At 41.7% G+C, this 117,531-nt stretch overlaps 8 protein-coding genes, 1 long non-coding RNA gene and 1 other non-coding gene across 10 annotated transcripts; 4 read left to right on the top strand and 6 right to left on the bottom strand.

The window, feature by feature from the left end:
* Positions 1–4,191: 4,191 nt before the first annotated feature.
* LOC141017667 (protein NLRC3-like) lies at positions 4,192–17,600 on the bottom strand. The gene is made up of 7 exons (XM_073492393.1): positions 17,201–17,600; positions 16,731–16,850; positions 15,487–15,722; positions 12,056–13,844; positions 10,860–11,033; positions 5,851–6,024; positions 4,192–4,515 (listed from the first exon to the last, which is right to left on the bottom strand). The coding sequence occupies exons 1-7, from the start codon at positions 17,329–17,331 to the stop codon at positions 4,296–4,298; spliced, it is 2,844 nt and encodes a 947-aa protein (XP_073348494.1). The 5' UTR covers positions 17,332–17,600; the 3' UTR covers positions 4,192–4,295.
* Positions 17,601–22,763: 5,163 nt separating this feature from the next.
* On the top strand, positions 22,764–40,940 carry LOC141017745 (adhesion G protein-coupled receptor F5-like). The gene is made up of 22 exons (XM_073492476.1): positions 22,764–22,865; positions 22,989–23,040; positions 23,171–23,314; positions 23,604–23,777; positions 26,356–26,511; positions 26,626–26,796; positions 27,040–27,069; positions 27,671–27,826; positions 27,941–28,036; positions 30,341–30,429; positions 30,533–30,594; positions 31,975–32,096; positions 32,264–32,479; positions 33,127–33,333; positions 33,480–33,617; positions 33,713–33,894; positions 34,620–34,784; positions 34,870–36,249; positions 37,436–37,477; positions 39,327–39,377; positions 39,477–39,543; positions 40,519–40,940. Exons 1-22 carry the CDS (start codon positions 22,764–22,766, stop codon positions 40,575–40,577), a joined length of 3,861 nt encoding a protein of 1,286 aa, XP_073348577.1. The 3' UTR covers positions 40,578–40,940.
* Positions 28,074–29,090, top strand: LOC141017543 (uncharacterized). The gene is made up of 3 exons (XR_012180657.1): positions 28,074–28,111; positions 28,355–28,384; positions 28,941–29,090. It is a non-coding gene; the product is annotated as an uncharacterized lncRNA (long non-coding RNA).
* Positions 40,941–46,453: 5,513 nt separating the features above from the next.
* On the top strand, positions 46,454–61,178 carry adgrf3b (adhesion G protein-coupled receptor F3b). The gene is made up of 17 exons (XM_073493492.1): positions 46,454–46,505; positions 49,338–49,408; positions 50,630–50,785; positions 51,575–51,727; positions 51,987–52,048; positions 52,136–52,194; positions 52,607–52,731; positions 53,764–53,994; positions 55,806–56,039; positions 56,208–56,348; positions 56,515–56,714; positions 57,321–57,506; positions 57,974–59,284; positions 60,622–60,663; positions 60,785–60,814; positions 60,897–60,976; positions 61,150–61,178. The coding sequence occupies exons 1-16, from the start codon at positions 46,486–46,488 to the stop codon at positions 60,966–60,968; spliced, it is 3,093 nt and encodes a 1,030-aa protein (XP_073349593.1). The 5' UTR covers positions 46,454–46,485; the 3' UTR covers positions 60,969–60,976; positions 61,150–61,178.
* A 1,042-nt stretch (positions 61,179–62,220) lies between these two features.
* Positions 62,221–67,671, bottom strand: mep1a.2 (meprin A, alpha (PABA peptide hydrolase), tandem duplicate 2). The gene is made up of 14 exons (XM_073492475.1): positions 67,609–67,671; positions 67,481–67,505; positions 67,339–67,392; positions 67,195–67,232; positions 67,034–67,109; positions 66,830–66,947; positions 66,454–66,629; positions 65,670–65,891; positions 65,001–65,147; positions 64,029–64,244; positions 63,447–63,893; positions 62,992–63,165; positions 62,531–62,735; positions 62,221–62,371 (listed from the first exon to the last, which is right to left on the bottom strand). Exons 1-14 carry the CDS (start codon positions 67,669–67,671, stop codon positions 62,221–62,223), a joined length of 2,112 nt encoding a protein of 703 aa, XP_073348576.1.
* A 2,047-nt stretch (positions 67,672–69,718) lies between these two features.
* On the bottom strand, positions 69,719–75,150 carry mep1a.1 (meprin A, alpha (PABA peptide hydrolase), tandem duplicate 1). Its single transcript, XM_073493118.1, has 13 exons — positions 75,091–75,150; positions 74,971–74,995; positions 74,835–74,879; positions 74,665–74,705; positions 74,336–74,411; positions 73,745–73,862; positions 73,464–73,639; positions 72,787–73,008; positions 72,501–72,647; positions 72,158–72,373; positions 70,761–71,225; positions 69,926–70,099; positions 69,719–69,790 (listed from the first exon to the last, which is right to left on the bottom strand). Exons 1-13 carry the CDS (start codon positions 75,148–75,150, stop codon positions 69,741–69,743), a joined length of 1,815 nt encoding a protein of 604 aa, XP_073349219.1. The 3' UTR covers positions 69,719–69,740.
* A 2,845-nt stretch (positions 75,151–77,995) lies between these two features.
* trnas-gcu (transfer RNA serine (anticodon GCU)) lies at positions 77,996–78,077 on the top strand. Its single transcript has one exon. It is a non-coding gene; the product is annotated as a tRNA-Ser (tRNA).
* A 150-nt stretch (positions 78,078–78,227) lies between these two features.
* Positions 78,228–79,841, bottom strand: LOC141018209 (uncharacterized). The gene is made up of 5 exons (XM_073493127.1): positions 79,646–79,841; positions 79,215–79,376; positions 79,072–79,126; positions 78,874–78,968; positions 78,228–78,702 (listed from the first exon to the last, which is right to left on the bottom strand). The coding sequence occupies exons 1-5, from the start codon at positions 79,664–79,666 to the stop codon at positions 78,505–78,507; spliced, it is 531 nt and encodes a 176-aa protein (XP_073349228.1). The 5' UTR covers positions 79,667–79,841; the 3' UTR covers positions 78,228–78,504.
* A 1,113-nt stretch (positions 79,842–80,954) lies between these two features.
* Positions 80,955–89,667, bottom strand: brox (BRO1 domain and CAAX motif containing). Its single transcript, XM_073492853.1, has 13 exons — positions 89,587–89,667; positions 88,955–89,074; positions 87,630–87,736; positions 86,680–86,776; positions 86,187–86,282; positions 85,972–86,044; positions 85,506–85,611; positions 84,936–85,025; positions 84,583–84,668; positions 84,407–84,488; positions 83,639–83,789; positions 82,876–83,035; positions 80,955–82,750 (listed from the first exon to the last, which is right to left on the bottom strand). The coding sequence occupies exons 2-13, from the start codon at positions 89,053–89,055 to the stop codon at positions 82,667–82,669; spliced, it is 1,233 nt and encodes a 410-aa protein (XP_073348954.1). The 5' UTR covers positions 89,056–89,074; positions 89,587–89,667; the 3' UTR covers positions 80,955–82,666.
* An 822-nt stretch (positions 89,668–90,489) lies between these two features.
* LOC141017947 (alpha-1,6-mannosyl-glycoprotein 2-beta-N-acetylglucosaminyltransferase) lies at positions 90,490–93,874 on the bottom strand. Its single transcript, XM_073492768.1, has 2 exons — positions 93,808–93,874; positions 90,490–93,705 (listed from the first exon to the last, which is right to left on the bottom strand). Exon 2 carries the CDS (start codon positions 93,467–93,469, stop codon positions 92,231–92,233), a length of 1,239 nt encoding a protein of 412 aa, XP_073348869.1. The 5' UTR covers positions 93,470–93,705; positions 93,808–93,874; the 3' UTR covers positions 90,490–92,230.
* Between the last annotated feature and the right edge of the window lie 23,657 nt (positions 93,875–117,531).

Genomic DNA, 117,531 nt, shown 5'->3' with positions numbered 1-117,531 from the left:
TGATTACTTCCCTATAAGGTCGTGCAGCCGCTTCCTTTGTTTTGCAAACTCATTGTGATCTGAACTTTAATCACACTTCAGCTTGTATATTACTTTTGTCTGATGTCATGACAACAATCATAACACATCTGATTATAAATACAATACACTAATAGCAGAGCTCTTATATTCTTAATCACTGTCAGGACTAGGTATAATGTCCTTCAACTTGCCGATGCTGTATGGCAGGTGTGTGGGAATCTCAACTCTGTTGACACTGCAGCACTGACATCATCTCCACGTGTTGTGATTGGTCTGTCAGTCACTGCTGGATGAAGCTCTCCTCTCCGCCCAGTCAGAGCCTCTCCACCCACCAGCTGATGGTGCTGCTTCAACCTCTCTGGATCATCAGGACACAGCTGATCCTCTCAACACCTCCACCTTTCTCATCACACCCACTCTGACGACCTCCAGCTGATGAGAGAAGCAGAGAGACAGCAGAAGTGATACATGAGTGTTTACAGAGACTCCCTCCATCAGCTGTCAGTCAGTGATATAAAGACCAGCAGGACTTCAGTCCTGTTCAGACCACAAGTGGAGCGGCTGTGTAGCGTAGCCAGCTTCCTTCCAGCTCTCATGTTAACGTGTTGGAGTGAAGCTCACAGACCTGCAGACACATCAAGTGTGTTTACTCTGCAGGTTTCACTCAAGCACACAGTGAAATAAACTGCTCAGAGTCCCTGAACGCATCATCACTGCAGAAACACTTTGATGATGATTCACTGCTGTTAAAAACCAGAGTCTCAGTCACACCTGAACATTTCATCTGCTTTAAATATTACAAATATGTAAATATGGAGTCTGTTCTAAAAATATCTGGATAAAACTAAAGACAGATGGACAGATAAATATTTGATGTTAAAGCTCCTACATGTTCACACAAAGACTGAACAGTCAGCATCAGCTGTGGTTACTGGACTTCAGCAGAGGTTCTGGTCTGTGGGGAGACCACATGGTTACTAAATGTAACCACGGTTCTCTGAAATAAGAGTCAGTGATTTGCAGGCTTCAGTCAGAGCGATCTGTACGGTGGCCCTGAGGGTCAAAACACAACCACACTTCAGATTATGGAAAAGGTGGGACGGCGTTCTTGTTTGTTATTGGACAGAACCAGAGTCTCTGGTGACAGTTTGATGTTTTGTGGGATGTTGTTGTGTTTTGACCTTCAGGGCCACCGTAGACCTGAGAGCTGTGACAAAGATGGACTGATCAGTTGTTCAGTGTTGAAATGAGAGAACAAAGATTTGATGCTACAACAGTTTGATGGATGAGGACCGCTGTCTCTACACATCCTGTGATGCTGTCAGCTGTGATCCAGCTTTACTTCCTGTACACATGAACACAACAACAACAGTCGTCTTCACTTCAACTCAAACACACGATCACAACAAGCTTCTGGCTCCTCTGATTGGCTGACTGTTCCCCCTCTATCTCTTTCTGTCCAATCCTGAAGCCTGTCACCGTTCTCCTCTCAGCTTCACTGAGGAAAGCAGGAAATGCTGGATCTTTACTTTGACACTGACTGTGTTTATTACAACACTGCTGAAACCAGCATGGACTGACTCCAACTCTCTACTGACCTCAGAGTCTCCAGTCGACAGTTTGGACTCTCCACAAGTTCAGACAGCAGCTTCACGTCTGAATCCTGCAGCTCGTTGTCACTCAGCTCCAGTTCTCTCAGATGGGAGGGGTTGGACTTCAGAGCTGAGGCCAGAGAAGCACAGCTGATCTCTGACAAACTGCAGAGACTCAATCTGAATAAAGAATAAATGATGAAACTTCACAATTTAAATGTTCAGTCAGTATAAACGTCACAAAGCTTCATTAAAATGTTGTAAAAAGACAATTCTGAATATATTTGTTATTGTCTGATAGTTAAAATAGAGATTATTGAACTTTTCATTGTAGTATGTATTTTTCTCATCACTTTAAAATACATTTTAAAAAACATGATTTGTAATCTAAGATGAAAATCAATAGTTGAGGATGTTCAGAGTGAATTATTCATGTTGTTATATGAAGGTTTTAAATGTGCAGCTCAACACTGCTCTGCCACAGTCAATGGACTAAACCACAGAAGAAGAAAACAGACTTCAGCATTAAGATACTCAGTGTGGATCAGTATAATATCAGCTGATGTCTGCAGTTTAGTGTCAACACAACTTTCACATCATATTAATCTGAGCACAGAAGTAAAAAATGGTGTCTGACCTCAGAGTCTCCAGTCGACAGTTTGGACTCTCCAGTCCAGCAGAGAGAAGCTTCACTCCTGAATCCTGCAGCTTGTTGTCACTCAGGTCCAGCTCTCTCAGATGGGAGGGGTTGGACTTCAGAGCTGAGGCCAGAGAAGCACAGCTGATCTCTGACAAACTGCACCAACTCAATCTGAATGAAGAATAAATGCTGTAACTTTAAAAGACTTTAATGTTCCTGCTTGAAATCATTCAGTGTTTAATAATCTGTTCAGAGCTGAAGAAGGTTCAGGATGTAGACGTTTAGAAAATGAAGCTCCAAACACCTGAACCCAACAGGATGCAGGTTCAACACTGTCAAACACACAAAGTGAAACAGAGCTCTCATTAATATTAATGACAACGTGCTGCTGCTTCAATAAAGACATAGTGATGTCACCTCTTAAACTCTGCAGCTCCACCAGAGGCTCCATCTGTACAAACTCATGTTGTGCAGCCAAATAAAAACCCACAGAAACTGATGGAACATTTGATTCTGCTATTTAAAGCTCCTGTTATTAAGATAGTTGAATTCTGAGTCTCGTTCCCAACTCGTCAAATACTGACGCTTTGGGATTGTAGGTCGGGTCGGCCGCCTCCCAAAGCGTCAACAGTATGTGTGAGATAATTGTGTCGCACTTATAATTCATCAGCAGTGTAATATTTTCATTGTTATTAAAGTTTGTCTTCAGAGTTTCACACATTCAACACGTGCAGTGTGTTGAATCAGAGATTACATCACACTCATGTGTCTTTTGTCCAACGTGACTTCAACATCATCCAACCTCCTTTTTTCAAAGATTCAACACTTTCTTTTCAGAGATTTAAATCTCTGCGGGGGGCCACACCTTTCTGATGTCAGATTAGGGGGTCTGTGTCCAACAACTTCTGTCACTTTACAAAAGTGACAAACAAACATTAACACCTTCCTCACTCTGTGATTGGTGAGCTGAGTGCAGGTGAGATAGAGCCCAGGTTTGAACTTCTCTCTCAGCTCTTTTTCATTTGTTACACAACTATTTCTGTCACTTTGAAATATGAGTGAAACACTACCAGTGTCTTCCAGGAGAGAGCATGTGAGAAGTTACCTCCATATTTAACCCATTGTTGAGCCTCCAGCAGCTCTTGGCTCCACCTTTGGCTGTCTGAAACAGCTATGAACACGTTTAGCTTCACTGATGCACTGATCCCATGCTAAAAGGTGGAGCTAACACACTGCAGACCACTGATTGGTCAGTGGGAACGGCCAGAGTCGTCTCGTCCTCCACGCTCTGAAGTAACATTTCACTTTCTACCTGTTCAGCAGTCTTCTGTCTCGCTGCCTGCAGCCTTTCTCAAGTAAAGCTAGTTTCATGTTGTGATAAACAACCACACGTGTGCTGTGTGTGCAGAGTGTGTGGTGGAGCAAGAGAGAGAGAGCAAAAAATGTAAATTAATAACATTTTATAGAAACACGGAAACACATGAAGTGACCTCAGAGTCTCCAGTCGACAGTTTGGACTCTCCAGTCCAGCAGAGAGAAGCTTCACTCCTGAATCCTGCAGCTCGTTGAGACTCAGGTCCAGTTCTGTCAGATGGGAGGGGTTGGACTTCAGAGCTGAGGCCAGAGAAGCACAGCTGATCTCTGACAAACTGCAGCTCCACAATCTGAATAAAGAATAAATGATGAAACTTCACAATTTAAATGTTCAGTCAGTATAAACGTCACAAAGCTTCATTAAAATGTTGTAAAAAGACAAAATAGAGATTATTGAACTTTTCATTGTAGTATGTATTTTTCTCATCACTTTAAAATACATTTTAAAAAACATGATTTGTAATCTAAGATGAAAATCAATAGTTGAGGATGTTCAGAGTGAATTATTCATGTTGTTATATGAAGGGTTTAAATGTGCAGCTCAACACTGCTCTGCCACAGTCAATGGACTAAACCACAGAAGAAGAAAACAGACTTCAGCATTAAGATACTCAGTGTGGATCAGTATAATATCAGCTGATGTCTGCAGTTTAGTGTCAACACAACTTTCACATCATATTAATCTGAGCACGGAAGTAAAAAATGGTGTCTGACCTCAGAGTCTCCAGTCGACAGTTTGGACTCTCCAGTCCAGCAGAGAGAAGCTTCACTCCTGAATCCTGCAGCTGGTTTCCACTCAGCTCCAGCTCTCTCAGATGGGAGGGGTTGGACTTCAGAGCTGAGGCCAGAGAAGCACAGCTGATCTCTGACAAACTGCAGCCCCACAATCTGAATAAAGAATAAATGATGTCAGTTTAAAAGACTTTAATGTTCCTGCTTGAAATCATTCAGTGTTTAATAATCTGTTCAGAGCTGAAGAAGGTTCAGAATGTAGATGTTTAGAAAATGAAGCTCCAAACACCTGAACCCAACAGGATGCAGGTTCAACACTGTCAAACACACAAAGTGAAACAGAGCTCTCATTAATATTAATGACAACGTGCTGCTGCTTCAATAAAGACGTAGTGATGTCACCTCTTAAACTCTGCAGCTCCACCAGAGGCTCCATCTATACAAACTCATGTTGTGCAGCCAAATAAAAACCCACAGAAACTGATGTAACATTTGATTCTGCTATTTAAAGCTCCTGTTATTAAGATAGTTGAATTCTGAGTCTCGTTCCCAACTCGTCAAATACTGACGCTTTGGGATTGTAGGTCGGGTCGGCCGCCTCCCAAAGCGTCAACAGTATGTGTGAGATAATTGTGTCACACTTATAATTCATCAGCAGTGTAATATTTTCATTGTTATTAAAGTTTGTCTTCAGAGTTTCACACATTCAACACGTGCAGTGTGTTGAATCAGAGATTACATCACACTCATGTGTCTTTTGTCCAACGTGACTTCAACATCATCCAACCTCCTTTTTTCAGAGATTCAACACTTTCTTTTCAGAGGTTTAAATCTCTGCGGGGGGCCACACCTTTCTGATGTCAGATTAGGGGGTCTGTGTCCAACTATTTCTGTCACTTTACAAAAGTGACAAACAAACATTAACACCTTCCTCACTCTGTGATTGGTGAGCTGAGTGCAGGTGAGACAGAGCCCAGGTTTCAACTTCTCTCTCAGCTCTTTTTTCATTTGTTACACAACTATTTCTGTCACTTTGAAATATGAACTGAGTGAAACACTACCAATGTCTTCCAGGAGAGAACATGTGAGAAGTTCCCTCCATATTTAAACCATTGTTGAGCCTCCAGCAGCTCTTGGCTCCACCTTTGGCTGTCTGAAACAGCTATGAACACGTTTAGCTTCACTGATGCACTGATCCCACGCTAAAAGGTGGAGCTAACACACTGCAGACCACTGATTGGTCAGTGGGAACAGCCAGAGTCGTCTCGTCCTCCACGCTCTGAAGTAACATTTCACTTTCTACCTGTTCAGCAGTCTTCTGTCTCGCTGCCTGCAGCCTTTCTCAAGTAAAGCTAGTTTCATGTTGTGATAAACAACCACACGTGTGCTGTGTGTGCAGAGTGTGTGGTCGAGCAAGAGAGAGAGAGAGAGAGAGAGCAAAACATGTAAATTAATAACATTTTACAGAAACACAGAAACACATGAACTGACCTCAGAGTCTCCAGTCGACAGTTTGGACTCTCCAGTCCAGCAGAGAGAAGCTTCACTCCTGAATCCTGCAGCTTGTTGTTACTCAGCTCCAGCTGTCTCAGATGGGAGGGGTTGGACTTCAGAGCTGAGGCCAGAGAAGCACAGCTGATCTCTGACAAACTGCAGCTCCTCAATCTGAATAAAGAATAAATGATGTCAGTTTAAAAGACTTTAATGTTCCTGCTTGAAATCATTCAGTGTTTAATAATCTGTTCAGAGCTGAAGAAGGTTCAGGATGTAGACGTTTAGAAAATGAAGCTCCAAACACCTGAACCCAACAGGATGCAGGTTCAACACTGTCAAACACACAAAGTGAAACAGAGCTCTCATTAATATTAATGACAACGTGCTGCTGCTTCAATAAAGACGTAGTGATGTCACCTCTTAAACTCTGCAGCTCCACCAGAGGCTCCATCTGTACAAACTCATGTTGTGCAGCCAAATAAAAACCCACAGAAACTGATGGAACATTTGATTCTACTATTTAAAGCTCCTGTTATTAAGATAGTTGAATTCTGAGTCTCGTTCCCAACTCGTCAAGTACTGACGCTTTGGGATTGTAGGTCGGGTCGGCCGCCTCCCAAAGCGTCAACAGTATGTGTGAGATAATTGTGTCACACTTATAATTCATCAGCAGTGTAATATTTTCATTGTTATTAAAGTTTGTCTTCAGAGTTTCACACATTCAACACGTGCAGTGTGTTGAATCAGAGATTACATCACACTCATGTGTCTTTTGTCCAACGTGACTTCAACATCATCCAACCTCCTTTTTTCAGAGATTCAACACTTTCTTTTCAGAGGTTTAAATCTCTGCGGGGGGCCACACCTTTCTGATGTCAGATTAGGGGGTCTGTGTCCAACTATTTCTGTCACTTTACAAAAGTGACAAACAAACATTAACACCTTCCTCACTCTGTGATTGGTGAGCTGAGTGCAGGTGAGATAGAGCCCAGGTTTCAACTTCTCTCTCAGCTCTTTTTTCATTTGTTACACAACTATTTCTGTCACTTTGAAATATGAACTGAGTGAAACACTACCAATGTCTTCCAGAAGAGAGCATGTGAGAAGTTACCTCCATATTTAACCCATTGTTGAGCCTCCAGCAGCTCTTGGCTCCACCTTTGGCTGTCTGAAACAGCTATGAACACGTTTAGCTTCACTGATGCACTGATCCCATGCTAAAAGGTGGAGCTAACACACTGCAGACCACTGATTGGTCAGTGGGAACAGCCAGAGTCGTCTCGTCCTCCACGCTCTGAAGTAACATTTCACTTTCTACCTTTCAGCAGTCTTCTGTCTCGCTGCCTGCAGCCTTTCTCAAGTAAAGCTAGTTTCATGTTGAGATAAACAACCACACGTGTGCTGTGTGTGCAGAGTGTGTGGTCGAGCAAGAGAGAGAGAGAGAGAGAGCAAAACATGTAAATTAATAACATTTTACAGAAACACAGAAACACATGAACTGACCTCAGAGTCTCCAGTCGACAGTTTGGACTCTCCAGTCCAGCAGAGAGAAGCTTCACTCCTGAATCCTGCAGCTCGTTGTGACTCAGGTCCAGCTCTCTCAGATGGGAGGGGTTGGACTTCAGAGCTGAGGCCAGAGAAGCACAGCTGATCTCTGACAAACTGCATCTCAACAATCTGAATAAAGAATAAATGATGTCAGTTTAAAAGACTTTAATGTTCCTGCTTGAAATCATTCAGTGTTTAATAATCTGTTCAGAGCTGAAGAAGGTTCAGGATGTAGACGTTTAGAAAATGAAGCTCCAAACACCTGAACCCAACAGGATGCAGGTTCAACACTGTCAAACACACAAAGTGAAACAGAGCTCTCATTAATATTAATGACAACGTGCTGCTGCTTCAATAAAGACGTAGTGATGTCACCTCTTAAACTCTGCAGCTCCACCAGAAGCTCCATCTGTACAAACTCATGTTGTGCAGCCAAATAAAAACCCACAGAAACTGATGTAACATTTGATTCTGCTATTTAAAGCTCCTGTTATTAAGATAGTTGAATTCTGAGTCTCGTTCCCAACTCGTCAAATACTGACGCTTTGGGATTGTAGGTCGGGTCGGCCGCCTCCGAAAGCGTCAACAGTATGTGTGAGATAATTGTGTCACACTTATAATTCATCAGCAGTGTAATATTTTCATGTTATTAAAGTTTGTCTTCAGAGTTTCACACATTCAACACGTGCAGTGTGTTGAATCAGAGATTACATCACACTCATGTGTCTTTTGTCCAACGTGACTTCAACATCATCCAACCTCCTTTTTTCAAAGATTCAACACTTTCTTTTCAGAGGTTTAAATCTCTGCGGGGGGCCACACCTTTCTGATGTCAGATTAGGGGGTCTGTGTCCAACTATTTCTGTCACTTTACAAAAGTGACAAACAAACATTAACACCTTCCTCACTCTGTGATTGGTGAGCTGAGTGCAGGTGAGATAGAGCCCAGGTTTCAACTTCTCTCTCAGCTCTTTTTTCATTTGTTACACAACTATTTCTGTCACTTTGAAATATGAACTGAGTGAAACACTACCAATGTCTTCCAGAAGAGAGCATGTGAGAAGTTACCTCCATATTTAAACCATTGTTGAGCCTCCAGCAGCTCTTGGCTCCACCTTTGGCTGTCTGAAACAGCTATGAACACGTTTAGCTTCACTGATGCACTGATCCCACGCTAAAAGGTGGAGCTAACACACTGCAGACCACTGATTGGTCAGTGGGAACGGCCAGAGTCGTCTCGTCCTCCACGCTCTGAAGTAACATTTCACTTTCTACCTGTTCAGCAGTCTTCTGTCTCGCTGCCTGCAGCCTTTCTCAAGTAAAGCTAGTTTCATGTTGTGATAAACAACCACACGTGTGCTGTGTGTGCAGAGTGTGTGGTCGAGCAAGAGAGAGAGAGAGAGAGAGAGCAAAACATGTAAATTAATAACATTTGACAGAAACACAGAAACACATGAACTGACCTCAGAGTCTCCAGTCGACAGTTTGGACTCTCCAGTCCAGCAGAGAGAAGCTTCACTCCTGAATCCTGCAGCTTGTTGTCACTCAGCTCCAGCTCTCTCAGATGGGAGGGGTTGGACTTCAGAGCTGAGGCCAGAGAAGCACAGCTGATCTCTGACAAACTGCATCTCAACAATCTGAATAAAGAATAAATGATGTCAGTTTAAAAGACTTTAATGTTCCTGCTTGAAATCATTCAGTGTTTAATAATCTGTTCAGAGCTGAAGAAGGTTCAGGATGTAGACGTTTAGAAAATGAAGCTCCAAACACCTGAACCCAACAGGATGCAGGTTCAACACTGTCAAACACACAAAGTGAAACAGAGCTCTCATTAATATTAATGACAACGTGCTGCTGCTTCAATAAAGACGTAGTGATGTCACCTCTTAAACTCTGCAGCTCCACCAGAGGCTCCATCTGTACAAACTCATGTTGTGCAGCCAAATAAAAACCCACAGAAACTGATGGAACATTTGATTCTGCTATTTAAAGCTCCTGTTATTAAGATAGTTGAATTCTGAGTCTCGTTCCCAACTCGTCAAATACTGATGCTTTGGGATTGTAGGTCGGGTCGGCACAATCCCAAAGTGTCAGTATTTGACGGGTTGGGAACGAGACTCAAAAATCAACTCTCTTACTGTCGCCCTGGGTCATTTAATTTACCCCTAAATATTTAAATTCCAAGTTTTCTTGGATATTAAGAGGTTCAGGTAAGTTTTGTTCTGAATAAATGTGTTTTGATGTTATTAACATGGTTCCTTTAATATGAACTTTATCCTGCCACTTTAAGCAGGTTGTTTGCAGTGTACCTGGCTAACGTGTGGCATAAACACAGTACAACCTATGTTGTTTAACTTTATTGTATGTGATTGGTTGTGTATGAGTCATGACACTTTTCCTGTCTGGTGATTGGCTGTGGGGCGGAAGCTAACAGAGCAGTGAACTGTGTGAAAAAAGAAACGGAGAGAAGTCGGCGGCAGCAGCAGTGAAGAGAAGCAGAACAGAGACTTCTTTGTGTTCTGGTTGCCAGCTTGTGTGTGTGTGTGTGTGTGTGTGTGTGTGTGTGTGTGTGTGTGTGTGTGTGTGTGTGTGTGTGTGTGTGGGCCCACAACATAATGAAGTACCACTGAAAGGTTCTATAAGAGTTCTTTTGGTGTGTTTAATACTAATGAAGGTCTTTGGTGCTGAAGTTCATCAGCAGTGATCAATAGCAGAGCAAGGTTAAAAGAACATTTCTGTGTTTGAACAAAAGTAAATTGACAGTGAATAGTAACAAAACCAGGTTAAAGGAACATTGCACTGAATTCATTGGTTTGACTTGTTTACATTTCATTCTGAACAAGCTCAGTAGAAAACCACATGTTGGGTTCACTGTGATTTACTGTGGATGGTTACATTTATTTTTATGGCTGTTATAATTTTTATTTTTCTGTTAATAATTTTAAGTTAATTTATTGGGACATAGTTTTCATGTGATTCATTTTAAGTGCACTTAACTACAGTAAGAACACATTAAGAAGGTACGTAATAATCCTTTAATATTGAAATAAAAAGAGACTGTTATCCAATGAAGAGCACATAAACACATGAGAGGAGGTGTCTTCTGTCCAACGCGACTCAAACATCATCCAACCTCCTTTTTTCAAAGATTCAACACTTTCTTTTCAGAGCTTTAAATCTCTGTGTATCTGTGTATCTGTGTATCTGTGTATCTGTGTATGCTGTACGTCAGGCAGTAATATACAACAATGTAGTGTCACCTGTCACTGTGTGTGTGTGTGTGTGTGCGCGTGCGTGTGTGTGTGCGTGATATAAATATATAATCTGGTGTCAAACTTTAAACTGAGTTGTTGTGATTTGAGCTCAGACAAACCCAGAAAACAAGTGAACTGAAGGAAATTTAAAACTTCTGTTCTGATTTAAATGTTATAGATCTACACAGAAACACATGAACTGACCTCAGAACCTCCAGTCGACAGTTTGGACTCTCCAGTCCAGCACAGAGAAGCTTCACTCCTGAATCCTGCAGCTTGTTGTCACTCAGGTCCAGTTCTCTCAGATGGGAGGGGTTGGACTTCAGAGCTGAGGCCACGACTTCACAGTGACTCTCTGAGAGTCCACAGCCAATAAATCTGTGATTACAGATAAAAGAACATTAAAACAATAAAATGAGACTTTATTGTGAAAACAGATTCATACATGTTGCATCACAAAGCACAGGGGGTCAGTTGGTCGGCCTGAGCTGGTCAGTCATTGATCACAAGGTTTGTAGTTTGAAACTTGAGCTCCTTCTGCCCACGAGGCCCCAGACTTTCCCTGCCTGAGGAGATCAGAGGGGCTGAATCGCTGCCCCGTTTTATATCAGCCCCCAAAACACACCTGAATAAAGCTGCTTTTAACCCTGATGTGGATGTTTTTGTCTTCATGTTTGATTTTGGTTTGTTTGATTCATTCTGTGCTCTTTATATTTATATTTGTAGTTGTCGGGTAAAACTTGCTTTTTCTTGTGACTCTTTCGTTGTGTTGCTGTTTAATGTGTGTACAGCACTTTGTCACTGCTTTTAAAAGTCGTATATCAAGAAAATAAATCAATAAATGAACCTCCTGAGTGTCCTCGAGCAACATGAACCAAACTGATGTTCAGGACAAAGTGTCCAAATGACTGTAATGTAAACGTGTCAGATTTGAGCTGATTTATATTCATGAAGCTTCATGTAAATTCACTGTAGGTTGTTTAACTGCACTCGTATGTGTTTACCTCAGTTATGTGTTTGTGTGGATTTTGTTCTTTGATGCATTTTATTCTGTCGCTCCGTCTGCTTTTCACCTCCCATTAAATTAATTCAGCGTCTTCTCCTGCATCAATAGTATAATTAGTGCTAAAGATTGAGTTATTATCATTTGATGGGTGATCATTTGTCTCAGGTGGAGTTCACCTGGCTGAAGGAAATGTTTTGGAAAGTAGACGACTACATGTCATTTCATCTCTGAGCTTGGTGATGATCATTGATTCAATCAGCAGGTTTCATACTTGTTGAGGAAAACATGTATCGTGTTGAGGTTTTATATAACGCATGTGTGTAAAGTGTTTGTCTTTAATACTGAAGGCTTCAGCTTTACCAGGATTTTTAATGTTCATCACATCTGGACTTACCGAGCCTTTCTGCAGTTCCTCACAGCTGGAATCAGTCTCTGTTGTCCTGCCTGTGATGTGTTGTATTTCTCTGAGTCCAACTCATCCAGAACCTCCTCTGACATCTGCAGCATGTAGGCCAGAGCTGAGCAGTGGATCTCAGAGAGTCTCTTCTCTGATCTGTTCTCCGACTTCAGGAACTCTTGGATCTCCTGATGGACTGAGTGGTCGTTCATCTCCGTCAGACAGTGGAAGATGTTGATGCTTCTGTCAGGAGAGATCTTATAACTGTTCATCTCCTTCAGGTTGTTGATGGCTCTCTGGATGATTTCTGGACTGTTGTCTGTCCGACCCAGCAGACCTGCTAAGAGTCTCTGGTTGGACTTCAGAGAGAGGCCATGAAGGAAGCGAACAAACAGGTCCAGGTGACCATTCTTACTTTTGAGGGACTTCTCCATGGTGCTCTTCAGGAACTCATCCAGGGAAAAGGGTCTCCATCCTCCCAGGAAGTCCTTCAGTACCTCTGTGTTCCTGTTGGTGTAACAGTGGAACATGTAGACTGCAGCCAGAAACTCCTGAACGCTCAGATGAACAAAGCAGTAGACTGTTTTCTGGAAGATCACACTCTCTTTTCTGAAGATCTCTGTACAAACTCCTGAGTACACCGAGGCCTCTGTGACATTAAGACCACACCGCTCCAGGTCTTCTTGGTAGAACATGATGTTTCCTTCCTCCAGATGTTCAAACGCCAGCCTCCCCAGCTTCAGAAGAACTTCCCTGTCAGCCTCCGTTAGCTCCTGTGGACTCGTCTCATGACCCTCATTGTACTTCTGCTTCTTCCTCTTTGTCTGAACCAGCAGGAAGTGTGAGTACATGTCAGTCAGGGTCTTGGGCAGCTCTCCTCTCTGGTCTGTAGTCAACATGTGCTCCAGAACTGTAGCAGTGATCCAGCAGAAGACTGGGATCAGACACATGATGTGGAGGCTCCTGGAGGTCTTGATGTGTGAGATGACTCTGCTGGACAGATCTTCATCACTGAACCTCCTCCTGAAGTACTCCTCCTTCTGGGCGTCAGTGAAGCCTCGTACTTCTGTTACCCTGTCGACACGTGAAGGAGGGATCTGATTGGCTGCTGCAGGTCTGGAAGTTATCCAGACGAGAGCCGAGGGAAGCAGCTTCCCCTCGATGAGGTTTGTCAGCAGCACGCTGACTGATGACTCCTGTGTGACATCAGACACGACCTCATGGTTCTTGAAATCCAGTGAAAGTCTGCTTTCATCCAGGCCGTCAAAGATGAACAGAAGTTTACAGGCAGCGAGCTTCTCTGCTGTCACCTTCTGTAATGTTGGATGGAAAACATGGAGCAGCCTGAGAAGACTGTACTGCTCATCTCTGATCAGGTTCAGCTCCCTGAACGAGAGCAGAACCACCAGACTGACATCTTGGTTTTCGGAGCCCTCAGCCCAGTCCAGAGTGAACTTCAGCACTGAGAAGGTTTTTCCAACACCAGCGACACCATTGGTCAGAACGACTCTGATGTGTCTCCGTTGGTCAGGTGAGGCTTTAAAGATGTCGCAGCACCTGATTGGAGTTTCTCTGAAGGTCTCCTTCTTGGAAACTGTCTCCAGCTGCCTCACCTCATGTTGGGTATCAACCTCTTCACTCTGTCCCTCTGTGATGTAGAGCTCAGTGTAGATCTTGTTAAGGAGGGTTCCACTTCCTGTTTCATCACTTCCTTCAGTCACACGTTCACATCTCCTCCTCAGACTGATCTTATGTTCATGGAAAACCTCCTGCAGACCAACATTCACTGAAAAAAGAGAAAAAAGTGGGAGACAAAAAATACAATGTGACAATCAGCAGTCAATGGTCTTTTCATTACAAATTAAAAACCACCAGCATAAGAACATGTTTGTTGTTTTCTTTGTCTTTCTCTCCACCTTAACGTCGTGGAGAGGTTTGTGTGTCCCTGTGATCCTCGGAGCTCTGTTGTCGGGGGCATTAGCCCCTGGCAGGGTCTCGCAAAGCTAATTAGCCCCAGAGAAGGAGCCAGACTGACAGTGATTCAAAGAGCCTTTATGAATCAGCCACAAAGGTGCTGCAGCACCTGAACCAGGAAAGAGACATCAGGGCACCTTTCTGGAGCTCAACCTGGGAGTGGAGGTCGCTGGTGAATATCTGGTGTCTGGCCTTTGACTACATGGAGACGCCACCCTGTGGGCTGACTACCAGCAGGGACGGGCATTGGGGTCGGGTGTGCGCCAGTCTCATGCAAAAGAAGGCAGGTGTGCTGATTCCTGGCATCTCAGACTGGTCCTCAGGACAGGGAGTGTCTCCTCATGGGGGAAGGAACAGGGGCTGGTGCTGGAGGTGGAGCAGTACCAACTAGATTTAGTTGGGCTCACCTCTATGCACAGCACTGTTTCTTGAACTCAACTCCTTTGCTTGAGGGACAACATCTCAGGTTGGCCCCTGTAAATGACCACCACCTGCACCTGAGCCCGTCCACTACACTCTGCTGCTGCTGACTGCTTGTTATTCCCTCACTACAAGGGAGGACCAGCTACTGCTCAACTAGATCCAGACTGTCTGATGTCCTGGATCCACAATAGTGACACAAACTCCCCAGTGACATCAGAACAGAAGAAACTCGACACAACTTCAGACTGAAACTCTCCTGTTAGACTGAAAACTCTCCTGTTCAGACTGAAACTCTCCTGTTCAGACTGAAACTCTCCTGTTCAGACTGAAAACTCTCCTGTTCAGACTGAAACTCTCCTGTTCAGACTGAAAATTCTCCTGTTCAGACTGAAAACTCTCCCGTTCAGACTGAAACTCTCCTGTTCAGACTGAAAACTCTCCTGTTCAGACTGAAACTCTCCTGTTCAGACGGCACCTTGGTCCATAAAAACAATCTCTCTCTTGATCTCTTATTGCTTCTAGTTGTAGCTCTTGAACCATTTTAACATAATTGATGAATGTGATCTACTCATGTTGTATCCACATGGTTCAGTCAGTTATTTTCAGTCTCTTTGGATAAAAACATCAGCTAAATGAACGTATTGTAATGAAGCAGGTTACATTTTAAGCTGTTTAATGTGCTGACACTGAGCAGCTAATTAGCATCTGCTGCAGCCTGAAAATAGATGTTAGCAGTGCACTTTTCCTCACTGGATGTTTGTTCGGTGGCTTGTTCAACAAGTGGATCTGCAGGACGAGGTGTGTGTTTGTAAGTTACAGGAGGAGGAGATGTTAGCAGGAAAGCTAATGTGGACTGTTGTTTAAAGTGCTGTTTTGTCTCAAGCTGCTGTCTGACACTTCTCCATCTCCATCTCTGCATACAGAGAACAAGCAGCTCTCTGATTGGTTAATGTGAGACATAACAAACGTATTAAAACAACAAGTAGTGTGTTCAGACATGAAGACACCAGCAGACAGATATATAGTCTCACTTTGTACAGTGCTGGTCAGACTGGCTGTCTGCAGTCCAGCTCCTGTTCTGGATCTTTTCCCACACTGGGGACAGGAGGAGAGTCCTGGTGAAGCAGACTGGTCCCAGTATGATGTGATGCACTGTCTGCAGAACCAGTGTCCACAGCTGGCAGAGACTGGATCCTTCAGGACGTCCTGACAGGAAACACAGCAGGACGGCTGCTCCTCCACAGAAACAAGCCTCCTCTTCTTCTCTCTGTGAAGACATTTCTTTACAACTAAAACCATTTGTTGATTGTTTCTAAAAATCTCAAGATTTGGTCGACACTGTTGAGAAGCTCAGATCAGCTGACAGAGGACAGTCAAACTGTCTTTACTTTTCTGATGAATTCAGCTTCAGTCTGGAATAAAGATGGTTATTTGTGTTATTTCAACTCTTCTGTTTAGTCAGTTTGAACCCGGAGTTAAAAGTGTTCTCAATGACTGTGGTCGACCACGATGACGTGACTTTAACTATGAGATGACTTTTAACTATGACGTGACTTTTAACAACAGCATTCGTAATGGTTTAACAAGAGGACAATCTCCCCTCGCTCTCCCCTCCTGTACTTCTACCTGCTCTGCACAGAAAAGAGAGAGAGACGTTCTCCAGAAATACCGTCAGCAGTTTGTGGCTGTTAAACCCAGATTAAGATCATCTCAGTTTGAAACAGTATCTGCAGGAATAGTTCTTTAAGAGAACATTTTGTCTTCATCCTCAAAGCATCATCTTCATCAGGTCAGTTTACAGTAAGAACAGTCTCTTACTCTGAGTCTGATGGTCCAGGTTCATTACTGAAGTCTGGAGGAGGATCGTTGGACTGGTCACTCTTCATAGACAGACAGCTGGATCCTGGAGACTCTGCTCTCTGTCTGTTGGACTGAACTCTGCAAACACCAACATGTTTGTATTGATATCACATGAATCTTTGAGAAAAAGTCTAATTACAAATTCATAGAGGGAGCAAACTCCTCCTGTCCATAAATATGAAGTTTAACAATTTCTATTTGTCCTCTTTGATTAGATTACAGCTTTTTACGTGACTGACAGCACTAAGAGGACGATGGGACAATGATCTCTCTGTCATGAGCCCCAAAAGGTTTGTTAAAGTGAGTTAGCAAATACATTGTTGTTGAAATATACAAACACAACATGAACAAAACACGTTAGTGAGAGAGGGAGCAGAAAAAAGTCACATAAATGAGTTAGTATCAGGTGTCTTACTCTGAGTCTGATGGTCCAGGTTCATTACTGAAGTTTAGAGGATAATTTTTGGACTGGTCACTCTTCATAGACAGACAGCTGGATCCTGGAGACTCTGCTCTCTGTCTGTTGGACTGAACTCTGCAAACACCAACATGTTTGTATTGATATCACATGAATCTTTGAGAAATTCTCTGATGACAAAGTCATTTAAGAAGCTCTAAACACACAAACTACTGCTACTGTTGATGAAAAGGAGCTTTCAAAGTCTCTATTTGTTCTCTTAGATCAGATTACAGCTTTTTAGGAGACTGACAGCTGCCACAGATAGTAAGAGGAACATGAGCCGTGAAAAGTCTGTTAGATTTAGGTAGAAAATACATTTTACATGAATTTTGAATATAAAAATACAAAAGCAACAAAACAAAGCAGGGCAGTGAGAGAGGGAACAGAAAAAAGTCACATAAATGAGTCAGTATCAGGTGTCTTACTTTGAGTCTGATGGTCCAGGTTCATTACTGAAGGCTGGAGGATGATGTTTGGACCGGTCACTCTTCATAGACAGACAGCTGGATACTGGAGACTCTGCTCTGTCCTCCTCCTCCTTCACACAAACACTCATCTTCTGCTCTGAAGTCAGTCTGAGAGGTGAAACAGTAGCTGTGAGCTCAGGACACAAGAATCAGGAAACAAGTTTGTTCAAGAGTCGCACAAGACCGAGAGAGCAGGAAGTAACACACACTCTCTCTCCCCTTCACACACACATTATACAGTATAATAAAAGCAGCCAGAAGTCCACCTGGTCACTTTTCTTCACACCTGTGCTTGTTTTCTTGGGTTACTGGAGGTTTAAAGAGGATTATTCAGCCAATCAGGACTTTGTGTCCACAGATGAATCAAACTGTTGAGTTCACTCCAACATTTCTTTCCTCCACAGTCCACAGGGAGAAAACTGACTCACAGTAAGTAAAGTCACAGGAAATAATCACAGTGTGTTGTTAACACTCACCCTGCCTCAGACTCCAGCGGCTCTCCTTCTGCTCTGCATCTTAAAATGGAGTCTGACTGAATACTTTCACTTCTAGGCTTCCTCCCTGTTCTCACGTACCTGTCATTTGCTCCTCCCCTCTCCTTAAAAGGAAGTCAGGTGAGTTTATCTGTGTGTGTGTGTGTGTGTGTGCTTGTGTGTGTGTGTGTGTGTGTGATGACGTCCTTGGCTCCTCCCTGTTCTCATGTTCTTCTTCTGATTTTATGACTTTAAAGGTGCATACCGCCACCTATTGTCCCGGAGTATGTAGCCTGGAGATGATGAAAACTGAGCCTTTCAGGTTTCTTAGCAGATGTTTTACAGAAGTCCACTGCTCTTCTGTTGCCTCAGAAAAATTCTGCGACAGTTTGCTGACAACAAACCTCAGCTGGGGTCTTGTACATGTAGTTGGATAGATCAGGCTGCCAGCTGCCTCTCTGGACTTTCTGACGTCACTCATCTTTTCTGCATCATCAGTGTAGTTCAGTTTCTGTTCACAAGGTGTCGCTCTATGTTCACAGTTTTGCATGTTAAACCTTTCAAGTGCTTTTTCAACACATTTCTTTTGTGACATTGTTACACATCCATCACTCAGCTCAAAGTCGATGCCAAGAAAACGTCTCAGTTCTCCTCAGCCTTTCATTTTGAATCTTGCTGTGAGCGTCTCCTTCACAACTTTTAGTGCATCTCCATCACTGGCAGCAATGATTACATCATCAACCCATATTATTATGATCACCTTCTCATTCCCTGTTTCCCTTGTGTAAACACAATGATCAGCAGGGTTTTGTACTAAATGCTTCTCACTTAGATAATCATGTAGCGTCTTGTTCCAGTCTCTGCCGGACTGTTTCAGCCCATAAAGTGACTTCTCTAGCTATTGTAGTCCAGGCCACTTTGTGACTCTACCCTTCAGCCACACTGATAGACAACAGATTTACTAATGTAACAGACAACAATGCAATAAGTGGATTACTGATAAGTGATGTCAGTGAGCAGCTACCAGTGTTTACAGTGTGTGACAGTGACGACAAGAAGGAAAAGCAGGACATTAAACTGGAGCACAGACGAGTCAAAATAATAGTTGTACTAACTCTATAATAACGATTTTTTTTTTCTCCCCCCCCTTTGCGGCGCCCCCTGTGGATGACGGCGCCCTTAGCATTCGCCTATACAGCCTGGATTAGTTAATCTCCCGTGCTGGAGCTCTTGTTCTCCTCCCTGGGGCGGTCTGACAGGTGGCGTGTCTGGTAGTTAGTGGAACAAATGTCTGACTCACTCTACTTCTGATGAAGACTGAGGCATGTCTGTCATTAACTCAGCCCAGTACAAACATTTAAGTTATGTGTCCACAGTGGACACATAACTTAAATGTTTGTACTGGGCTGAGTTCAGTTAATGATGACCTGTTCAGTTAATGAATAAGTGGACAGTCCACTTATTAACTGAACAGGTCATACGTGTGGTTGACCTCTAGAATTATGGTTGACGCTGTTGAATATTAGTTCCTCCCTTAAAATGTTTTTGGATTTACCTTAAAGAAAAGAGGAACAAGACGAACCAGAATAAGAAAGAATAGTACAGCAGGTATCGTTATTTATGACAAAGCCGCCTGTTCTCAAGAAAGTAAAGAGTTTACAGCTTGTGTGTGACTCGTGTGCTTGATATCTTACTTGATATCTTAACTGAACAAAGCTATGTGTAAAAATTCCAGTCTGATTTAAGATTACATAACATGAGGGAGACAGATCGGTGCAGGACGATCTGAGGCCACGCTGAAGTGTGCTGCTTCTGACACAGCATACAACAGGTTCTGAAAAAAGCAGCTTGAGAAATGATTTGGGTCCTGACCCTGTTTACATTCATGAAAAAAGAGAGAAACGACTGTGTATCATGCAGTGACTGGATTTAAACACATACTGATTTGTTTATGGGAATCTGAAGAGATTAAATACATGGTCTCTATTTGAATTCAGATCCTGTGAACTCACATGCTGATTTTTATGTTCAACATGAAATGAGTCAGCAAAAATATAATCCTGATCAACACTATGAATAAAAATGGGATTAAAATGCTTCAGCAGCCTACAACGACCACCTGTCAGCCACCTGTGGATACTGAAGAGCAACTTCAATCTGTGTGCGCACAAACAAATCATCAGTCTCACGGCGCTCCACTTCACAAGTATCTGCACTTGTGCCAGAGATCAAGTCACTCAACTTGCCTGACGGGTGTTTTCCAGGAAGTTGAGTGATTGCCTTTCTCACATGTTTAACAATCGGACTATGTGTCTCGGGCGTGCAGTAAAATGATACATGCTTCCTGACGAGAGGCTTTTTTGGGAGCCAGAAGACAATGAGAGGTAAACAAACACAATTACAATTTTAAAATGCAACTGTTATAATGTGGTGGTGGTTTTAACATATTACAGAGAAAGCACAGGCATAGACAGTCTTCACTTGTTTAAAAGAACATTTAAAACACTGAAAGGATGAAAGCAAGTGGCAACTTACTGAAGGAAACAAAGGAGCGCAGTGATTTTTATATTTTCTTTATAAATACTGTACATGTAAGTCCTCTGATTGGATTTCTTGGGCACAGTTTACTTAAAAAATGAACTAAACAGCAGTTGCCTCTTGTCATTATATTGTGATGCTTAACGTCCTGGGAGCAGTTAATGCTAAATGCTAATAAACACCTGTTGTGTCATATAGGTGACAGTGTTAAGTCGCTTACCTTTTAAATGGAAAACCCAGTGTCATGTGTTACCTCGGCATGTGTATGTACCCGAGGCAAGTGACACAAAGACTGTCTTCAATACATAAAGCTGTTGAATTCATATCTGAAAATGTGCTTCTCAAATTTAACATTTGAATAAATGCACATTAATAGTGATTTAGAGTGGACAGTGTTAAAGTGTAAGTGTCTCATCAGGAACTGGAAACATGAGAAGTGTGTTGGAGTCAGATGTTATGTAAAAATGCAGGAACTCATTCCTGAGCCAGTTGACAGACACGGTATAAATTAGAAGCAGTCGTCGGCTTTAGCCTTGAAAAATGTAAAAAAGTGGCTTTAATTCATCTGGATTATTTACTCATTGACCACAGAGTCCCAAAAATCAATGCAAGTCATCTTTAGTAAGAGCATATACACAGCAGCGGTGCGAGGCGGCTCATAAAACACAGCGAGGTTCTTAAAAAGCTCAACAGGAAACACAGGAACAAAAATATGCAAGAGGTAAAAAGAGCACATTCACAACAACAGGAAGTTTAATGTGGTCAACGTAGAAATTATGTTCATTTACAACAGATCTCAAATAGTCATTTACATTTTCAAGCAGTGCAATGTGAACTAAAAATGATCCTGGGGCTTCACAAACAAAACCAGGAATACTGACAGGAAACAAATGATTTTACAGTTACACCGTTTGTGTGCATTTAAAAAGAAACAACAACGTATAAACTCTGATAAACAGGACTGATGATCGATACATTCAGAGCCGTGCTGCTTTTCCTCAACCTGCCGTCGCTGTCATGTTACGCAGAACCTTTTGCATCCTGATTGGACATTTTGACTTCTGACTGGTTCGACAGGAGGCGACATAGCAATGCTGATTTGCTCGTTAGCTCAAGTGTTGAAACAGGGTTAAAATTCAGGCTTGTAAATCGTAGCTTGTAGCTTGTAGCTTCAGCCTCGCACACACAGAGGAAATGTGTTTCCATTTTTCAGACTTTGTGAAAACTCACTGTTGAAAACATTCTGGTGTAAATTTGAATTACACAGCTAGTTTTGTAAAAGTAGTATAAACCCCTTTTGTTTCTCCAGAGGAAGCTGCATGTAATCTGATTAACTGCCTCCAGCAATTACACTCAGTGGCTAAGTTGCATTGTGGGAAATGTAGGCCACAGGATTTGAAAAGGAAGAAGAATACTTAGATTCAAAAAGGGATATCTCTGGTTCTGTCCATACTGAGTTAAACAGTGTTATAGGAGTGCAATCCTGGGTCAGTGGAATTCTTTTCAAAACCCCCTGCATACATTACCCACAATGCAATTTAGCCACTGAGTGACATAACTGGAGGCAATTTATCAGATTACATGCAGCTTCCTCTGGAGTCGCAAAAGGCTTTTCACTGCTTGTGTCACACATACAGTCGTTCTCCCTGAGACCTGTAAACAAACGCCAATGTGTAAAATTGGAGGAATTACCCTTTATGTTTTCTTTCAAAGTAATTCATCGATAGCAGTGTGGGTACTGCGGGCACTTGGACTGTTCCACCTGCATGAAATTCTCTCTTTTTTATATATTAAATATAGGCTAAAATGTCACACTGAATCCATAGTGACAATAAACTTTCTGTTTACCAACGGCCAAAACGTTGGGCTGTATCACACTTGACTAACAGCCATAGGTGCAACAGGTGTCGCATGTACAGAACAACCAAATCACAATTTGACCTGGGAGAGGGCAGGCCACACAAGATAATTAGCAGTAATTAACAGAGAGATCAGAGTGAAGAGGCATCACATTTTACAGAAATACAGATATAAGGAGATAGTGAAACAGAGGAGAGCGGAGGCCAGGGTATGACGATCCAAATGCATCGATATGTGAGGCAGCAGGAGAGGTAGATGGGCCCCGGGGCCTGTGGTCCATCAGAAGGGAGCCTGAATGAAAAGAGAGGAGGAGGAGGAGGAGGAGGAGGAAGCTATAGAGAGATCGACACAGATTGCAGCTTGTGGGAACAGAAAACAAAACCAAATGCCATGTTAATCAGAATAAACAGATTGTTTCTCGTCGGCAGGAGGTAGAGTGACCCGCTCTAGATCAGGTCGCCTGAATGCTGTACGCTGTAACAGTAGAGCATTTGACGAGGTGGAAGTGAGAACATGTTGGTATTAAACACCTTGTCATTTCAAACATCTACGCTGCCGTCAGCTATCAGCTTATCCCACAAGGAATAAATGTATACTGACTGATTCAGCACTTAGGAGTCACTGTGTTGCTTGTGTTCTCTGTAGTCGGGATGACATTACCAAAGGCAGCTGGATGTGCGGCATTGCTTCTGGTCATATACTACATTCTGCAGACTCAGGACTTCAGCCAGTTTCAGAGTGTACTCCTTGAGGTAAGAGTAAAAAATTCATTAATAAGAATTTAGTATTAGTGGCAATACTCAAGGATGCACAATTTAACATAACATATTTAGTTACAGTAAGTGATCAGATGGAAATGATTTTTCTTCTGTCAGGATTTGACGGGTGTGAAAGCATCACACATTCAGGCCCGAGAAAAAAGAGCAAGTGAGTCACATTTTGATAGTATCAACAGAAAGCATCAAGTGTTCTCAACAGTGCAAAGATATAATGAATCTATAGTTCTCGTGTCACTTTAGTATAAAGTAAACGTGGATACTGTTTGATGTCTTCCCAGCTACCTCAAATTCCTCTGATTATGAACTCCAAGCGGTTGTTGAACTCTCGGACCTGGAGCGTCTCCAAACGCTCTTGAACACACTCAGTCTGCCGTTACAGATCAACAGCACTGTTGAAATCACCAGCATTGACACCACAACAGGTAATTCCAACCTTTTAATTTTGTTTCCCCATTCTTTGCCAAAGGTAAACAATGGGGAAACAAAATTAAAGGAACTTACAAGGAACTTTTAACTGGTTATGAAACAGTGCCAAATCCAGATCAAGATCTGTACGACAGAAGGTGGTAGTACCTCTTTTGTCCACAGGGGCCGCCAGTATCTACAAAAAAATGAAAGTTCCTTGTAGCAGCTTTAAAAATATTCTGACCATACCAGTAAACATGTCATTAAATGATAATGATGCTGTGTCCTTCTGTCCCCTTCACGTAGTGTGTTCATTAAATATGACTGGATACCAGTGCAGATGTGAGCAGGGCTTTGCTTGGTCGTATAACAGCTGCATTACCCACGGAGCCTGTGACGCCATCATCGGTGACACGTGCGGATGCATCAATGCACTTCCAGCTGATGGCCAGTACTGCCAGCCGAACACCAGTCAACCAGGTACCACCCAGTACAACCAACAGAGCCGAGGTCCCACTCATTACATATGAGCGCACACTGAGATGTGCGTCATCTGGGGAAAAAACCTTCCTGTTAATGTTCACTGAGGTGCATCTGAGGTATTTTATTTGAGCAACAGAAAAATACTGCACTTTTTACTCCACTACATTTAGCGTAGTGGAGTAATAATTCTTGTTAAGTTACGGATGAAGATAAAAAAACAAACATACTGAGCCTGTTGAATACAGTGCATTGTTATGCAGTAACTTAACCCCCTGTGGGTTCACAGGAAGAAATGTAGCCGTGAATTTCACAGTTACTAACTGGCAGCTGTGGACAATTAACTCACTGTAAAACTGTAATACTATACTGTAATATTATACAGTACATTGTTGGTGACTGTAATCATATACAGGACACACACCGATCAGGCGTAACATTATGACCACCTGCCTAATACTGTGAAGGTTCCCCTTGTGCAGCCAAAACAGCTCTGACCTGTCAAGACATGGACTTCAGCCCTCTGAGGGTCCTGTGGTGTCTGGCACCAGGGCGTTTTATAGTGGATCCTCTGGTCCTGTATGTTGGGGGGTGGTGCCTCCATGGATCAGACCTGCTCCAGCACGTCTTACAGATGCTCGATCAGATTGGGATCTGGGGAATTTGGAGGCCCGGTCAACACCTCGGGCCCTTTATTGTGCTCCTCGAGCTGTTCCTGAGCAGTGTGTGTGTGTGTCCGGGCACATTGTCCTGCTGGGGGGCCACTGCCATCAGGTAGTGTTGTTGTGATGAGGGGGTGCACTTGGTCCACAACATTGATCATCGCGTTGTGATGAGATGATCCATGTTATTCACGTCACCTGTCAGTGGGTTTAATGTTGGGTCTGATCAGTTTATGTATGTACTGTCATTTTTGGCTGAATACACGATATTCTACTGTGAAATCCACAGTAATTTATTGTGGATTTCTACTTTTACTCAAAGCTTCTACAAGGAACTTTTGTATTGATGCTGGTGGCCCCTCTGCACAAAAAGGTGATAATGGTGAAGCAGAGTTTACTTTGTTTTTTGTGCCGTGCCACCAGACGACAGAGCAGCTTCTGTCCGCAGGCTGTGATGCTTCTTAATTCATTGTCAGCCATAAAAATATTTACAGTCTTTATCCGGATAAGTCGTAATCTTCCATTAATACGTTTTAATTATACAGAAATAGCTTTTCACTGATAGTCTTCTTTGCTTACGTAGGTCAAGCAGAAGCGTTTAACTGAGACTACATTTACATAAGTTCAATTTAAAGGAAGGAAATTCTACGTATTACTCCACCACAGTCATTCTGCAGCTATAGTTACTTGCAGATACAGATTTTACATATCAGGTTATAAAATATTATGCCTGGTTGTAGCTGAACAAACAACATTAAAATACAGATCACACATTAATCCATTATTAACAATTTGATTTTTTTTTAAAAAACAAGGTTGTTTATAAGTGTTGTTTATACACTTGTTAGTCATAAATTGTTCCCTACGCTGTGAGAAGACTCATTTAAAATGAGGAGGACCATAACTGAAGAACATTTGGGTAAATGTTTGCAGTCTTCTATCAACTTTTGGATTTTAGGGTAATTGCCTGTTTTGGCCAGCAGATGGTGCTAAATGCTCTGTTTGTGGTTGTATTGGGCTGATGACTTATGCTTTTAAATGTATTTTGTTTTAATGAGAAGCTGCTCTGCGTGATGGGCACACTGGTTTTTACTTTCCTGATTCGAGTAACCACCTGTGACAGAAAAAGGTTACACTTCCTCATGTTCGTCTACAACAACTAAATGAACTGTAATCACATAGTTGTCTCAGTGAGGTGAAGAATTTGTCGCATTCAGACGGATAAAATCTCTACTCAGGTTTGATTGTAAAGATTACGATGGTTCTGCTCCATGTCCTAAAAGCCACATCTTGAATGAGAAAAATGTATTTTCACTTTGCATGGAAGAACAAGAGTGTTCAGTTGGAGTGTAAAATACAGGTCATAGGTGTCGTTTACACTGGCGACCATACTTTGGGTATAACTGCCCAACAGCATGTGCAGGAATACTGTTACTGTTCATGCCCAAGGTGTTCAGCTGTCTGCTGAAGTTTCAGTTCAAATGTCTTCGGCCTTTTTTAAACAACTTGCCGTCTGCAGTTCATTATGGTACTGTGCAGTGTAGCGAGCTGCTGTATTTTTCTACCCTTGTCTCATTGGATCTCCCCAATACATTTAGAAACAAACACCATTTAGAAAATGTTTTTTCATCTGAGGCCTGGACAAACATTTAACATTAGTATTGTGATACTATAAGGGCTGCTAACTTGATTTTTGTTTTGATGTTGTTTTGTCTTTTTGCAGAGCCAACACCATCACCTACACCACCAAACAGTATGACACATAAAATGTAGAGAAATGTAGGAGGCATCCTAACAAGATTAATGTATTCTAGGCAAACACAAATGACAGAAACAATGAAAAAATGGAGATTTGATACCTAAACAGTTTGTAGTGATAACATGTGTGATGGTTTTTCTCTGGTTCTGCTCCACAGACCCGGTGGACATTGACTTAGTCCTTGACCTGCGTGTTCCTGTCTCCAGTGCGCCATCAGGTTTCATTGATCTATTCAGGCAAACTGTGAACGGTTTCCCGTTGCCCTTCTCCATCACTCAGTCTTTAAGAGTAGTGGGCTTAAATTTCACCACAGGTAAGACCCATCACTTGCTTTCTTGTTACCTTATTTCATTTGTATGGCTCATTAAATGCCTCATTATCAAATATGTTCTGATTTCAAAACCTCCGGCTGAACTTTCTGTCACAGGGTGCTCCCCAAACTCCACTGGAGGAGGACTGCAGTGTGAGTGTGAGGAGCACTTTGCTTGGTCATGTGACACGTGTAACAGCTTCGGCGTGTGCAGCAACGCCACTGGACCAACCTGCGGGTGCATAAATGGACTTCCTTCTGATGGACAGTTCTGTGAACCAATCACAGGTAAGCGTTGTTATGTTGTGGCTGTTTCAGTAAAAGTTATGCAAAAGGTCACCGAATCAACACCGACTGTATCTGCATGGCTGTCCTGCAGATGTTGACATAAACATGGTTGTGTTATGTTAAGTTGTCTGTTAAACATGGAGTCACGTGTAAAGTGATGATGATGATGTTTATGCATTGTGATTAGTAACTAGCAGCAGACAAACATGGTGTAATCATTTAATCTCCAATGTTGCTCCACAGATGTGATTCCATGTCCGCCCACAACTCCAGGTATGGGACACATTTGTAGTTGGTCAGAGTCTGAAGTCATTGAACACAGTTGTGGGAGAAAATAAATGAATGAAAAAGAGCATTTATTGATACCAAGTGTTGCACAGAGATGCATTCAACAACACCACTGACAACAACAACAAAAACAACAACACCACTGACAACAACAACACCACTGACAACAACACCAACACCACTGACAACAACAACAAAAACAACAACACCACTGACAACAACAACACCACTGACAACAACAACAACAACACCACCGAGCGGTAAGACACATAAAATATAGACAAGTGTACACAGAGCATCCGTGTGTGTGTTTCTGATGATTTCTATTGACTCTGTAAAATCAATAAAATTGCATCTGCTGTATCTGTGGTAACTACACGCATATTGAAACGGTTTGCAAGTACAAATATTTGCCTGTAGGCTCGTAACAAATGGCACAAATCCTGTAAAGTTTCAGTTCAGGTTACCTCAGAGGTTTGATGAAAACTAAACATCAGCAACACTCAGAGCAAGATAATTCTTCATGATATTGTTGTTCGTGCTGCTGACAGAATGTGTGATGGTTTTCTCTGGTTCTGCTCCACAGACCCGGTGGACATTGACTTAGTCCTTGAGCTGCGTGTTCCTGTCTCCAGTGCACCATCAGGTTTCATTGATCTATTCAGGCAAACTGTGAACGGTTTCCCGTTGCCCTTCTCCATCACTCAGTCTTTAAGAGTAGTGGGCTTAAATTTCACCACAGGTAAGACCCATCACTTGCTTTCTTGTTACCTTATTTCATTTGTATGGCTCATTAAATGCCTCATTATCAAATATGTTCTGATTTCAAAACCTCCGGCTGAACTTTCTGTCACAGGGTGCTCCCCAAACTCCACTGGAGGAGGACTGCAGTGTGAGTGTGAGGAGCACTTTGCTTGGTCATGTGACACGTGTAACAGCTTCGGCGTGTGCAGCAACGCCACTAGACCAACCTGCGGGTGCATAAATGGACTTCCTTCTGATGGACAGTTCTGTGAACCAATCACAGGTAAGCGTTGTTATGTTGTGGCTGTTTCAGTAAAAGTTATGCAAAAGGTCACCGAATCAACACCGACTGTATCTGCATGGCTGTCCTGCAGATGTTGACATAAACATGGTTGTGTTATGTTAAGTTGTCTGTTAAACATGGAGTCACGTGTAAAGTGATGATGATGATGTTTATGCATTGTGATTAGTAACTAGCAGCAGACAAACATGGTGTAATCATTTAATCTCCAATGTTGCTCCACAGATGTGATTCCATGTCCGCCCACAACTCCAGGTATGGGACACGTTTGTAGTTGGTCAGAGTCTGAAGTCATTGAACACAGTTGTGGGAGAAAATAAATGAATGAAAAAGAGCATTTATTGATACCAAGTGTTGCACAGAGATGCATTCAACAACACCACTGACAACAACAACAAAAACAACAACACCACTGACAACAACAACAACACTACTGACAACAACACCAACACCACTGACAACAACAACAACAACACCACCGAGCGGTAAGACACATAAAATATAGATAAGTGTACACAGAGCATCCGTGTGTGTGTTTCTGATGATTTCTATTGACTCTGTAAAATCAATAAAATTGCATCTGCTGTATCTGTGGTAACTACACGCATATTGAAACGGTTTGCAAGTACAAATATTTGCCTGTAGGCTCGTAACAAATGGCACAAATCCTGTAAAGTTTCAGTTCAGGTTACCTCAGAGGTTTGATGAAAACTAAACATCAGCAACACTCAGAGCAAGATAATTCTTCATGATATTGTTGTTCGTGCTGCTGACAGAATGTGTGATGGTTTTCTCTGGTTCTGCTCCACAGACCCGGTGGACATTGACTTAGTCCTTGAGCTGCGTGTTCCTGTCTCCAGTGTGCCATCAGGTTTCATTGATCTATTCAGGCAAACTGTGAACGGTTTCCCGTTGCCCTTCTCCATCACTCAGTCTTTAAGAGTAGTGGGCTTAAATTTCACCACAGGTAAGACCCATCACTTGCTTTCTTGTTACCTTATTTCATTTGTGTTGCACAGAGATGCATTCAACAACACCACTGACAACAACAACAAAAACAACAACACCACTGACAACAACAACAACACCACTGACAACAACAACAACAACAGAATGTATGACTCATAAAATGTAGAAAATAATAAAGATGAAGAGCGAAGAGAGGTGAAGGACATTTACAGACACTATCTCCAATGTTGATCCACAGTTGTCACTCAAGGCCTCATCTCTTTGTTTTGTGTGGATATAGTTGATCAGAGTCTTGTCGTGGAAAACGCTCGGTGGAAAGTGAAAAATAATATTGATCTAAAAGAGCATTTATTGATTCTACTTTTCTACATCAGGGACGACAACAACACCGATGACGACAACAACAACACCGATGACAAATACAACAATGAACACGACCACAACGATGACAACAACAACAACACCGATGACAAATACAACAATGAACACGACCACACCGATGACGACAACAACAACACCGATGACAAATACAACAATGAACACGACCACACCGATGACAACAACAACAACACCGATGACAAATACAACAATGAACACGACCACACCGATGACGACAACAACAACACCGATGACAAATACAACAATGAACACGACCACACCGATGACAACAACAACAACACCGATGACAAATACAACAATGAACACGACCACACCGATGACAACAACAACAACACCGATGACAAATACAACAATGAACACGACCACACCGATGACGACAACAACAACACCGATGACAAATACAACAATGAACACGACCACACCGATGATGACAACGACCACACCGATGACGAAAACAACAACAATGAACACAACCACACCGATGATGACAACAACAACACTGATGACAAATACAACAATGAACACAACCACACCGATGATGACAACAACAACACTGATGACAAATACAACAATGAACACAACCACACCGATGATGACAACAACAACACCGATGACAACAACAACCACACCGATGACAACAACAACAACACTGATGACAACAACAATGAACACAACCACACCGATGACGACAACACCACCGATGACAACAACCACTCCAGTGACAACAATGCCAAGTACAGAACCCCTCATAACAGAAGGTATTACACATCAAATGTATGAATGATATCACGTGTCTCTCATGAAATTGTAAATGAAATTGCATAACAACTGTTTGTGTTGCAGAGAGGAACTTCTCGTTTAGCTTGGACATAGACTTTCGAGAGTCATACAATAACCCAACCGATGAGGTTTACCAAAACACTTTTAATGCTGTAAGTCTGGATGTCTCACTTTGTTTTCACACTATTGTGTCACACAGCACACACACTGTTGATGCAATGAATTTGCCATATTTGGTCCTGTTTCCTCAAACAGATTAACCAGCAAGCGAAGGAGCACATCTCAGGTCCAAGCACGGCAAATTTAATCAGGTTCAGGTACGTCAGACTTTTCTTTTGACTTTACTCACATTTGTTAACTTGATATTTAAACTTATTTGCACAATAGAGTGATAGCAAATATGTCTTTGCCTCATATTTTGAGGGTGTAGTCGCTACATTGGAAATCAGAATTATTTGCATTATTTTTGGCCATGCTGCTAGCATCGCTGTAGAGATGACGGTGTTGGTCAGTCAATATGTCAACAACTGTTGGATAGATTGACATGAAGTTTTGCACATACATTCAGGGTTCCCAGACGATGAATCCCATTAACCTCAGTGATCCTCTAGCACTGACAGTGGGTCGAAGTTTTCCTTATTTAGTTAAATAACTCCCTTATGACTTTGGTGACCCCTTAACTTTTCCTTTAAAGTCCCCATGAAACAGAGGGAGGAGTGTTATGCTGTAAAAACGGTCAGGTAGGGAGGAACTTGTCGCAAGTATGGATTGACGTTTACAGTAGCCAATAGCATTTGTGCCGAATGTAAATTATGCATCTCGCCATGCAGCTAGATGTCAAAGTAGCCAATTCTGCCCAACCCAGAGCTCCTGTGAATACAGGCAATTTTGTGATAAGAGTGCTGGCAAAGCATAAACCGAGCCGTACCAACACAGCATCCAAGAGCAAAGTCTGACAGAGTCAGTTTGACAGGGAAGTATCAAGGTGGTTTCCTTGCCAGGTTTGGCTCCTGGCACCCTGGGACTGAGTCAGTAGTAACTGTCAGCTGCAACAAGCAGCATTAAAGCATTTGTCCATCAGAAAAACTCAGTAGACCCCCTTGGTACTGGATTTGCTGGATTTGTTGTCAAACTGGCCACAGTTGGGACCTGGTACACTTAGCAGCTGTTAGCATTTACTTAAGCAACAAGTTAAGCCATCTGTTCATCTAGAAACTATAAACCACAGAGGGCTCAGCATCAGAATCCTGGGAACCACCGTGCAGCCTAAAAAAGTTAACTCCGACGACTCTCTTACGATCGGTGCAGCGCAGCTCACGTATCATTGCTAGTTTCTGACCAATACAGTTGTCATAATCCAACAAAAAGCCGGTGTAATGTTGAAGGCGCTGAATTTTTCCTGCTATTCAAATATCTTGTTGTTCAGACAGTAAAAGGATCCTACATAGGCGAGTTCAGAACGCGCGTACACTCCCTTTATGAGTTAGAAAGGCTGCTTTCTACGACAGAACGTCACCGTTGAATGTTGATGTATTTACGAGTTGTTTCAAAAAAATCCCCAAAGTGTTTATGTCCTGTAGCAAGCACAGCAAATTCAACATCAAGAAAAGTTTTCTTGCTTTCAAAGTCTATCACTGACTGAACATTTGTGACAACATTACCTGTTTGTGATATTTTATTGGGATTTTGTGTTACAGGAGTGGAAGTACCATCGCTGACTACTCTATAAGCGCAACCAGTTTTGATGAAGACGAAATTAATGCATTTCAAACAGGGATATTTAGGCAGCTGGGAGAAATATATCCCATACTATATGACAGTAAGACAGTTTTACACATATTTGAATATTTTTTTAGAGAAACAACATTTTCTGTAATTAAAAAAAAAAATGTAGATAAGCTTTTTTTTTAGATGTGAGATGTGTGATCATTTAGTTCAGAACTGTTGTATAATAACTGTCTGACTCTTGTGTCTGTTTTCTTAAAGGCAAAGATTTTTTAAGAGTTGAGCCATCCGATGTATTTATTGGAAACAGAGTGACTGTGACATGTGGTCCTCCACCGGACAATCTCAATTTAGTTGACTGGCGCGCAGAGTGGAGACGTAACAACGTGTTGATACGAGAAGATAGTGAACACAGCTTTTCAACAGCGGACGGAGAAGCAAAACTGACAGTGTCAAATTTTTTTAGCACTGACAATGGTAAGAAATAGATCCAGTACGTTGCTGTCAAGATGTTCAATTTTGTCACTCTCATATTCGGTATGTTTGATTTTTTTTCAGAATGTAAAACACCATAGTGACATACAACCAAGATAAACATCTTGAAGATGAAGGATTTATATCCCCTTTTTGCCTAAATGACAGTCTGCGCTCGAGCTGATATGGACACAAAGCTTCTTGTAATGTCACAGAATGCTCGGCTTCCTCGGTCTTCAAGAGCCCCACATAATGTTCACGGTCTTCTTTGGTCGACAAGTAATTCGTACAAGCATTTTAGGTGCGTTTGGGGTCCAAGTATTCTGTGACATTAGAAGAAGCTTTGTGAAACGCTGTCCATGTCGGCTCCAGTGTCTGCTGTCAGGACTGTTCAGGCAAAAGGAGATATGAAGGGGATATAATAATAATAATAATAATAATAATAATAATAATTATAACAATAATATTAATAATAACAATGATTAAAGTTGGACTTTAAAGGTATGGCTACTGCTCAAGTCTCCTTAATCAACTCTTCCACCCCAAAATATTTGCTGTAGAAGCAGCTGATAGTGACGTAACCCCACATCATTTTGCAGAACTGACTTCACATTGATTTGATGTTAACTCATGATCACCTTTAATTTCAGGACTTTATGAATGCACGCTGACAGACAACAACACGACCCGACCTGGACTGAGGTTTAGGCAGAGAGCAGGAAATGAAATCATTCTCAGAGAGACACCTGTGATCCGAGTGAAACCAGTCAGAATTAAAGTGGAATGTGTACCTCAACAGGTGGAACTGCAGTGCAGCGTCAACAGTCCCTACGAGGTCGAGTTTCAAGGCGTAGCAGGTAAACCAAGTACCATGAAGCTAATCTGCTATTAGGAACTTTTTACATATCAATGTAGTTCTCAAACAACTATTTTAAATAATGTATATACAAATGTAGTATTTGGACCCCCGTTTCCAAGTTGAAGGTTGTTGTTGTTTTTATAGCTGTTTCAGGTACAGACATAAGTTTCAATGCACAAATTTCAAGCTCCGACTGTACGAGCACAGAAAAGAAGTTCACTTGTCAAGTGAAGAACTTTGGGCAGTTTAGCAGAGAAATAGCACTGGAGTTATCCACGGAGGGTGCGTATTTATCCAGACATTGGAGCATTTTTATACATTTCAGGTCATGATATTTCTTCCTGTAATTAAAAAACAAACTATTTCTTTCTCTCCAGAATTTGCCTGTAAGGACGACCCTGTCTTTGGTGATGGACAAGTCAATGACCAAGCTGTAGGTCCCTGTGAGGAGAACGAGGTGGGAGAGCAAATTGCGTTTTGTAATGAAAGTGGCCTATGGAAAGTTCTACGAGACAGCTGCATTCTCCAAGTGGTTCAGGACCTGCTTAATCAGTCGGAGGTGACCCAATTTTTTCCTGTCTAACACTAAATGTAACCATCCAGAGAGGTGGATTTAGTGATTTGTGCCTTATTTTCACCCTTCCTCTAGTTGAGAACGTTGACATTGGCACCATATTGTAAGAATAGAAGTTAAATGTACCACAACTTGTTGATTCTAGTGACCCCTTTGCACAAAAGGTGACAATAGTGAAATAAAGTAAACTTTGTTTTGGTGCCGTACGACCAGACGACAGCGCAGCTTATTTGTTAAGGCTATGAGGCTCCTCGATTCATCCTCAGCACTCTGCCATAAAAAAAAAATATATACCTTAATACTTATTTAAAGTGACTATGAGGAACATTTAAGTGTTTATGAAACAGACTCTGACTCCGGTGCCGGTGTCGTACCACTTTAACCCGGTTAAGTCAGAATCCAGCCCGGTGAGCGGCAGCAAGATTAACCAATTTGTCACTGATGATCTCGTTTGCGTACTCTGTGTAGGTCATTTAGAGGTGTGCCTCATAACCAGCTTCATATACTACCAGTGAAGTATAGTTAAAGTTAGTCTAGATCTTTAATTAACCACCTGCTGATTCTGTAGCAGTACTTCTATTTACATAACACTTTTGTTAGATTTTCCTACAAACAAAAACTCTAGAGAATAATGTATTCAGTGAATACAGAATTTGACACTTTCGATAGCGTCTGACGCTAATGCTTGTTTTTTCTTCACAATCTCACAGGCTTTGAACGTTAATTCACTGCCGGTGTTCTTGGACCAACTCGGGGACGTCACTGAGAACTTCACTGCGGAAATAGTTGAATCCCCTGCAACCATTACTGCCATTGTTGAAATACTCAGCAATATAGCATTGTTAGGAAGCCCAATAAATAGAGTTTTAATGGAGGTATGTGAATTCATCCACTGAAGTTTACACGTCCAATACACACTACATTTCACATGATCTAATATCCTCTTTTCTTTTAATTTAGGATGTCCTACGAACCGCAGGAGTTCTCACCACAGATGATGCAAGGGATTCATGGGTATTTCTAAACTCCAATGACACCAGTAACATGCTTCCAACAAGAAGTAACGTCCCCACAACTGAAAGTGTCAGCTCAACATTATTGCTGTCTCTCGAAAACATCACAGGCAGCCTCACGAATGACTCTTTTGACATTGACACACCCTTTATTCTCTTGAACAAAACTGCATTCACAGAAACTTTCAACGCTGACTTTAATTCCTCAGTGGGGATCGACGTGCAAGAGTCTGACGGAGGACGACAGTCAATCACTGTGATAACATTCGCCTCAATGGACAACATCCTCCCTGCAAGAGACGAAGCCAATTCAACCTCCAATGTCATTAATGGGAGAGTCGTACTCGTTCGGTCCAATAGCACCATCAACAACGTTTCGTTCACATTTGATGTCATTAACACAACTCTGACAAACCCTCAGTGTGTTTTCTGGAACTTCAGTCTCTTCAGCGGTCTCGGGGGATGGGACGACGAGGGCTGCGAGTTGGAATTCAATGTAAACGACACTGTCACCTGCAACTGCAACCACCTGACCTCGTTCTCCATCCTAATGTCACCCTTCAGTCCAAACAACCCGGTGTTGGATATCATAACCTACATTGGAGTTGGCATATCCATGGCCTCCCTGGTCATATGCCTCATCATTGAAGCTGTCATATGGAGGAAAATCAGGAAGAACAACACATCTTATTTGCGTCACGTTTCCGTTGTTAACATCGCTGTGTCTCTCCTGATTGCAAACATTTGGTTTATTATTGGGGCGGCCATCACAGATGAAGAGGTGAAAAACCGAGCGGCATGCTCTACAGCCACTTTTTTTATCCATTTTTTCTACCTGGCCCTGTTCTTCTGGATGTTCGCCTCGGCTCTGCTGTTGCTGTACCGCACAGTCAATGTCTTCGACGGGGGTTTGTCTAAAAAATCGATGTTGGCTATTGGATTCGTTCTAGGCTACGGGGGACCGCTCATAATTGCGATCATAACTATAGCTGTAACTGAGCCCAGACAAGTTTACATCCGACAAACCGGGGAATGCTGGCTCAACTGGGATGAGTCCATGGCTCTGCTGGCATTTGTGATCCCTGCGTTGTTAATAGTGGCGATAAACTTTGTAATCCTGCTGGTGGTGATATACAAAATGTTGAGGAGAAGGGCTGTGGGAGACGCTGCACAAGCCGCCGAGAGGCACGTTCTGGTGGTTATTCTGAGGAGTTTGGCCGTCCTCACACCTTTTTTTGGATTAACGTGGGCTCTGGGAGTCGGAACCATGACCCCCCCGTACAACGAAGGAGTACATATTTCATTTGCGTTCTTCAATTCACTGCAGGTACAAACACAATAATACTTGTCTTCGTGTATTATTATCAGGGCTGTGCTGTAGGTCATTGGTTTACATTCACACGTTCTCACTCCAAACCTGTCAAATACGGCAGCTTGGTCAGCGGCCTTAAGCTTCAAACTGTGACACTCTACATACACCTCCAGTGAAAAATGTGAAGCCTGCCTCAAAATAAAGCTCATAAATATGGCTTCTGTACTGTTATTAACTTTGTGAAATGGTCACAGTTTCGTTATGTGTAGGGACATAAAACTACTTGGTTAGGTTTAGGAAAAGATTATACTTTGGGTTAAATAACTGCACTCAGTCTCATAACTTGTAACTCACATCATGTAACTGGTTGCTATAAAAATAACATTATGTACAATCTTATTCGTTGTCTAACATTAGGCTAAATTATTCCGAACCGCCTGCTCTCTCTGGCCGACCGACCACTGCCGGGTGAACGCGTCACGATAGATAGTGACTTAACAGATATTTATTTACATGGAAATCTTCGAGATTATTACTTTAACTTAACTTATGTGACGTAACTTTAAAAAAGAATCACTCTTTACTCTTGGACACAAACGAGACGTGAACTCCAGTCTGCATAGGGAACCATGTGAATGACACATCCAACGACTTTTCTCGCCGTTTGTGCCGCTGCAGCAGAGGAGCGACCGCAGCGCTAAACTCAGAAGCGTAGCGCCGACGACAGGGCCGCTGTATTTGATGCGCTGGGAGTGAGAATGGGCTGCTGTTGTCACGTAGTCGTCATATTTTATGACATCGAGGCCCGAAAACAATCCTCAAACAAAACACTTTGTTTTTTAATAAAGTGATTTAATTGATTACATTCAGCTGCTGTGGTTATATGAATGTTGCTGACCACTACATTAAAGGTGGAATTCAAGAGATTCAGGAGGGATGGATGGATAAATGATTGTTGAGTCTCCTTCACAAACTGAGGATGAGACTGATCAAAACTTCATTGCAAAAAGCTGCACAGCATGCAAACACTAATTTTGGATTCAAAAGTCAAAGAGTATCAGTACAGCCCTAAGTAAGACCATTATTATTCTATTTAAATCCTTTATATTACTGTCATCCAGTGGACTTTGAATATGGAGTTTGCCTTTTGTCATTGACGCTCTCTAACACGCTGATGTTACTCTGTGTTTCTTCTTTAAAGGGTTTCTTTATTTTGGTATTTGGAACGCTGTTCGACAGAAAGGTACGTACGTCTCACTGTTCAATTTTAATTACCTGCCCACTTGAATGAAGGGAAAGTCCGTCCTAAACTTGCTTGTGGACAGCAGACAGAAAGTGATCAATCTCAAGAAAGCGTGATTAATGAAACAAATTCATTGTGATTGAGATAAAGATATTTTCTCTTGATTTGACAAACAAAAGCGCTCACAGAAATAGGCATTACATTACATTTATTTACAATCCATACTCCCAAGAAATCTGGATGCTGTGTACGACTTAAATAAAAACAACATGCAGCAATTTGCAAACAAACTCACAAAGTGTTCCCAAAAAATGGCAGAGCAAGAAAACATGCGAGGGAAATAACTGAATAATCCGTCCCTGAGTCTGAAGACTTATTTTAGTAGAATTTTACCACAACGTTTGTCCCAGTGAAGGTTTCCCCCTCTGTCTTGACAATTGCAAACATGTTACAAGATCATCTACCAGAAATACGTGCTCGCTCAATGCTTGAACAGGGCATTTAGTACAACCTTTATGAACATCTACAGACAAACAAGTATAAATTGCAATACAGCTTTATACTGCTGAGCTTGTCTACTGACGTCAAAACACCACCTTTAAGTTACGGTCCCTTCAGGCAGCCGTTTCAGGGGGTTCCTCTGACCAGAAAGACAACTTACAAGAACTATTTTATTCCAACTACAATATGCATTTTAAACAAGGCGAAATAGACACGACTCTTTTAATGTAGCTTTGCAGACGTGCTCTTAACTTGTGTAATTTTATGTGAGTTTCATGGGTGTGAATGTGTTTTTCATGTTGATCGTGTTATGCTTTGTATGGAATCTGGACCCAAATGCACGACTCAAACAACAGGTTTCAGCAGAAAATAACAAGTTTTTAGTGTTCAAATGTGCAACACAAGTGCAAGGGGGAGGGGTGGTGCGTAGTCCCAGGATCCAACTGTGGCTCGTGAAGTCTCCAGCGAGGGCGAGAGTGAGTGTCTAGATGTAGCGTCTGCCACGGGGTAATGGCGGCGCCGCGGCACGGCGCAGTGAGGTCCGTCTCTCGAGCTCATCACACTGAGGGGAAACACAGGAGAGCAGGCAGCAGGCAGGCAGAAGCAAACAGGTGAACACAAGGCAAGTCCAGCAGTCTGAGGCAGGGTAGGAAAAACACAGCAGTATTAGCCACACAAGCTAACAACAGGATACAAAAGCAAAACCACGGAGGAGCCAGGAAGCAAACAACCACGTGTACTGATGAAATGATCTGGCAGCGAGCAGGAGGGAATCCAGAGTCTTTACAGAAGGTTGATTATCTGAGTGGAAACACCTGGCGCTACCTGTGGAGGGCGACCACGCCCACACGCACACACACAGAACAGACAGGGGGAATAATACAGACAGGGAATGACAACACACACATAAAAAGGGAGAAGGGAGGGCTGCCACGATGAGGATCATGACAGATCGAGCCCCAACCGAAGGTCATGTTTTCTGTCACTATGTGATTGACAATAAAGTTTGAATGATTCTAAACGTCAAAACAAAACAAAACAAAAAGTTAAATTAGTTCGACAAATAAGCGTAATAAAATGAAACGCATGTTACAAAGTGTATTCCACTGACAAGCATTGACACGCCTGAAAAGGTTTCTTGAATGTTGAACGGTCGCCTGTAATAAACACAAACAGTAAAGCAGTTTGCAGGAGGACGTTTTGCAGGGAGCATATTAGCTCTCATCACTCGCTGTCCGACAGGGAGCTACTATGGTCAAAGTAAAGTGGTGGTAGGGATCAAAGTTTTTCACTGAAAGTTGTTTGAGTTTCATAGCAATGTGCTAATTTTTGAGAATTTACTTTTCAGGTGCGGTCAGAGATAGCAATAAAGTCACAAACTTCCTCGAGTGGGACAAGGGTAAGCACAGTTTTCTTAAACATATATATTTTTTTATTTATTTATTTTTCCCCCGAAACAATCTCAATACTGTGGTTTTTGCTTTTGTTCATGTTTTAGAGCACCAGTGCTGGAAACTCATCATCAAGTGGATTTGGCTTTTTCCGAAACTTGAGAAGAGGAAGAGGTAAGGCAACAATTAAGAAAAGAAAGAAAACTAAATCCTAAAGGCAAAACTTCTAAATATGAATAAGATTAATAAGATTAATAAGATTAATAAGATTACCTACATGGATTGACATTTCAGTAGAGACATCGTCTACACCCGGAGTATTTTAATGTCTTATTTTAAGGGGTGTTCACCTGGTTTTACATCGAGCACCTCCAAATGGTAAAAAGATCACCTTTCAGCCGAGGCTGCACTTTCAGGACCCTAGTTTAACACTTTTTGTTATAATTATAAGGTTGATTCCACCTAAATAATACTTTGATTCATTATTTATAGTGTAAAGATAATATCAAGGAACAATTCAAGAGAACACAATGTGACCGGAAGTTATAAGTCAGCTGGTCCAATCTCCAGTCCATCAGGTCTCAACGACTCTGAGAGAGAATTTTTTACTTTTACTTACCACTTGAATGGTCATCCGTCTGTCTTCATTTGTTCGTCTATCGAATAAAACTTTGTTCACTTTCAGTACTCACACTTACTTGTTGTCCGTCTAACTCTCGTCTACGTGCGTCTTACCGTCTATCTCCAAAATGGTTTCTCCAATTCAGTAGGTGGCGTTGTGGTGAAAAACTAGGGTCCTAGAAATGCAGTTTGAAAGTGCAGCTTCCGCTGCTGCAGCTACACCCTGCTCTATTTATTAAATCACAGTTATGCTATATAGTTAATGTTAAATAGCTAATGTTGTCATGCACACTAAACTATGACAATAAAGGGCTAGTGCCACTGTTCACATCATATCGTGCCACTGTAATTACTGGCAGCCACATCCGGAAAACTGTTCCTCTGAGTTGTAACTCTGCATCAACAACCCGTGTGGCAAAATGGCTGCAATTATCACCAATTCAAATAATTTCTTGTATCTGGTTTCGCTTGTTCACAATCATCCCATCATGTGACACTGAATCACTTTGTTGTGTTGCTGTTTTTCAGATGGCTACAATTTATCATCTAGTGCCTCCGGTGTTTCTCAGTCCTTCACCGACACATGATGATCTCTGCAGAGGCCTCTGGTCAGTCGACAACCACCCAATCGAACAAGCAGCTTCACTTTTTTTTTTTTTCTTTTGTCAACGCTATAATTTATGAAGGATTTGAAGTTCAGTGTAACAATCATGAAGAGCGAGGGAAAGACAGACAAAAGCGTTTGTTTAATGTCATATTTTTAAGTTGGATCTTGTCAAAGCTCCGCTCACAGAAGCATCAGGTAATTCACACCAGCAGAAATATGTATTAGAATGTGTAGTGTGTAAAGTAATGATGGTTTTATTGTTGTAATTGACAAAAAGGATGTATTTTATATGATGACTTTTCAAAGTGAATAGAGTTGCACTTTGTGTGTGTGTGTGTGTGTGTGTGTGTGTGTGTGTGTGTGTGTGTGTGTGTGTGTGTGTGTGTGTGTGTGTGTGTGTGAACTTGTACTTCCTGCACGTGGTTTTAAGGTTTCGTAGTAACAAAAGTTATCGTGACCTTACGCCGTGCAGGATCAGAGATTGCACAGTACAAACAAGATAAAGGTTTTGTTTGGACATTTAAAAGTATTCATCACATCGTTCTTAAACATCGAAAGTAGATGCAAAATGGCTCTGGGTTTGGTTTACTTTGCCAATCAAATCAGTGAGATGACGACAGGCTGTCTTACACAGATCAGTGAGGTTGTTTACCCAAGGGTTGGCATCACAATGACAAACTGACTTGGACAGGACAATCAGTCAAATCAAAGTGCAAGCAGGTACTGGAAATAACCCAGAGAGAGTAAGAAAGGCTCGTTTTTAATATGGAGCGTCTGATTATTATTTTATTATGCTGAGCAGCAGGAACAAATCTCTCAAAATTACCCAGAGCACCATTTTCCCCACCTTTCTGTCCCACCATGTAGACTCACATCTCTTATGGGGATGAACTGCAAGTTGTTGTTGTTATTTCAGCGTCCTTCTGATCCATTTATTGAGTCAGATCACAGAGAAATCTCTTTGTTTTGGGTTCATTCTGATGTGATAAGACAGATTAATTTAGTCTACGTCTACTTGCTGCTCACTATTGATTTTAACACACCTGTTAAGAAGCTGCCACTCAGCTGAGGCGATGGACGGACGCTCTGCAGCTGAGACCTGGACACCGGTCGGCCTCAGGTAGAGCTGGAAGCTGCCGTCATCCAGACGGGACAAATTCACCCAGCTGGGTGCCGCGGCAATAAAAATGTATAATCCCACGAACAAATTTGTGCCTGTAATGCAAGGTGAATACTTTCTTCATGTTTGGTCTGAACGCACCATGAGACTGAGGAGGCTTCGACAGCTCTGACAGTAATGATGTGCACAGGAACCGTTCAGTAATATTGTATTTTATCATTTTACAAATATGTGTTTATTTAGACTGTAATTAAAACTTTCTAAAGCTACAGGTGGAGGTTTTGTTAAAGACATGAAGGAATTTATTTCATTTAATGCAGAACAGTGTTTGCACAGTTCATTGTATTTTGATTGTTTTAATCATTTTATGGGATTTATGAATATAAAAAAAGACATCTATGTAAATATTGTGATTGATGTAAAACATTCAATCATTTGTTTTGAAAAAATGGCATTACATTTTCTTTGATGAGGTCTTCAAAAGGCCTTGAAAAGCATTAAAAACTGATTTCAAAATGTGTGTAGATGTGCTGTCTGTTCGGTCGCTTAAAAAAGAGATTTAGCCCAGAGTTTTTAAAGTTTGGGAGTGAAGAACAGAGAAAAGTAGCAAATAAGATCACTGGCACTGAGAACATGAATGTAAAACAAGTCCTATATAATTTACCAGCAAAGTCATAGCTGCTGCTTGCAGGGCGCCACAGGCTACAGTTCATATCACACAGAGGTAGTCATCAACTGCACATGTGGAGAATTTGTAAAAAAAAAACCAAACTTGTATGTCAGATCCTGCTTTCCACAAACCGGTTCATCTGCCACATTCTTTTCCATTATAGTCAAAAGGTGTGTCTACCTGCGTCTACCTGCGTCTACCTGTGTCACTGTGCAGTGACTTTAAATGTCACAGAGCGGTACAGCTGAACAGGAAATGCTCAGTATGTTCTGTAGGTGTGGCTGAAGTCACTGAGGCCTCATTACTGCCAGTGTATCAGTATTTTAATGTTCAACTCTCTTCAATGAAATCCCACAAACATCAATATTAAAATAAACATGCATGTCAAAATGTGTAGGAGCTTCAACAGCAACTTGACTTTATCCAGTGAATAAAATATCCATGTTAGTGTTCATTCTGTTTTGCTACACACAAAGAAAGTAGATGACATCCCTCCAGTTGTCAGATCTCTACACCGGCTCCCCGTCTGCCAAAGGACAGATTTCAACATCCTGCTGTTGGTTTATAAAGCGCTGAATGGTTTCTGATCTGCTGCTACTTTCTGAACCATCCAGACCTCTGAGGTCGTCAGGTTCAGTTCTGCTTTCAGTCCCTGGAGTCAAAACTAACATGAAGAAGCAGCGTTCAGTTATTATGAACCACATATCTGAAACAAACTCCCAGAAAACTGTGACTTTTATTCTTTAGTCTTGTCTCTTTTAAACTTTTTCTATTTTAGCTTACTTTCCTATTTCTTCACTTGTCTTGATGTTGTGTTTCTTGATGTCGTCTTACTTGTTTTTAATGTCTTTTAATGTAATTTTGCCCCTGTAAAGCACATTGAGTTGCCTTTTGTCTGAATTGTGCTTTACAAATAAACTTGCCTTGAATTACCCTCCAAGCAAAGTGCTTTTGAGCGGACTGGGTCAGTAACAACACCCTCACTGTGCGTGTCCCATCCGGCCTGTGGTGATGTTTGTGTTGTTTGCCCCTCTGAGGCTGCTGAGTGGTTTGCATAGCCTGATACAGTGGCACTGATACCGCGATAGTGGGTCAACAGTCATTATTTCCACTTGCATTAATGTGGCCACATGTTGACTGAGAGGATTCATATGACTCACAGTCTGTCTCCATGTGGCCTGGTAATCTGACACAAAGGCATTGTTTGAGAAATGCCCTGCACAGAGACATCCACAGGAATGTGTCACAGGCTGTACCACACTGACATTTCTACAGAACTACATGTTTATCACCTGACTTTGACATCAGCAGGTGGATGGGATGGTTGCGAAATTACAGCTGACAAGGCTGCCAAGCCAGCGACCGCAGTTCAGTCTGCATTTAGGCATTTTAAGTATGAAACCAGTGAGTGTTTTTTGAGGGTGCATGGCGTTTCAACATTTGTAAGTGTGACACCACCACTTCAGGAGATCTTGGTACATTTTCAGCTGTCTCTGTGGCAAAGCAGGAATTTTAGACCAAACCATTGTGTTTTCCTAACCAGAGGTTGTTGTGTAGTAGGAGCACAGAGTTGTGACAAGACAAAAATAGAAAATTTAACCCAAAGCCTAGTTTATTTAACAGACGTGTGAGCGGTATCAATCTTCAAAATGTCTAATGTTTAAATATTTGTTTTAAACCATTATCATCAATCTCAATCCATAAACTTAGAAAAGAAAACTGTCTCACTAAATTAAGACAAGAAAAGAAAAAAATATATTCATTCATTTTGATTTATTGGACAGTTTACAGTGAAAAGAAACAGAATAAAGTCCAGGCCTATGTTCTTGTAGCAGAGCTGGAAGTCTGCGAAGGTCATTACATAATTGTTGCTGCTATGCAAATACCCAACATGTGTTAGTTTGCTCACCTAAAGTAAAGGACGGATTATAAAAAGTAGACAAGAATCACTTGATTGCTTTGTTTGCTCTTGACAGAGAAGGAGAGGAGCCTGTTCCAGAGTTCGACGCACTGACAGTCAGTTTAAATTAGCTGCCTGACCTTGAAGAGCTGATGTGTGTCGTGACTGAAGCTGGGACATTTAAATGAGCAGGGAAGCCATGAGAAAATGCAAAGAGAAGACGTTTAAAGGAGATTAATGGCTGGGTTTGTTCCCCAAACAAAAGAAGTGGTTTATATTTTTTGCCTAAAAAAAAACTTTAACGTTTATTGCTTTGAATCCACGGGTGAATCTCATATCCACAACTTAACATGTTATTCTGGAATAGAATTATAAATAAAGCTTTGGACCACAGGAGGAACTGGTTTCCAATTTTAATTTATTGTTCAAAGCAAATTAAACAGAAATCCAGTAGTATTCCTGCAGACAGACAGAACAGAGACAGCAGTGACCCCCCAATCGGAGAAAATGAAAATATTCACAACACTCCTGTTAAACCACTGACACGTTTGTGCTAAGCTACTGAGCTTAGAGGCTGAAGCCAGTTTTCGTGGTGACCAAACTGTGTAACTACATCATCACATGATGCTCTGCAGCCAAATAAGCTAACATTGTTAAAGAAAGTCTCCAAAGTGGTTGTTAGATCTTTTGAGTCACAAATAACTCGAGTCACGATCATAACTGGAGCCATTCGGTCCAATGAAATTTGGAAAGTCTAGAACAGCCACACGACCAAATTATTTTATCCCCACTCAGGTTTGCTGGGCGCTAAACTGGACGTTGGCCGGCTCGGTCGGTGGAAGTCTGTCGTGCTCACGCTCTGTGGGCCGCACAACACGGAAGATCCACATATTGTTATCGCCGGGAAGTCGAGCTTTTTTGGCTTCATGCGCCTTTTGAGCAGCTTTCATAGGAAGGACTGGGGCTCCGTCTCCATGGCTGTGTCCAGGTGTTAATGTAACGTCCTCGGTGTAAACCCAGCGTGACATCACCCACTAGTCCATGGACTACTGCTTTTCAGGCTTGAGCGTTACGACTGTCGTTATGTTCTTTAATAAGCTGTGTTGAAAGAAGTATTTGGATCTTTTACTTCGAGGAGACAATGACATCACCTGTGTTGGCTATAAAAGTTATACACTTGTGCTGTTGTACAGTATCAGTGAGGCTGCACATGAAATCTGAGCTCTGTGCTTTCAGTTGAAGATTGACTGACAGGTGTACATCATGATATTCTGCTCTGCTCCAGGTTTCTTCCTCACTCATGGAGGAAATGTTGGGTCTCTGTAAATAAATTAAATAATCAAGGAGTTTGGTTTAGACCTGCTCAGTTTGGAAAGTGTCATGAGATGACTATCGTTGTGAATTGGCGCAGTACAAATAAAGATTGATTGACTGATTCTCCTTTCTCTGGACCAGTGAAGCAGTTATAGGTGGTTTAACATGTTCGATATTGGGCTTGACTGAATTAAAGGGGGCCCTGGCGGAGATATGCACTCTGAGTTTCATTCTAGTTGTTGATGAATTAACGTGTCAGCATTTTAATAATGCAGAGCTTATCTTACTGATTTTATTCACTGCTGGGTGTTTTAATTGTATTTATGCCTTATATTTCATGTTCATGACAGTTTTTTTTTTAATCTTGATGTGTAAAGTAACTACAGCAGTGTCAGTGTCATCTGTCTCTGTGGTGATTCGTTGGTGACGGGACATCATTCAAGTGATCATTCTTATTATGAGATCTATAAGTCTTTAGTTGAAAGAGCCATGACGTGAGCAGCTTTGTGTAACTCGGTGACTTTAAGCGCAGGTTCTGTGAGGACAGCTGCTGTAAAGAGAGCACAGACCGTCCGGCTGCTGCAGGCTGACCTCCTGAAGGAGAATGGCTTGATTTGGTAGACAAATATCTGTGGCTCTGTGTGTATGCCAACAACTCCATCCAAATAGAGACATGCTGTCCATTCAAATTGTCTTTCATACACACACACACACACACACACACACACACACCACCCTCTACACACACCCTGCCCAGCCTAACTTAGGCAGAGGCACTCACTCGCTATGACTCTAATCCTGATGTGTACCTGATAGATATGGAGTACAGTCTGATATCTGTATGCTAATTGCACCAAAGTTTGACGGGTTATGCTTTCTTTACGATGCTGAGTGTAAAGATGAGGTAAGAGCTTTTTTATTAATGTATTTTTCTTTTTGTGACAGATGAGATCACCACAAAGGCTCGAATTGACTACGTAGCACTTATCTGTACAGACTGTAGAATCCATAATATTAAGATGTTAATATCATCTTAAAAGCACATTTATTAAAATATCTGTCTGAGTTGATGTTCAATGTTTTTCCACAATATATCCTCTTCAGTCTAAACTGACTGTGTCGTCTTAATCTGAGAGCTGTCCCTGCCGGCGCAGTAGAAACTCTCATCCTTCAGTCCAAAGATGGTTTCAACATTCATTGTAAAAATGCATTCAGACCACTCGATCCAAGTGTAGCGTCGTTAACAGGAAATGAGAGCAGATACGTTATTTTATGACAAGATCAAAGTGGACTGCATTGAGATTTCTCTAGTTACATGGATTAGTGACTCAGGTGAATGAGTAATTTACTCTGGCTTTAACTGGGGAAACACATTTTTACAGAGTGTAAAAACAGCTTATCTCAGGAACCCTGCACATTGCACAGGCACATTTATTATATATAACACAAGTTATGTGTACAGTTACTGTATATAGTATGTTTCTCTTTATTCTAATAGTTTTTATTAGATTTTTTATCCAAATTGTTATTTTATTCTTCCAATATCTCTTCATTATTGTCTCTATTACTCTTGTGCTGCCACTTATTTCACTCTGTATTGCTGTGTTACCTGCGAATTTCTCCCAAGGAGGATCAATAAAGGAACATCTGATGTTATCTTATCTTAAAAACCCATAATGAATGGGAGCATATCTGCTGTATCTATTATAAAACACTGACATACTGTATCAGATGATAAACGGTCTCCAGATTTAAACACCAGAGTACTTCTATTCTACTTTTTTTCCTACGTTTGTGAAGCTTAATAATTTCAGTTTTTTATGTAAACTGTGCTGAATGTGTAATTTTAAATAAGAACCTCACCTTGGACGATCTCAACAAAACTGTAACTGCAAAAAGAAATATCATAAGTTTTTTATGTTTACCATGATATGGCTATCAAACAGGTTTTCCTGCTAATGTATGCATTTGTGTGTATGTGTGGTAACTGTATGTACGCTCATATCAGCAGGCAAGGATCTAATAATGACACATTATCTCCATGTGTGATTATGAACTTCTGCATTTTTGTGCACGAACGGGCAACTTTCCATGCGTAGATAGTTAAAGACACTCTCTGTGCAGTTAGTCCAGTGTTTTGTATTGACAGTCTAACACTAGCTGAAAGAAAGCCACGTCCTAAATCCACAAGAAAATGAGGCGGGCATGAACTTAACCACATCCACCAGTCTTTGACCATACTGGGCAACTACTGTCATTCATGTGGGCAGGACTGAACAGTGCAACGTTACGAGAAATGAGAAGTACTAACACGTGGTGCTTGTTCATGGCCCAAATTCAAAGTGATGCAAATAAGTTTGAAAAGCTAAAATACAGGTGTACCTTACTTTGGAAGGCAAAACAGATAGCTGCTGATAAGAGTCCTATGGAAACTTAAAAATAAACATGTTATGTTGTACCCAGCGCAACTGTCCGACTCATAGTCAAATAAAGTTGGTTGATGCTAACACACAAGTCAAATAAAACTCAGTGACAGTAAGATTATTTCAAATGAAATACTGTTTAACAGAGAGGAACGGCTTGCATTGCATGGTTTGTATAGTTAGCACATTGGAGCTATATTTGATTTTTACAGCTTTGATTGTACATGTTTTTTTCCCCCATGTCAGTCACAAGTGTATTCACACATTATAAGTGAAAAGTACACAAGTATTAAAACATGGAGACAGCATCAGTGACACCATCAGCAGGTTTCTAAAGGGTCATTATTGAGACTAGAATTGAGGTTTAAAGCTGCTATAATCAATGTTTGTATACTAACAATGAAAAAAATTACTATGTGTATTGTGAAAGGTGCCGCTCATTACGAACACGTAGAGAATTATCCTCAGCACAGTTTAGTGTCTTTCAGCTCTTTGTTTTTGGTTTTATGGCATCTTAACTATTCTGATCAACCCTCGCCACTCTCGTCAATTCCATATCCAGCAGCAGCAGACCGTTGTTTTTAGTGAAAAAGCTCTGATAAACCCACTGCACACCAAGTACCAAGTATCAAACAGTAGTAGCATCAAGGTAATTAACACAGTGGAGCATTTAGCAGCTAAAGAGACAGATATTTTCCTCAGGGTTTGGAAAATCGGAGCTAGAAGGGGAGTGAATGTTGAACCTAACTTTGTTTGGTGGCCAGAAAAATTAGTCCAGTTGGATGCAAATGTATCTCCACGTCTCCTGGATCTTTGATGGGCAACTGTATGCTAGCATGCTAACCATATTAACTATGGTGAGGTGATAAGTCAATGTTGTGTTTACTGCCTGTTGTGCTGTCCCTGAGTGAGCAAAAGTGCAGTTCCTATGTTGCCATTTCCACCTAAAGGTAGAGCTAATAAAGTTGCCAACATGAAATACTATAAGTAAAAGTGTAAAACTTGACTGATGAAGGCAACTGAGAAAAAGTCAGGAGGTCGCTCTTTCATTATTAAGACCAAACTCGCGACACTGGAATAGTGTTAATTTTAAATGCTGCCAATTTTATCTGGAGAGTAGGATATCATCTGCATATGTGAGAACATTATATAACATAACAAGTCCTGACATGTTTTAATGAGTTTAAAAGAATTGAGTGTTTATAAGTGCATGTATGTATGTATGTATGTGCATTTGTGAGCATGTTATTTTGTTCAGTCTCCTTGTTCCTTAATTGTGTCAGTAGTTTATCTTCCATGTTTTCTTCCATCAGAGTAACAATGTGTTCCAGGGCGATTATTTTCCTGATAGGAGCTGTGTTTATCTGCCATCAGGTAATGAAGCGTCTCAATCTGTGTTGTTTACTTTTGTATATAATCAAGGGGTTTCATGTTTTAACTTCAACTTTAATTTTATTTGTATAATCTAATATTTGATTTTAATGCACGGAACTGTTACATTTACTGTATATTTACGGTTTAATTCACTGACAAAAAAAAAAAATAATTCAATTTTATATGTATATTCATGATCACTTGGTCTGCTAAAAATGGAAAAACAAAAATTTAACATAAGACTGAATTACACCCATGACAGAAAAACTAATTCTGCTGTTTACCTTTTCTTGCCATTGCAGGTCTTTGCAACAGGTGAGTTGTTTGTCTCCATAGTCATATTGGAGACTTCATTAAAAAAAACTTCAGTAAACATTATTAAAGGTCTAACTAGCATTTGAAATGGAAAAATTTGCAGGGAATTCCTTTCATTCAAATTGAACCGTGGATTTGCTCAAGTGGCTGCGCAAAATCTTTGCATTGAGTTCATTTGTGGTGACCCACAAATTTACAGTGTTGACCAACAGCAGGCTGTTTGACAGTGTTGAAGTAAAAAATGGAGGATGCTATCATGGCCTGTTAGTTTTATTTAACCTCCTCTGTTGGAATAAAAACAACATAGTATTGGTTTGCAGACAGTTTTGAGACCGGAGTTAATGGTACAATTACATATTTTAAATTAACTCTGAACTTATTATTCCATTAGCAAGCAAGCTAACAAGCTTTAAGAGCTTCTCCGAACAAGTGCCGGGGGTAGTAAACAGAACATCCTACATACAGGTTAACGCTTAGCTAAAGCTACAGAACAGGGAGGAGTCAAGTCACTACATTGCCAAGCTTCTAAAGCTAAATATTTGGCAAAGGCATGCAGATCAATTTTGCTATACCAGTTTATGGCATGACTGTATGTCACTGTAAGTTTTTCTTATTTCTCTTACTTACTTTTCAGCTGTATTCGGTTACTAGTTGTTAAGTTGCCCTTTTACTATGTGCATAACTTTGTCTCCTGCCTATGTTTCCGCCCTGCTCCAGCTTTTCATTTTCTCGCAAAGTATTCATTTCTACTCAGTGTTTGTTGGATTTTAATTTTTGAGAATCATTCCTAGTTTGCAACACTTACTAGTTTATATTTTAACCATGAAATCATGTGATCCCAGAATTAAATGCTGTCATGCATCAACTGTTGCTAAACATAAACGATAACACATTGAAACGATATCTAATGTTGTAGACGGTGTCTTCATTGCCGAGCTGATGGTGGAGAGTAATGTCACACTGGAAGCTCAGACTGTCCTGACAACTTTGAATATGATGAATGGCACCAAAGTGACCGAACAGGGCGGAGCTTCCCACGATGTGACCTTCTTACAACATCGACTGATAGCAGGTGTCGTAAGTTTCTTGTTTGGTGACTCCCTCCTGTTGGAAACTTAGTGTGGAAGTTGTCGGGTTGATTGCTCATTTTGTTGGGTAGCTGTATATTAAGTATGATCAAACCACTCCTACACATCATGAAGCCAATAAAATGATGTCTCTCTTTTCCATGAAATGAAACGTAACTTTGTTGAATATTGAGTCATTGCATTTAATGTTATAGAGAAATACTTAAAGGGGGGTTCCGGTGTATCTAAACTTGGGTCTTGATTATATAATGATTCATACTACACCAAAAGTTTTTGAATCAGTCCAGCAGCCATCGCAGACACGTCAATTACGTTGAAGCAGTGTCATCCTTTAGGACAACTCTGACCATGTTTGTCTTTGCCACTGACAGGATACGTTAGTTGTTATAAGTGTCTGACAACATTAATGTAACGATTCATATCGAGAGACGTCTTTTTGTTAAATACTGAGATCTTTTTGTAAACAGAAATATAAGTCTTGCTCTTCAAGGAGAAGTCTCGCTCTGAAATCTGGCCAGGGAGGCTGTTACTGCTGTTGCCTCAGATTATCACTCAGCCTTGAGTTTGGAAATACATTCTTGCTGGAAACTCCCAACTCCTCTCTCCTACTCTTCCTACTGTCGTTTTCCTGCAACAACTCTCCTCTCACAAGATTTCAGAGTGGGACTTTTCCTTGAACTAGACGTGTGTTTCTTATTATTTAACATAAAGGTCTCTCTGTGTAGGATTGAAACAAGTTTTCAGGGATTTGAAAGTTGTGCTTATCCCTCTAGACTGCCTAATTGTTGGAGATGAAACCACTTGCAACTGCTCGGACGGATACATTTGGAGCAACGAAGTGTGCTACCTTCACGGCTGTTGCCGTGAAACCCCTTGCAAAAGCAATGTGTCCCTGATCATACCACTCTGTGTTGCCAAAATCAAAGGTAACAGCCCTGATGCACAACACATTGTTGTAGTATTTGTACCCGTCTTCTTCTTTGATGATTAATTGTATTTTGCGAATTAGTATGACAGAATGAAATAAGTGTCACTCTTGTCTGAAAATGCTCCTTCACACTACTGTGCTGTTAGATTGTGTTTGCCTACCTCATTTTTCTCTCCATATGGACTTACAGTACAGATACTGTATATGCTTGTTGATATCAGAACTGAAACTAATAGTAATGTTTGCAATCAACACAGTCGATATCAATGGGACAATTACATTAAATGGACTCACCTGGGATTCTACAAAAACTGCTCAGGTACATCTCACTCTCGTCACAAATGCATAAATTCTGAAAGATGTTATAAATAGAATGTAAATGATTTAATCCTCTTTTTTTTCAAAGCTTGTATCTGCCTTCGGAAAACTGAATGGCTTTGAGGGGCTGAATTTAACCGCTCAGAGGTATTGTACTTTGCAAAGAATGGGATTTATTCATTTGATGTGTCATTTCTTTTTAAAAAAAATATATTTATAAAAAAGTGGTCATGGTCAAAATGAGTATTAGAAAAACAAACACTTCCTCACTTTTCTCTTGAATTTAATTTCTTGAAATTTGCCACTTGCCCCTCGGGGCTTCTATACTATATAATAAAAAGTATTTTTATTAGTATTATTGTCACATATATAACTACTTATTCCTCAAACAAGTGAACTAGAATAATTTGACATTTGATACATTTAAACAGTGATCAGGAAGTTAAGGTTAGGCAGCATTCCAGCTGCAAATCTTATATTGGTTTACTCACAAATACAAACATTTACTTTCTGTGTCACTAACCAATCATCTTTCATTGATCCTTTCCAAATCTTGAAGGGAAGACAACAAAATTGCTGAGTTTGAGGCAGCAGTCAGCGTCAGATTGAACACTTCTCGACTCCAAGAAGTAGTGGATGAACTGCAGACAAGTCTTAGTGCTGTACTTGAGGTCGACACTGGAGGTCGGTATAAAAGTTTACTGTCGTTTTCTTATTTGTCTTTATTGTCATTCATTAAGATCACGATGACTTCTTAATTGTTGTAGTTCATGCGCTCAATAGACCATTACGTGCTGAACCCTGATGCATCAGCAGTGGGACTCATTATTTTTGGTTTTCCAAAATTCAGGAATCAATCAGTGTTGCTCTTGAATATCAGAAATAACAAGAAGACAGACAGACAGAAACAAAGAAAGTGGGTGCACCTAAATTATGTGCGAGTGCACCTAAATGAAAAAAGGAAGTTAGTCTGCAGCCCTGGTTATGCAACATTATCACGATATGGTTTCCGATCTGATCGCAGCCATTCAAGACAATGCTTGTGTTTCCACCAGCTGTGTCAGCAGTGGAACGGCGCAGTGCATCCGGCCAGTTTTCAAAATAAAACACACTGGGCAGATCTGGGATCACCAGCACAACAAAGTCAGAAATAGTCGCATAGATAAATAACAAAACAATTATACTATGTTGTCCACTCAGCCACAGTAGAAGCACAGAAACCAGAGGAAAAATGACGAAATAAACACAATCTGAGCAGCTTAACAACATCGGGCAGGCGTGATGCTGATGTTGCTCCTGGGACACTCCCAGTGAGATATGAAGTGTTGGCTGAACAGACTCTCTGACGGTCCAGAACCAACTGACCTGAACCAGTACATGGTAAATTAGGAGATACGTTCTTTGAACATTTGTACGGCCCAAACAGTTCATCTTCATACTTGTGGAGCTATGGGATAGGTCAGGCTTTGGTAAAAAAAAGAAAAAAAGAAATGATTTCATTCTCTGGCAGCCATGAATATCCACAGCAAGGATTGAGAATTCCACCATTTTCAAGTTTTTAAGATAAATTGTCATCAAAGTCGTCTCCAAACACCAAAATCATATTTAATCATCCACTGTATGCTTGAGTTTGTGTCATGATGACCACAGGGGCTCACGAGGCACTGAAGGGCTATTCCTCTATACCAAACCAAATGTATTTCCTTCTTCACACAGGAATGGTCACCATAGAGTCCCCTGAGACAACGGTGTGCTATGAGTCCAGTCCAGTACTGAACTGCACATTTGAGGAGGCGACGGACAGCGCTGGCTGGAGCATGAGCAACCCGTATCAGCGCTTTGAGCTCAACACCGGCAGTGTTGTAGAACTGATCCGCGACTGTGCCACAGACGAATACCCGTCCTGCATCAGAGTCATACTCAACAAAGTGACAGAAATCTGGTCAGGCAAGTTCAAAAGGTCTTACTTCAATTAAGTCAAACTGAGATGAAGTCATATTTCCAAAATATCCTCCTTGTTTGTTTTGACTTGTGTAATTAATTGGTCAAATTTCTAATTAATTAATTAATTATCATAAAGAATAAATTACACTTCTACTTGTATTTCTGCCGTGATAGTGGTCCCCTCAGGTGTACAGTACTGTTCGTAAGGTTTGGGTTCTGACCGACAATTGCGGTGCCGGGAATCTCACTGCTATATATCTCTGTGCAAACACACAAAAAAGTTGGGAATATCATTTGATTGTTCATCCCAGCTGCAAATTGAGTACTTCATCCTTTACCATGTGACTCTGCACATTAGTTACTGTTGGTTGTTTCTCTACTCCACTTTTTTGCACTTTTCCTCTCCACTGCATTTAATTACAGCAATTTACATAAAACAGTTTGAATGAGCATATAAAACACAATCCATTGTTAAAGACAGCACGTTCTCACTCCTCAGAGGCTCTTACCTTGACCCTCTACCTCGCAACAGTTTTGCACATAAATGGCTCTGCAGTCAAGTTAGTAATAATAAATATGCAACATCCTGTCAGACTTTCAAAATAAAGAGTGCTGGCAAACCTCTCACATATTATGAAATATTACAACCAGAGTTGACTTCAGACTAATTTGACAGCCAACTTTGCTGTTAATATGACAGAATTCCTACTATAATATATTCCTTTATATAATATTGTATCGTGATGAAACTTGTGATTTACACCCCGAGTAGCAATGAAACATAAACACTATGATCAGCAATGATTTGTCCTAACTGCCCTCTCGCAAATGCTGCTGAACATTTAGTCTATTGCGTCCACTTTTTCACGCCCTGGCGGTGTTTGTGGTGCGCTGTGGAGCAGGGCTGCTGTGCATGTTGCCTGGGCCAAGTGTGACACTGACTCCACAATCTGCACTGCAACTTTCATGCAAGTCCAAAAACTGCTATCAACCCGGCCCATAACAGGGTTCTGCTGGTCTCGGTTGCATTACTTTTTGCAGCATTGCTCTTGTTGTTGTTTGTTTCTGGCCACGGTGACGTCTTGTGACTGCAGCCAGCCCGTAACAAGCTCCCGTCTCCCCTGAACTCGTTACTGAACTCACGTCTGTGCAGGAAACCTGAGAGAAAGAGGTTTTTAAAAGTCAGAGTGTTCAGCTCTCAGTACGTCTGCAGCTTCTAACTGAACCTCTTTAGTTTCTCTCGTCCTGTTTGTTCTTTCAAACACCTGCTGTGTTTTACTGTTTTACTGTGTTTTACTGAAGTTGCAGGAAATGAACCCCCGGGCAGAACTTTGTTCAGTTTCTTTTCTTCTCCTTCTTTCATCACAATCCTTTTATCATGTGGCCCCTCAGGTTTGTATATAAAGTAATGAATATCTCTGATAATGTCATATATGATAATATGTCAGTCACAGGTGGAAGCTTGTCTGCTGAATGACAACTTTTACTATGTGACTTTAAGACCACATTGCTGATAATACTGTCCTTTTATTTAAATGGGCATTTGAATGCAGGACTTGTACTTGTAATGTAGTAGTTTAAGATTCTTATATTGGTACTTAAGTACTTGAGCAAAGGATTTTAGTATTTCTTCCACCAGTGCCTATCCGTGTCACAACCACAGAAGATGACGGTGCCCAAAAAGTGAGGAAAATTAAAACTTCAGTTTGAGTGTGTTTAATACCAAGACGGCTCTGATGGTGACACTTCTGATCTGAGCTACAAGAGTTACTAGATGCAGCTGTAAAGTGAACTTACCTACATGTTCCCTACAGGCACATACGAGTGTGGATTCACTCGTGGCTCGGTCACACACAAAGCCAAGGCAAGTTTGAGTGTGGCACTCCTCCCTGATACGATCACCCTGAAGATCGACCCTCTTACTGCAGACTGTTCGCAGGGACCTGTTACGGTTCGTGTCACTGCCACCATCTTAAACAGCTCTGAGAGCTTTGAGGTTTGGTGGAGCTACATGGGCGTACGGCAGGATCCTGATCTAACTAACAAACGTAAGAAAAACCGACAGTGTCTCTCACTTCCATCTGTCCTCGTTACTTCTTTCTTTTAGCTACAACGTATAATTTAAAATCAAGGCAAATTTCAATTCACAATATTATTACAAAATTCATGTTCAAGTTCACGAACCTTACCCTTACACTACATGTTTTCTTTTACAGCTGAAGGAGATAATCTGATCTATATGTTCAATGCTCCGATCAGCTGCGTGAAAACCGCCAAAGCACAAACGATTACTGTCTCCTTTAAAAACACGAAGGGACAAGAAAAAAGTGCAAGCGTGGATGTCCCAGTTATTTATGGTAACTGATTCTTGTCAGTCGCAGCTTCTTTCATTCAGTTCAACCTGCCTTATTTCCAACTGTTTATGGCATAATACATTAATATAATATGTGACTTTGTTTATAAATGCATTTATTTGCCTTGTCTCATGCATTCACTGATGATTCCCTATATTTTGTCTACAAGCGGGGGAAAGATCTTGTCCTGAGGATGTGGTTGATGGATATATTTGGCCAAAAACCCCAGCTGGAGACACAGTGATTAATAGAACATGTCCGGAGGGCCGGGTTGGCTATAACTCACGCACTTGTGATGGCGGCGCCTGGCAGTCGGTGTACCACTCCTGCATCAACGAACAGCTGAACGAAGTTGTAAATGCCGCAGATGTGAGTGTGCATTACAGCTCTTGACCTGGGTTTCCCCGGATCAGGAGGAATTAGGAGATTCTATCTGACTTATTAATCATAAAATACTTATTTACAACACTAGTGGCCCTAAACATTGACAAAAGAAAAGGATCGATCTCCATTGTCACTCTGCAAAGTCACTCTAATTTGGCTTTATAATGTTCTCCCTGCAGATCGGTGCGTTGAATGTACAAAAGAGGACCAGTCACCTCATTATGTCTCTTCACTGTCACCTCATTATGTCTCTTCACTGTCACCTCATTATGTCTCTTCACTGTCACCTCACAGCTCTGAGACCATCTGACATTGTTACTATTTGGTACCATGCTAGACAGCTAGCCTGCTAATGTTAATTACAAAGCTACTGTTTGATAGAAAGACTTAATGTTATCAGTAACTCCACTTACTTGTCGATATTCACACACCCATTTTCCTCTGACTTCGCACTGAGTCTGACTTTTCAGACAGGGTATTAGGTTTTATGTTTTATCTATTGGTTGTTTTTCTTTAATTTGACTTTGTTTGCGTGGGGAAGTGATCTGTGTGCTTTTGTTTACATGTGGATAATGTTTTCTTTGTGTCTAGAACTTCCGGAAGGGACTCGGGGCGACCCAGAAGGTGGCGGAGACAATATTTGAAGGGCTCAAGAACAACTCTTTACATGATTCTGATGCAGGTGAATCGATTGCCGAAATAAGCGCAACCATCGACGTTCTGGGCGTGATGGCTCAGGCATCAGAAAATGTTGTCTTGCAGGAGGATGTCATTCCCGTAAGACCCTGTTTATCATCATTTCCTTTACTGTGATAAATGTGGAGTTTTGAACTTAAAGGTTGATGCTTGACCTCGGAAACAGCAGTTTGAAAAAGAAAGTTCCCGCATAGGCTCCTAGTGTTTCTCCAAAGCTTTTAAACTCAAGGCCTTTTTGCTCAGTTGTCATGAAAATGGTTTTTCAAGTGACCTCAATACAGAATTTTGTTCACGTTACAAATAAATAAAATACCGACCCGATCAAGACAAACAAGGATTTGTTGAAACTACAGAAACAGTTGCGTGGTGAAAGAGAGGTGAGGTTTATTTTTCAGGTGACTCACTAAGTTCAGTTAATGTTAATTGGCAACATTAATGTTAATTGCTGCTGACGTAGCGTTGCAAAGGAGATTTTCCCGATTTTTATTTGAACTGATCCATTAATGAAATAAATTAAATGTTTGGGTTTTTTTACTCTTCTGTTTCAGAATTTTGCTGACGCAGCAAGCAATATGTTGAACAAGAGCTGGGAGGGTGTCAACACGTCTACTGTTCAGAACATGTCATCAGATTACCTTAAGTCTGTGGAGGGTCTGGTGAAGAACATCAGGATCAACAGTAGCAAATGGAGCACAGGATTTCCAAAAGCAAAGTTAGACTTCAAAGTCTGTTCCAGTAGCGAGTGCAATGTGTCCGTGTTTGGCAGCGACGTGAAACTTAACATGACCGGCGGAGTAATGAAAACTGTTGCTTTGAAAAATCTAACAAATAAGTTGAAAAACAACTTCGGCCACACAGATCCTTCCAGCCTCGTGATATCAGTCACACGAGAGAACAGCAGCGATTCGACGTTAATTAGACTCGGCTTCCCCACGGAGCAGCTTAGTCACAATAAACCCTCCTGTGTCTTCTGGAACACCACAGAAGATCAGTGGTCAGACGAAGGATGCAAAGTCACAACTACTGATGATAATGACACGGTCTGCGAGTGCAACCACCTGACTTCATTCGCTGTCCTCTTTTCCAAGAATGATGTCCCTAATGATGTCTTAGATATGATTACTCTTGTGGGCCTGGGTGTGTCGGTCTGCTCCTTGCTGATCTTCCTCGTCATTGAGTCTATAGTGTGGTCAGCTGTGGTCAAGAGCAACCTGTCACATTTCCGTCACACGGCCCTGGTGAACATCGCCGTCTTCCTCTTGCTCGCCGACTGCTGTTTTTTGGCTTCCACTTCTCCGGAGGCTCTCAGCGACACCACGTGCCTGGTTTTGACTGTATGCAAACACCTGTTTTTCTTAGCCATGTTCAGCTGGATGCTGTGCATGAGCGTCATGCTCGTCCACCAGCTCATCTTCGTCTTCAGCCCGCTGAGGAAAAGAGTCTTCATGTTCCTCTCCAGCATCGTAGGCTATGTTTGCCCAGTCCTCATCGTGGGATCGAGCTATGTGTATTGCAAATACACCGAGACGGAGTACTTTGATCCAAAAACATGCTGGCTTCGCTACGAAAGCCTCTTGAAAGGCTCCATGCACGCTTTCATCCTCCCCGTGGGAACCGTCATCCTGACCAATCTCTTTTCCATGGTAGTCGTCATTCTTACTCTGACAAAGTCCTCCGTCCCTGACGGCAGCAAGGCAGACGACAAGGAAACAGCCAAAAGCATCCTTAAAGTGGTGGTTTTCCTAACGCCCGTCTTTGGAGTAACATGGATTATCGGCTTCGCTATGCTCATTATGGATCCAACCACTGTCATGCATAAAGTTGCGATCTACAGCTTCACCATCCTCAACTCCTTCCAGGTAATTTGAAAGTGTTTGAAAATGGACAATGTTTAGTGGTGAGAAGTTAGAAAGAAGTGAGCTTAAGTGCTCTTCTGATGAATCTAATTGAAAGTAGAAACACTTGATTTTACGATATTGACAAAGAAACGTTCACTTTAACACACCTGGACAGCCTGTTGAAATCAATATCGGCGTGCGGGATTCACAGACCGGATCATGGTTAAACACTGTGTATCTCTGAGCTGATATCGCTGTGTTGGTGTTGATTCTCAAACTAAATAATTAATTTTGCTCCAGGACCATCATTGAAAGTGACCAATCACATTTCTGCAATGTCACAGCTTTGCGACTATCGTGATCCTGGTTTTTGTTGTTCTCTCAATTCCTGTTTTATTTTGAAATTGTGTCGTCATGTGTCACTTTCATTTCCTCCCTCTGTGTGGTTTCCCTCCTTCCGGTGTTTTTCCGTTCCTTTCCCCGCCTCACTCCACCTGCAGCTCCTCCCCTCGTTAGTCTTTGTGCTCCTCTTGTCTTTGTTTGTTACCTCCAGTGTCCCCCTGTGTCCCCCTGTGTCCGTCCGTGGTATGTTTCTGGTTTTTGTTCCTGGCTTTATGTTTCTACTCAGCTCCTGTGATTACTGGTTTGAACTTTGCTTTTGGTTTGTACACTGTATTTAGGCATTTTGCACTTCTTGGATTTTGGTTCATCCTCAGCTTTAGTTATTAAAGCTCTCCTTCTGTTTCTTAATCCTGCCTCCCGTGTGTTTGCTGCATTTGGGTCCTCATCTTTTTACCAAACTGTAACAGCGACTCAGGATAAAGACCGAAAAAGTGTCACATGAGAGAAGCCACCTCTTGAAACACGTGCTTAACGTTGTGAGTCTGTTTTAACCCGGACCATGTTGTCCTTCACCAAACAGCGACAGAAAACATAAGTGAACTTTGTGAAGAATAACAAGTGAACGGTCAGATAATATTTCCCAAGCTGAGTATACTTAACCCACTCAGCCACGACAGCTGACTGTAAATGTGGCTTTCGTCGCTGTCTTGTAAACAGAAATACACCAACTCAACAATATCAGACACCTGTTTATTTCTAAAGTGTAAATTTGGCCCATCGAGGTTGAAGACGCATATTTGACACCAAATCATGACCCCGGCCTCGCTGTCTTGCTGTGGTCTTTAATCACCCTGTGTGAACATCAGATAATTTCCTGCATTGGAACAAAATGTCGTCATGGGACACACGAAGCTAATGCATGGAGGACAGAATATGATCAGATATGTGATATACAGTATTTACTTCAAGCAAAGTGTCCTGAAATCTGTTACACTGTTCCAACTCTTGTCTTGCAGGGCCTTCTCATTTTGATAACAGGGTGTATCGCAGAGGTGAAGGTAAGTTAGTTATTTTATCAGTTGACAGAAATCTTCCTGTGACATGAGTTTGATGCCCGGAGGCCAAAAAGTGTCTGATAATTGTGTTAATAAAGCAAAAACTCTGTGTTATTATTAACAGGTTCGACAGGAGCTGCTGAAGCTCATCACGGTACGTTAACCAATAAGGTCCGTCCAGAATTACATCGTACAACGATGCATGAATCATAACTCTGTTTGTTTTCTGCCCTCAGGCAAAATCTAAGAGAGGAAAAAGTGAGAGCATGAAAAACTTGACTTCAACCACCTACACAAAGGACAAATGAAGACAGAGGTGAGACTCATGTCATTAACAGTCTTCTCTTAACTTGTGTCCTCACAGTTGCTTCGTCTTCAGTCATAAATCGTTTCAATGCCACGTTACATGAAACGGGTTTGTTGGTTTGGAAATGGATATTAATACGTTTCATAAATGTTCTGAATACTTCATTTGTTTCTTCTGCTCAGGTTGTGAAGATGACGCGTGAGACTACGAGAGAACACTTGTTAGAGTTAGTGTTGTTAGATTATAACTCCTAGATGATAGAGGTGTCATGATTTTGATTCAAAATTTAAAGTATATCAGTAATATCTGAGATCTAAATCTTTTGGGGTTTTTTTTGTGAAACTATGGAATCTTTATTTTAAGTGAATATTATTTGGACTCCCACCAGGATAAAGTCGAGCTGTGTTTTTAGAGAAGAGTTTGAAAATGTAAAGGGCGTAAAACCAATGAATGTATGTACAGATGCAAGTCTCATAAAAGCATCGCTGTCGGTGCTTAAACAGACATTTTAAATCGAAATGAATCAAACTGGGACATTAAATCCGAAAATGTTATTGTATTGTAGATATTATTATTATTATTATTATTATTATTATTAGAGGTACTTTCACTGATTGTCATCATCCTCAGCTGAGACTGGCAAAGATTTCACAGTAAAACAACTTGACCCCACATCGTTGTAAATATAATGTAATATGGTCGATGTAAACATTTTCTTCACTGTTCACTTCTTGATCGGAGCCAAGATGCCACGTTTGACCTGGTTCGATCAGTTTGTTTACATATACATTGATATGATATAATAACCTGTATACTGTGTGTGTGTCTAACCACTATTTACATTTATTTATATGTATTTTAAAGTATATGCATGTGACATAACATATAATAATAAAATTTTAAAAAACAAGAAATATGAAGTCTTTTATTTTTTATGACACTGTGCAGGATTGAAATATACAACAGAATTCATTTAGCAAACTACAAATGATTATTATTTTTTATGATATTAAAACAAACATGGACGCTATCCTCCTTCATTTCCACTGTGGCTGTTCAGGATCAGTTTTACCTTCCGGTGCAGACTAGAGAGTAATTTACTCTGCTTCACAATAAAAGCATTTATTTTTCAAAGTTAAGCCCTGTATTAATTTGTAGTTTTGGGGGAGGGGGTCCAGATTTGAGGAGTCTTATCTATGGAGAGACGCCCGAGAGATAATTCTCTCTAGTATTGGCAGAGGACACATTAATCCTCACTGAGCTCTCCTGATGACGCTGAAGATGGCCAGTGTAAGAACTACGGTTCCTGCTGCGCCGCCAACCAGAGCTCCCAGAATGCCTTTGTCCACGTTCAGGTCCTCACACATTTTACCGGTGTAGTAGGTGGTCTGAGTCGATGCACACCTGTAAACCAAGGGACAGAGTTTTACTTAATAATGAAGTTACTTGGAGTGTGAGTGATTGGTTTAAAGTGTCTGGTCCACATGAATATACATGCTGGAGGGGGGTTAGAGAGGTTCTGACGACAGTGGCGGGTCCAGATTACAGACTGCAAACACACACCTGCATGAGGCTCTCCCTCCGCTCTCCAAACACGCGCCTCCATTTAAACAAGGGTTGGGGCGACAGGGGTTGACGGCACGAGCTTCTCTGTGTTTTGGAGCCTCCTGTCTCATTTCCACCTCGCTGATTGGCTTCTCATCTGGGAGGTCGTTATTTGATGCGGCTGAATGGATGTTAATCTCAACCTTGATCAGGGGGGTCAGATCTGACAAAACAACAGGTTCAGATTAAAGTCCAGTCGGTCAGTTTGAGTTGTTCAGCCCAAAATCACAATCACATCGTCTCAGTGGGCTTTACAATCTGTGCAGTGAACGACACCTCGGTCCTTCGACCCTCAACGTTAAGATGTTAAAGAAACCGTTGATGTTGAATGTTGCTAACAGAATGAGCTGTGGTTTGAAACACCGTGTGTGTGACATAAGAACAGTCCAGGTAGACGAGCTGATTTTTCTGAATCTCACCGTGGAGGAGTGCATGGATGATGAGGTGAGCGTGCTTCAGGAAGTGCTTTACGTGCATATGCCAGTGACTGTGAAAGTTGGTCCAGCCGAATTCTGGGCCGCGGTAACACTTGCAGGCTGGATCGAACACGGCTCCTGAAGCCGCTGTAGGTCTGTTCCAGCGGGTGTGGTTGTCTGAGGGGGGATGTAGTAGACAGAACACACATCATGTATCTCTGGATTTGGTCACCGATGGTAATAATAATTTTAAATTACAGCGCTAGTTTTGTTCAAAATCATTGTTTTATTCTGAAAAAAGAAACGTGAGAGTGTTAAAATGTCTTTAATGATTCATCGTACGGGAGTGAAGCAGAAAACACGGGCTAATAAAACCAAAACAATCTGCATGGATCGACTAAAAGCCAAACCAACCTCGGATCTAGTGAACTTTCTTTTTTCCAGTGACCTGGGCCTACCTGTGGTGAAGCTTCTTGTATTAGACATCCTCAGTTTTATATCGGGGTTCTGGTCCATGGTAGAGATGGTCATCTGCCTGTTAGCGGCCGGCCACTCCAACACGGCATCATTTTCCCCGCTGCAGAGGTGCATGGTCATGCCGACATGGTCTGAGTTGGCACTGTCTCTCCCATTTGGGTAAACACTGATACCGAACGAGTATCCCTCCGAGTTGTAGAAGCACTCGCTCTTAATCGAAGCGCCAGGAGGAGTGGTGGCGAGAATGTTGGTGAAGTTGCGGATTTGCCAGACAGCATTTGGGCACACAGTCTCAGAGAGGCTGATGTCGTCGATTAAGATGGCCCCCGAGGAGCTAGACGATCCTCTGATGCCCTGGAAGAAATAGCGGAACTTCTTCGTCACCTTGAGAGTCACGTGGGCTATTTTCCATTCATCATCTCCATCACCTGAAGGATAGAGGGCAGGTGATTTTGAGACTGTTGTAGATTTGTTTGACATGTTTGTCGTCATTAAAAGACAGTTTTAGAGGTTAGACAAAGATGTGTTTTCTATGCTGGCATATAAATGATGAAGTAAAATACCTGTAATGGTGTGGATCTTCCTGACACTGCGTACGACTCCTGTCCCGTCATCGGTCCTGACCCATATCACCAGTTTGTCTCCAGCTGCTCCGGTCATCTTGTAGAAGAACTCCAGGCACTGCTCGTCTCTCTTGGGATAAAGGATGCGTGACTCCAGCAAGGCACTGTTTCCAGCTGCGCCGGCAGATGTGTCAAACTTCATGAAGTAGCCAGAATCTGAGAAGAGAAGCGGCCGTGAGTGCAGTCGTCTGTGTTATTAAGCTGAAATGTTTAGAAACTGAAGATATTCATTGAAAAGGAAGGAAAAGTAAAACAACACCTGTATAGCTGCGCAACAAGCCAATATAACATAAATACAAATAAATTAATTGAAATAATAATAATCATAATAATTTAATAATTAGATATCTATAGAAATAAAGAACATTTTACGTACTGTAGACGTTCAGATTAAGCTGTTCCTAATGTTTAATTAAAAAAGTTAGCACTTTTATTTTACTTTTAACCTACCTCTGTATTTTTGTGTAGTTTTATGCATTAAACTAAATGTTTTGTCTTTATTAGGGTGGAAAACTTTATTTGGACCGTCCCCACGTCAAACAACACTCAGTTTGTCTTTGAACAAAACTTCCTGACTAATCTCTAAACTCAACCCTTAAAATGTTAATTGAACAATATTTTTGCTGGAGTAGAATTTGCTATCACAGAACGTACGGTTAACTTACGGTTAACTGTATTATTATTGTATTATATTAGACTGTAGGTGCCTGTCAGCTATGCAAAATGTTTTCTGACGCAAATGTTCAGTCTTTTTGTTTTACAGCGAGAAAAGATCAATAAAATATGAGTCTTCATAAAATATGAACTGTATGTGACCCATTTCATAATCAGATAAATACAAGTCTAACAGCCGCCATACGGAGCGCGTGTGTCACACTTTTTAATCAATACATGAATACATCTGCTCCGTACCTCTGCAGAGCCCTGCCAGGGTTTGGTCTGTGTCAGATGGACTGCTCAGCGTCTGGACCCAGTCGGCGTCGTCACCCTCGTTCTGGATCATTCCACAGATGTTGTTCAGCTCAAAGGAGCACTGGTCCAGGAGAGTGAGTGTGTTGGCTGCAACAGGAGATTCATCAGGAGTCAACATACGAAGCTTAGAGCACAACAGAGAGGAGCAGGATTTCATTGGGGAAATATGGAGGATCTACAAAGTGGGATTTTCTGGGGGTTTTTTTGTTTTACACAAAATGATCTGTACTGTGACACTAAAGCCGGGATCAGACGACACTGCTGTCATCAGTCCCCACTCGAGGGACGACCATGACAGAGTCAAAAAAGAAAAATGTTGGCGAGAAGTAGCGGAGCCTCTTCAGTAACACGGTGCGTAACTTGTTTGTTAGCCGTGCTAGTTTTGGTAGCCATGATTGACAATTTCCTGTCCGGCCTCCCTGATGACCTTTGAACTCGAGGATGGTCGTGAACAGTGAAGACACGGCAAGAATTTATGCCACTGTTGCTTTAATCTGACGTGGTCGTTGCCTTTTTACACATCCAGTAGACACAGAGCATCATTAGCGTTCATTTGGAGTTCAGTACTCCTGAGAGATATATCACTTTGTGTAAAAAGGAAACACTCACCACAGTCATACATGCGGTTGACCCTGGTGATATCCACAGGACTGAAGTCCAGCCGCTGGCCGATGACATCATTAAAGTACGGTATGGTGGTGGTGATTGTTGGGATGCTTTCGTTCTTGTTGAAGGACAGCGGCCTGTAGTGCATGATGGACTCATAATCATACGGCGTGTTCATGTCGGTGATGAAGTCGTCCTCGTACTTGTTGAAATTGTGCTCCATCCCTGTGAGGAGAGAGAACATTGTGGTGTTGATAGTCGGTCGACAGGAGCCCAGAATCACACACAGCAAACAGTCGAGGTCCAAAGTTTACATACACTCGTAAAGAACGTGTATATCAGTTCGGTTCAGTGATTAATTAATTATAGGTCTTTGTAGCACGGCCTCTTAACTTCTTCTGAAACGATTTTGATTGATAACAGCCGGTGACTTTTTCCGGGCCCATTTCAATTGGGCCTGCTTGACTCTGCCACAAACACGACAATGGGAAAGTCTCAGCATTGATCTGAAAGAGCTCATTATTGATTTGAACAAGTCAGGAAAGTAACATCTGCTGAGGTCCATGACAGGCAGCTGCTGAATGGACCTGGACAACAAGCCGCAGTGCAATAAAAATGTGCACTGGAACATCTGCATTTTCATGAAAGTCATCTGCTCCATCTGACGGTTAACATTTTGGTAAACAAGGTCCAGAACAGCTTGTTGACCTTGTGGTGAAATTGTCAACAGGTTCAGTGAATATAAACTTTCTTCGACGAGGTTTGGGAAGAAAAAATGATAACCCACCTTCCTCAATCTGGTCCCACCAGATTTTGACATAGTCGTCTCTATCTGAGCGCGACTGTTCGTGGTAAAAGCCCAGAGCGTGGAGGAGCTCGTGCTGCACAATGGCCTTAGTGTCGCACCTGGCACCAATGGACAGATTCTGTCCTACTTTATCGTCTCCGACATATGACCAGCATCTAAAACGATGGAAAAAATTCAAATTACAAAACAACCGATCTAAGCTGCGGTCACTGAGCTTTAAAAAGCACTTAATCACATCAGCATTTCTTAATCTAAGGTTCTTAATGCCTTGAGTGTGACGACTTGACAGCACGGCCCATAAAGTTGTGCAACGGGTGAGATTATTGCTGAAACAGTGTGGCACGCTGCAGCTCACCCGGACAGCTTGGCAAAGGAGATGTAGCTGGACTCGCCCTCGTAGGGCTTGAAGTCCACACAGGTTCTCAAACGGTACTCCTCAAAAGCCTGGAGGATCACACCTTTAGCATTCAGATCTAGAATAATGGAAATTAATTTAAAGTTTTAGCCATTACATCAGATGATTTGCTGGCAGAAGTGTTTTCCTCTGTGCACAGCGTACCTAAAGAGTCAGTTAAGATGTAGGGGATGGGAAACTTCCATCTCCTTTTTTCATCGACGATTGCATTTCTGCTGGGCTGCAGGACGTGAACAGCAGAACGTGTTGAGAAAAGGCTTTTTAAGATCTTTGCAGATGATCTCAACAAAAAACTGTCTACTTACATTCCCAGCGATGTCGCCCTCAAAAAGGTGTTTCAACCCTATGAAAGTGAAAGACACATGAGTATATGACAGTATAGACATTATTGTATGGGACTATCAGGCATGGTGCGTATATCAACAGTAGAAAGGGCTTAAAAATGTTACCTTTATTAATATCAGGTATGTCTTCCCTCAGTTCACCAGCATCCGCGTCACCATCTGGAAGATACGTTTATTATTAGTGTGGGAAAGTAACAAACAAGCTTGTTTTATATGCATTCAGATAGTAAAGTTAATATGAACCAACCGGAACGTGTCGGGACAGCTTGCACCTGGCAAACAAAAATAAATACATCTGCATTTAACTCTTCCACAGAGGCATCAAAGTCAGTCTTATTAATGTCAAATTCTTTTAAAAACAAACAATCCGCCGACCTTCAACACCACAAGGACTCCAATCAGTGCAGCAATCGTCCTCAGTCCGTCTCCGGAGCCCATGTTGTTCCCCCGACACACAGTGTTTCTGTGCTTCCAGTGTAAACATTCGCATAAAGGCAGCAGCCGGAGGGGAACTTTGATCAGGATCATAGTGTTTAATGACTAACAGGCACTTCACACGTGTCCTCTGATCCCACTGACCTGCCGTCAGCTTGTCAGGTGTTCAGGAGTGCACAGGTGATGACAGCAGTAAAACCGTCGACCCTGTACAGAGGCAACATTATCAACAATAGATCGATATGAGAGAGGACTTCTCGTAAAGCTCATTAAGTTTTCCTTCAGTGGTTTATTACAGTGCTGATGCCTTCAAGGTTTGTGCTTTTGGCAACAGAATGAAGATCAGATCAATCATAATCAAAGAGCAGAACACTAAACTGGACAGTGAAGAAACTAGTGACAGTTCAATGTGTCGTGTCATTACACCTCTAATACCTGATAAGGTGCTAGACTACGCATACCCCATCTAATAACCACTCATCTGTCATGTATTAAATGTCAATGCAGCTGATTTGGTTGATATTAAGAGAGCACTAAGTTCAGAGAGGGGACTGATTTAAAAAAACAAAGATCAACCCTGAGGCAGCAGAGGCCAATATTTCCTGTCAAGCTCGCCTGATAATCGGACCTCATTTCAATACTGTTCCAGTTATTTCACTGTGTTCACGCTGACATTATGTTCCTGTCCACCAAAGTCTTTTTTCAGCTGACATGGACGCTGCAGTAGTGTTTGCAAAGAACAGTTAAAGGAAAAGTCAGCCGTAAATGAAAATTCATTATCATCTACTCAACTCAGTGTTGATGGAAAGTCAGGTGAAGTTTCGCAGTCCACAAAACATTTCTGGAGCTTCGCTGCTAAACAGCGTTGCAGCGTTCTCCTAAATAACTGAAGCAGCTGGGGACTTGTTTTAGATTGTAAAAAAAAAGCGACATAAAATGGCTTCATAGCTCGTCCAGCATAATCCAAGTCTCCAGAAGCCCTGAGATCCCAAATTGATTTGATGAGACGATATTTACATCCTCAATGTGCAGTCGAGCTTGTGCACCCACTTCAGACGTGGTGCACGCTAACGCTTTTAGCTTCGCAGCTACAGTGAAGATTTCTGTCTTTTCAAATCACTTTGGGACCTCTGGGCTTCCAGAGACGTGGATTACACCGGACCAGCTGTAAGGAGCCGTCGTGTGTTTGTGTTTGTTTTTTGTCCCCATATACTTCAGACGTTTAGGAGATGTTTTCCTGTGACGCTCCAGAAATATGTAATACGAAACCTTTTGTTTTTTTCAGCAGCATGGAGGTGAGTAGACTGAATTTTATTTATGGGCGAACTTTTCCTTTAACTCAGGTCTTTCACATTGATGAAATAGATACGTCATTTTAATTGTTGTTATTTCTGTGTGAGGACTTCAAACTGTGTGTCAGTGTCATCCACATCATTTTCTGTCTATACTCGATGATGTCCAACGTCTTACTGTGGTTGATGATATGATCAGGATTAGTAATTCATATTAATTAATAAACTGATCTCAATGTGTTCATTTGACCTTTAAGAGTAAAGCTCGAGGTTAAAGCATCTTATCTAAAGCACGTTGATTATTGCAGCACTATATAAATTTATTGCATCCTTATACAACAAACAAGAACTAGATGTTAATTCCAGTTAATATTAAAACTTTATTTCTTTTCTTTATTTCTTTGGCTGTAACAGTCACTCATCAGTCATCAGGCACATTTTCCCTCACAAAATGAAAGAAAACACACCACAGGATTGCTCGTAGATAAATATATTTTATTGAGAAAGTTCAAATTGCCATTCAGCATTATTTGTATGCACATATTCCAACTCTTATTTATAAATTATGAACCAAATATAAATTTGCATTTTCCTTTTTTTAAATCATGTGTATAATTGTGTCACAGCAGGAGTCTTCTGTCTTCATCTTCACAGTTGTTCTTCTCACTAAAGAGAATAAAAACGTGAGCTCATACAAGCGGGATGTCACTTTTTAAAACTTTTTAAACTTTTTAAAAGTGTCCAGTGTCGTACCTGAAGTTTATGAAACCCTGTGTGACTTCACTCCACTGGCTGAATGGGAACTTCTGTTTTTACCAGTGATGTTATATCTGTGGAGAAACAAATATTTATGTGTTGTCTGCGACTGGCTGCTTTAAAACACCACATGGAGAGTGTGAAAGTATCGGGGTCATTTTTTAAAAATACACATCGTGTTCACACAGATATCGAACACATACACTGACCTTCAAAGTCAACAAAGATGATGAGGTCATCGTTCTTGAGGTAATTACGCCGCCCGAGGTCAAAGTGCTTCACAAAGTTCCTCCAGCCGAACGATGAACCTCTGAAGCATTCACAGGAAGGGTCAAACGTCCCCACCTTGGAGGGATTGTCCCAGATCAGCTGTCCATCTGATGCTAGAGGACACAGAAAGACAGACATGAGGAGTGATCCCGCTGTTTGATACTGTCATCATCGAAGAACAACCTGTGATTTTGTTGAAAGCTTGCATGTTTAATGGTTGAGGGATTTTAGGGTTAGTCAGTCGGTATCACTGTGATTCAGGCTGAAATATCACAACAACTCTTGGCTGTTGTCATAAAGTTTTGTAGACATGAACCCTCATGACTTTTCCTCTAGCAAGATCAAATTTGGTTGACATTTGTGGTTTTGGGTTAAAATGTCTCGACTAAAACAGAAATTACCCTTAACGGTAACTTCTAATAACTGTGTTGATCCCTTTTTATGCAGCACGATCATAAGTCCTATATACTTCATACCGGAAGAAATGACGTCTAGTGAAATCTAGTGCTAATATAATAATTTGCAAGCAAACATTTTCTCCTTCCCGATACTAATACCTGGGCACCAATATCTGGGCTTTGGGTATCGGCCAACACTGAGTACCAATACGATACCATACGATAGCAGTTACAATAAAGGAACCAATAAATAAAGTTTCACTGTCCAGTGGACCGGGTCTGTCGTTATCTCTGATGTTATCTTTATTATACTGCCATTTGATTTTATATGTATGATGTCATTATAGCGCCTGGCTCTTGTATTCGGTGCACTTACCCGCCGTCCTATCAGTCGTAAGGCTGCGAGCAGTGGACATCCGCAGCTTAATGTCTGGGTCTTGGTCCATCACCACCAAGGTGGCCTGTCTGTTCACTGCTGGCCACTGCATCACCACATCGTTTTCCCCACTGGCCAGGTGGAAGTACAGCCCGGTGTAGTCCCCCGTGTAATCAGAGTAACTTGTCCGAGGCATGACACGGACCCCGTAAGCGTAGCCTTCAGGGCTGTAGAAACGAGGGCTGTCAATAACTGTGTTGACGTCAGCCGTTTCCATGATCTTGGAGAAGTTCTGGATCCTCCACACTGCGTTGGGGCAGCGGGTCTCAGTCAGGCTGATGTCGTCGAGGTAGATGCCACCAGTGGATGCAGAAGGATCCCCGCGCACGGCTTGGAAAGAGTAGCGGAATTTCACCCCAACCTCCATCGGGACGTGGGCGATCTTCCACGTGTGGTCAGAATCCGCTGGATAACAAGGAAAGGGACAAGATGACATTTCTAACTGTGTGCGGCAATATTACTGTGGTGGGACAGTGAGGAAGTGAGGCGTTGCTTTACATTAGCCTTCATGTTACAGTGTCTACTGTGAACAAACAGTTTGACATCCTTGCCAAGAGTAAGATGAAATGATCTATACCACTCTCATATCTGTCCATTAAGTGATTAGTTAACTTATCTTAGCATAAGGACTAGAGCAGAAGGGGACAGCTCGCCTGAGTCTGTCCAAAACTGGATAGGAAAGCTCGGCAGGAAACTTTAGGAAATCACTGCTGCTCTCAAGAAATTGTTTCACTACGTAACTCGTGATGGAACTTGTCATTAGATTAGTTTAGCTTAGCATAAAGACTGGAAGAAGGGGGAACAGCTAGCCTAGCTCTGTCCAAAGTAAGGAAAGATAAGGAGAGGAAAGACACATTGAAGTTGAACTCGGGGTCAGTGCTGGAACTGTTTGGTTTTTTTTGCACCTGGCAACCTTACCTATCCAACTTTGGATGGAGCCAAGCTAGTTTTGTTTTTTTTTCTCCCCTGCTTCCAAGCAAAGATAAGCTAACCACCTGGAAGCTACATTATATTTAGCATAGAGACAGCTGACAGATGGTATCAAAGCACTGAAATGTATTTTCCACAATGTGAAGCAATTCCTTTAAAACAAATGACACAGAAGAAAACTTCACCACTGACTGTGTGAATGAAGTCATTGCTGTGCAGACGGTTAGGAGGTGTCTAACTCGTTTGTTTTCTGATGTCTAAAAATAACTCAATTTGAATATAATTTTACTGACTGCTAAACAAATATTCAAATAATTATTTGCCTGGAGGAAAAGCATTTCCTGTGAAGCTCGGGGTAGCTGCTGTGAAATATGTGTCCTCTATTGTTATGCCAAGTTAACTAATACCATGAAAGGTATGTAGTTTCTTCATTTTGCGAATGGTGCCTGTGCCGTCATCCATCTTGACCCAGATCACCAGCCTGTCCTTGGTGCTTCCAGTCATCTTGTAGAAGAACTGCAGACACTGCAGCTTCCTCTTGGGGTAGAGGGTTCGGGACTCGAGCAGCGCAGACTCCTCAGGCTTCCCAGCCTTGGTACTGAAGTGCATGAAGAACCCAGCATCTAGAAAGTGAGACAAAATAAGACTAGTTTTGACACCATACAACTTTATGTTAAATTTAGTCAGGCTGTAAAACTGAGAATAATTAATGGTTGGGATTTAAAAAAAAAAACATTATTCAACTCTGACCTCTGCATCTTCCCAGGAGTGTGTGATCCTCAGAACCAACGCTGCTCTTGGTGTGGACCCAGTCAGCTTCATCGGAGGCGGCCTGGATCATCCCACAGACGCTGGCTTTCTCAAAGGCGCATTGGTCCAGCAGGGTGAGAGGACCAGCTAGGGGTGAGGAGAGTAATTTAAAAGTCTTGGTCCATTTCTACCTAATAAATGCTGCCATCTGTCCACTGTCAACTTTTAAGACTCAAAAATGTACAAATAACAACATAACAAATCTACTCTTGCAACATATACTTACAGCAGTTGTACATTCGGTTGAGCCTGAGGGTGTCCATCTCACTGAAGTCGAGGTACTGGCCAATGATGTTGTAGAACTCTGGGATTTTGGTGGTGATCGTGGGGATGGATTCGTTCTTGTTGAAAGAGAAGGGCCTGTAATGCATGACAGACTCGTAGTCGTAGGCCGTGTTTTGATCAGTGATGTAGTCATCGTTGTATTTGTTGAAGTTATGATCCAGTCCTGCAGGAAATTCATGTTCATTCAGTCATTACTACATACTGTAGGTTATCATTTCTGTGTTTAAAATATCTAACTTGACAACAATAAATGTCATGGCATTAGGCTGGATTCACACTGGATCACTTAGTTTGGTTTGTGTCCCAGTTTAAAACATAGTAATGATCGGCCTCATCCTGGTTGTTTACTGTTTTTTTAATACGTTAATGAGTAAAAATGATCACTAGTAGGTCCAGCATGCTAGTAGCAAAACAACATAGCAGCTTCGTCTTTTTGGCAAACTGATCAGAGGGGGTTCACAACACGTCACACACACGGACCACGGAGTGACACTCCCACACTGCCGTGTAAGCCTGCTACGTTTCGCTGCACCGCCGGATTTCATGTGAATGTACGCTCACTCCCAATCATAAAATGTTGTTTTTACAGAAGCAAATTGAACAGGTTAAAAGACACACCTGGTAAAACCTGATCCAGCCAGATGTCAACATAGTCATCCCTGTCTGTGCGGGACTGTTCGTGGTAAAATCCCAGAGCGTGGAGCAGTTCATGTTCAATCACAGCCTTGTGGTCACAGCCAGAACCCAAAGACAGGATCTGACCGGTCTGTTGGTCACCAACCGAGGAGAAACACCTGTGACAAACAATTGTCAACAACGTAAATATTGTAACTGTAAACTGGTATTTACTCTGCAGCGGCTATCAGCAGTCGATTTTGCAATGTGGTGAACAGACATACCCTCCTCTCTTTTCAAACTTGATGTACGTCTTCTCTCCCTCATAAGGCTTGAAGTCAATGCAAGACTTCAGACGATACATTTCAAAAGCCTGGTGGACGCAGCCCTTCGCATTCAGATCTGAGGAGTGAAAGGCACAGTCACAACAGAGGACAGAGTTTGTGTTCATCCAGGTGATTGGTAATAACTCCAGAACAGCCTTAAAGGTCCAGTACGTAAGGTTTTATCACCTGAAACTAAGAATTCTTGTGTTTGTTACCTTAGAATGAATATTTTATCTACAGAGGGAGCTTCTTCCACCAAGTCCACCATGTTGCACTGCCATGTTTCTACAGTAGCCCAGAACAGACAAACTAAACACTGGCTCTAGAGACGGCCTTTTGCATCTCCATGTTTTTAGTGGCCACCACAGGCAAGGGTGAGAAAATGGGTATTTTTGTTTCTATGGTTTAATGCTACTAAATCCAACACACTGGAGCTGTAAGTTTCAGAAAGTAAGGTACTGGACTGAAATTGTAATACATGACTATGGGCCATACAAATGACACAGAGTATTTACATTCAATACAGTGTTCAGAGTGTAACTAACTCACCCAAATCATCACCCAGAATGTAAGGGATTGGAAATTTCCATCTGTATCTTGTGTCAGTCATGGCATTCTTCCCTTTCTGTAGAATAAAAGAGGTAATTACAAAGGAATTATGACCATAAACCTAATCAAAGCTAGTAAAAAGACACACAATAAAACTCATCTTGTTATCTGAAGTAGCTATTACACTGTAGTTACTCAAGAGCAAGAAGTCCAACAGTACCAACAGCCAGACATGTGATTGCATATCGCAGCAGAACAACATGGCTGCCAACAACAATCAAGGATGATGCAGCAAATGTATTTTTCTCAATCACCAAAATAAAACTTACAGGAATTAAAATGTCCCCTTCAATCAGGTTGGCATCTGAACCTGCAGCACAGGAACACGTTATATTTCAATCAGCAACAGTTTCACTCATCATTTTATATTTTATTCCAGTGCAAAATGTGTCCGTGTCTCGATTATGGAGCAGTAAACAAGTGAAATGTTGCAGGTTACCTTTGTTTAGGATGGGGTTCTCATCCTCACCATTCTCATACACCTCTGTAACACAAACACAGATATTGTTCAGAGTCTTTTTAAAGCCTTTTAACAACGCTTACTCCTTTTAGGAAAGATCATTTTTTTGACCTACCATATACCACGGGGGAAACCGGTATCTGAATAAAACAAAACCAGGTGAGGTCATCACACGGTTCACGGCCACATCACAAGATGCACAAAAAAAGAGATCAAATAGTAAATGAATACTTACTGCGTGTGAAGTGGCCAGAGCCACAAGTCCAAACCATAACAGCACTCTCTCCACCATCATGCTGAGTGTCACCGAGAAAACACTGCAGCTTTGTTTTAAATGTGCACGTTGACAAGATACAACCTTTAAACCCTCGATGAATGTTATGTTGGCTGTAAAGAGTAACTGAAGGACTTTGACTCAGCAGCGTTACTCATTGGTGAGCTGATTTGTGAGGTGTTTGTGCACTTTTTAACACAACATGTGTCTGTTATCTGGCTTATTATCTGATCTTGTTGGTAGCATCTCATAGTCCTTCTGAATTCAGAAGTTTATATAAGTTATGTGAACACTGAAAGGTTGAGGGTTCACTGTAGATGCACCATTTTGTGTCAAATTTTAAAAAATTGATGCACGATGTGAGAGTATGAAACAACAACACAACATGGCCTTTTTTATGTGGAGTTTGCACATTCTCACCACCTCAGCTTTGATTTTCTCTGGATGTTTCACTTTCCTAAATTTCTCCGTTGCCCCTCAGGGCTTCTGTAGAATTATTTTTTTCACAAGAATTAATTTTTTTTTTCCAAGAGGAAATTAAGGCTCATTTCCAAGTGTTTCTTTGTGTAATACTCATTTTGGCCATTTTTTTTTCATGTGTGGAAAAAAAATATTTTCTGAAAAAAAATGATCTTGTGAAAAGAAAGAAATCTTGTGAATTCTCAAGAAAAATGTTTTCTCATGTTTTTCTCATGAAGTTTTTTTTCATTAAAAAAAAGCTTTTCATGAGAAAATCTTTTTTCTTCACTAGGTTCAACACATGAAAAAAAATTTCATGAGAATGTTTTATCAAGATCAAAAAAAAATTCGTCTTGATAAAAAATGTGTGCGTAAAAAAATTTTTCCTCCATGTGTTGAACCTAGTGAAAAAAAATTTTTCAAGAACAAATTTTTTTTCCACTCAACTCACCACATGAAACAGAAAAAATCTCATGACATCGACACATCGATTAATATGTGAACTTTTCCTGTTATGAAGTTTTAAAAAAAAAAGTTTTCATTCAGTGGCGTAGATTTGTTGGTCCAGGTGTGTTTGATGGAATTTTGGTGTTTAACAGGAAAAAGAAACGTTTTTTCACCCAAAAACTTTTCACACATTCCGCTCCAGTCTACTTTAGTATTACGTTTATACTGTCATGCTATTTCTATTGTGAACATGCTTGCAAGTAAAAATGTTTTTTCACCAAGAAGATTTGTTGGTCCAGGTGTGTTTGATGGGATTTTGACGTATGGGTCCACACAAGTCTACAACCCTGCTCAAGACATTCTCCCCCATTGTCCCCCAAAAAGTTGCTTCTTCACAAAGAAAATGTTTTTTTCACAAAGGAAAACATTTTCACAGAGAAAATAAAAACTTTCACCCAAAAAAGTTGTTTTTTCACAGAGTAAAAAATTGGGTTTCTTTCACCAAGAAAAAAATAAATAAATCACACAAAAAAGTGTTTTTTTCTGTCAGGTGCAGACCCAGGGGTGTCTCAAAGCTGTCCCAGGGGGATAACCACAAAAATCGCAGTAGCGATAGATTGGAAATGGGGGGAAACAAAACAACGCAATTGTAAAGAGCCACTACAGGCTTCCTTAAAGAAATAAAGCACCAAAAATGATTAATTAAACCACCGCTGCCAAGCAGCTGACTCAAAACCAAAATTGTCCAGGAGACCCAGAAAACTCGAAATGAAAGGCAAAGGCCCGCGAGACCTGTGATAACCAAAAAGAGTCACAGCAAACTCTCCAGCACCAAGTTATTCACTGGGAAACATACACACAAAATTCTGAGTTGGGTGTTTTCAGACACACCGACAACAGGGAGAACCTGTCACTACCTGTGAAGGTGAGATAATGAGTCAGCACAGGGCGCTGGAGACTCAGGGTATATGAAGACTCCCCACACCTGAGCTTAATCACAGCCGATCAGTGCCACACACCTGACTGCAGTGAGCTGATTCTCTCACCACTCTCACAGAGCAAGATTGAGTGCCCTCACATTTTCACCAAGAAAAAAGTTGTTTTTCACCAAAAAGTTGTTTTTCACCCAAAAAGTTGTTTTTTAACCAAAATTAAAACTTAATATATTTTGTATTTATTCATTATTACTGCTTTAATCGATGCTCTCCATTTTTGCTGCTGTAATATTGCAGATGTCCCCATTGTGTGACTCAGAGGATTATCTTATCCACCTGTACCTGAGTTTTCAGTACACTGGTCTTTTGTGATCAGTCAAGTGCAGGTGAGTTGGTCAGTCCCTGATGCAGCCACTAGATGGCCCCAGATACACACGCTGCTCTGTCTCAGACCCTTTAGCTGAGTGTAGATGTGCAGGTGAGGCACCTGTGCACAGATTCAGACCCCTGCAGACAGGTAGCAGAGACCCCAGGTGAAGAGCAGCAGGTGGCTTTATGGATATTTACTCCACATTTCCTGCAGGTGTTGTAGTTTTTAAAATAACTGATGATGATGATGATGATGAGTCCTTTTATAAAATGGCTCCTGCTTGTCTTGCATCATAACACTGAGTGGAGCAGCTGAGCTCTGTATTACACTTGATAATGGAAACTTTAGTGGTTGTTTATTTGTTATTGCACACGATGGTGATCACCATCTTATACTTTATTAACAATAAGTAACGTTAACACAGACGACACTTCCACAACTTGTAGTTTTACTCGTGGCTAACGTTAGCTTGGCACATTAGCCACCACATTAGCATGGCATGTTAGCACGCTAGCTGACGTTAGCAAGGTACGTTCACTCCGTCGCCAGGTTAGCGAACATAAAATGAGATGTTTCATGTTTGTTTACGTGTGTTAGTCAGTGAAGGTGCACACTGTCATAGTCATATGTCCGTGTTGACAGCACTGGTACAGCGGACGAGGTGGCCGAGTGGTTAAGGCGATGGACTGCTAATCCATTGTGCTCTGCACGCGTGGGTTCGAATCCCATCCTCGTCGATAACTTTATGCTTTTTCACAGTCGATCATATCTTTTTCAAACGGTGTTAAACGTTCAGTGGTAGTATATATATGCATATATATATATTATTTATGAATATATTAACCCCTTCTTGTGATATTGTGCAAACAGGAAACAGAAGCAATTCCTTTCTTTTCAGCAGACCAGCTGTTCATGTATCCATGACAGGTACTTTATTTTGGTAACAAAATGACGAAAAGTCCTACACATACATTTTTTATTTCTTACAGCAGAAGCCAAACAAAGATATGTTTAAGTTTGTCAGTTTTTTTCCCACATAGCTCTGTTGTAACATTAACATGAACACAAAAACAGCCCCACCGTTCTCTCAGAAAACGTTATTGCATCAAACACACACAGCTTTAACATCAGATCACATCCCATATTGTTTTTATTCTTGTGGTTTTATTCCAAACAGTGCTCGTCTTCTTGATAGCCTCTGTTGTGACGTCCTTCGTTCCTGTCCATGTGTTTCTCATCACGGCTCTCAGGCGATCTGGAGTCTCCCGTGGCTCCGTACTGAGCTCCGTCCACGCCGTGAGAGAGGTGGAAGGTCTCCGCCTGTCCGTCCCTGAGATCGTCTGTGGCTTGGCTGCTTGTTGTCTGTGAGTGAGACGGAGGAAATGCAGAGTGAAGGGCGAGAATACAACCATCCATAGACCTGCCAGAGTAGCCGGCTGTGAAGAGACTGAGCAGGTCCATCTCATTTCCTGTCCTGTTGCTGAAGTCTCTGAGATGGCACTGCAGGACTGTTGCTCCTGAGCTTTACATTACCTTGTGGTCACGATGATATTGGTCTATGGCGTACTGGTATTTGGCTGCCTTCAGTCCCAGTGCACCAGCCAGTCTCTCTCCAAGGAAATCACAAGCTAGTTTTGGAAACAACGACATAGAAACTCGGTGAGACTTTTCATCACGGCTACAATCAGGCCTGCTGTTTAACTGGTATGCTTTGAATATCCCATTACGTACTCAGCAGGGAAATCCTCCCAACCAGAAAGGCCACATTCTTGAATGAGAAGCTGACCTGAGAAGGAAGAGACAGAACATAAACACAAACATAACGTACTTTAATGCTACTTAACATGACATCCCTGCCTCAAGCAGCGTCCCACCCTCTGTGCAGGTTCTCTGAAGGGAGGCCTGTCCGACGACTGCTCCTCCTCCTCCTCACTGTCTTCCTCCTCCAGAGTTTCACCGCTGGAGAAGTGGATGGTCCTCCTCTGTTTGGACACTGCAGGATTCCCAAACTCTGTTTCCTGGGTGTCTGGTGATGCCTGACAGATCACACAGGTCTTTACATTAACTTTTGTTTGCGTTCTTTATCATTTAGCCGACACAGTGTCGTTATATCACGTTCATCCTGATCCAGCATGTTGACATTTTCTCTGCTTTTTTATATACAGCGTGCAACAGGCTCCAGAGTGCAGATTTACCAATGTCTAGTCACAAGCAGCTGTTAAAAGTTAACTTGCACTCTTGTTAGTGTTTCTGAACACAACCTAAGCTAACGTCTTTGTTTGTCTTTCATCGTTGTTACACTTACTTCCTGGTGGCTGTTGTTCATTCTTCAGTAACTATGAGTCCTTGTTCCCAAAAACACCGTCAGTTCTTCCTCATGTCACAGCTGCACCGTGTGTGCATCCACGTTGCCTCTGCTATGTGGAGAAAAACAACTACAGGATACAGGATCAGTCCTGAAACCTGAGACAGCCAAACACAGCAGTGCAAACCTTAGTTGCAGAGCTGCCACTGTAATGCAATCAGTTTCATTCTTGGGCTGGATGGGCTGGGCTTAGCCTGTCACAGTGTGCACGTCAGGTTTACTGCCACCTGGTTAAACGTTAATGTTTCCAATATTCCCCTTATATTTGTCCCTCAGGTTAAACATTTGTTATCACAGTTTATCACATCTACATATTACATGTCTGCTTGTTGCAGCACCTCACCTCCTACTACAGTGAATGAAATATTAAAATACGAGAAAACACTTTGCTGGATGTTTTCCTTAAACTCAGTCTGACATAATGTCTTGACTAAGATGTAAAGTTATCAAACACAGTGGAGTGAAACGATCAGGTTTTGGCTACAACATGTAGAGGAGTGGAAGAATAAACTGCCAAATAATGAAAAATACTCAAGGAAAGTACCTCAAATCTACAGTACTTGAATAAACGTATTTAGTTACATTCTGCGTCAGACAACCACAAAGTACAGCCCAAAAAACAGTTTGGCAATCACACAATCATCATTATGTGGTCGTGTCCGAATCGTAGAAACCTTTAAGAGAATGTGGTCTTTGATCCCAGAGGACTCCCTTTAGGTCTCTGGGTTATCTTGGTGTTACTAAAACACACACACACACAAAGAAACTGGATAAATGAGAACAGACGCGTTGAAACGTACAACTGTGATAAAAATGCATCGCACAAGAACAGAAACACTTGTATTTAAACTTGTTTTCAGTTTTAAGGGTTTGACAAGAACACGTGTTTAATGCACCGAGTGTTCAGAGTTTAATATCGTGCTCTCAAAGCGACAGGAGAATTTTAAAGAGTGATCAAGATGGAAACAGCAAGTTTGAAAAGTGCTGGTATGTCAGTAGTGTGGCACATACTTTATAGATTCAGTGTGGATTTGGGACGCAGCACACGTCTTTGAAGCAGGCCCAAGCTGAGATAACCCTGATTACATCACCAGAGATATTTTCTGAGCCGCTGAAGACGATACAAACCCACAACCAGCCAAGTTTAACACAGTATCCCTTTAAAATAACAGTAGATAGGATGATAGGTACTGTATCTTACTAAACATTGAATAATCATGTTGAGTCATATCAGCACAAGACAGACAGATGCAGTTTTACGGATGATTTATTAGAGTTTGAAATACATTTTACATGAAGGACACCATTGGAGGAGTAATGAGCTACAGCATGTGCACTGTAACGGTGATCTGACACCCCTTTAATAAACATTAGCCTTGAAAAGAAAATAAGGGACTTAGCCTGGGTCTGTTTTCTGTATCGTTTAACTCACTGTTCCAGGTATAATAATAAACAGTGGTTAAACTTCATGACCATTATAATCCCATTAGACTGAAAGCCCCGCGTGAGTGAGTATTAAGAGCAAATGTGTTGTGCTATAATGAACTTTAGTGAGAAAATTTGCTTTTTTACTACTGTTGGAGTCTAGCCCAGGTAAGCTAATATACATGTAGGGGCATAAATGACTACATGTGAGCAGTATATTACAGTTTATACACGTTTCCAGCAATTGATAGTTATGCTTTAACCAACATTTATTTTAAAGTGGGAGAGTTTTGTTTTGTGTGAGCAGCACGTCAAAGAATTTCAGACACGAACCACAATCTGAGAACGCTCCTGCCCTGATCTTTGTCTGTAAGGACGGGGATAACACTCAGTAGATGTACAGCACGTACATCGTGTCAACTACTGACAGCAGCACTCTCTCAACACCTTGTGTCTCTGCTGTGTCCACTGAATCATTAAAAAAAAAAAAAAATGAAAATCATTAACACCAAAAACATGATTGGAGTTACACAGAATTGTATACTGTCATAAGTGTTTTCACTTCCTCAACTAAAATATCGTGACATAAGAATAGAAATAAATTAAGAACTACTTCAATCAGGGACATATTACACAATCCCTCAACATGGTAAAGATCGATTCAGCCTCATCCAGTAATAAGGTTTTTTTAAATGAATAGTAGAAGTAAAAAAAAAACCCATAACAGCTACATGTCATGCACAAAAAGAACTACAGTACAAACATCATGTGATCTAAATCAAATATTGATTGTAAACTGCTACAGCTAAAACAAACCAAATGCACCAGCGATGACACGCAGTCCTGTTCATTTCGTCTGTCCGCTGTTGATTTACATTTCAGAAGTGTTTCATGAGGAAGTGAACAAATCTCATCTTACCATAATATACAGGCTGATTGTGGGAATGCAATTTGCGATATTGGTAAATATTCAATATAAATATGTGTCGTTTTATCATTTCACTTCTTTGTGTTCATCCTGAGGCCATTTTTCAGCGTGTTTAACAGGCCAGTTTCTATGTTTTTGAGTCATTACTCTATAATCCAGTGCCAAACAGCTCATAAAACAGATACTTGTGTGCTGGGCCACAGTGAACACGTTTACATCGCAGCCAAAGGCACCATTAATAGAACTGCGTCACCCATAAGGCTTATTTATAATCGATCCTGAAATGACCTCATGTAACGGCCTAATTTGAGGTCGTCCTTCAGCTGACATGTAGTTGCTAACAATAACCTGAAAGACCTCCGTTCAAATGTTTAGGCTGACTTCATGAGAAGCTGTTCACGGGATGCGAGCGGCTCTGGCTTAGATGAGAGGACGATGGCTGTCATACCCAAATACAATACGAATGTTTCAGCATAAATGTAAAACACCATGGATTAATATTAGAAAAAAAATATACATTTTTGCTATGGAGATTTACATGGAAAGAAATATGGATGCCATCATTACAATAGATGGTAGTGAAGCATGAGGCCGAGGGTGGAATGTGTTTAGGAGATCACGCAGCCTGTGTCCTTCTGAGGCTTCAAATCTGGCTCCTTCACCGGTTTCACCTCCTCCTCCTTGGGTTTGGCCTGCAGTTGAAGCAACAATAACAGATGAAGCAGCTGCCTCAGACATAGATTAAACTATTATGATTACAAATTTAATGAGGTCATCCCGCCTTCGTTAGAATGAACTTTGAGCTGAGCCGCGGTACCTTGTCATTTTTGGCTCCCTTGGTCAGGTCAAAGGTGGCATAGACCTCGGCGGAGCACTGCTCACTGAGAGGCGGCAGCTCGAAGGGGACCGGCTCTGCCAGGCCATAACTCGCCTTCAACTCCAGCTGGGGCGCCTCAGCTGGGACCTTGTGGAAGTATCTGAGGAAATATGTCCAAAGCTGCAGTTTAGTAGGGGGAGACGTGTCCCTTAACCATTAGTGCAATATCACAGAGGCTTTAGATACAGTATGTAGAGGCAACTGGAACGTGTGCACACTGCTGATGTGCACCGTGAAACAAGGAGACAAGCTTTATATGACAAAAGGCTGCAGGCTTGGTGGAAACTGGGCTGCTGTTAGTGACGGTTACAACAACCAGCTGCTGCAAAAGTAAACACACAAATGGCTTTTATGGACAGCAGCTAACAGCTACATACCGGTAGCTGTGGGGGAAAACAGATGTGTCGACAGAAAGACAGTGATGATTAGCTGACACTGATCAGAACATCTGATTTGCTGGAAGCTGCCTCGTGTTTAAACGATCAGTTCCTATTCAAAAAGAAATTCAAGCGTATTTTTTCCTGTTGAGACGGAGAAGTTTGAAGTTTATAAGTGCCATCAGTTGTCCACTGCCCTTGTTGCCATAGATGCAAGTAAAGATTATGACTGTGGGGATTTTCTTGCACGTATGAACACAAATACAGTATATGTGCAGTATCTGGGTGTCCATGCATGTGTGCACATGTCTGCTCGACTGACTCACATGAAGCCATTTTCTCTTTGGCACTTCTCCAGTGTGTTTTTAATGACGCCGCCCAGTTTGAGGAAGAACAACTGCTCCGATGGCTTGGCTGTGGTGCCCGGGCCTTTGGTCTGACGGTACTCTTTACACAGCGCCTCAGCACGGGAGTAGCCTGAACAGAGAGCTCTTCATGTTAATACAAAACAAATCCAGGCAGTAAAGCGAGGGGAAATGTGACTCCTGAGTAGTGCAGCAACACACAGGACACAAACAGACAGGAAGCACCTGTGTCAAGACACGTATGCAAATAGTTTGTTATGCATCAACTGTCATTCTACTGAACCCAAATGAGCATATATATTAATATATTCTGTACAGTAGTACTCACACATTACTGTAAACTTTTAACTTTAACCTTCACATGCGCTGCGCTTTTCTATAGATTTATCAGATTCATGCTGTGTGAGGCTACTTACAAACTACTTTACATAACATGAAACACACTTATGTATGTCACATAAAGTTTATCTGAATGACTTGTGCTTTCAGTGATAAGACACTCACTGGAGTTATAATCATCCTAAAGAAGAAGCGCTTTACACAAATGTGTTAAATGTGATAAATACATAGAAACTACTTGACAGTCATCTACTGCAGGTAATACACTGAGTAGGGACAAGGACCTCATACGTCCCCACATCAAGACCCAAACTATCACACCAACACAGGCTATATAAACAAGAAAAGCAATAATATATGAAAAATGTTCAATAAAAGTCAAAGACTTACACTTTTCTGCCTCCTGGAGAGATCGTATAGCCTCACCACACTTGTCAGTGGCCAGCAGTGTCTGTCCATGATAGCAGTACGCCTGCAAACACAACAAAGTATAATCGTATGCTCAGTGAGATTCCTTTACATTAATAAAAGTAGTGTGAGCTGCATTATGATATGCATCAACTTACATAAGCCATGTAAAAGTGCTGCTTCAGCTGAAGATACTTCCTCCACTTGCTACTGCACTCTGGCTCCAAGGTGTTCAATGTGTGGTCTGCAGACAGACATGCTGGTTTTTAGTAGCCTGATCTAGAACGGTTAAGGTCCCTGATGAGTGCCCCCCAACTCTAACTGCTCTCTGTGCCCTTTTACAGAAATGCAGGAGTAGAGTCATAACTCCTAACTTGTACTCTTCACATATGAACTACTGTGGTGCGTCCATCACTGATAAAGGTCTCCCATGTCACAAAACATTTGAGGAAAGAAAAGTCAAAACTTGAACAAGCACTGTAAAACTTTCACAGACATCTTCAGCACTGACCAGCTTTCTGATAGAAGTTTGCCGTCTCAAATGAGAGCGCTGCGATGAGTGTGGCGTTGTGCTTCAGTTCAATCGCTCTGGCAATCGTCACTGTTACAAAGAGAAATACATCAGGAATTAACAAGTGGATACAAATTCATACAATGTTGATATGATGATATGATTTAAAGTTTGGCTTTAAGGCTTTGTACACTGGTTACAGGTTATATATCGCAACACTACTTATTAACACAACTAAATTATTTTGTTTCAGAAATACTTTCTTACTTTATACAACCAGCAGTTTTCAGATTGTATTATTGTGAGTCACAGTATGATACAATCAGTAAGATCAACTTTATTGCTTCTATATTGTCTTGTTTTATTGTCTTGGATTCGGTCTGCAGGCATTGGCACACACAGGCTTTATTAAACAATGATATGAAATGAAGAAAAATACACCTGTGTAGCCAAACCATGTGCAGCTCAGAAAGTATAAACTAAACAGAAATTCAGATTAAAACTTCAACAACAGACACAAAAATAGCTTCATTGTGGTCAGTGCAGGGTCTCAGCGTGGAGCTACTTCACCTTCTTGGGCCTCTGCCTGGCACTGGATGATGTATGCATCAATCACTCTGGGCTCCAGGTCTCGGCCTTTCTCAGCAGGTGTGATGAGACGAGGGATGTGGACCTCCTGTAGAAAACATACAAGGTGCAATTTAATGTTATTAATCCATGTTTTTCATAGCTTTTTCTTTGCTCTTGAGAGACTGAGGCTTGTCTTCTGTGTGAAATCAAATAAAGCGACAAGAAGTGCTGTGTGTAGCTTCTAGATGTCTAGATTTTTGGGGGGTTTTTCTTTGTAGGATTTGAAAACAGATTTATGGATATTTATTCCCAAAGTTTAGGTCAAACTGAATCTAAATGTATGTATGTATCGTGTGTGGTGATGACAGAGCAATGACTCCAGAGGAAGAAAGAAAGAGTTTTGACACACCTGTCCCTTTCACCTCACTCAAAGTCTCGTCTGGACTCGTCTGTAGATGTATCTTACCTTGAGGTTTTTGAATATACCCGCAGCAACTTTCAGACTCCGGTGGACATCTTTAGCTTCAGGCTCTGTTATGCTATTGAACAGGCAAACACAGAAGGAACAAGTATTTAGTACAGTAACAAAGAAATGTCAAATTGAAAAAATAATCTAGGATCAAACGATAAATAACTCGCTTCACATGAATGAATACACAAACAAAGACAAGAAGCACGTACTTTTCTTTCCCTGCTAGTCTCGAGGCAAACTTGGTGTACCAGACGGCTACGTTGAAGGCCATGGAGACCAGTTCAAAGACTGCATCCTGCTGGGCACTGGGAGGAGAGCACGGAGAGTTACGTGTACAGACCGGTATAAGCACAGAAGTCAACAATGACAGGATTAACATTTAGGGAAACGAGAATGATCAGAAAGTCTGTGTATGGCATAAGACCCGATGAAATAGGAGATAAGCCTGATGTTTACGTGTGTGTTCCCTAGACTGCCACTAAAGGCATCAGGAAAAATAAAACCAACCAAGTTGCAGCACTCTAATCCAAACAAAACATATTTTGAAGAAGTGGCTAATGGCTTCCTGGAAAGCACTTTAAAAAGCCGACTTCACTCCTCCTTAAATCCCACCAGCCACATAACAGTGTCGTGCAACCATGAAAAGTAAATACAATCCCACAACTTACAATGAGAATGGAAGTGTTCAGTCTGTGTTTCTACCTTGGTGTGTTTCCTTGTAAGGTGTCGGTCCACTTGAAGTTCTGGATGAACCTCATCTTGTTCTCCTGTGTAGTTCCATCCAAAGATGAGATAAAGCCTATCATAAACCAAAACATTAAAGCAGCTGGTTAGGCGCAAAGCAAAATCAAAAAACTGCGATGTTAGAAGGCACACAAAGAGAAACACAATAATAATTGTTAATTAACATTAAATGTCGAACATTTTATCGAACTATTTCCTTATTTCCATCGACGACGTGTCTATCCTCCATATATATTATGAAAGCTGCCTCTCTAATCATTACAGCAGAGTGTACGACCACTGTGAACCCACCCGTGAAGGCGCATCACAGTATCTGAATAATGCCCCTTAAAATAGCAGGAAAAATACTGCACCACTGACTTTAGACCAGCTTTTTGTTTGTCTGTGGCGCAGTCACTTCTGGTTCCCCTTAACACAGAAACATTAGCCAACAATACTCCTGACCACATCTCATTTTAAGACCAACATGCCCAGGGGCGCAGAGGTATGTTTGCTACCTACACAACCCGGGCGCTGGGCAAGAAAATGACAACTGTTGTGGTCGGGTACTAGAAATGACACTTGTGCGCCACTTCTTGCCGGGCGTAAGATGGGGCCCAATGTATTTTCAGCTGCACTGTTACATCAAATGTAAAGAATACAGATGTTTTACTCATATTTCTTCAAAATTGAGCGAGCCCCATTTTGTATCTTAGCAATTGTTTGACTGAACAGAACGCTTGAATAAACTCATAGATGGGTGACACTGTATCTTCAGGGGTTAAAACTGGCTGTGAAAGTTGATAATAATGCGTTAATGTCAACACACGTTCTGTGATTATGACCCTCGCCCGCTCTGTAGTTTAGCCCTGATTAAAACCCTAACAAGACAGAGAGAAGAACAGATATTTGCTGCAGTGTAAACAAACCTTGTAGGAGAGAGAAGTATGCATCTGTGGCATTTTTCATGATCTCAGGGTTGCAGGTGACATCAGTGAACATCTCCAGCAGCCTTGCCCTGGTTGTCCTCAGGTCACTGAAAGGGTAAAACAGAAAAGAAAAGAAAAAAAGCCATCAATTGGTGCTCATAAAATATACTTAAAGAGGTCATAATCTGCTTTTTGTGTTTCTGCCTTTCTTTTATTGTGTTATGAAGCATTTGTGTGCATGTAAAAGTCCACACCAAAGACAGTTACTCTCTCCCACAGAAAACACTGCTGCACTGCCTGAAACACCTGGTCTGGAGTCGAGCTTTTACTTCTGTGACTTATGTGCGTCACTATGTAACAGGCGTTATAGAAATATATATTTATCATAAAATATACATGGCTGTGCCGCAGGATGCTGGATCGGCCACATCAAACTTTATCAGGTACCTGAAAACACGCCCGGATAGCTCAGTCACTTGGTGAGTGAAAGTTAACCTCTGTGCCTGCTACACAAGTTTAACACAAACATTTCATTCAGGGAATAAAAATCAGCTGATGTTTACTGTTAAACAACAAAGACAATTGTATCCACAAAAATGTTCTGTAAGAAAAAGACTTCAGATAGCAAATAACTCCAGTGATATTTCATCATGAGTTTTATATTCATCCAAGGAATCATTTGTGTCCGAAAGAAAGGTGCCAATTTTCATCAATGATAGAGATCTCTTTTTGTTCATCACCAGTTTATGTACTTGCAATATATTTCAGATCATTTGGCAGCACTAGTGTTTTGCATTTAGCTTCTGCAGTTGTGTATTTATATTGCAAAGCAAAATACAGTTACTCATTTTAAAGGAAAGCTTTCGTTGTGTGTATTGTTTTCATATTGCATTGCAATAGCCTGTTCAAAGTGATCATACACCAAACAACTCATCAGTGTTGATAATACTCTGCTGGTAGATAAAGGAGTGATGATAATACAGTTCATGCCTTCAATTCCTTAGATATAACTATGCAGAGCTCTAAGCGGAGCGGATGGCGTGCAGCAGATGACAGATCGCTCATTACAACCACAAGAGACTTGAGACTTGACATGTGAGCATAACATGACCTCTTTAACTCAGAGTCTACACGTCCAACAAGACACTGCCGTCCTGTAAGCTAAAGAGGCGACTGTGATCCAGTCACAGCACCGGTAACATGCTATAAGAGTGTTTAAACACATCACAGCAGCAGTGTCACTTCTGTTCACAGTCATGGTCACACTCACAGTTCAATCTGATAGCAGTGTTCTCAGTGTATGAGGGGCTGATAAGAGGACATACTTGCATATCTTATTGGCTGCAGGGCTTCCGGCCACTCCATAGAAATTAAAGGACACAGGCGCTGTTGCCTTCAGCGGGTTTCTGTGAAACCAATGTGCCATCCTGTGGATGAGGACACACCTAGAGAGGGTGGAAAATAAAAGATGACAAGCAGTTCATGAATGCGCTCTACTTCTGCTAACACACTGTGGATACAGTGGAATGGGAGACCTCTCAGACAGCTAACACATGTTAATAAGCTGGTTATTGATTAAGTGGCAGCATCAGTTCGCGTTACGTGTCTTCTGGCTAACACATTTAACGTTACCGACACGGTGGCTACAACTTGCTAGCGGCCGCGTTAGCACTCTCACAGGGCACCATTCACTCACATCCAACACTTATCATGCTGAAGGAAATAACACAACACCTCAGACGTCGCTTTAAACTGTCATGAGGGTGTTTTTGATGATAATGTGTGTGTCTGTTTGAGACACAAGTCCATTACGTAAGCTACGGAGAGCTAACGGCTAACGCTAGCTACATCCAGGAACGTAAACATGATTAACAGAAGCGACGTGACAACCGATTTATTACACTTATAAATATATAAGTTGGGATTGTTTGACTGTAGCGTAAGTTTCACTGTTTACCTGTCGTCCCGGCGCTGTAGATACGAGGTTTGATGGTCCTGATGGAAAGTGTGAGAGTGACAACAACTTACTTCCGGAAATAAACACGGAGCAGAAGTTGACCAATGAGGTCGCAGGATTCAGTCACATGACGTGTGCCTGGAAAATGCCACAGCTTCTTCTTCAGCTCCTGTTTTGTTGAGCAGCTCCAACAACATGCCGTCATCACGCCGTCATCATGACGTCATCACGCTGTCAGATGGGTCCGGTACATTGTGTGTGGAGTTACAATATCTGACAGTTATCACAGTAATGCTTTATATGATCGGCCCTGCAGTTTTCTCATTACAGCGTCTTTAAAAGTATTAAAAAGTCTTAAATGCCATTTTCCAAGCTATTAAATGTAATAGTTTGTTTTCAATATGTGTATTTATCCAAATAGATAAAGCGACAACGAGTTGTTGACAGACATTTACCCTCTTAACTCCCCATATGGTTTAATTTATCAGAATCAGAATCGCTTTTTTGCTAAGTAAGTTTACACATACGAGGAATTTGCTGTGCATATGAGGTCTTAAAATGTATTAAATTAAACTTATATATATTTATATATATACCCTGCATTATTTCCTTGAATGTTTCTTGGAATTAACTATATAATTTGGTTTATTAATTATAGGAGAAAATTTGGTTGAGTTACTTGGTTTTAGTTTGTCGTGTTGAAGTGTTGAAGCGTCTTCTGTACTTTCACTTAACCTGCTGCATGATGATGTATAGCCCCCAGGTTTCCCCTCATGTTTCTCAACATGAACTATATTATACAGCTATTTACAGACGACCACTATAATAAGTTAGTTACATTTCATTATAACTATTAAAAAGGGACATGTAAAGGTCATTTTCCATCCATGATGCGACAAACAATGAAAATCCAGCCTTTTATTTGTTCCCATTTGGCAAACATTTGGTGAACAATGAACAGCTTTTTCAAGTGATTATCAGAAACAAACATGAAAACAAGCAACAACAAAAAAAGAAAGAAGTTGGTCTCATTCTCAACAACTGTACATCTTACCAACAAAGGAACATTAATGGTCCTTAAGAATTGATTCTACTTTTCAACATCAAATAGGTGATAACTGATTTCATTATCACATTAATTTCATATTTCATGGCCAGGAATCTCCATAAGGCACATTAAAGTGTACTAATATCAGGTTAAACAACTTATTTGGAGCCACTTTCACCTTCCAAAGTTATGCAATCAATTCACCTGACTGTACTGTACAATGAAGATTGTTGTGAAATTAACATTCACATTTCATTTTCCCTCAACATCCCATGAATATAGAGACTATCAGAAAATATATATCAGGGGAGCAAAAAAATCCCCACTGACAAATGCATACAAGTACTTGGTCAACAAAATCATCTTTGTGCACCTTTAAAAATTTCTTTTAAACAAGTTTAGGCACAAAAGGCACAAGCAGAAGGCACTTTGGTCAGCTTTAAGGCAATATCAACACGCAGCATCAATATGTACTGTAGCTACAGTGGGATTTGTTTTTTTTTCACTAACAATTGTCGGAATGCCAGAAAAGGAAACATCTGTCTTTCCTTCTAGTAAAAACGCAAAGCAATTCATTCTGTTCTCATTTGAATGTCATATCCCAAAATAGATTCTAACAAAGAAGGTGCAAATGTGGAAATGCAAAATGACAGCTGAGCCTCATGTTTGCAGAACGAACACAAGACTCCAAAGGGTCGCTTTCTGATAGCGGGCAAATATACAGTCACAAACAGAAATCAATGTCAAGCCAGTGCTCACAGCTGCAACCAGCGATCAATAGAGTGGGGGAGTAAAAGACTGAGGACGTGCTGTCAGTTGATCTCAGCCATAAAAACAAAGACCTCTTGTTATAACGGACGGAAACTGAAAGTTACACTCAGTAACGCTAATTCCATTATGTGCATGATTTCATTTTGACATTTCACAGTCGACTTTAAAGAAACTGTTGCTTTCTCAACTACAACTTTCCCACATATTTAAGATCGTCATTTTAAGTCAACCTAAACATCTGCTCATATCATGCGTCTTTTTCTTGTTGCACTTAAAATCGTACCATAAAAAGCACATGTCAAAAGAAGAAACCATTGCAGCTGAATCGTTCATTAATATTTCACAAATGAACACGTTGAACTTGTTGTTAATCAACATTCTGTGCAGTGTTCTCAGCCAAGAAAACATATTTGCAAAAAAAAACTGTAAATCAGTGTGTGAACATCACTGCACACTATAGTTCACACGTGTTCCTCTATCACTGCGCAGTAAATCTAATCTACTGCAAGACGCCCAGAGACACACAAACCTGGGACATGAAAGAAACAGCATGAGTGAGGCTTCATGCATTACACACAACACAAGTCTTTGGCAACTGTGCAACTTTGGTGATTAAAAAAAAAGAAAGATTTAAAACACATCTAGTTGTGTACATGCGACGTGCTCGGACCTGATTTGGTCCTACTTTTTGGAAGACATCTCTGAAAGGCAACATTAACACATTCAAAGCGAAAAGGCAACTCACTGCAGCCTCTGAACCTGAAAAGTTGTGTATGAATGGCACATCTGCAGAATACCACTGAACATTTTTTACCCAGAGAAAAGTTACAGTTTGGCGTAGTTTTTGCACAGACTATGGTCTCGAATGTCTCCCCACCCTCCGTTCTTCATGTGTGCCTTGTGCTCCACTGCTTCTGCACCATTCAGAACAAGAGATGGAGGAAAGAGGCTGTCCTTGGCCGTCTGAAGGCCCTCCTCCACCTTCTGTGAAGCCCATTCTGGCCTGCAGTTCTCCTTCTGGTGAAGGCCACAGTCTCCTGTGTGGAGAACCCTGGTGCCCTGCGCCACAAGCACTTTAAGGGGTTTGGATATGCAGCCGCCCGAGAGGTGCTGCAGAGTCCAGTCCCAGTTATAGTCGTCGTAGGTGCAGAAGTCGACGTTGCAGCCCATCAGCTTGTAGTACACCTCCCTGGAGATGGCCATGCCGATGTTGTGTTTAGTGGACATCCAGCCAGCGGTCAGCACTTTATTGGACAGTCTGGTGAAATCAGCCAGGCCGTTGTGATTACCCAAAGCCAGCATGTCACAATCCGGACAGCTGCTCTTCCTGAACCCGATCATTGATTTATAGAAGTGGTAAAAGTCAGGCAGGATGTAGTTGTCCTCCTCCAGAAAGATGACAAAGCCGCTGTATCCCTGCATCGCCTGCACTCGCTCCCACACAAAGTGCAGTTTCCACCACCAGTGGTGTTTGGTCTGAGTGATGAAGGCCTCCCTGTAGTGCCCGTAGGAGTCCGGGTGCTCTGCGTTGAGGCATCCTGCTTTAAGAGCGCTGTCCTTGGACATGTCTCGGGGGCAGTCTCGTGGATCCTGCCCGGGAAACTCACCAGGATACAGCTGAGTGCTGAAGGGGAAATAGATCTGCAGCACTTTGCAGAAAGTTATCCCCTGCACAATGGCGTTTATTTCCTCTGAAAAGTAGTCATGGCTGAAGATGAGCAGGAAGCTGTGGACCTCAGCAGCTTTCTCCAGGGACCTGATGAGCAGTCTGAGGTATTCAGGCCTGTTGTGGACCTGCACGACCAGAACCAGCTGAGGCTCCCCGGGGAACTTGTCCGCGTTGAGCACGCACTGTTTGTAGTTGGCATTGTAAACGGACCGGGTCAGCTCCGGCTGCGAGCCGAACACGAACTTCACCGCGTCGCCAGGACGCACGGCCGGATTTCCCTGAGTGACGTCATTATCGGACACCAACAACACGCGCGTCGACACCAGGAGCGTCACGACCACGAAGGAAACACCCAGCAGCGCCAGCAGATTCTTCTTGTGCAGCCGGAACCTCATTTTGTCAGCGTGAAGACGGTGGAGACCACAGCGGCGACGGCGTTCATTCACCTGATCGCGCGCGTCTTCATGGTAAACTTGTTGTGTCCTCGCGCGGTGACGCTCCAACTCCTGTTACGCGCGACGCTCCGTCTTCACCCAGATGTCAAACGGCTCCTGATGGCTGCGCCTCCTCTCGCGGACTCTTTCCTCCCGAACACCGCGTCACGTACCGAGCCGCCGCCGGTCGGTGCCACCTGTAAGAAAGCACAGCGAGGCGGAGTGAGGCGCGAGGCGCGAGGCGCGAGCTGCGCGCTGATTCAGCGCTGAAACACGCAAACTATGCGGGTCCAACTCACCTCAGACTGCTGTCAACACGCGCGCACCAGGAAGAGGCTGATCGGACCTGATACATGTCGCTACAACTTATTGACTGCTGACGTGTACGATCCAGCCAACGGGGAGCGAGCGAGCCGCCGCTCAGCCAATCAGCGTCCAGCCTTCAGTCGCGTAATATGAGAAGGACATGTAGTAACAGCAGGAAGAGGTACTGCACTTCAGCAACCTGGCGGAGCACTTCTCTGTAGTACAAGTACCTCTTCCTTTACTGAAGTAAAAGTACTCATACCACACTGTGAAACACTACAAGTAAAAGTACTAGTACCACACTGTGAAACACTACAAGTAAAAGTACTTGTACCACACTGTGAAACACTACAAGTAAAAGTACTGCATTCAAAACTTTACTGCACTGTGAAACACTACAAGTAAAAGTACTCACACCACACTGTGAAACACTACAAGTAAAAGTACTGCATTCAGAACTTTACTGAAGTAAAAGTACTCATACCACACTGTGAAACACTACAAGTAAAAGTACTAGTACCACACTGTGAAACACTACAACTAAAAGTACTGCATTCAAAACTTTACTGAAGTAAAAGTACTAGTACCACACTGTGAAACACTACAAGTAAAAGTACTCATACCACACTGTGAAACACTACAAGTAAAAGTACTAGTACCACACTGTGAAACACTACAAGTAAAAGTACTCATACCACACTGTGAAACACTACAAGTAAAAGTACTAGTACCACACTGTGAAACACTACAAGCAAAAGTACTAGTACCACACTGTGAAACACTACAAGTAAAAGTACTGCATTCAGAACTTTACTTAAGTAAAAGTACTAGTACCACACTGTGAAACACTACAAGTAAAAGTACTCATACCACACTGTGAAACACTACAAGTAAAAGTACTGCATTCAAAACTTTACTTGAGTAAAAGTACTAGTACCACACTGTGAAACACTACAAGTAAAAGTACTGCATTCAGAACTTTACTTAAGTAAAAGTACTAGTACCATACTGTGAAACACTACAAGTAAAAGTACTAGTACCACACTGTGAAACACTACAAGTAAAAGTACTCATACCACACTGTGAAACACTACAAGTAAAAGTACTGCATTCAGAACTTTACTGAAGTAAAAGTACTAGTACCACACTGTGAAACACTACAAGTAAAAGTACTAGTACCACACTGTGAAACACTACAAGTAAAAGTACTGCATTCAGAACTTTACTGAAGTAAAAGTACTAGTACCACACTGTGAAACACTACAAGTAAAAGTACTAGTACCACACTGTGAAACACTACAAGTAAAAGTACTCACACCACACTGAAACACTACAAGTAAAAGTACTGCATTCAAAACGTTACTGAAGTAAAAGTACTAGTACCACACTGTGAAACACTACAAGTAAAAGTACTAGTACCATACTGTGAAACACTACAAGTAAAAGTACTGCATTCAAAACTTTACTGAAGTAAAAGTACTAGTACCACACTGTGAAACACTACAAGTAAAAGTACTGCATTCAAAACTTTACTGAAGTAAAAGTACTAGTACCACACTGTGAAACACTACAAGTAAAAGTACTGCATTCAAAACTTTACTGAAGTAAAAGTACTAGTACCACACTGTGAAACACTACAAGTAAAAGTACTGCATTCAAAACTTTACTGAAGTAAAAGTACTAGTACCACACTGTGAAACACTACAAGTAAAAGTACTGCACTCAGAACTTTACTTGAGTAAAAGTACTAGTACCACACTGTGAAACACTACAAGCAAAAGTACTGCACTCAGAACTTTACTTGAGTAAAAGTACTAGTACCACACTGTGAAAACACTACAATTGAAAGTACTAGTACCACACTGTGAAACACTACAAGTAAAAGTACTGCACTCAGAACTTTACTTGAGTAAAAGTACTAGTACCACACTGTGAAACACTACAAGTAAAAGTACTGCACTCAGAACTTTACTTGAGTAAAAGTACTAGTACCACACTGTGAAACACTACAAGTAAAAGTACTAGTACCACACTGTGAAACACTACAAGTAAAAGTACTAGTACCACACTGTGAAACACTACAAGTAAAAGTACTGCACTCAGAACTTTATTGAGTAAAAGTACTAGTACCACACTGTGAAACACTACAAGTAAAAGTACTGCATTCAAAACTTTACTGAAGTAAAAGTACTAGTACCACACTGTGAAACACTACAAGTAAAAGTACTGCATTCAAAACTTTACTGAAGTAAAAGTACTAGTACCACACTGTGAAACACTACAAGTAAAAGTACTGCACTCAGAACTTTACTTGAGTAAAAGTACTAGTACCACACTGTGAAAACACTACAATTGAAAGTACTAGTACCACACTGTGAAACACTACAAGTAAAAGTACTGCACTCAGAACTTTACTTGAGTAAAAGTACTAGTACCACACTGTGAAACACTACAAGTAAAAGTACTGCACTCAGAACTTTACTTGAGTAAAAGTACTAGTACCACACTGTGAAACACTACAAGTAAAAGTACTAGTACCACACTGTGAAACACTACAAGTAAAAGTACTAGTACCACACTGTGAAACACTACAAGTAAAAGTACTAGTACCACACTGTGAAACACTACAAGTAAAAGTACTGCACTCAGAACTTTATTGAGTAAAAGTACTAGTACCACACTGTGAAACACTACAAGTAAAAGTACTAGTACCACACTGTGAAACACTACAAGTAAAAGTACTAGTACCACACTGTGAAACACTACAAGTAAAAGTACTGCACTCAGAACTTTATTGAGTAAAAGTACTAGTACCACTCAGTATGATCGCAGTATTCCCAGCACGTACAGGAACACTTTATCCTTCAGCTGATCAGACACATCTGGGGATTCACGGTGTAACTGGACCTGGAGAGGATGAAAACTTTTAATCTGAAAGCAGCTGAAGCTGTCAGACACATGCAGTGTCCTTCCTTCCTTCCTTTGTTCATTTCCTGCCACCCTGTGTTTTGGGGAGGTTGGTGTGAAGAAAGGTGTAACTTTTTCTGTAGTTGAAAAAAAGAAAAATGTAAACAGAATTTGGCATTTGTGTGATTTGGCGCCGCCCACTGTTCTGGAGTGGAACGGCCCTGTTGTAAACACAAACCCTGTAACAATGTCAGACAAACTGTAAAATCATTACGTCATTACAGCCTCGCTGACGCTACAGAGTGTGGAAACAAGTGGCTGTGACAGAGACACCGTTCACCCTGTTACAAGACATCAACATGGTTTTGAAGTTAATTAGACTTTATAACTTTATAAACTTTATAAACCAACAGCGGGATGTTGAAGTCTGTTCTTTGACGGGACGCCGGTGTAGAGATCTGAGAACTGGAGTGATGTCATTCAACAGACTCTAGTCCCCTTATAATTAGTATCACATTGAATTTCCCCCTCTGGTGACCTTCTCAAGAATTTACAGATAAATGCCGGAGCCTTTATCAGGAAATTAGTCAGAAACAATGGGGATTGTGAAATGTTATTTTCCACCCCTGCTTTTAGGCTTCAAATAGGATTTCCAGTTTTGACCCGTAGCTGCACTGTTGCCCTTAAAATGTATGTAAAAGATGAGTATCTTCACAGCGAAGTATCCTGGACGGCTCAGTGCTCAGGAGCAAAATCTCTTCACCCCCCTGACTTCCGGTTACCTGTTCAGGTTTGGCTGGTTGAATTGGATTCAGTTTTGTTGTAAGACATCTCACCTGGATACATAACAAAAGGGTGTGGAGCATAATACCTGAAACTACAGGACTGGGGAACTTGATACCTCTGCTAGGAGGCGACTCTACAACAGCAGATGGAACCAGAGATGCCGAGGCTGGTGTTATATACTGGGACAGTATTCGGCTTGAACAGGACACTGTTGTGTTGGAGAATACCTGCTTTATTTGATAACTCATGTGTAACGACTCATACAAAGTCAAATGATTTGTTTTGTACCTTTTAACAGCTAGACGGCTGTAGGAGTACGAGGTGTGGATGTGTTCCTTCACCCAGTGATATCAGAATATATATATATCACTATATAGTGACAGAAATCCAGTGAAGCAAATACTCAGGATGCTCCTAATGACTAATTCCTCTCATGTTTAAACTAGTCTAAAATTAAGAAAAGCCTCAGAAAACAGACAAAACTGAGCACAATTTCATCTTTAAGGTTAAACATTGTGCAAAAATATTGCATGACTTCTTAGTTAACTGACATCGTTACAGTACATCAGTGATGGATAATTGTGTTTATAAATTGACTTGGAAAAGACATGACAATTCATTGCACATGACTCATGACTACTGAATACTTCAGTGTGACGCTCGTGATCATCCCAGGCTAAGGGAGCTGTTAGTCCCAGGCTAAGAAACCGTTCACACTGGCACATTTCAAGGTGAGCTAACCCCGACTTCAGCCTCAGGCTTGCTTCCAAACTGGGAGGTCTTGTTGTACTGCTCGGGCTCTCCTGGGCTGAAAACGAGACACAAGACGGTGGAGACAGTTTCATGTTGTAGGCAGCAACGTAACAAAACTACAATACCCAACAACACTGGGCAGTTTTGTTTTTGTGAGGCAAACAAAGACTTCACGGGACAAATTGGATTAATTTCATGAGAAACACTTTTTGACTTTTGATCACTGGAACCTTAGGGACTCAACACATTTAGATTATTATTATTAAATTATTCAGTTTGTAAGTCTATTAATCCACAACTTCAAATCAGGTTGTCACAATTTCTGCACTTCCCAGGCTACAGTCACACCCAGGCAGCCCAGTGTCATTGCACTGAAGGGTTTAATGTCCTGTAGCAAGTCCTCCATGTCCACCAACAGTCCTCTGAGTCTCAGCCAGGAAAACTTCCCACACTTCTTTTCCTTCAGCTAACAAGACACAAGTTTGACACTTTATTGCGTAACTTCAACATTTTCACTCCCAAATATGAATTCAGTGCAGATTGTTTCAGCTGATTTGTAGAATATGACAGTTTGTTTGCTTGGGCTTTTTGCACAGATTGCATTTAAATGACACACACACACACACGCATGCACGCACACACACACACACAGGACGGGGGGTGTGTTGAGACTGTGCCATGGTTGAAGGAGCCTGCAGCACAGAAACAATCCATCCACAAAAATATCTTTACAGGGACATTTTCCACACCATTCAAGGGTTTGTGCTGCTGAGTTCTCTTTTGTTCTCTGAGTTCTCTGATGATTAGATGTTAAAGTACAAAAACTATCTTGATTAATAATTTTCTTTCCATTTACTTGTTTTGGTGCAAAAGGCCAGGACCAAAATCATCACTCATCATGTTTTGTTGGGTTTTTGTGTTTTTTAGCTCTTATGTAACAGTTCCTGTTATTCCGGCTGGGCGTGATTAATGTTTCTACTTTGTCTCAGGGACGGAGTTCAAGGCACCGAGCTTCCGGAGTTTGCAAATCCAGAGACCCCAAATCCTCAGGGACTTCTACCGGGGCACCGTGCTCAAAGGCAGCTTCATCGCCTGGTACTGCAGCTGTACCAGCAAGAACCGCAAGGTGCTGAAGAGGCCAGCACATCACCGGGTGTGAGCTGCCCAGCCTGCAGCTGCCTCAGGAAGTCCCTGAGGGCCATCAAGGACCCCCCTCACCCCCACAACAGCCTGCTCTCCCTGCTGCCCTCATGGAGGAGATATCTGTTCCTCCTGCAGGACACTGACAACACATACCAGCAGTCACACAATCCACCTTCATTAATACACTTCCATTACTTTTATTGTTGTTTTTATACCTTCTGCTTTATTGCTATTTATATTATGTTTACACTTATTGTCTTTGCACGGTCTCATGTACATACATGTAAAGACATATGCATATTCATTATTGTATCATTATTATTATTTGTTATTTACAAATCAACTATTTACCATTTCTGTAGTGGAGTCTGTAAGTGTAAGAGTTTCACACGAGTGTACTTATAAACAATAAACATCTTGACTCTAGAAGTTTAATGTTTTCTCTGCTCAGATTTCTGGTGCACTTTGTTTCTACTTTGTAAAACTCCACTACAGTTACACTTTACTGAAGTAAAAGTAACACACTGCAGAAAATGCTTTGTCCCGAGAAAAAAATGCATTTGAAATTTGAGTAAAAGTACACGAGTACGAGCTCAATAAAGTATCCAAAGTACTCACCATGTAAAATGTTCCCTGTCAGAGGGTCAAACTATGGACTACATCTGCACTTCCACTTTTCTTAATGGATCTACTTCGTGCATCACCACGATGGTTTAATGTAAAGTATACTAACTGTTAAACCAAATGCTCTTTGATAGCAGCTGGGCTGGGAAATATTACAGCTCATCCATGATATGAAGTTCCCTGCACGGACCTTTGGTATGATGATTGACAAGCTGGTTCTCCTTCTCACTGGGTGCTTCCTGCACAGTCTAACAGAAGTATGTCTGACTCTGCAACAGTCCACATTTGCATGTATATTCTGTGTACTACGGCCTGGACGAATATTGGATCTGATATTCAGCATTTTAAAAAATGTGCTTTCTAAAGTAATCAAATAAATGTAGTCAGTAGAAAGTACCTGCCTCCAAAATGTAGCAAAGTGGAAGTGCAAAGTAGGAGAAAAATGGAAATAATTAAGTTGAGTTCAAGTACCTTAAAATTGTACTTAAGTACAGTACTTGAGTAAATGTACTCGGAGCAACAGTGCAGTTGCTTCTGTTTACAGCTTTAGTGCCAAATGGCATAAATGAGAGAAGACTGAAGGATTAGCTTTGGACTTTTCTGTCATGATAATCAGATAAACACTGTTCAGAAACCTCCGGCAATGACTCAGACAACAGCCTCCATGATTATATCCCTACATTTGTTGTGCTTCCTACAATTTCCTGAACTTCTTCTGTTTTCTGTCTGTATGAACTGTAAACTGATCTTGTCAAGGTCCTTTGTTTATGATGTTTATCGGGAGGGTCTTTACAGGATCTATCCTGACAAAGTGAGCATGAGTCAGACAATCCAGAGGTCTGAGTCATACACTTACTGCAGTTGTGTATTGTAGCCACCAGGTGGCAGCAGTGAGCCACAGAGCACCTGATAAGTCAGCCAACACAGCAGCTAATCAGTGTCTCTCGCTGTAATTGTAAATTAATACCATTATTTCTGATGTGATGTGAGTTCTCGTGCATTAATTGTTGTTTGGTAAACGACAGAAGTTGTTTTTTACACGTTGTTGGACACTCGGCCTGATGTCTCTGTGTGTAACGCTTCCCAGACAACAGCTTTTTCCAATCTGACATTTGACAGGCTCTCAACAAATATTACTCTCTGTGAGTTGTGATTGGCTGCATTTCAAGGAACCACAGTGAGCAGACACTGCAGAGTTGCACAAAAAAAGAGAAATTTGTGAGAATAAATAAAGTTACAGACGACAATTAATAGCTCTCATCAACAGGGAGCACTCCATCTGCATGCTGCGTGTTTGAAAAGTACACTATGTCCTCATCCTCTAATGTGGAACTAATCAATGGATCAGGGCTGTTCCTGTCTGATGAAGCTATGGAACAAGCGATCTGTCATGCTTCAGACTTACAGGCTTTTTTTTTTTAACACAAGCAACTACAACACAACGAGCAACAGCTATGTCCACATTATCACCGTGAACATACACACATGCACACGCAGATGTGGAAAAGTTCAGTCCCGACAGTGATGCAACACATTAACATCTGAAGAGAAAGAAGACATCATCATCATCATCATCATCATGATACTTGTTAAGTCTTTTCCCAGTGTATCTAAAGAAGAGTGTCCGACTCTGTATGTTAGATATTCCATTGGTGTCATATCAGACACCAGTTTGTGCCAGCTAGCCTTGTAGGCGGCGTATTATCAATCCACCTGAGTGAAATATTTTTCCAGGCAGTAAATGTAAGTATGTTAAATAGTCTTCTTTGATAGTATCCTTTAATGAAAGGACTGGGAAAACCAAGAAGCAGGTTCAGCACCAACCTCGACACCAGAAATCACACTAAGCCTTTTTAACAATGCATGTCCACATACAGTGCACATGACTTCCCACCTGCACCCGACATTTGGGGCAGATTTCAGTCAAGCTTGGATTCATCCTGTGTCTGAGCTGACTCATAGGCTGAGATTTGAGAAGACACATCTGAAATACAGAACAATTAAATTGGAAACACTTAAACATTCATTTTCACTTTGGTCTGCTGTGTGTTTGTTTTTGCAGTCCAGTCACAGCAAACGACAGTATGGAAAAGCCTGACAAGCTAAATTAGGAACCCAAATGCACGACTTGAGACGGATCAGGCAAAAAAAAAAGAGGGAAAAAAATATTTACTTGAATATGAAATGAGAGGAGAGTTTGATCTAAAAGACAAGAAAAGACAGAAGCGTGACCCGAGGACAGACGTTTGGTCAGAGCTGCACACTGGTTGGCTCACAGGGTGAAGGGCTGCTGTAGGGTGGGTACTACACAGTGCTAATAGATTTATTGATATGTCCTCATGTAAAATAGATTGTACACCCTGTTGGTGATCCTCGTCACAGCCTGAAGATTCACAGACTTAGATCTGAAAGCTCTGAAGAAGTTAAATAAACGGGCGCACACATTTCAGTGGCGACAGTGACATTTATTATTGGAAAGTCACAGAGCTCAGTTTAAAGCAGAGACGTCCTGTTTGTGTCTTTGTCTTGTATTTTAATGGATCAAATTAATCCAGTACAAAATACTTTTTGTTTATTTTTTCCTTGATATTACAGCCAAATGCTAATCAATAAAGTAATTTTAAAGCACAACAGTTTAGTTCTGCTGTAAGAAAATAGAGCCGGCGTCACAGGCTTTCTGTGATGGTTTCCTATAAGGCTTTGTGCTGCTACTGAGCATGATATCTGTGCAGACACGTGTGGATGTGCTGTAGTCAGACAGCTTCTCCTCATCCTCAGTGTGAACATACACTGAGGTTCAGGTGCAGTTTGTAAATCAACAACACCACCTCAGAGTGTGGTTCATGTCACCACAAGAGATGCAAAACAATCATGAAGAGAAACAAAATGGCTACAAGAAGATTTAAAAAGCACGTTGATGCAGAACAATCAAAAAGAGATGCAAAAAATCCCAAAAAGAAGCACAACAATCAAAACAATCCAAAACAAATAAACACAAAATGATGCTTCAAGCTCCTCTGAGGGGCGGGGTTCTTCTACATATCGGTACCCAGGGGCCCATTGTCTCATTATTTGTCCCCACTGTTACGATCAGGGCCTATAGGGGGAACCATGGCGCAACATGAAAATGAGACTCCCAAGAAACCACCAGCAACAAAGATTAACGGCTGTTTTAAAGGTTTTATTTTTAAAAATACATGTGACAGAAAGATGTTGGCTGAAAGCGGAGCCGGCCCTTAAAACTGCTGGCTCGGAGGCTGGAACCAATCAGCTCCCTCGGACACAGTTACACCTGCAGCCAATCACACGGCACATAACAAACACATCAACGGTCAGAATCACACCAGCAGATCGACTCTAGTCCTGAGTACGGGACAAGCTCTAATGCACCGTATCCCACATTTCCAAAAGGCAGCGACAGTGTTTTGTTCAGCCTGACCTTCTAGTTCAATTCCCCAATCTTTCCGAGTCACTAACCCCAGTTTGTAGCACAGGCTTTTGTTCAAAATGTACTGTGTCCAAGCCCGACAAAGACACCCCTGATTACATCATCTGGATTTATTTGGAAAGCTCCCCTCAGAGGAACAGAAGACATTGAACGTGCTGAACAGTACTCCTCGTGACAAGTAAAGGACACTTCATGTGTAAAGATCAGTGGAGTTTTGTTCCCTGTTGCCTTTTTAATCAATGTGTTTTACTCTCTTAACAGAGTTCAAATCATCCACATGTGGATCTTTTCTCCATCAGTCCTGGGAGCTATGACAGCAGCAGTTGAAACGTTGCTTGAGTTCAGGTTTTAAGTCTGTTTACAGTTGAATATAAAAACGTTTGAATTAAAATACTTGAGTTCTGTAAAGGAAGCAGCTGAAAAGGCTCTCTGAGACACACTGTTGTCTTTAACTATGTGGTCTTTAAGTAATGTTGTATCTAAACATGTCGGCCGACACAAACATCATTCCTCTGCAGGGAGGTCCCCACATCTGAACACTGACGTGAAGGCCGTCCCTGAATGCCGAGTTACATCATGTTTAAAGCGCTGTAGAGTTTTGACCTCCAGCCAGCAGTCTTCAGTTCATCCATCAGGTCTGTACATTGTAAAGACACATCCTCCCTCTGTAATTGTTGCTGTAAACACTTAGTGGGTATTGGAGAAATGCCCACAAGACCGAGAGTACAATTATCGTGATGCAGAAGTTTCCTTCTGCTGCAGAAGACATGTTGCATAGAAAATAAACATGAGACTGAAGACTGAAGAAACAACAGGATATGATTGTGGAAATAATTTCAGATTATATAATCTTGTTGCTCTCCGTGTGCACATTGTCTCACTGCCACGTGTGGCGCCGACTGTTTTCTTTTACTCCTCAGGCGCCGTGTATGAACTCATAGCTCAGTCACTGCACATAATGTGACAAACGTGGACAACATAGTGAAACACTATTAACACTCTCACGTCTGTAAGTCCTGCATGTACTTTTTACACATGAGGTTCTCAGTAAATACATTTTTCAAAGGTTATCACACTGTCTTACATATTATATCTTATATATCTGCACACATCACAAAGATGAAATGCATTTTATATTGTTTGTCAATAGATTTTTGATAAATGAGTTGACACGCAAACACCAACAAGGATGTAGTTAGATCTGTAAGTTAAAGACATTATAATGAACACATGGTTCTGTTTGGGTTCAGTTCACAGACAAAGCATGCTAATCTACCAACTGCTGGGAGGCCACAGAGGGAAACCCCACAGGTTTGTCGGTCCTCATCCATTACAGCTGCTCGCTACTTGCTTTTAATAGAAAAGGCGTTTGTAGAAAGTGATGTTAAAGAGAGAACTGACTCGCTTTAGTAGCTGTTATAATTACAGCGGTGCCACACTTGTATTTGACAGGAACACTAACAAACACATTCAATCATGTTTGAATATGTAAGAGACAGAATTTATTCATGGTCATAAAACTGAAGTACTTATTCATTTGACAGTGAGAGATACTGTATGAGAGAGATTTAAACCTTGTTTAAGTTCATTTTATGATTAAAACATTGATTTGATAATTGAAGGACCACAGCTGTAGACCCTGACTGTTCTGTTATGAGTGCAGATAATTGAATTAGGTCATTTTCATTAATTCAAGCTGATTTGTAAATGTTTAAGCATCCAACTTAATAACTTTCCAATTAGGATTTATGGGTCGCAGTCGACACATGAAGCAAACAGCTGCCAGTGTTTGCTCACATGCTCCACTCCATCATTTCATTATGCAGTTTAGATGTTTTAGTGAGATAGAGACATAACCAGCAAAAGTCAACAATCTCAGCCTCATGTTTTTCAGCTCATTGTGAAAAATGGTTTGGTCACATTCCTGCATAATGAAACAAGGCTGAGTTAAGATTTACTATGTGCTCAATACACGTGACGGAGATGAAACGCTGTATTTAGTCACCGCGCTTTACCAGTTGTTTCCACCAGTTGATTAAAGAGGGATAGAAAGTCCAGAACTGTCCAGAGACGACCAGAGGCCTCCGCAGAGGTTTACATTTACACAACAGCACATTCAGAGGAGTATCCCTGCTTTAACCCTGCTCGTACCTCCCTCTGATTACATCAGAAAGTAATCACTGTAACACAGACTTCTAGACAGAGCTGAGAAACATGGGAAGGACGTCCTGAAACCCTGCCAGGGAAAATATTATGCCGTGTGCAGCAAGAATGCAGAAACTAGAGCTGTTGTTTTCTCAAAGAAATATTTCTGAATATCACTATTTTTTCTTTTTAAAGCTCCGCTTATCGATATTTTTAGGGTTCGAGCCCAGATGGCTCGTCAGGGTTCTGTTTTTGTGGCGGTTCGTTATCGTTTCGTCTCGTGCCGCGACTCAAATCGCTGAGCTCGAAACATGAAACTTGACCCGATAACTTGAAATGGTGTTCAAAGGCTTCGCAAGAAACGTCAGCTACACGGCCACATGGTGGCGCTATAATCAAGGCAGAAACATTCAGTTTAGTAACATTACACACACAAACACAGTGAGTCTGATTCAACGTGCTCTACAAAAATATACATAAATCAAAATATAACCGTTGACTCTCAGAGACCAGGACAAACACAACTGTGCCGTGTGAACCACCTGCTCTCCCTGGACGACCGACCACTGCTGGGTGAACGCGTCACCAAGGCGCCGCTTGTGATATTTTCCGGGAAAGTCTCCACCGACACCCAGTGTACATCTGTGGTATTACAGCAAATGCGAGGGCTTTCATCACCTCATTCGGCGATAGATAGTGACTTAACAGACGTAGTTTTGATACCTTAAAGTAATAATCTCATGTAAATCAAAGCTACTTTTCTGCTGATGATTTGCAAACTCATCGTGATCCAAAAGTCGACACTGACAGTAAAATATGACTTCAACTACATTTGAGGTGGAGTGTCACTGTAAGAGTTATTTTCCACATTTGTCAAATAATTGCGGTTGTTCTAATTGTCAACAGTTGTTTCTGATGATTAAGAGGATTTTTGCGTGAATAAAGCTGAATACATCAGGAGTTGACATAGCAACCAGGGGAATAAAAATAAACAGCAGTGTTCTTGACAAATCCCATTGGTCGAAACATCCCATTGTAGAATTTGTGAAAACATCCCTCTCCTGATGGCCCGATGATAAAACAGATGACCTCATTGTGCTCAGAGCCACAACAGTGACGCTCGGCCCTGCTGGGGTTCAACACAGCTGGTTCAGCTCAGAGAGAAGCTGTGAGCTAACTACCAACATCACGTGTGAGGTCAGACGGGCAGAAACCTGTGCATTCTTCAATCTTCACACTTTCAAGGACCAAATGTGAATATTTCACTGGTCAGAAAATCACTAAATGTCTCTTTAAAGGGTTCGGGCTTGTGTTCAGGGGGCAAAGTTTTCTTGTAAAGTCATGAGACATCTAGTGTTCGCTCCAAAACCCATTGTTTGTATCCTTCAGGCTTCCTCACTAAACATTTGCAAAGCCAATTTTTAAATATTTAGACATCAGCATTATTTAGATTTGTCAACACTGACAGCCGTAATGTAGTTTGTTCTATTTGTATGATAATTTAGTCTTCATATGATGCAGAATCAGTATTTTAAAATGTGCAAACAACTAGACAACTAAAACTAAAAGTCAACATCCTCCATCTGGTGAAAGACACAGTAGTATCCTCTACCATGCCACCAGACTACAGAGCAGCTTCTTTCCTCAACACTCAGCTCAACAAAATATTTTCTTCTTATGTAGCAAAACAGGACATAAATCCTGGTGTTGTTAAAGGACTATTAAATTAACCTTTAAAGGTGCTATTTGTAAGAAAAGACTAAAAATCCACCTTTAACCTTTTAAGATAAGCAAAAGAATCACCTCATGTCTGGATCATTTTGGTGGTTTTATTGTCAGCTAACAGACAAAAGCACTGACACATCAGAGCATGAAGCACGATCCACTCATCAGGAGTCCTGTTGATCTTACCTTGCCTCGAGACTTTCTGTGCAGCCACAGAGTTTGAAAGACGTGTGTTTACAGGGACGGACGGTCTGATAAAAGAGCCGAGGTCCTTTTGGGAAGTGTAAGATCTAGAGAAGCAGTGTGTGAAGCATGTAGACAGAGGATAAGACTGGGAGCTTAACCAACATGGGCAGCAGCTGGAGCTCCGGTCGTGGCTGTGACACGTAGTCGATGTGTGTAAATGTCCATAAATCATAGAAAACACTCAGAACTAGCCTGAGAATAATCAGGTTTTTAAGTTTTCTTTAGTATCAAACTAATCCAGTAATCGCTGGCTGCACATCAGCAGGAACTGCTAAATATAGGCTCACCAACACACGGCTCAGGTTCCCAAGTCACCCAGCGGTGGCATGAAAAGGTGGAAGACATGCCAAGACTGTGAGGCACACTGCTAACAGCTAATGAGTTATAGGGCGGATCCATGAGAAAGAGACATGACACAGGGTGTGTATGTGTGTGTGTGTGTGTGTGTGTGTGTGTGTGTGTGTGTGTGTGTGTGTGTGTGTGTGTGTGTGTGTGTGTGTGTTTATGGAAAAACAGAGAGCAGAAAAATAAAATCATGGGACAAACCAAAGCCAAGCAGATCCGGACTTGGAAACGTGGAGCGAGCCAGTCGCTGTGTGCCAGCGCCAGGACACGATGGAGCTGGTGAAGAGTAAGTGAAAGCAGATGAGAGTGTGATCGTCATCAGAGGAGGCCGTCATCCAACACCTCAGCCCAGGCCTGTGTGTGTGTGTGTGTGTGTGTGTGTGTGTGTGTGTGTGTGTGTGTGTGTGTGTGTGTGTGTGTGTGTGTGTGAGTGCGTGCGTGTGTGTGTGTGTGTGTGTGGTAGGTTTCGGGGATCTTATCACAGACGTGTTATCACCGACTTGTTTCCAGCCGTCTGTCGACACTCATATTAAATCCTTGTGATTCAGACGATCGTCTCTCTTTGAATGCATGAAAACAGTTTCTGAGCAGAGTTTTTGTTGGACCTCACACATCCTGCTCCAGAGACCTCGCTGATCCCTAACTGAAGAATTGTGAAACCAAACAACTGTGGACTTCGGGTCACTTCCAAGCCCATCTGTGTCAAAAACAACTGATACTCTGTTCAACCTCAGCTCGTCTGCTGGTGCCAAGAATATTCTGTGGACGTGTGAAGCTCAAAAATATTAGCAGCAGCCGAGTCCACTCAGTAATGCAAAAACTGCATTGTTCAAATCTGAATCTGAAACCCAAGCCTTCACTTATTGAAGCTGTAAACCATCATATTAGTCGACCCTTGGAAAGTTTGTTACACCTGATGAGGCTGCAGGGGGAGGAGGAGACGTTGGGTTGCTCTCTCTCCGTTACATGCAGCCTTTGGGAGGGTGTGCAGGCGATATTCATTTCCTTCATTCCTGACTTGGTTGAGTCAGGACTCAGAGGTATAGCCGGCCTCTGGCCTGAAAGATCCTCTCTCTAAGCATGCTTGGGTTGTCAGCATGCTCCCTTGCGGACGACAAGAGGTGAAGAGAAACTGCTGTGTAGCTTTAGGCTCTGAGCTTTGGGTTTACAGATGTGATGAGGTGGCCCTCTCAGCTTCTAAATGATACCGAATATCAAATACACAAGTAAACAAGATATCACATATTCAGAAAAGCATGATAAACATAATTAATTCAGGATTGAGATGTTATGAGTGGCAATCATCTCATAAACATTCTATATATCGATACGTCGACATCTTTTAAAGGCCACAGTGAATTGGACTTCAGACGGGACAGATAGTCCAGTGATTGTTGTCTCCTCCAGGGTGAGCGAGGCTGTGGTGTGAACTAACAGACAGGCATGTAGATTAGCATCTCGACAGGCCACAGCACTCTGGTGCTCCGACCTGTCTGATAGACTGTCTTGCCATTTGGTCTTTGAGTTGAGAATGTCCTCGAGATGATGTCATGACTCTCCGGGGGTCCTGAAGACACCGGGCTGGCTGAGAGGTTTCCAGGTCAAATCCAAATGAAAGCAGGGTTGATAATCCTACGGGAGTAATTGCCAAATCTGCACAGGGAGGATCCGTTTAGCAGGCAAAACCTTTTGCTTTTCCTCAAATGTCTCGTAATTACAGCCTCCCAGAGCCTCCCCTGTAAATTCCTCTGTCCTTCAGTAAAGGAACATGGGGCTCATAAACCTTTGCTTTTATCTAACTATCACAGGTCTGCATCACGTAACCCAACCACAGTGGTAATACATTTCTAAGGAGTGTTTTCTAAGCAACTGATCTTGATTTTGAAGCGAGCCTGTAAACACCAGCTGCATTAGCTGAAAGGCAGAGATCAGAGGTCCAGTGTGTAGGATTTAGGAGGATCTATTGGCAGAAATGGAAAATAATATTCATCAATATGTTTTCATTAATGTATAATCACCTGAACCTAGTTTTTTGTTTCACTAGCTGTACAAAGTCAACAGTCTGTGTTCGGTTTGTCCCTCCTGGGCCACTGTAGAGGCTCTGGCTGACTTTCTCTTTTGGACGTGGACTCATATATTTAAGAATTTGACGTAGTCAGCGTTTAACTGAGACCATTAGGTTTCTCCTTTCTCAACAACACTCATAATTAAGCAGTTTTATAAGAGAGTCTGAGGACTTTCTCTCCATCTCCTGAGGCTGCTCTGACCTGTAGTGTGTTGGTGTTCAAGTCTTAACGTTGATGTTGCACACCGGGTATTATGACGTCATTATGACCGACCTCTCCCAACTGTGACTGAAAGTGTTGATATTATTTGCTGATCAGATCGGATATTCAGGGTTGTGATCAGCACTGAGAATAGCATTTATTTTGTCTTTTGTCTTATTTAAGTGGCGTTTTTGGTGAAATTTGAGCTTTGGAGTCCAAGACCTGTATTCACAGTATCAAACTGGACATACGTGAAGGATTGAGGTGAACATATTTCACTTGTACTCACAAACTTAAAAATAAAGGCTGTCTAACGTCATTTGACTTGTGACAATTCAAAGAACTCAGGTTGGTGAAGAGGAGCTGCAGGACAGAAGCAGTGGACAGCTGATATCCAGGAGTGGTTGTTTCTGCTAAATGTTTACTGTCCTCCAATTCATCCGCATAAGTTGTCCTTTTTCTTGTGGGAATGTTTAATGTTCAGACAAACTCTCCTCTTCTGTTTCAGCAGAATTAGTTTATTTGATTACGCTGGGTTCAACACAGACTTTACAGCTTTTATCTGTCCACTTTCAACAGCCAAATTCAAGAATCCATCCTGCCAACTGGGCTTAACAAGGTTTATCCTGGTTGAAAACACAGTTGACACTGTGGAAAGTCTAGCCACTTATTTGTTTGTGGCTTGCAAATTCCTGGCAAAATAGTGGCTTTTTAATCAAAGTATGTGATTAGGGAGCTTATATTTTCCGTAACCATCACTCATGCCTGTCATCAGCAGCAGAACATGCTTCAGGCTTTACGTCTTGTGTTTGCTGGCACAGCTGAAGGGCACGATGATGAGCCGGGACACTATGTAACGGAAGCTCCACATCTGGTTTCAGGCCCGTTTGGATCACACCGTGGGGAAACAGGCCCGTGGTCGAGAGAGTGTTTGCTGATTCCCAGATGGTCAAGCCACAAGTGTTGGACAGGCAGCTGTAAGGCAGAGAGATGTTGAACTGTAACCCAGCGCTGTGAGTCACAGAGGGGAGGAATGTTTGGGAACACATGGAGAGTGATTGATGGCTGTGGAGGAGAAACCAGGAAGTGTTTGATGGCAGGCCTGGAGTTCTTGAACAATCAAGACCAACACTTGAGGAAACAAGTGGGGAAAGTGTGGTTGTTTGTTTACAGTCACAGTTACCATAGTGTCCGGTGTCCGGCACTCTGATGTAATCGGTCAGATGGAGACTGGATCGCAGATAGTTACTGAATGAATGGCTGTCGTGTTTATTAGTTCAGCAGTTTGTGGAAACGGAGCTGCCTGAGAAACAGAACTGCACAGTTATGAGTGTTTACATTTTATGCAACTTTAATCTTATACTCGAACGTATAGAAGAAATTCTCAGATTAAAGCCATCGTTCACTACAGGCTGCTCTCAAATGAAGCCATGTAAAACAAACTGTGCTAACGACAGACTCATCTATGACAAGTGTTTGACTGGCTCTCACCACCATCCTGATGAAGCTTCGTGGTTCTCCATCCCTGCCGGCCTGGACCCTCGACAGATGCTTTCAGAACCAACAGATCCACAGAGAAAGACATCCTCCGCTCAGTGTTCACGCACCTGGAGGATAAGAGCAGCTACATCAGGATGCTGTTTGTCGACTTCAGCTCGGCATTCAACACAATCTCAAAAAAGATGTAGCAGGACTCAACCTTTATTTCGTCTTTTAAACCTTTGTTTGAAAAATGGCATTAAATGTACCTCGTACCTCTCATCAGCAGCACAGTCAAGTTATTTTCTAGTAACCGCTGTCGTCGACAGGACTCAACACAAAAACAAAAGTTTTGGTTAAAAAGATTATCCTTCAAAAACTGTAGAAAATGATTCAAGATGCAGGATGTTACACCACAACCACCCACTGTGTCAATACAGATTTAACCCAAGTGGGTCCTTCTGATATGGCCATGCTGGTGTTGTTCCTGGCACATCATAATTAATGTTGCTCCAGAACCATCATTCCAACTTATGAAATAGCGAATAAGTCCACATCTGGAGCAAGCTGTTGTGGTTGAATGGGTTATTGGACTCTCACTCAGGAGACCAGGAACATTTTGTTCACTTATTATTTTCTGTTTCTTTTCAGTTTTCTGTCACGGTTTGTTTAGGTTCAGGAGGAGAAGGTCCACATACACAATGTTTTACAATGTTGAAACGTGTTTGTAAGGAAAGCTTCTCCCGTGTTGAGTTATAACATTACAAAAACATGAATGGCCAGTTACAGTGATGGAATAACACTAAAATTCATATTGATAACATTTCTATGTGGACAAATGATTTAAAAAAACATCTAACGGTGCAGAATAAAAACATCTCTTTGCCTTAAAAACATTGTTATGATTGTGAATTAACAATTTAAGAAATGTTTGTTTTGTCTTTAAGAAGTGTAACAGCTGGTTCCAGGTGCTAAGAAGGTCTTAGCAGTATGGCGTTAGCAACATTGATGTTAGCTAGCTGGCATCAGCAATGTAAGGTATGCAAACAAACTGGCAACAACCTGTGGGGGCAGACGATCTGAACAACAGCCGTGTTGTAACGTGAGTGCAGTGAAGGGGGAGATGAGCTGCCACAGTTAGTGGCTGCATGCTATCAGTAACACCTTTAAACATGATGTTCGAGGACCACCACCATCAGATTGCATGACCCAAATGCTTTGAAGCTCGGAGGTCATTGAGATCCAAATCAGTACTCAAAAAGGAAGGAGACAATTCATCAACGGTCTGCAAAAAAAGAGGGAAAACACTGATAACGAGAGGGAGAAATGGAGAAATGGCTCCTCTGAGGCATTAAAGGACTCTTATAGAGAACAGTGTGTTGGAGATGAGGATGAGAATATAATCAGAAGACTGAGCAGACATTTCCCCGGATGATCACCAATCTGTCATCATATGATTTATAAACACATCAGACGAGTTCGACACACTGGCAGACATCTCGAGAAACTCTTGCAGTTTTCTGAATAAACAGACGCCTCTCTCCAGACAATGGACAGTGTCTTGAAATATAACTCCTGAAAACCTTCCAGAAGTTATGAGCTCACATGTGGCTCATCTTCTGCTGTTTAAAAGTTTTAAAAGACGTGTCTGTAAGACGAGCCAGCTGCTGTGACACTGTCAGTCTTCTAATAAAACTGCGTCGATGTTGTTGCAGGCGGATTTAAAGGCTCTTTCACAGATCTTCATGGTGATCCAAAGAAAAGGCAGTTGGAGAACCTGTAGCACCAACGTCCAACAATTAAAATGCCTTTTAAAGAAAACGTGTAGCTTTAAGTGGAGGATCTTCCCACAGTCTGAGCAGACAGTCAGCAGACGGCTGACTTATGCTGCTAAAGAAAACAGCTGGAAGATTACAAAGGAAATACCAGCTACTGCTCAACACAGCAGGGGTTAGCTGGTGTGTGTGTTTGTGGTTTAACCCACGGTGCATACTTTCTTTCTCCCCATGTGTGATTTTTGTTGTTTCAGTCCTGACTTGTGAGGAACATTGTGGTATTAACACACAAATCAGAAACACAGTTCTTTAAGTATTGTGAACAGCCGTTAGCGTCATCTTGCTGCTATCTTTTTAAACATAATTCTTTCTCTCTGCCTTTCGTTCATTCATGCTGCTGGTTTGCACGCCCCCCTCCACCTCCTCATCATCACCTCGTCGCTGCAGATTCACCAGCTTCATCATTTCATCAGCCTTCCAGTCTCAGCAGAGTCATCGACCACCACCACCACCACCCGTGTCTGGACTCCACGAGGGGGATGTATCATGCTGCTGCTCGGGGCAGACGCCCCTGCATCATAAAAACCTCCCTGTAGAGAACCAAAGACTTTCTGATAAGACGCAATCACATATCAGCTGTGGCGTCTCCTCATTATGAAAGTCTGCATTAAAATCAAGTTGTCAAGAGCTGCACAAAAATGGCGACATGACATGACAACACGTTAAAGCATATACATGAGTCCAGAGGTAACCGGACCTCCCAGTGCTGTGAGCTTTACCAACCTGGTAACCTGCCATCGCCCCGACATGGTGAACGAGACGCAGACAGCTGGACCCTGCTCTGTGAATCATGCAGCAGCTCAGTCCACAGAATATAAATGGAAAATGATCCCAGTGTCTCGTTAAAAATACCCAGCGCTTGTAACACACGAGCTGCATGAAGGTTACAGTGCGTAACCGAAGTGTTACAAGGCTAAACTGTCCACAACAAGTAATGGATCACTCATGAAAAGGGGAGTAAACTGACTTTATGTGTGTTTACTGTCCACTACAGCCTGCTGCACTGTCGCTCTGAGCCCACTGTTCTTTGGCAGGTGATATAAGCAGGATAATGCGCTGCGAGGTGTCCATTGTCAGGATTTAAAGGACTTGGTGGAGGCAGCCGTCTGGGGCGGACCCCGCCACGGGCCATCAGACAACAAAACGCTTCTGTGTTGTTGTAGAGGGCACCGACAGACGGGATGTCTTGTTTTATGTGGAGGGCTTCTTGAAAAGGAATATGAATGGAATTTGTAGCTCAAAATGAAAAATAAACCCAATCACGTCCGTCTCTGTGTTACAGTTTGTTCAGGAATGTATCAGGGCGCTGCAGTTTATTTTCCCTGGGAGTGAAAGTGACCCTCGACAGTATATTTTTCAAGAACAGGAACATGATGACTTTGCAAAACCGCAATGGATGACCACATCCTTTTAAGGTCGTACATTTGCATGTGGATGTTTGCTGTCAAGAGAGGAAGTGAGATAAGTAAATAAGTCCTCAGTGTTCATGTGTAACAACATTTCTGTGCGTCTGTTTTCTACCTATTGAATTATTATACAATCTAGAAGGAGAGACGTGAAGAGCAGCTTGTGTTTGATACCATTTATGTTCATACTGTGTACCAGTTATTAAAAGGAGCATACATGATTTATTAAAGCTGCTCTGGATAAAGAGAGACTCTCTCAACCATCAGCAGGACGATAACTTTCTGTGGGCTGGATGAGTTCCTGAATTATTTCTGTCCATGGAGGCCGAGCCAACGTGAAGGAATGCTCGCAGTGATTAAGAGCTTCGGTTGAGGATTAATTATCACTCGATGAATAATTCTGGTGAATGCACTGACACCAGGCCAGGGCTGGAGACCGCTGGTCGTGGGGATGAGACATGATTTGTTTAATGAGGTTTTGTTTTTCTAACTGACTGATTCAATTACAGACAGTTTGTGAGCATTTTAGATGCAATTCTTGATTTTTTATCTCTGACATTGTTGCCTGTCGATTGTTTCATGTCGCTGCGATGTTAGACATTTCAGAAATGAGCAGAAAAAACATCTTCAGCACATTCTCAGCTCATTCCTGAGGGCTGGATTTCAAGGTATGCACGCGGCCCCTCTGCCTGAATTATGAAGTACAATCAAGGCCGGAGTCCAGCGATTTTAACCATGTGTTATTTAACAAGGAGGAGGCAGAAATGTGCAGGGTAAAAACAACAGTCTGGATGAAGTTACTCTGCCTGTTGCACAACTATAAGTCAGTGAGGGCTTTGGCATGTCTACAGTACAGTGTTTATTGTGCTACTGAAAATCCTCTGCTTTGTTTCCACTGGTCAGGGCTCATGCTATAGGCCCACACCCCAGAAAATGAGACTCAACCGTGGAGACTTGATTTCTCACGTGTTTTGTTTCTGGCCGCGTCTCCCAGAAAAACAGGGAACAACATATCCAGCTGAAAATTGAAAAATTAAGACAGGATGAAGAGGACTGACTGGTGTTTACGGCAGCATTACGGACCTTCTGTCTAACTTTTTCCGTCCTCTTTGTCTCTCTCTCCTCTCCTCTCTCTGCAGACATCATGTCAGAGCACACGGACCACAGCTGCTGCAAATGTCACGCTCGTACTGAATGTTCAGTACTCAGAAATCTCATTAATCTTTGCCAATAAATATGGGAAACACTAAGAAACAGAAGGAAAAATGAAAACCAATTTTATTGGAAAGTTCGAAAACTCCAGCTATTTATAATCCTTATAGCCATCAGGACTGTATTCACATGAACACACTGACCGTTGGGCACGCTCCAGTTAAGGTCTCATTCGGGTTAAGCTGTTTACATGAACTTTTGGCATCGTGCACTTGACTGTGGTTGCCTCGAATAAACCAGTTAGCAAAATGTTCCTCCTGTCCTTCACCCTGTTCTCATCGTGCCACGAGTTCAGTGTGTGTCGGCTCAAGGACGAGTCACGTGTCAATATCCATGTAAACGTATGTAAATGTAGACAATGTATATAAGTGAGCACATAAGGTGCAGCTATATAACATATCTTGATCGTAACGTATCAGATAACAATGTGAACGAGGTCTGTCTCTGATCTCTGTCCCCTCGGCTTCATGAAGCTTCAGGCCTGTAGCGAGCTTCAGCTCAGTGTTTGTCTCTCTGCTCTCATGGCATCATTTTGCTAACGAGTTAACCATATCGACTCAAAAAGTGATGATATTGTTAATATTGTGTTCACAACTTGTTCCAGCTGCCCCGAGCGGCCAGAAAATCTGATACTAGAGGTTTAAAGTTAGCATTTAGCCGTTCGCTCACTTGTCACCATTGCATTAATTGGTACATAACACCGACATATTATCAGCTTGTAAAGTGATGGCTAACATGTTAGCCAGCAGTTGCCTATTCATACATCCAGCAGGCGAACAGCAACATTAGCATTCATCCGGCCATTTTATGAGGTGAACTCCGATATTCACTCTCCTTTTAGCTCTGTTTTGGTCTCTAGCAAGACCTCGAGAAAGCATCAGTCTTCAGCTACTCACTGCTCCATTTGTTCACCGGCTACCTGCTGACTTTGTCTATCTGCCATCTTGTGCTCGACAGCTATCGTAAATAGTGTTTATAAGAACCTTTTCACTGAGAATAAACGCCTGCTGCATCTGACAAGTAGTTTGAGAGCGAACAAAACCATAAAGTTGTGCACAATAAAGTCGAAACAATAAGCTGGAAATGATTATTTTCATCACTACAATGCCATTTTTCCATCAACACTTTTACGGCGCCAAGTTGAGCCGAGCCGCGCCGGCGATGGACCTGAAGATGTTGCTGTTGCACCAACACCATCAGAGGCTGATTCACGCTGCTGCTCGAGTCCTAACAAGAACCAAAAAAGTAGGTGACATCACTCCACTTCTTACAAACTGGCTCCCCGTCTGTCAAAGAACAGATTTCACCGTCCTGCTGTTGGTTTATAAAGCGCTGAATGGTTTCTGATCTGCTGCTATGTTCTAGACCATCCAGACCTCTGAGGGCGTCAGGTTCA

The sequence above is a fragment of the Pagrus major genome, chromosome 22, assembly GCF_040436345.1.
Source record: "Pagrus major chromosome 22, Pma_NU_1.0".
Classification (NCBI taxonomy): domain Eukaryota; kingdom Metazoa; phylum Chordata; class Actinopteri; order Spariformes; family Sparidae; genus Pagrus; species Pagrus major.
The sequence above is the reverse complement of the archived record's forward strand: the minus strand, read 5'-3'. Positions and strand labels throughout refer to the sequence as shown.

Excerpts from the sequence above, each read along its gene's own strand:
- LOC141017745 (XM_073492476.1), top strand. The coding sequence starts at position 22,764 with ATGACATTACCAAAGGCAGCTGGATGTGCGGCATTGCTTCTGGTCATA. Across the intron at positions 27,827-27,940 it reads GGGCTTAAATTTCACCACAG|GGTGCTCCCCAAACTCCACT; the intron begins GTAAGACCCATC and ends TTTCTGTCACAG. Across the intron at positions 33,618-33,712 it reads ACTGGAGTTATCCACGGAGG|AATTTGCCTGTAAGGACGAC; the intron begins GTGCGTATTTAT and ends CTTTCTCTCCAG.
- adgrf3b (XM_073493492.1), top strand. The coding sequence starts at position 46,486 with ATGCTGAGTGTAAAGATGAG. Across the intron at positions 56,715-57,320 it reads AAGTTGTAAATGCCGCAGAT|AACTTCCGGAAGGGACTCGG; the intron begins GTGAGTGTGCAT and ends CTTTGTGTCTAG. Across the intron at positions 59,285-60,621 it reads CCATCCTCAACTCCTTCCAG|GGCCTTCTCATTTTGATAAC; the intron begins GTAATTTGAAAG and ends CTTGTCTTGCAG.
- mep1a.2 (XM_073492475.1), bottom strand. The coding sequence starts at position 67,671 with ATGGGCTCCGGAGACGGACTGAGGACGATTGCTGCACTGATTGGAGTC. Across the intron at positions 63,166-63,446 it reads TACAAGAAGCTTCACCACAG|ACAACCACACCCGCTGGAAC; the intron begins GTAGGCCCAGGT and ends ATCCCCCCTCAG. Across the intron at positions 62,736-62,991 it reads CATCCATGCACTCCTCCACG|ATCTGACCCCCCTGATCAAG; the intron begins GTGAGATTCAGA and ends TTGTTTTGTCAG.
- LOC141017667 (XM_073492393.1), bottom strand. The coding sequence starts at position 17,331 with ATGAGTGTTTGTGTGAAGGAGGAGGAGGACAGAGCAGAGTCTCCAGTA. Across the intron at positions 16,851-17,200 it reads CCTGGACCATCAGACTCAAA|AGTTCAGTCCAACAGACAGA; the intron begins GTAAGACACCTG and ends TGGTGTTTGCAG. Across the intron at positions 13,845-15,486 it reads TCTGACCAGCACTGTACAAA|TGAATGTTGGTCTGCAGGAG; the intron begins GTGAGACTATAT and ends CTCTTTTTTCAG.
- mep1a.1 (XM_073493118.1), bottom strand. The coding sequence starts at position 75,150 with ATGATGGTGGAGAGAGTGCTGTTATGGTTTGGACTTGTGGCTCTGGCC. Across the intron at positions 73,863-74,335 it reads CATTCTGGGTGATGATTTGG|ATCTGAATGCGAAGGGCTGC; the intron begins GTGAGTTAGTTA and ends TTCACTCCTCAG. Across the intron at positions 72,374-72,500 it reads ACTCCTGGGAAGATGCAGAG|ATGCTGGGTTCTTCATGCAC; the intron begins GTCAGAGTTGAA and ends CTCACTTTCTAG.
- LOC141018209 (XM_073493127.1), bottom strand. The coding sequence starts at position 79,666 with ATGAACAACAGCCACCAGGAA. Across the intron at positions 79,127-79,214 it reads TCAGAGAACCTGCACAGAGG|GTCAGCTTCTCATTCAAGAA; the intron begins GTGGGACGCTGC and ends CTTCCTTCTCAG. Across the intron at positions 78,969-79,071 it reads TGGGAGGATTTCCCTGCTGA|CTTGTGATTTCCTTGGAGAG; the intron begins GTACGTAATGGG and ends TTCCAAAACTAG.
- brox (XM_073492853.1), bottom strand. The coding sequence starts at position 89,055 with ATGGCACATTGGTTTCACAGAAACCCGCTGAAGGCAACAGCGCCTGTG. Across the intron at positions 86,045-86,186 it reads AGACTAGCAGGGAAAGAAAA|CATAACAGAGCCTGAAGCTA; the intron begins GTACGTGCTTCT and ends CCTGTTCAATAG. Across the intron at positions 84,669-84,935 it reads AAACTTCTATCAGAAAGCTG|ACCACACATTGAACACCTTG; the intron begins GTCAGTGCTGAA and ends GTCTGTCTGCAG.
- LOC141017947 (XM_073492768.1), bottom strand. The coding sequence starts at position 93,469 with ATGAGGTTCCGGCTGCACAAGAAGAATCTGCTGGCGCTGCTGGGTGTT.